Source organism: Ornithorhynchus anatinus, chromosome 7, assembly GCF_004115215.2.
Source record: "Ornithorhynchus anatinus isolate Pmale09 chromosome 7, mOrnAna1.pri.v4, whole genome shotgun sequence".
NCBI lineage: Eukaryota > Metazoa > Chordata > Mammalia > Monotremata > Ornithorhynchidae > Ornithorhynchus > Ornithorhynchus anatinus.
The window spans coordinates 38,035,435-38,157,330 of NC_041734.1; the positions used below are offsets into that span (position 1 = coordinate 38,035,435).

General features: G+C 45.2%; 1 protein-coding gene and 2 non-coding genes across 3 annotated transcripts; 2 read left to right on the top strand and 1 right to left on the bottom strand.

Moving 5' to 3' along the window:
* Positions 1 to 48,541: 48,541 nt before the first annotated feature.
* Positions 48,542 to 48,679, top strand: LOC114813439. The gene has a single exon (XR_003761159.1). It is a non-coding gene; the product is annotated as a small nucleolar RNA SNORA7 (small nucleolar RNA).
* Positions 48,680 to 52,921: 4,242 nt separating this feature from the next.
* NDUFA10 (NADH:ubiquinone oxidoreductase subunit A10) lies at positions 52,922 to 116,333 on the bottom strand. The gene is made up of 10 exons (XM_029069027.2): positions 116,196 to 116,333; positions 107,255 to 107,423; positions 105,980 to 106,195; positions 103,524 to 103,610; positions 102,210 to 102,331; positions 100,381 to 100,460; positions 99,046 to 99,100; positions 98,364 to 98,449; positions 76,316 to 76,424; positions 52,922 to 54,602 (listed from the first exon to the last, which is right to left on the bottom strand). Exons 1-10 carry the CDS (start codon positions 116,262 to 116,264, stop codon positions 54,534 to 54,536), a joined length of 1,062 nt encoding a protein of 353 aa, XP_028924860.1. The 5' UTR covers positions 116,265 to 116,333; the 3' UTR covers positions 52,922 to 54,533.
* LOC114813593 lies at positions 58,982 to 59,119 on the top strand. Its single transcript, XR_003761310.1, has one exon. It is a non-coding gene; the product is annotated as a small nucleolar RNA SNORA7 (small nucleolar RNA).
* Positions 116,334 to 121,896: the final 5,563 nt, after the last annotated feature.

Consider the following 121,896-nt stretch of genomic DNA (forward strand, 5'->3'; position numbering starts at 1 on the left):
GTATTTGTTAAGCGCTTACTATGTCCCAAGCACTAACTGCTGAGGTAGATAACAGGTAATCAGGTTGTCCCACGTGGGGTGCACACTTAATCCCCATTTTACAGATGATATAACTGAGGCACAGAGAAGATAAGTAACTTGCCCAAAGTCACACAGCTGATAAGTGGTGGAGCTGGGATTAGAACCCATGACCTTTGACTCCCAAGCCTGTGCTCTTTCCACTAAGCCACGCTGCATGTAGATGGAAAGGTTGGATATTCATTCATTCAGTCAGTCAGTCATATTTATTGAGAATTTATGGTGTGCAAAGCACCGTACTGTTTGGGAGAGTGCAGGATATGTCAGGCAGTCCATCCTTTACCATAAGGATGAATATCCTTATGAATACGAATATCAAGAGAAACCATCAAACTGTTCCTCCCAGCATCCAACTTCCTAAATGAGAGAGAGAATGCTAGGTTGGATGGACCATTGGTCTGACTCAGTAATGGCATTTACTTATGTCATAGAGCATGGGCCTGGGAGTCAGAAGGACCTGGATTCTAATCCCAGCTCTACCACTTGTATGCCGGGTGACCTTGGGCAAGTCACTTCACTTCTCTGTACCTCAGTTCCCTTATCTGTAAAATGGGGACTAAAGACTTACAGTCCAGTGTGAGAGAAGAACTGTGTCTAACCCAATTTGCTTAATGGCACATAGTAAGTACTTAACGAATGTCACTATTATTATCTACTCCCCTAATTTCCCACACAATATGAAGTCATTTTGCAGACTTAAAAAGAAGCCTGTTACCTTGCTCCATAGTTTCCCATTGATCACACTATACTCCCCTTGCCAACATAGCTGCTGCATGAGCTGCCACTATCTTTCCTGTTCTCTGTTGTGGACTGCACAATCAGAGGAGGTAGTAGGAAGGAATTCATCCCTGTGGAAACCTGAAGGGAATCTAAAAGCCATTTTACTTCATATTTCCTGGAGAGAGCACCAGTGGTCAATAGTTCTCTTGTGTTCTCCAGGAAAGGTTATAGGTTGGGGGAAAGCAGGAAAGGGGAGAGAAGGCCGAGTTGCCAGAAGTCATCCACTCTCCCATGTGAATCTGTTGTCAGTCACTGAGAGAGAGTCTCTTTCTCTCCAAGGATCCTCGGCTTTTGAAAAACAGGAAGATGGCTCTTGGCAGGAAATAACTTGGACACCCTCCTCCAAGCACTCACTTTGTTTTCACTCCTCTATTGCTGAAATCCAGGGAACTGAAACCTCCTTAAGATAAGGGACTAAGGATGACTGTAGTCTTTATAGCATTGAGTCCTAGCCTTTTCTCCTCATTCTTGCTGCTTGTCTGGTGGCCACGGGCCTTTGCTTTAGCTCACAGTTAGAGGAAAGGGAAGAGTTAAGGAGCTGAGGTAAATAGGCCAGGAATAGGAGCTATTGGGCCCCTCAGGTAAGGGATTCTCTGTGTGTGCATGTGTGTGTGTGTGTCTGGGTGTCTGTGTTTGGGCATATGTGTGCACATGCAAGTTGCCTCTGCAGGCAAATCCAACAAGGCAGAGCCCACGGTCTCCAAGGTACATCAATAATGAAGCTCTGATAACTATGGTATTTAATAATAATGGTACTTGTTAAGCATTTACTCTGTGCCAAGCACTGTTCTAAGCACTGGGGTAGATACAAACTAATCAGGTTGGACACGTTCCCCAACCCACATGGGGTGCATACTCTTAATCCCCATTTTACAGATGAGGAAACTGAGGTCCAGAGAATTAAAGCCTTGCCCAAGGTCGCACAGAAGACATGCGGTGGAGCCAGGATGAGAATCCAAATCCTTGTGACTCCCAGGCCTGTGCTCTATCCACTAAGCCATGCTGCTTCTACGAGATCTAGAAGTTAGAACAGATCTCAGATTTGAGAGCCTTGGTTTCTACTCCAGGGAGTTCCCACTCCCTCTCGGAGCCCCCACAACTCTGTCTGAAATTGGGAAGATTGATACTGATAATAATGATATTTGTTAAGCACTTACTATGCATCAAAGACTGTGCTCTGTGGTGGTTGTTGCCTTTTACTTTTCCCAGAAGAAAATTTAAAAAATACATTTCAGAGACAGATATTCCCAAATACAAGTCTTTCTTATTTATTTTAGACAGCCCAGCCAATGAAAGAACAGCCTATTCTGGAACTGAGAACAGAAGTTTGTCCCCTAAATTTTACTCTCCCTTGACCAGGCTTCACCTCTTTCCCCTGTCCAATGCCTCGTACAGCAGTTCTTTAGGCAATGGGTGAGGAAGAAGCGTTTCATTAAATAGTTTTAAGTAACCCCTTTCATTGAGCAACAGGTTCCAAGTTATGTTTTTGGAAAAGGCAGCAACCCAAATGCAACTGGAAATTTCTAGGCAGTGTCTGAATTAGGGAAAATGGCACTCTCGCCTCAGGGAAAAAAAATTATGGCAAAACTGAAAACTACTGGGAGGAGGAGTTCAGTAGGAAAATGAACAAAACTTCCCCAGTGCCTTTCCTTTGGATCATGCAACAGCCCAACAAGTTTGTTTACACATTCTGCCCCACACAAACAAGAGTCGGGTTAAAGAGTCACCATTATCCTCCCTTCTGCTAGTCTATTTTTGACTGAAAATGTCTTATCCATCTCTTAGTCTCTATCTTTTTTCCTTCTGTTTCTCTTTTCACCTCTGTCTTTCTGCCTTTCATTTCTCTCCATGTGTCTTTCTCCTTCTCTTCCTCCCCACCATGCATGGATTGCTCCCTCCCCTGTAAGTCCTGCTTCACGTTCCACTCTAAACCTTGGAAAATATGGTTACTGCAGGTAAAATTCTCATCTTTCGCACATCCCTAATCATTATCAGTCTCTCATGTCTCAAATTTGACATCACATCCAACTCCTCTCTTTTATCCCCATTCTACAAAATTCTGCCGCTGCTTCTGCCCCCAGTTCTTCTTGTATCTGTCTCCTCTTCAGCATTTTCATTTTGATAGCCTTTGTCCAGGCCCCAAACATCTCCAACCTGGATTCCCACAACAGTTTCATTATGGACTCCATGCCTCCAGACTTTCTCCGACCAAGCTCTTCTTCACAAAGAGCTGTAATTATCTTGCTTTGGTTTATTAGGAAACCACTTTTCTCAGAAATCTGTAATGATTCATGATCGCTGCTCTGATTAAATCAAAATTTCTGAAAATGGATGTTGAGGCCTTCACTGACTGGTTCCCATTTCCTTAGCCACCCTTATGTCTTGCCACACCCCAGCCCATACTCTAAGCTCCTGCCAAGCTAATCATTAACAGCAACATTTATTTATTTTTTATTTGTTAAGCACTTACTATGTGCCAGGCACTATACTAAGTGCTGGGGTAAGACCCGAACTAATCAGGTTGGACATAGTCCATGTCCCACATGGGGCTCACAGTCAATGCCTGTTTTACAGATGATGTAACTGAGGCACAGAGAAATGTAGGGACTTGTTCAAGGACACACAGCTGACAAATGACAGAGCCCGGATTAGAACCCAGGTCCTTCTGAATCCCAGGCCTGTGCTCTTTACCACTAGACCACGCTGTCTTGTGTGTCTACTATGTACCGGACACTGCACTAAGCTCTTGAGAGTAAACGTGCAGTAAAAGAACATGATCCCTGCCCTTGAGCTTTCAATCAAATAGGGGAAGAGAGGAAAATCATAATCACATTGGTAAAAGAAAAGTAAGCAAAAAAAAAATGAATGAATGAATGAGTGCTCAAAGTAGCTGATGAGATAACATGACCATGGGAAATATTTCTTGGAGGAGATGGATTTTTAGAAGGGCTTTGAAGACATGGAGGAATGAGGTTTGGTGAATTTGAGATGGGAAGAATTTCTAAGATGGGGAAAAAGGGGATGTGCAGTGAGTCAGAGAGAAGAGAGGCAAGATTAAGTTACAGCTAATAGACTAGATTGGGAGAAATAGAGGGTGGGGCTGGATCAGAGAGATAAGGAAACAGTGTGTGGAGAGAATATCGCCTCCTTGTATCATAATAATAATAATAATGGCAATTGTTAAGGGCTTACTGTGTGCCAAGCACTGTTCTAAGCGCTGGGGTAGATACAAGGCAATCAGGATGTCCCACGTGGGGTTTGCAGTCTTAATCCCCATTTTACAGATGAGGTAACTGAGGCATAGAGAAGTTAAGGGACTTGCTCAAAGTCACACAGCTGATAAGTGGAGGAGAAGGGAAAGAATCCACAACCTCTGACTCCCAAGCCCCTGATCTTTCCACTGAACCATGCTGCTTCTCCCACATCATCATATGCCCAGAGTACTCCCACCCGAGGCTTTGGTCCAAAAGAATCACTCCATTTAGAATGTCTTTCTCACTCTTCACCAGTATGTCTACCTCAGTGATGGCCTTTCTCGTTTCCAAATTCACCACTCTGTAAAATATCCCAGATTGGAGTCACGTGGGGGTACTCAAATCAATCATTTCAGTCACCCTCAGCACTGACATCTAATTCTTTAAAAGTGGCTCACATTTCCATTGTCATTCTTTCTAAAAACGTTTTTCTATAAAAAGGAGGTGCGGACTCTTGCCACTGAGTCCTGATTGATCCCTAGGCAATCACAAACAGTGATTGGCTTGAAGGGCTGGGCCATAACATAGGAACTATGCCCGATCCATGCCCAGAGGATTTCTCTACCAACTCCTGCAGTCTCATGCACAGAGAACAGGACTTGGGCCACAATTATCCATGGAAACTGATTCTCAGCTCATCCTCAGTTGTTTTCCAAGCAATTACTGTTTCAATCAAAGCACTTACAAAGCACTGAGCTAAGCACTTGGGAGAGAACGATACAACAGTGATGGTAGAAACGTTCTCTTTCCACAGTGAGCTTACATTCTAGAGGGGGAGAGAGACATTAATATAAATTACAGCTATGTTCACAAGTGCTGTGGGGCTGAGGGTGGGGTGAATATCAAAGGGTACAGAGTCAACTGAAGAGATGCGGCAGAAGGGAGAGGGAGCCAGGGGAAAGAGGGCTTAATCGGGGAAGGTCTCTTGGAGGAGATGTGACATTAATAAGGTTTTGAAGGGGGAGAGAATGGGGGTCTGATGTATGTGGTGGGGGAGGGAGTTCCAGGTCAGAGAGAAGATGTGGGAAAGAGGTTGGTGGTGAGATAGGCAAGATTGGGGCAAAGTGAGCAATCTGGCACTTGGTAAGTGAAGTGTTTGAGCTAGGCCCTAGCAGGAGATGAGTGAGGCAAGGTAGGAGGCGGCAAGCTGATTGAGTGCTTTAAAACTGATGGTAAGGAATTTGAAGCAGAAGTGGACGAGAAACCACTGGAGGTCTCAAGGAGTAGAGAAACATGGACTGAATGGTTCGGTAGAAAAGTGATCTAGGCAGCAGAGTGAAGTATGGACTGGAGTGGGGACAGACACGAGGCTGGGAAGTCAGCAAGGAAGCTGATGCAGTACCGGTAGCCAGGAAGTACTCAATCAATACGAATGATTGATTGACTTCCTCATCTGTAAAATGGGGACAAAAATACCTGTATTCCCTCACTCTTACATAATGAGCCCTGTGCTGGAAAAAGATTGTCTGGTTATCCGGTGTCTACACCAGTGCTTGGCACAGAGTGCTTAATGAATACCACTCTTCTTATTATAGTGAAACCAACCATTAGCCAAGGGGGAAAAAATACTGTGTGTCTACCCATACAAAGCCCCTGGCATGGATCTGCTATGTGACCTTGAACAAGTCATTTTATTTCCCACACAGTTTCAGGATCTATAAAATAAGGGTAATGTGGTTTGTTCGCTATCTCCTTCAGATTCTGTAAAGATTTATTGCTATTGTTCTTGTCTGTCTCCCCCGATTAGACTGTAAGCCCGTCAGAGGTCAGGGACTGTCTCTGTTACCGATTTGTACATTCCAAGTGCTTAGTACAGTGCTCTGCACATAGTAAGCGCTCAATAAATACTATTGAATGAATGAATAAAGATGTATGAATTAATTTATTTTAAATTACTTGATTGCTTAAGAGACAGTAATAGCTTCATTTTAGAACACCGCATTTTAATAGAAAGCTTATTCACTTTATCTAAATGCAATGATCTAATGCAGTGTGCATTTCATTTAAAAAAGCTAAAGTTCAGCATCTGCTTTGGGGCTTCCAGGGGCAAATAAGGGAGTCTTAGCTCAGCCTAGCAAATAGATATAAACAACCTTCATGTCCCCCTAAAGTTTCACTGGTTTCAAGGCATTCCCCTTTCCAGTACCACAAAGAATATCCTGTCATGGTGAGTGTCATTAGGCCCAAGAAATATGTGCTAATGTTAAGGCTAATGTTTTCAAATTCGACCGCTTATTTCTTTAGATCTGGACTAACTTCCTATAAAGGTGAGTCAGGGTCTTCAGGTTAATTCCCATAGCAACTTTTGTTTTAGTTTCTCTAAGGGCTTGATGCTACAGTGTATTGAGCTGAGAAAATCATTCAGAAAGAGTAAATAATCAGTCATGTAACCTGAATGAATTATTCCAGGCCCTCTCAACACTATTTTGTTCATTTTCAATGCCCAGGAAGAGTTCATTCCACCTCACGCAGGTGACACTTTACTCCCATAAACTGTTTATTCACTTCAGGTCAACATGGATTAGACCTGCTATTATCTTATAGCAACAGCCTTTGATTATGATACGTTTATGCCACAGCATATCATACAGCTGATCACAGACTATTCCCTCCCTGGTGCACTGATATTTACAACATACTCTGAAAGTCTAAAATGTAGGGACTGCTTATTCCGCCAGAAGAAGCATCTCGTCTCTACAGCAAAAACAGAAAAAACTCTGCAGAAACATTTCAAAGAGGGACAATCAAGTTTTAGCTTGAAACGCTGACACTTTGAGAGGTATTAGTCAATCTGGGGGCTCTCAGTAAGGTAGTTTAAAATAAGTGCTTATTTTTGGCAAAGTGTAATGCATTATGTCAGTCCCATTAATCAGATCTAGTTATTTACTACTTCCTAAATACAGTCATTCTGTGTGTTCTTAGCAGCCTGTTAAATAATGTCCTTCATTTTTTGCATAAGTATCCAATAGCTTACCAAAGACCCTTGGGATTTACTGCCACAAAGCTCTTATCATTAACATTTCAACAACTCCTACACCAAGAAATGATCTTTTCCTCGTCCTCTTCCTGGGCCAAAGTGAAGGCCACAAACAACATTCTGCCGCCAAACTGAATCATCGATATCCATTTTTCCAAGGCCTGCCTTTCCCTTGATGAATCCTATTGGGATTACCCCATGGGCCAGTTTCTTCTGAGTGAACCCCATTTTTGGCTGTCATTCTGCATCCCATAATGCATTACTTTCCTTTTTAGAGGTTCAAAAGTTCATTCTGGGTGTATGCCTGCGGAATTCATATCCACTACAGAGCAGTAGGGATGCAGTCTCCTTCCATGAGCCTTCAGCTGGGGGACAAATGTGATTTTTTCCTAGAACACTTTGGTAGTGAAACCAATCTGGGGTCCATCTGCATGGGGCCAGCTGAACATTTTAGCAGAAACCTAATGTAATTTAGGGTAATACCACACAGAGAAGACCAACATTTTGGAACCGCATACCACTAGGCTCTCCTCCAATCTTGCCCCAAGATATCATTAACACTGCTAGGACACAGTGGAACGCATGCCATTAGACCTGCCTGCACAGACATAGCTAATATATTTTAATTTTATTTTGTCCTCCTTTTCTCTCAAGCCCAACATACCCTCTAGGCCAGCTTCTCCCTCACAGAGTTATGAGGATAAGAATCTTAACCAGTGTAATTTACCCTTAAGGAAAGAGAGACAAACACTTCTTTGCTACAACTCCGGTGCCTAAGGAACCTCACAGAGCTTACCCTAGGGGTCAGTTTCCCATGGGAGATAAGAATAGTCTATTGATTCAAGTAGAACAAGCTCTAACTTCCAATGGTATTGAATCTCCATCTTACATTCTTATTTAAAATGCCCTTTCTACTTCTGATTTCTGACTTGTCAAAGGAATCTCTCCACTTTCAACTCTCTGTTGTCTCCATTAATCAAGAACTTTCTTCACCCAGCACAAATATTAAAACTACATTTGTTCAAGACGTTGACTGTCCCCATGGGAATGCTGTAGCATTTCAGGCCTAATTTGTATGGCAAGAGGAAAAGACGCTTGTCTGTGTGGGCAGTTGAGTTTAAAATCTAGAAAGAGAGTTCAGATGCACTTTCAGAATATTTTCCCCTAGAAAAGATGGTCTCCTGGATGGAGCAGGGATCTTTTGCCTCAGCAATAATAATAATTGTGTCATTTGCTAAGCATTTATTATGTGCCATGCCCCGAACTCAGTCCTAGGGTCAATGCAGTAGAAATGGATCAGACACAGTCCCTTTCCCACATGGAGCATCCACTCTAAGGAGGGGGGAGTTCAGGTAATTTTATCCCCATTTTACAGATGAAGAAACTGAGGCACAGAGCCGTGATGTGACTGGTCCAAGGTCTCTCAAGAGTCAAATGGTAGAGCCAAGATTAGCGCCCAGGTCTCCTGGCACCCAGTCTGGCACTCTTTCCACTAAGCTATGCTGCTTCTCTACTACTTTGCAAATCAGTTTCCATTTAATTATAGGGCCATCAGAGTGACATATCCAAGCATGCAAAGAGGAATGAGTCATGAATGGAGTAGGTGATTTGGGTTAGATTTTTTTTTTCTTTTAGGGAAGGAAATAAGACATTTGCAGAAAATTCTGCCCTCAGTTAAGACTGGGCAGACTGGTGGCTGTGGAACTTTTTCATACAATGAGTTCTAGGGAAGCAGCGTGGCTCAGTGGAAAGAGTCAGAGGTCATGAGTTCGACTGCCGGCTCTGCCACTTGTCAGCTGTGTGACTGTGGACAAGTCACAACTTCTCTGTGCCTCAGTTACCTCATCTGTAAAATGGGGATTAACTGTGAGCCTCACATGGGACAACCTGATTACCCTGTATCTACCCCAGCGCTTAGAACAGTGCTCTGCACATAGTAAGCGCTTAACAAATACCAACATTATTATTATTATTAAATGACTGTGTTTTCTTCTCTTCTCTCTCCTCTCCCACCTTCCCCGTCTCTTGCACTGCTAGTCAAAGAGCCAAATAATGTTACTCCTTAGTGAGAAGGAGAAATTGCTGCTGAGCAATATGAAGCACTTAATGTTTCAGTAAAGCACTTAATGTTGCGCTGAGGTCCTCTGCTAGCTGAACTGTCAACCTGGTCTGACTGTAGATGAGTCCCTGCCACAGTCAGGGGTTGGAGGCAGCCCTGGGCAAGGATGTCCATGCAATGAGGGAGAGGGAAGACCTAAGATAGGAATATGAGTTTGGATATTCTTCAGGATATCTTTGGAGGGAGGTATTCAAATATTAATTATTAGAATGTTTGCCTCCACTGACGATAATAATGGTTTTAAAGCAAACGTCCTAAAAATCCTAATCATTTTATTCTTCACGTTCCCTATGGGAATTCTCTCTCAAGAGGAGTTTCTGGCCCCATTTCAAAATCTACTCCCTCTTCTTGTTCCTTGGCCCCCATCTCCTCTCACCCTCTAAAAACACCAACTCCCACCTTCCTTCCCTTCCTTATCTTCATCTCCAACATTCACACTCTGACAGCTCCTTTCCCTCTGCCACCAGCCTCTCTCTTCTCCAATCCATACCTCACTTCTGCTGCCCAGATCATTTTCCTAAAACACTATTCTGCACATATCTCCCCACTCCTCAAACAGTTCCAGTGGTGACCCATTCCTCTCCATATCAAACAGAAACTCCTCACCATTGGCTTTAAGGCACTTAGCAAACTCTCTCCCTCCGACTTATCTACACTCTTCTCCTACTACATTCCAGCTCATACTCTTTGTTCCTCCCCAGCTCACCTTCTCACTGGTCCTCATTCTCATCTCTCCCACCTCCATCCTCTTGCTCACCCACTTCCTCTGGGATGGAACTCACTTTCCCTTCAAGGTCACCAGATCAAAGCTCTAACCATCTTACAAAGCCCTTTCGAAATCATATCTCCTCCAAAGAAGCCTTCCCCTATTTTCATCATCATCATCATCAATGGTATTTGCTGAGCACACTTTGTGTGCAGAGAGCACTGAACTAAGCAATCATTTCATTCTTTCAATCTTATTTATTGAGCGCTTAGTGTGTACAGATCACTGTACTAAGCACTTTAGCACGTGGGAGAATTTAATGCAACAGAGTAACTTTTCTCCCAGTTTATAGCCTCCACCAACTTCCACTTCATTGTCAGCTCCTATCTTTTGAACTCCCAACAACCCAGGGCATTTCTGCACATATCAACTTACACATTCTATTACTGAAGCACTAATTCATATACATCTCCACTTTTCCTTCTTCTTCCTCTTGGTAAATCATCTCAAAGCCTTCCTTCTCTGCTAGAATGTAAGCGCTTTGACCTTACACTATTCAATTTTCTCAAAGTGCTTAATACAGTACCCTTTACACTTTAGATGCTCAGTGATTGTTTAATTGATTGAATGTTTGTTTGAAAGAGAAAATCCTGGGATCCAAAACCACCAGAATCCAAAGAGTCAGGAAAGTGTAGAAAGAAAATGGGAAATTCTGGAACAAGTGGGAATAAATTAGCAAGCATGGCCACTGAAATTACCCAGCAGTTTACAGGCCAAGGACTCAGAGGAAAACAGCCTCACATAATTTTGTGACAGTAACATAATCCTGAGATTCCTCAGTAGAGGACTGAATTCAAATCTAAATTAGTTCCTTCACCTTTGTCTATTTAAGCCTACCAATCCAAATTTCTCACCTTTTACTTCCCTCTCACTCCAGAGAAGCATCACTTTCAAAATACCAAAGATGCCCAAGCTTTTATTTTAAATTTGAAACTCATCCTAATCCCCATTTCAGGTTTACTTTCCTTATAGACAAGAATAAACATGAAGACCACTAGTGATCCCACAGTCTAGCTACAGTGTGCCCCAAGGTATGGGTCAGTTCTCAATAGACATTGTATTTTCTTACATTCATGGTTGGAATACAGTGAAATGGAAAATATACAATTTGCTACAGGTCATTAAATTAAGCCTTTAGAGGGTTCAAAAGACTCTCTGGTCCAGAACCTGATTATACTCACGGCATCATGAAACCAGTTTGCAATCCATTTCTTGGTCTTTGGCTTTGTTGAAGTTTTCATTCCCACTAGATGTAAACTCCCTGAGGGCAGGGATCATATCTGCCTACTTACTAATCCATTACAGTCTCCCAAGCGCTTAGGATAGTGCTCTGCACACAGTAGGGCTCAATAAATATCACTGGTTGATTGATTAATTGATTCTCACTCTTCTGGAACAGTGTTGACTGCAATACTTTCTCCTTCACTCCCTCGACAGCTCATGACCCAAAGCTACTTCATTCTGATTGCACATGTGAGGGTAGATGGACAAATTAATCCACATAAAACTGTGCAGGTCAAAACCATCAGTAAGCTGAAGAAGAGTTTGGATCAATTCAAGCATGAGAGCTCTACGGTGGGTCACTAGGAGGATAGTCAAGAATGTAGAGGAAATTTAGGAATTTGTACCTATTGGACTAGGTGGATCATCCACCTGACCCAATAATGATATCTTTTATATTACAGGGAAAGTAAATTCTACACTCTACTGCATGTCAAAAAATGAAAAATGGAAAAAAATTCACTCCCACTCTGATATCAAAATGGATTGTAGCTTTTTTTAGACATGTCTTACTTTTGCAAGCAATGCTAGTCACCTTATATTGCAAATAAAAAAAAAATCATTTTCTAATTTCCTGGTGCTGTCATCTAACTTGGGGGAGTCACTCTTCTCACAACTCACCATCTCTTGTGGCTCAATTGGGTGTGAAATCATTAAGTTATCCCAGGTAAGCCTCCTGCACTGCCACAATGACTGTGCTTAGTTTTATTACACCTGAGCAGGATTGAAATTCAAACTTAATTTTTTCATCCCTGAAGCTTCTGGCTCTAAAAGAGGCCCATTAAGACTGTGGTTCATGAGTCTTGGGAATGAAGCACAGACAATCCATGGAGGGCAATCAGGCTTCCCAAGCTATTTTCCCTCCTACTGCAATTTAAGCAATTCCAAATTACCCACAGGGTTGGGTACTCACATACCCCCACAGTCCTTATGTACCTATCTTTATACACCTTTGCTCCCCTCTAGTCATTTTAGTATCTGTCTCCCATTTAAGACTGTAAACTGCTTGAGGGCAGGGTACTAGGACTAGTATGGTTATTGTATAATCCCAAGCACGTAGTCCCGAGCTTTACGAAGAATAAGCACTCTATGAATACTATATCAATTGATTGACTGATGCCTTAAAAAAAATGTTACTAAGAACAATTTCTTAATCTTACTCAATGTGCCCTAAACCTTTCATTCCTAAGAAGAGCCATAGAGCAAGTGCTTTGAGGGCTCTGAAGATATGATACAGACCCTTCTGATGATAAACAAGTCAGGTTGTTTGACAAACAATTCAGAAAACCAACTAGGCTGAAACTTATGTTTACTTCATAGTGAAAGTTCCCCTTTTAGGGATAATTTGGTTCAGTTTTCAAGCATCTGTTGATAATTATGCAGACATGCAGTTATGAAATATAGACTTTACTATTATTGAGCTCCCTTGGCCAACTTATCATGGAATGCTATTGTGTTCAGGGGATCCAGATTCCAACCGAGTCTGACTGCCAGATAAAATCCTAATTAAACAGTGAGAGGTCGTGCAATGAAACCCCAGGCTGCGTGGAGGCTGTCAGGAGTGACGAGCGATGACTGGAACAAGCACAATCCCCCTGGAAAAGGAAACAAAAAAGGAAGAGAAAAAGGAAGACAGAAAGGACCATAGGAAGGGAAAGAGTTACTGTTTTTCCAAGAATTAATTCAAAAATACTCGAAGCTTAATAAAAAACATAGTGAAAGAAGTGGGTTAGTGTCTCCTGTTGAAATTTCATTTCTGTTCAGCCATAAAATCCGAGGAAATGTTGCTAAATGGAAAGTCTTTGACAAACAGATGACTAATTTTGTTGCAAGCTCCTATGTAGCTATAAGCTGGTACTCCAGTGTCCAGATGCGGGGAAAATACTTTGGCCATTTGAACAGTTAGTCTCTCAACTAATGGCATTTCAACCTTCTTGGGAGAATTATTTTGACTTTCTTTATTTCTTGAGTGAATGGAAAAAAGGCAGTTGTCCCAAGTTCCACATGGTTCAGCACACCTGTGTTTAAGCAACTGTGAAGCTCAGACCTGCCAGGCCAAATTTGCCTGGAACCCTCCCAAAGGAGGTGATTTATTCAAACCAACACCCAGCAAAGCAACTGGGTTAGAAATGAGCAGTTTCAAGAGAAGAAACCAAGCACACTTCTCTTGTGGGTGTCCCACTAGGTCTTCTGCACGATGACCCCTCCTAAGGAATATAGGGTGGGCTGCTGGGAGACCCTGACCATGTCTGCAGAGGGAGGACAAAAAGCCACAGGTTCCACCTGGGTCGATGACCCTCGAGATATCTGGAGCCTTACTGTTGTTCCAATGCGGAAAGCACTGCTCTGGGAATCAGTCAATCAGTCGATCGTATTTATTGAGTGCTTACCCTGGGCGGAGCACCATACTAAGTGCTTGGGAGAGTACAATATAACAATTTAACTGACCCATTCCCTGCCCACAGTGATCTTACAGTCTAGAAGAGACCTGGCTTCCGATACTAGCTCTGTCTGGGACTAGACATGGGTGAAGGTGGCTCATATGTGTATTAATAATAACAACAAAAAAAATGATAATAGCATTTGGTAAGCACTTACTATGTGCCAGGCACTGTACTAAGCACTGGGGTAGATATAAGTACATTGGGTTGGACACAGTCCCTGTCCCACGTGGGGCTCACAGTCTCAATCCCCATTGTACAGATGAGGGAACTAAGGCCCAGAGAAGTTAAGTGACTTGCCCAAGGTCATACAGCAGACAAGTGGCAGAGCCGGGATTAGAACACTTTCTGACTCTCCAGCCTGTGCTCTATCATTCATTCATTCATTCAATAGTATTTATTGAGCGCTTACTATGTGCAGAGCACTGTACTAAGCGCTTGGAATGGTCAACTCAGCAACAGATAGAGACAGTCCCTGCCCATTGATGGGCTTACAGTCTAATCGGGGAAGACAGACAGACAAGAACAATAGCAATAAATAATAATGTTGGTATTTGTTAAGCGCTTACTATGTGCAGAGCACTGTTTAAGCGCTGGGGTAGGTACAGGGTAATCAGGTTGTCCCATGTGAGGCTCACAGTTAATCCCCATTTTACAGATGAGGTAACTGAGGCACAGAGAAGTTAAGTGACTTGCCCACAGTCACACAGGTGACAAGTGGCTGAGCTGGGATTTGAACTCATGACCTCTGACTCTCAAGCCCGGGCTCCTTCCACCGAGCCACGCTGCTTCGTGATAGAATCAAGGGGATGTACATCTCATTAACAAAATAAATAGGGTAATAAAAATATGTACAAATGAGCAGACGAGCACATTGCTGAGGGGAGGGGAAGGGAGCCACTATGCCATGCTACTTATCTGAGGAAAGCGTGGATTGTTTTAGCAATGTTTTGCAGGTGAGTTAGACACAGTCCCTGTCCCACACGGGGCTCACAATCTTAAATCCCCATTTTACAGGAGGAGGGATTAGAACACACAACCTTCTGACTCCCGGGCCTGTGCTCTATCCACTACGCCATACTGCTTAGTAATAATAGTAACAATAGCAATAATAATAGTGTTAAGCACTTATAACGTATCAAGCACTTTTCTAAGCACTGGGATAGATACAAGTTAATCATATAAAATACAGTCCCTGTCCCACACGGGGCTCACAGTCTAAGTAGGAGGGGAACAGATATCGAATCTCTGTTTTACAGATGAGGCAACTGAGGCACAGAGGACTTGCCCAAGGTCACACAGTGGCAAGTGGCAGAGTCGGGATTAGAACCTGGGTTCTCTGACTCCCAGGCCCATACTGTTTCTACTAGTCCATGCTAACTCATTGCACTGCATGCCCGGTAGGAATATGGCAAGATGCATGAGAGAGTGTGCATGATTCTGGGCGAGTCACTGGCACTAGAATCAATTCTTCGGTGCCAGTTCTCAGTCCTGAAGTCTCAGGGCAAGGGCTCATTCAACAATCGTGACCGGAGATTCCATCACAAAGATCTGACTCGATCATCTTAGGTGGGACACCATTATTAAATGCAGATCCATTATTAATTAGATCTCGGGATCCCAAAATGCTGACCGTGCGTGAGTCCATATGATGGTCAAGAGCTCTTGAAAGCAGGCCTTGAAAAGGCAAAAAGGTTTACCCGAAAGTTCCAGGATTTAGCAGGGCCCTGTGAAATCGAGATTACTTTAAGCTCGTTGAGGACAGGGAACGTGTCTGTTCATTCTTATATTGTACTCTCCTAAGTGAAGCAGTGTGGCTCAGTGGAAAGAGCCCGGGCTTGGGAGTCAGGCTTTATGGGTTCGAATTCCGGCTCCACCGCTTGCCAGTCGTGTGACTTTGGGCAAGTCACTTAACTTCTCTGTGCCTCAGTTACCTCATCTGTAAAATGGGGATTAACTGTGAGCCTCACATGGGACAACCTGATTACCCTGTATCTATCCCAGCGCTTAGAACAGTGCTCTGCACAAAATAAGCGTTTCACAAATACCAACATTATTAACTGCTTGTTATAGTATAGTATACTATTATATTATAATTATATTATAGTATAGTATATTTATATAGTATAAAACACTTAGTACAGTGCTTTGCACACAGTAAGCACTCTGTAAACATGATTGACTGATTTTACAGTAAATAGTAGTGATAGTAGTAAATAGCAGTTAATAATGCTCAATGTGTGCAGAGCACTGTACTAAATGCTGGGAAAGGAAGTACTAGCAACATTATTTATTGAGCACACATTGTGTTAGCCTGCTGTTAGCTCGCCTGACCCCAGGTGATTTTTTTTGAAGCCACCAATGATAGTGACAGTAAATTGTACTTCCCAAGTGCTTAGTTCAGTGCTCTGTACACAGTAAATGCTCAATAAATACAATCAAATGAATGAATGAATAAAGGGGAAAGTGGACAAGGGGACAGTCTAGAAGTCAGCCTGTAAGAGTCAGTGAGACAAGATAATGACAACACAGCACTCCTGGCTCAGAGACAGAGCTGGTATTATGCCCGCATCCAATTTGATGAAGCTTTTCTGAAAGTACATTCCCATTAGGGTGAGATTGGTCCTTAGAGATTAAAGCCACATAAAGGGAACACTTTTTGCCACTGTGGTAGGACTTACTCAAGGTCACGCAGCAGACTAAGTGGTGGAGCCAGGATTAGAACCCAGGTTCTTCTGATTCCCAGGCCCATGCTCTATCCACTAGGCCACGTTGATTCCCTTAATTCCACTGTCAACCAAATCCAATGGTAGGGCAGGCGATAGACTAGATACGACTCTTCCAGGTGGCCAGGAAAGGTACGTGCCTCCTCCTGGTATTTAACAGGGAACATTGGTGGGAAGTGTAAGTCAGCTCTTTCATCCGGTTTTCTCCTAGCAGTAGTGATGTCTGTGAGCATGTATGGAAAGCATGGTGGGTATTGGCTAGAAAATTGGTGACTGGAGAAAATACTGACATGATTCAATCAAAACACCCAAATTAACTGCTAGGTATGAATCCAAAAAGCCACAGGAGAGCCTGTCCATTTGTTCAGGGAATCTCAACTACTTGGCTCTTCTTTATCCAGTAAAGATAACAACAGATCCCAAACCATACCTGCTTCAATATAAGCAGGCATACAAGATCATTTTGGGGATAATCCTTTTCCTCTCCCATCTTCATAAAAATACCTAATAACTTGGCTTCCAAAGGACCCGTAACATCTTGTTTTTGCATAGCACTTTTTATTTTTTCCAAAATGCTTTCATTTCAGTTCTCCCATTTTAGCTTTGAGATATCCCTTTGTAATAGGAAGGGGAAGATGTTCTATTATTCCACTGAGGAAACTCAGGCACGGAGATGTTAGGGACTTATCCAAGGTCAGGCAGCCGGCCGGAGGCACAGCCTTGATGCAAAATCAAGTCTCTTAACAGGCCTATGCTCTTTCTATGAGATCATGCTGCAGAATTCATCTTCCCACCCAGACCTTGTCCTCCCCTTGACTTTCCCATTACTATAGCCAACACCACTTTCCTCCCTTCTCACAAGCCCATAACTTAGAAGTTATTCTCGACTCATCTCTCTCATTCAGTCCACACGTTCAGGATGCCACCAAATCCTGTCTGCTCTACCTTCACAACTTCTCTAGAATCTACTTCTTCCTCTCCATCCCGACTGCTACAACACTGATCCAAGCACTTATCCTTTCCCACTTCATCGCAACAAGCCTCCTTCCTGACCTCCTTGCCTCCTGTCTCTCCCCACTCCAAGCCATACTTCACTCCACTGCCCAGATTCTTCTTCTAAAATAGTTCAGTCCAACTCTCCCATATCCTCAAAAACCTCCAGTGGTTGCCCATCCGTTTCTGCATCAAAGAGAAACTCCTTACCATCAGCTTTAAGGCATTCACTCAGCTCTCACCCTTCTACCTGATCTCACTGATGTACTACTGCAATCCAGCCCACAGACTTTGCTCCTCTAACACTTACTATCTGAACCTTGTTCTCGACTATCTCATTGCTGACGCTTTTCCCAACTACTCCCTTTGACCTGAGACTCCCTCTTTTTTATGGTATTCATTAAGCGCTTTGTGAAAGAAAACAGATAGATAACAAGAAAATCGGGTTGGACACAGTCCCTGCCCCATATAGGGTTGAAAGTTTTAATGTAATTCCCCCTTCACATCAAACAGACCACCCTGCTCTCCACCTTCAAAGCCCTCTTAACATCACATCTCCTCCAAGAGGCTTTCCCCAACTAAGCTCTTTTTTTCCCTACTCCTTCTCCTTTCTGTGTCACAAATGAGCTTGGTTCTGTACCCTTTCAGTACTTGATACCCACCCCCGCCCTTCAGTCCCACAGCCCTTATGTACATATTCTTATACCCTGCCATTTCCCTCATCTTTCATTTATTTTAAGATCTATATCCTCCTCTAGACTGTAAACTCCTGCAAGCTGGGATTGTCTATCAACTCTAAAAATAATAATAATGATAATGGCATTTGTCAAGCGCTATGTGTCATGGGTACATAAAGGGAATCAGGTTGGACACAGTCCCTGTCGTTCATTCATTCATTCAATAGTATTTATTGAGCGCTTACTATATGCAGAGCACTGTACTAAGCGCTTGGAATGAACAAGTCGGCAACAGATAGAGACAGTCCCTGCCGTTTGACGGGCTTACGGTCTAATCGGGGGAGACGGACAGACGAGAACGATGGCGATAAATAGAGTCGAGGGGAAGAACATCTCGTGAAAACAATGGCAACTAAATAGAATCGAGGCGATGTACATCTCATTAACAAAATAAATAGGGTAATGAAAATATATACAGTTGAGCGGATGAGTACAGTGCTGAGGGGATGGGAAGGGAGAGGGGGAGGAGCAGAGGGAGATGGGGGGAAAAGAGGGTTAAGATGCGGAGAGGTGAAGGGGGGGCAGTAGAGGGAGTAGAGGGAGAAGGGGAGTTCAGTCCCACATGGGGTTCACAGTCTTAATCCTCATTTTACAGATGAGGTAATTGAGGCACAGAGAAGTGAAGTGATTTGCCCAAGGTCACACAGCAGACAAGTGGCAGAGTCAGGAACAGAACCCATGTCATCTGACTCCTAAGACCTTGCTTCAAGCTCTAAATACAATCCTCTGCTCACAGTAAATACTCAATAAATACCACTGATTTATTAATCAATTGAAAATGTGAAGTTATCATATGATGGCTAATCTAGAACAAACTTTCAGTTCAATCACGATGTTGTAAATAGGTTTCACTGATTTGATCTTAGGTCATCCAGGCTGCCCTTCTTTTATCTGGTCCTGGACATATTAGGTTGGAGATTACAAGCTAGTTTTTCCTCTTGGGATACCTAACTACATCAGGAGGAGGTTTCTAGTGGAATATCACAAGAATTTGCTTTAGATTAAGACTAATATGGCAAACTGAAAGACAGTAGAAAAAGTGTGGCCTAGTGGAAAGACCGCAAGCCTGGGAGATAGAGGACCTGGGTTCTAATCCTGGCTCTGTCACTTGTCTGCTGTGTCACCTTGAGCAAGTCACTTAACTTCTCTGTGCCTCAGTTACCTCATCTGTAAAATGGGGATTAAAGCTGTGAGCACCATGTAGGCCATGGACTGTGCTCGATCTAATTAACTTGTATCTACCCCAGAGTTTAGTACTGTGCCTGGCAAATAGTAAGCACTTACTGAATGCCAAAAGAAATAGGGATAATTAAATTTTAGAGAAAAAAATCACAAAGATACAACTTGGAAAATGACAAACCTTTACACCTAGAGAAAATACCACATGATAAGACCTTGAAAAGTAAGTGTGCTGGAAGAATCACAGGGGTGAGAATCTACAGTAAATTTGCTAGTAACTAATTTAGTGGTACAACATTAGGAGGAATCAGTCCTTTTTTGGCCATGGCTTGAGCCATAATATCACAAAAAGGGAAATCTTAGTACGCCTCAATTCTTCTATAGAGTTTTCTGCATTAAGGAAACTCACATTGCAGTGTTCACCGTAAGGGCCAGATTAATGCAGGCTACCAATGCCCCCAGTTCTTATCCACCAAAACTTCCTTCAGACTGGATATGGTCTGCCCTAGACGGCCGTACCTGGGGAGATGTTCATTAGGCCCTCCTCTTTCCTTCCCCGTTTCCCTCCCACCCCCCGGCCCCGCCAACCTGCCCTGTATCCCACTGTCACCAGTGGACTGGCTCTCAATAATCACTCACTACTAGGCCCGTGGAGGAAATCACTGACAGCGGCCTGAGTGTGCCACTAGACAAGCCTTTATGTCTCTCCTTCTCTCCTGAGGTACAGAGAAGTGAAGTGATTTGCCCGAGGTCACACAGCATACAAGTGGCAGAGCCAGGATCAGAACTCATGTCCTCTGACTCCCAAGACAGTGCTTCAAGCTCTAAGTACAGTCCTCTCTCTCTGCTCTCATTGCCCATGACATCATATGCTGACTGATGAGGTGAAGTCACACATCACAAAAGGGCCTTTCTAACTGTATAATAATAATAATGGGATTTGTTAAGAGCTTACTGTGCGCCAGGCACTGTACTAAGCTCTGGGGTGGATTACAAGTAAATCAGGTTGGACACTGTCCCTGTCCCAAGCGGGGCTCACAATCTCAATCCTCATTTTACAGGTGAGATAACTGAGGCCCAGAGAAATGAAGTAACTTACCCAAATTCACACAGACAATGGGCAGAGCCAGGATCAGAACCTCCCAACTTCCTGGCTCTCCCCACTTCAGTCTACACTTCACTCTGCTGCCTGGATTATCTTTCTACAGAAATATTCTGGGCATGTCACCCTCCTCCTCAAAAATCTCTAGTGGTTGCTTATCAACTTCCATATCAAGCAAAAACTCCTCACTATTGGCTTCAAAGCTCTCTATCACCTTGCACCCTCCTATTTCACCTCCTTTCTCTCCTTCTCCAACCCAGCCTGCACACTCTGCTCCTCTGGGGCTAACCTTCTCACTCTGCCTCGTTCTCATCTGTCCCACCATCGACCCCAGGCCTGGAACGCCCTCCCTCCTCAAATCCACCAATCACACTCCCCACCTCAAAGCCCTACTGAAAGTTCACCTCCTCCAAGAGGCCTTCCCAGACTAAGACCCCCTTTTCCTCAGGCCCCCCTCCTCTCCCCATTGCTCCGACCCACTCTCTTTGCTCTACCCCCATCCTCGCCCCACAACACTTGAGTATATGTACATATCTATGCTTCTATTTATTTACATTAATACCTGTTCTGATGTGAATATAGCTATAATTCTAATTTATTTATATTAGTGCCACTGATACCCGTTTATATGTTTTGTTGTCTGTCTCCCCCCTTCTAGACTGTAAGCCCACTGTGGGCAGGGATTGTCTCTCTTTATTACTGCCCTAGACAGCACACTTTACTTTCCAAGTGCTTAGTACAGTACTTTGCACACAGTAAGCACTCGATATGAATGAATGAATGAATGAATGAATGAATGAATGAATGAACCATGACCTTCTGATTCCAAGGCCCATGCTCTATCCACTGAGCTATCCCTGAGCACCAGCAGGAGCTGCTTGTTATGTTTGATGCCGCACATATGCACACAACTATTTCTTCCAGCATGATCTCATACCGTACCCATGTAGGCTTAAATACTCAGAAGAACATAGCCTAGTCCTTCCTTTCACACGCAAGCAGAAATGCCTAGTTAAATCATTGTTCTGGCTGAACTTTGTATATTCCCATTTGACTTTACTGAGACGGTCTTGGATTGCAACAAATGGGATTACTACAAAAACATGGATAAATGAGGATGTAAGGATAGCTCATAGTGCATCATTAGCAAAAATTAAGTCAGAGAGATGGCATGATTAAGTGTATAATTATCAACAGGATGCAAACTTTCAGACTAGAGAGATTGCTTCATGAAACTAAGACTTGGAAATCCTTCCCATAAATACTCCATTGTCCTTATCCTATGACAACTGATATATCGGTCAGTCAATTAATGGCATTTACTGAGTGCTGTGTGCAAAGCACTCTACTAAGTACTTGGGAGACTACAATATAACAGAGTCGGTAGATCTATATCATTGAAAACCATCCAGTCCTTGCCTCAAAGACGATCTGCCATGGTTACCACCATACCTTGAAAGAATTAACTTACCTGGTATTAGAGGGACATTTTTCTAGAATATTTTTTGTCTCACTTCATTTGCCATGGGATTGCTTCCTATGAACACAAGAATTTTCTTGTTACTACTGACGAACGTAACGGAGAGTAGAAGGATGAAATGTCAGAAGTGGAGAATTTAGGCTGAATAGCATGCAGACCTTCTCAGTAGTAAGATACATATTGCTCAAGCACCGATCTTCCAAGTGTTGTAACAAACCAGCAATGTAGCCCGAAGGACAGTGTCTACTTCTCAACAACGAATGGACTTTTCCAACCCTAATTTTTTTTTCAATTTTGATTTGTGGTCCCCCTTGCCTTGTGGAACTTCATCCTTTTTGACTCATATATCAAGCTCACTTGAATTCTATCCCTATCCTCTAAGATGCCGACCCCATCCATCTTAGTGTCCTCTGGAAATTAACATTTCTACTCTAGATACTTCCACTCGGTCTTTGACAATATGTTACATATGGATGACACTGGCGGACAACACTCAATCTGCTCCAGGAGTCAAGAATCCTATGCATGCTCAGCGGGATGCGAGATGTGATGGACCAACTGATAAAATGTGATTTGTTTTTTTTCTTCTTCTCCTTCTTAGAATTAAAAATGATCTACTAACTGGGCAAAGTAGTAAAGCTTGCACCATATTGTCTATTCTGCGTCGGTTTTAAGGTACTCTGAACCCTGCACTTGGTCAAAGGGCACATTCGCATTATTTAAAATTAAAAGAAAGCCCCGCATCACCCATAGAAACACAACCAAACTCAGAATTGCTTTAAGGATCAATGCAGCCCCTCTCCAGAGAAACGTGGCTTGATCTCCATCTAGTGGGCCGTAGGCTGAATCTTTTTGTTTTAACAGATGGGTGAGGAATTCAAGTTAAATGTTGATATTTTTTTCCCTCAGGCACATTACATCATCTCTTCTGAACTCTATCTCCATTTTTTTTTTTCTAATTTCAACTGTCGGAGCAAATGCTCTCCAAAGCAAAACCCGTGATATTTGGCCCATTAAATAAATAAAATTATACGAAGTTTAAGCCTAATTCTTTACCGCTGAGACAAAAGCAAGCGGTGTTAGGACACCTGAGTGTCTACCCCTCAGCACTAAAAGTCCTCTTAAATAAAGCCTTCTGAGATCATAAGTGATCAGACCTGAACAAAAAATCTTAATGTTGTCAGTGATCAGTGAATTCACTAAGATCCTGATACACCTTATTTTAATGATAATAATTATGGTATTTGTTAAGCGCTTACTAGGTGCAAGGCACTGTACTAAGCCCTGGGATGAACACAAGGAAATCGGGTTGGACAGAGTCCCTGTCCAGCATGAGCCTCACAGTCTTAAATCCCCAATTTACAGATGAGGTAACTGAGGCACAGAGAAATGAAATGACTTGCCCAAGGTCACACAGCAGACAAGTGGGGGACCCAGGATTAGATCCCAGGACTTTCTGACTCCCAGGCCCACGGTCTGTCCATTAAGCCACAAGGTTAGTCAAGGGAAAGTAATTCATATCACAGGCTCTCAGCTACCGTGTGATTTTCAGGCCAATCCCTTAGCTTGGTGGAGTTCATTCATTCATTCAATAGTATTTATTGAGCGCTTACTATGTGCAGAGCACTGTACTAAGCGCTTGGAATGTACAAGTCGGCAACAGATAGAGACAGTCCCTGCCTTTTGACGGGCTTACAGTCTAATCGGGGGAGACGGGCAGACAAGAACAGTGGCAATAAATAGAGTCAAGGGGAAGGACATCTCATAAAAACAACGGCAAATAAATAGAGTCAGGGTAATGTACATCTCAATAAACAAAATAAACAAAATAAATAGGGTGATGAAGATATATACAGTTGAATGGACGAGTACAGTGCTGAGGGGGTGGGATGGGAGAGGGGGAGGAGCAGAGGGTAAGGGGGGAGAAGAGGGTTTAGCTGAGGAGAGGAGAAGGGGCTGTTGGAGTTCCTCAAGGGTCAGTTCTTGGCCCTCTCCTGTTCTCCATTTACACTCACTCCCTCGGTGAACTCATTCGCTCTCACGGCTTTGACTACCATCTCTACGCAGATGACATGCAGATCTACATCTCCGCCCCTGTCCTCTCCCCCTCCCTTCAGGCTCGCATCTCCTCCCGCCTCCGGGACGTCTCCACCTGGATGTCGGCCCGCCACCTAAAACTCAACATGAGCAAGACTGAGCTCCTCATCTTCCCTCCCAAGCCCGGTCCGCTCCCAGACTTCTCCATCACCGTGGATGGCACGACCATCCTTCCCGTCTCTCGGGCCCGCGATCTCGGTATCATCCTTGACTCGTCTCGTTCACCCCACGCATCCGATCCTTTACCGAGACCTGCCGGTCTCACCTTTACAATATCGCCAAGAGCCGCCCTTTCCTCTCCACCCAAACGGCTACCTTACTGCTACGGGCTCTCGTTATATCCCGGCTAGACTACTGTGTCAACCTTCTCTCTGACCTCCCTTCCTTCTCTCTCGCCCCTCTCCGGTCTATTCTTCACTCCACTGCCCGGCTCATCTTCCTGCAGAAACGCTCCGGGCATGTCACTCCCCTTCTTAAACACCTCCAGTGGTTGCCTATCAACCTCCGCTTAAAACAAAAACTCCTCACTCTAGGCTTCAAGGCTCTCCATCACCTTGCCCCTTCCTACCTCTCCTCCCTTCTCTCTTTCTACCGCCCACCCCGCACGCTCTGCTCCTCTGCCGCCCACCTCCTCACCATCCCCCGGTCTCGCCTATCCCGCCGTCGACCCTTGGGCCACGTCCTCCCGCGGTCCCGGAACGCCCTCCCTCCTCACCTCCGCCAAACTGATTCTCTTTCCCTCTTCAAAACCCTACTTAAAACTCACCTCCTCCAAGAGGCGTTCCCAGACTGAGCTCCTCTTCTCCCTCTACTCCCTCTGCCATCCCCCCTTTACCTCTCCGCAGCTTAACCCTCTTTTTCCCCTTTTCCCTCTGCTCCTCCACCTCTCCCTTCCCATCCCCACAGCACTGTACTCGTCCGCTCAACTGTATATATTTTCGTTACCTTATTTATTTTGTTAATGAATTGTACATTGCCTTGATTCTATTTAGTTGCCATTGTTTTTACCAGATGTTCTTCCCCTCGACTCAATTTGTTGCCATTGTTCTCGTCTGTCCGTCTCCCCAGATTAGACTGTAAGCCCGTCAAACGGCAGGGACTGTCTCTATCTGTTGCCAGCTTGTTCATTCCAAGCGCTTAGTACAATGCTCTGCACATAGTAAGCGCTCAATAAATACTATTGAATGAATGAATTAATGAATGAATGAATAGAGGGAGCAGAGGGAAAAAGGGGGGAGCTCAGTCTGGGAAGGCCTCTTGGAGGAGGTGAGCTTTAAGTAGGGATTTGAAGAGGGGAAGAGAATTAGATTGTCAGAGGTGAAGAGGGAGGGCGTTCCGGGACCGCGGGAGGACGTGGCCCAAGGGTCGACGGCGGGATAGGCGAGACCGAGGGATGGTGAGGAGGTGGGCGGCAGAGGAGCAGAGCGTGCGGGGTGGGCGGTAGAAAGAGAGAAGGGAGGAGAGGTAGGAAGGGGCAAGGTGATGGAGAGCCTTGAAGCCTAGAGTGAGGAGTTTTTGTTTTAAGCGGAGGTTGATAGGCAACCACTGGAGGTGTTTAAGAAGGGGAGTGACATGCCCGGAGCGTTTCTGCAGGAAGATGAGCCGGGCAGTGGAGTGAAGAATAGATCGGAGAGGGGCGAGAGAGAAGGAAGGGAGGTCAGAGAGAAGGTTGACACAGTAGTCTAGCTGGGATATAACGAGAGCCCGTAGCAGTAAGGTAGCCGTTTGGGTGGAGAGGAAAGGGCGGCTCTTGGCAATATTGTAAAGGTGAGACCGGCAGGTCTCGGTAAAGGATCGGATGCGTGGGGTCAACGAGACGAGTCAAGGATGATACCGAGATCGCGGGCCCGAGAGACGGGAAGGATGGTCGTGCCATCCACGGTGATAGGGAAGTCTGGGAGAGGACCGGGCTTGGGAGGGAAGATGAGGAGCTCAGTCTTGCTCATGTTGAGTTTTAGGTGGCGGGCCGACATCCAGGTGGAGACGTCCCGGAGGCGGGAGGAGGTGCGAGCCTGAAGGAAGGGGGAGAGGACAGGGGCGGAGATGTAGGTCTGCGTGTCATCTGCGTAGAGATGGTAGTCAAAGCCGTGAGAGCGGATGAGTTCACCGAGGGAGTGAGTGTAAATGGAGAACAGGAGAGGGCCAAGAACTGACCCCTGAGGAACTCCAACAGTTAAAGGATGGGAGGGGGAGGAGGCGCCTGCGAAGGAGACCGAGAATGACCGGCCAGAGAGATAAGAAGAGAACCAGGAGAGGACGGAGTCCGTGAAGCCGAGGTGAAATAAGGTGAAGAGGAGGAGGGGATGGTCGTCAGTGTCAAAGGCAGCTGAGAGGTCGAGGAGGATTAGAATGGAGTAGGAGCCATTGGCTTTGGCAAGAAGGAGGTCACGGGTGACCTTAGAGAGAGCAGTCTCGGTAGAGTGGAGGGGACGGAAGCCAGATTGGAGGGGGTCCGGGAGGGAATGGGAGTCAAGGAATTCTAAGCAGCGAGTGTAGATGACTCGTTCTAGGATTTTGGAAAGGAAAGGTAGTAGGGAGATAGAGTGGTAACTGGAAGGGGAAGTGGGGTCGAGAGAGGGTTTTTTTAGGATGGAGGAGACAGTTAAGACACCAGCCACCTAAAGAGTCAGGAGGGTCCATTTTTAAACTAGTACCGTGGCTGGTTCAGTCGCACTGCTTAAGTGTTGTCAGTTTCTCCAAGCCTCAGTTTCCCCACAAGTAAAAGGAGGCCCTCAGTGTGGCCTCCCATTAGCTTCAAAGGGGTTAAGGAAATTTAAGGAATTATTCCCCAAGACTCCACAGGCATCAAAGCTAACCATGAGACAGTATCACTGGTCACAGGAAGAGGGAAGAGACGCACTAATGTAATTATTTTTTTAAATGGCATTTGTTAAGCATTGTGCTAAGTACTGGGATAGATGCAAGCTAATCAGGTTGGACACAGTCCATGTCCCAAATGAGGCTCACAGCCCTTAATCTCCATTTTAAAGATGAGGTAACTGAGGCCCAGAGAGATGAAATGACTTGCCCAAGGTCACACAGCAGATACATGGCAGAGATTAGCTTAGAATCCAGATCCTCTGACTCCCAGGCCAGTGCTCTTTCCGCAAGGCCACGCTTCTCCTCCTTCACTTTGTTCAGACCCACTGACCGCAATCTGTCCTCTGACTTTCTCAAGTTCCAGGTGAAATTCTGCTGGAATTCTTCCCTCTCTGACCACCATCTTCAACTGTCCACCCTCCAATGGCTTTTTCCCCCAATGCTTTCAAACATACAGGCAATTACCCGTCCTGGCTTCACAGGCTTACTGAAGGCATATTTATTCCTTCAATAATATTTATTGAGCACTTACTATGTGCAGAGCACTGTACTAAGCGCATGGAATGTACAAATCAGTAACAGAGACAGTCCCTGCCCTTTGACAGGCTTACAGTCTAATCAGGGGAGAGAGACAATAGCAATAGCAATCTCCTTCTAGAGGCCTTCCCTGATTAAGACCCCATTTCCTCTTCTCCTACTCCCTTCTGCATGACCCCGACTTGCTCCTTTAGTTCTTTGCGGGCTCCCAGCTCCGCAGCAGTTACGTACATATCTGTAATTTATTTATCTATATTAATGTCCGTCTCTGGACCCTCTAGACTCTAAGCTTGTTGTGGGCAGGAAATGTGTCTGTTCATTGTTGTATTGTACTCTCCCAAGTGTTAAGCACAGTGTTCTGCTCACAATAAAGTACTCAATAAATACGATTGAATGAATGAATGGAGAGACATATTCTTTCTCCTTTATCTCTGTTTGTCCAAGTTCCAGCCAAATACCTCAAGTTTACATAAGAATGAGCTTCTCCTTTGCATAACCACACACACAAAAAGACATGCAGATTTTTAGAGGAAAAAAATATTTCTCACTAACCAGTAGTTTGCTACATCCCCCACTACACTGTAAGCTCTTTGAGAGCATGGATCATGTCTACCAACTCTCCCAGAGCATAATATCATGCTCTGCACACAGCTCAACAAATACTATTGATTGATTGATTAACTCTGTCTTTTCCCTTTATTCAGAGTAATTCACATTTTCCTGACTGTGAAATTTGCCTCCCTCTTTGGAGCTGAGATCAATGTCCTTGGTTTTGAATAAGCTCATGCTATCGAGTGGAAGTGTACACGGTGATCAGCCTCCATAGAAATCATGCTTGCGCTGTCTGGAAACAAACTCCTCAGAAATGGCATCTTGTGGTACTTCAGATTTAAGGTTTGGATCTGACTTTCTTGCTCCCAATTCTTATGCTTTCATTCATTCATTCATTCATCCAACTGTGTTTACTGACTGCTGTGTACAGAGCACTGTGCTAAGCACTTAGGAGGGTACCAAATAACAATAAACAGCCACATTCCGGGCCCACAATTAACTTACAGACACTATTCTCCCTGGGTACTGCAGACCAGAAAGCCATTCCTGAAGAGAGGGGAAAATAGAAAAGAATATCAACATGGAAGCTGTCCACCACTTACCTATTCACTACTCACTATCTGCAATGTATAAATCAATCAAACAATGGCATTTATCGAGCACTGACTGTGTGCAGCACACTAAACTAAGCGCCTCGGAGAGTACAATACAGCAGAGTTGGTGGAAATGATCCCTGCCCACAAGAAGCTTAAAATCTACTGAAGGAGACAGACGCTGAGATAAATTACAGATAGGGGATATGTGCCTAAGTGTTGTAGGGCGGGGGGAGCAAGTTGGATAATGGTTACAGGCCCAAGTGTTTAGGCAATGCAAAAGGGAAAAACAGTTGGGAAAAAAAGAGGTTAGTCTGGGAAGACTTCTTGGTAGAGATATTTATTTATCTTAGTGTCTTTCTTTCCCCGGAAGAGTAAAAGGCTCTTTGAGGGCCAGGATCATATTTATTAACTCTATTGTACTCTCCCAAGTGATTAGTACAGTGCTCCATACATAGTAGGTGTTGAATAAATCTACTGATGGATTGATAGATTATCATCTTTCTGAATTCTTTCCCTTTCTTGTCAAACCGATTTTTTCTCACTTTTCAAGTCCCTCCAATGTCAGAAAAAGAGAAAAGAAACCTTGAAACAAACACAGTAGCACCACTGTGGTGGACTAGAGCATAGGCTTATGCAATAAGAGCATTCATTCATTCAATAGTATTTATCGAGCGCTTACTATGTGCAGAGCACTGTACTAAGCGCTTGGAATGTACATATCGGTAACAGATAGAGACAGTCCCTGCCCTTTGACGGGCTTACAGTCTAATCGGGGGAGACGGACAGATGAGAACAATAGCAATAAATAGAATCAAGGGGATTATCTTGTATCTACCCTCGTGTTATGCCTCATCGTATATCCTAATCGATCAATCAATCGTATCTATTGAGCACTTACCGTGTGCAGAGCACTGTACTAAGTGCTTGGGAGAGTACAATATAACAGAGTTGGTAGACGTGTTCCCTGCCCACAGTGAGTTTACAGTCTTGAGAGATGAGGTTTCTAGTCCCCTCCAAGGGATTTCCCAGCTTTCCTGCAAAACCCATTAGCAGGAAAGGAAAAGAGAAGGCTGGCAGCAACTGCCATCTTCTTGATGGCGGCTCTAACAGTGATGGGATCTGACTTCCTACTGATATTCCCGTCTCTCCCGTCTCTCCCAGGAGCTCCACAGCAACCACAAGACTTCCCACCTACACAATCCCTGCCCAGACACTAAGCTCTTTGAACACACTCCGCCTGGAGCTGCATTTCTAAGCCACGGCTTCGACACCATGCGAGAAGACAAGGTAACAGTGGAGACATCAGAAAGGCATGCTGAGCCCAAAAGGCATAACATGACATTAGATCAAACACTTACGTCAACTTGTCCCCCAAAACCAGACATAACGCACACGTGTTATATTAAAATAAACAGACATTTTATTGTGTAGAAAGTTTTCAATTTCTCGTTGGTCATGCACTGTGTGATTTGCATATCCTCACATCACACCTCTGCCCATCTTCCTGATTATGGTAATAAGGGGACTAGCTTTCATTCCCCATTCTACTGCACCATTGAGCATGCTGGGAATTGGAGGTGGGGACAAGGGAGGCAGTATTGAATCTGTGATTTAACCAAGATTTGGAGTTACAGAGGTGTGTTTGCCTTTTGGGATAATTTATTCATTAAAACTGTATAAAACCAAAGACGAACAACCCGAGAACGTACAATTACTTTCGATCACGGCCATCCGAACTACATACCTTCGACACTGGTTTTAAACAGAAGGGGTTCAGACCCCTACATGGAGCTCATGGTTTCATACTCCCTGAGGGACGGAGGTAAAAAGCCCTGGCAATATAATAATGATGGCATTTGTTAAGGTCTTATTATGTGCCAGGCACTGGACTAAGCACTGGGGTAGCTACAAGCTCATCAGGTTGGGCACAGTCCCTGTCAAACTATGGGGTTCGCAATCTTAATCCCCATTTTAGAGATGAGGTAACTGAGGCACAGAGAAGTGACTTGGCCAAAGTCACACAGGAGATAAGTGGCAGAGTTGGGATTAGAACCCAGGTCCTTCTGACCTCCAGGCCCGGGCTCTATCCACTAGGCTACACTGGTAAGAACACCAGCACAACACTGGACATCCACCACTCCAGTTGGGCTCTCCCCTAGGCCTGACGGACCTCTGTTAATCCTCCTTTCACCTCGCTTTGGCGATGGTCACGGTCTCAGCTCCTGGGACTCACAGTGGGGGAGAGAGAGGCTGCAGAGTGGCCGGTAACGGGAGGGAAACCGCTTCCAGGTGGATGCAGCTTCCATCACTGCCAACCTCACTGCCACATCCATTGCTGCCATCCCTGTTGCTGCTGCTACTTCTGTCAGTTTTTTAATGGTATTTTGTTAAGCACTGACTCTGTGCCAGGCACTGTTCTCAGTGCTGGGGTAGATAAAAAAAATGATGGTATTTGTCAAGCGCTATGTGCCAAGCACTGTTCTAAGCACCGGGGTAGGTACAAGGTAATCAGGTTGGCCCATGTGGGGCTCACAGTCTTCATCCCCATTTTTACAGATGAGGTCACTGAGGCACAGAGAAGTTAAGCGATTTGCCCAAAGTCACACAGCTGCCAAGTGGCAGAGCAGGGATTAGAACCCACGACCTCTGACTCCCAAACCCGCGCTCTTTCCACTAAGCCACGCTGCTTCTACAAGCAGCGTAGATACAAGCTAATCAGGTTGGACACCGTCCGCATTCCTAATGGGGCTCACAGTCTTATTCCCCATTTTACAGATGAGGTACCTGAGGCACAGAGAAGTTAAACGACTTGCCCAGGGTCACAGAGCAGACAGGTGGCGAAGCCGGGACTAGCACCCAGGTCCTTCTGACTCCCAGGCCCAGGATCTACCCACCAGGTCACACTTGCTGCGAACTTGCCAGGAGGCTTTCTCTCTGGAGGCTTCCGGGACAAGAGCAGCAGCCTTGAGCATGGCAACGGGTGATGCTGGGTTCTGATTGCTTCTTTCTTCTTAGCAGTTCCTGCAATCAGGACCAGATGAACAGCTGGTGCAGGGGGCATGTGACCTCACCCCCACCCTACATCTCCCCACCCCAGATCAGTTGTCCCGTTCCCTTAATTGGTTTCTGATGCCACACCAGAATTACAATTTGCCAGGTACTTTCCTAAAGGGCAAGCTGCCTCGATATGGCTTCCTTAATCCTCTCCTTGGCCGTGGAAGTCAGAGGACCTGAATTCTAATCCCAGCTCCACCAGTTGCCTACAGGATGAACTTGGGCAAGCCATTTCATTTCTCTGTGCCTCAGTTTCCTCATCTGTAAAATGAGGATTTAGACCGTGAGCGCTTTTTGGAATCGGAAGTGTGTCCGACCTGATTACCTCGGATCTATCCCAGCGCTTGATGCAGTGCCTGCCATCTAGTAAGTGCATAGCTCACTGTAGGTAGGGAATGGGTCTAATGTTATATGGTACTCTCCCAAGCACTTAGTACAGCGTTCTGCAGAGAGTAAGCACTCAATAAATGCAATTGAATGGAATATCATAAAAAAAGGATGGATTCAGCAACAACCTTCTGTTCTTTGTCACCATCAGAGATTCCCGGTTGTTTGTAGCTGGTACAGAGCCAAATCTCATTCTCCACCCATAGCACTTTGTGGTTTTGAGAAGCACCTCATAATCACCAGTAAGTCTTATTGTACCACATCCTTCTAAGGGGGCCCCTCTTTAGCAGAGAAGACTCCCTGGGTGAGTGGATCGAGACTTTCAACAATGCTCTTATGGCGTCTTTTGAATTGAAAGCGCTTCAGAGAAGCTCGGGTCATAACCACGTAGCTCGCTGGTCCCTCGAGCTTGGCTGCTTAGAATTGACTGAACCACATCGGGCCCAAGCCCAGCCCCGCTTCCCTTGATTGGCGGTGGAGAGAGAATCAGCCTCGGCCCCTCCAGTTCTGATGCAGCCCGCTGTATGACTGTGCTGTAATCTTGGGATTTTGATCCGCATTCCAGGGCAGCTGCACCGTTTGGGTAATTGCCAGTGTCCAGCTCAGCTATGGTGTCAAAGGCCTCTTGGGAGGCCTATGAGTATCACATGCAGACAGCAGTCTTAAAGAGTGAGGCACAAGGAAATGTAATCACCCCTGCTCCAGGTTCCCTCTGGCTTTGGGTTCAGGGTTTCCTGGAGAGAGAGAGAGAATGATAGTGGCGTCTATAGCCACATTCATCATGAAACGTTTGATGCAGAGTGACTCACGGGGAATGTATCCTGACACGCAGGATGATCCGGGTTTGTTCTGTGGCCCAAGGCAGAGAAACCACCTCAGTGGAATCGTCCTGAGGGCAATGACTGACTTTTGCTCCCCGCGTACTCTCCTTCTCTCCTCCGAATCTAATCGAGGCCTTATCGTGGAGGAGAGTTTGCATATGCTGACGAAGCCTTAGAGCTATGCCATATAGGGTTACCCATAATGGAAAGGTCTAAGCTGAAGCATCAGGCAAAGTCGATTCATCTGGGCTGGGCAGCAGCTGCATGGGAAAGGGTCAAAGGTGGATGATCAAATAATAATAATCATAATCATAATGGCATTTATTAAGCACTTACATGATCAAAGACTCAACTTTTTACTGCATGGAAGAAGGCAGTGGTAAACCAATCCATATCTTTACCAAGAAAACTCCATGGATACACATTCCAGAACGACTTCATAGGAGAAGATGGGTCGTTCTGGAGCCATGGAGTCACTATGGGTTGGAAACAACTCAATGACATTTGAAGAATACTCTCCCAGGCACTTAGCACAAAAACAAATAATAATTATGGTATTTGTTAAGCACTTACTATAATAATAGTAATAATAATGGCATTTGTTAAGCACTTACTTTGTGCCAAGCACTGTTCTAAGCACTGGCAGGGGGAGGGGAGTACAAGGTAATCATGTTGTCCCACATGGGCTCACAGTCTCAATCCCCATTTTGTGAGGCCCAGAGAAGTTAAGTGACTTGCCCGAGGTCATACAGCTGGTAAGTGGTGGAGGCGGGACTGTACTAAGTGCTGAGGTAGTTTTTTCTTTTGGTTTTTTTGTTTGTTTTTTAATTGTATTCGTTAAGCATTTACTATGTGCCAGGCACTGTACTAAGCACTGGGGTAGATAAAAGACAATCAGGCTAGACACAGTCCATGCCCCACATGGGGCCCACAATCTAAGGGGGAGAGGGAAAGCAGGTATTGAATCCCCACTTTCCAGGTGAGGAAACTGAGGCCCAGAGAATAATAAGAATACTAACTGTGGTATTTGTTAAGTGCTTAGTATGTGGGATAAATACAAGATCATCAGGCTCCATAAGGGGCTCACAGTCTAAGCAGGAAGAAGAACAGGCATTGAATCCCCATTTAACAGATGATGAAACCGAGGCACAGAAAAGTGACTTACCCAAGGTCACCCAGCGGACAAGTGGCAGAGCCAGAATTAGAACCAGGTCTTTCTGACTTCCAGGCCCATGTTCTATCCACTAGGCCATGCTGTTTCCCAATTTGCTTTAGCCCCGCTCACCAATGGACTCACTGCACTTCATGCGCCAGTAAGAACACAGCAGCATGGATGAGAGAGTGTGCGTGACTCTACACAAGTCACTAGCCCTATCGTCAATTCTTCAGCTCCAATTCTCAGCCCTGAAGTCTCATCACAGAGGCTCGGCCGGTGATCATGACTGGAGATTCCATCACAAAGACCTCACTCCCTGGATTAGAACCCAGGTTCTCTGACTCCCAGGCCCGTGCTGTTTCCACTAGGCCATGCTGCTTCCCGAAGCACACTAGGCATGGAAGACTTTCTGACATGGTTGCCCCTCATAAATTCAACAGAGACACGATGACCAGCTCTGAATGAGGCCAGGTGAATTTTGGCTAATTATTTTTCCTCTTGGGACCTAAATCAATCAGGGGAATATCTAGGCCAATGCCAGACCAACATTTGCACACCTGCTGGGGTATAGTTTTTTCTTTTGGTAGCGGCACTGCTCCCCACATCCCTGGATAGCTGCTCCTCACTGGGAGGATGCCGGGGCCAATCAAAGAGCACACGTTGGGGTCTAGCCACCCCGGGAAAATTCTAGGCCTGCATAGCCTGACCCGAAAATATTTCAGCTCCTCTGGAAAAGCGATCACAAAACGTCCTGGATTCCCAAGGCCGCTTAGTTTGGACTGGCAACAGTGGTGCCGTTAAGAAACAATCAAGTATGGGACATTTTTTTGGAAGACCACTGGCTCTGCCCGATGCCAATTCAGCCAATCTGAGAGGCTTGAATTAAATCTTTCCCTCCACAAGGACTTTGCTCTTTGCCAATGTGTTTTAAATGGGTTGCTTGTAATATGGATTTATTGGTTTTGTTGAGTGATTGAAATTTGGTCAGTAGAAGAGTTAAAGAGTCAGGAAAATAAGTGGGGTGTGCCAGCACATTTTTTATGGAGGAGGTTGACATCCCCGTTTCAATAGCAGAGCCAGGTTCTTCTCCAGAAACTTGCCACCCAGAAAGTTTGTTCTTTAAAAAAAAAATCTGCTAAATAAACCAAGCAGGATAAAATAAACTCCTTGTTGGCGCATACTGGACATCAAGATCAAACCCCTAGTTCATTTGGGAATCGTAAAGCAGGGCTTCACTCATTCCATCCTTCGGCAGATTCCCTTGCTCGGGACAGTTGTTTTTCTAGGCTCCATGAGGAGGCCATTTCTTGATGCTGGGAGCCACTGTCTGAGGGGGTTTTTAAATTTGTTAAGTGCTTACTATGTACCAAGCACTGTTACTAAGTGCTGGATTAGATATAAACTAATCAGTTTGGACACAGTCCCTGTCCCACGTAGGGCTCACAGTTTCTAAATCATTGCACTCCCTGCTTTGTATGGTTTGTGCTCTATGAGGGGAGCGTCTTCCATTTCCACCTACCCGTCCCCTTCGTTCCCCAAGCTGCCTGGCAGTTTGCCATAAATTAACTGGGATGCCAAGTTGCTTCTCACAGTCAAAAGCAGAATGAAGTATTTACCCTCCACGTACAGGAAATGTTTGCTGACCAGCAGTGGAACACGAGCTGCAAATAAAAAACGGAGCTGCCACATCCAAATCAAAAACAGAAATGGGGAGCCCTGGGTGGCCGCGCGCCAGTGCATATCCTTTATGTGCCCATGAGGAAAAGCTGCTGTTTCCTGTTATTTGTTTGCTCTTCCTCTCAAGTTCAGCCATTCCCAAAGATAAAGCACCAGGCCTCAGTTGCCAGAAGTCTTTCAGGACTCGACGGCCTTTTGGAAACAAAGAAAACTGCGGATCATTGGATGGAGAGGAATGAGCTTCGGGACAGTCCTTGGAAGCATTCCAAACAGGTTTGCTCATTTATTACAACTGAGCCCCTCTTGTCGGCACGACTGACTTAGCCCTCCTGTGAGCTCAGGGCTATTAAAATTAGCGCCCCCCACCCCCACCCCAGCCGGGAACACGATGTGATGCCATTATATCACACTGCATCTGATGCCACTGGATTGTGCTTCACCTCTCCTTCCTCCTACAAGCTCCACCCTGAAGCTGCGTGCAACGGCTGGATCCACTCCCCAGTGCTCTCCCTCTCTTTCATCTTCATCAAGTCCCATCCCAGACAGATGGTGGCAGAGACACCATAAGGAAGCTGCAGCCTCAGGTATCTGTGCGGACTCAACAAGGCATCCACGGCCAGGAGACCGTCTGTCCTGGCCCCCGCCTGTTTTTGGTTTCTTTTTTTTTCTTAACGGTATTTGTTTAGCGCTCACTATGTACCAGGCACCATTCTAAGCACTGGGGTAGATACAAAGTAATCAGGTTGGACACAGTCCCCGTCCCATTCGGAGCTCATGGTCTTAATCTCCACTTTACCGATAAAGCAAATGAGGCACTGAGAAGTGAAGTGACTTGCCCAAGGTCACACAGCAGACAAGTGGTGGAGCCGGCATTAGAACCCAGGTCCTTCTGACTTCCAGGCCCGGGCTGAACTTACCGATTTGCCGATTTGAGGGGTCTGTGAGAGGAGCAGGAGTTGGGGGACCCCCAGTGCACGGGGGGTGAGGGGCTCAGGTACTGTCTCATTACCGTGTTCAAGAGGCATTTCCTGACACAGGTTGCGGGGAGTTGGGGGGAATCCTTGTGTCCATTATCCTGAGCCCACAGCTCAGCTCCTGTTGGGTGTGACCCGTGTGGCAGAGCTCGGGAAACTGGTTCATCCTGTGAGGGTGGATGTTGGGGGTGAGGGAAGGAACACTGACCAAGCTCTGCCAGCATTAGTGCCACTATGGATGTGCCCCGGGCAGCGCCTGCCTACACTCTCTGCTCTAAATCCTTCCGGACCCATCCCTTGGCCGGAGGCTGCCCAGGACTGGACGAGTGACCCATGCAAACATCGAGCAGGACACGTCGCCGGACACTCTGCTCCGGCAGCCTCAACAGCCACACTCTGCTCCGAGGCTGTTTGTCTCCTCTGTGTCAACACCAGAAAATTTCTCCCTTGGATCAGTAGCACTGATCGAGCACCTACTTTGTGCAGAGCACTGTTCCCAGATTTTGGGTAAGTAGACTAGAATTACTCTAGAATGAGAATTAGAATCCAATTAAAGCGTGAGAGAGTTAAAGACATTAAAGGAGAATGAATGAGAATGATTGAGTAGGTTAGCTTGAGAGGAATGGGGAGAAAAAGCTGGGGAGGCGGGAGGACGAAGGGAAGGGGTAAGTAGGATGGGAAAGAGAGTTGATTGTCTTAAGGCCAGGGACTGGGGATTTCCTGCTTGATGCAGAGAGGAATGGGAAACCACTGGGAGAGGTGTGATATTTTAGAGAGACGATCCAGGCAGCAAAATGAAGTATGAACTGGAGAGAGAAAGAGAAGGAGAGATACTGGAGGTAAGCAGCATGGCGTCGTGGATAGAGCATAGGCCTGCCAGTCGTAGGTCATGGGTTCTCATCCCCGCTCTGCCACTTGTCTGCTGTGTGACCTCGGGCAAGTCACTTAACTTCTCTGTACCTCAGTTACCTCATCTGCAAAATGGGGATTGAGACTGTGAGCTCCATGAGGGACAGGGACTGTGTCCACCCCATTTGCTTGTATCCACCCCAGCACTTAGTACAGTGCCTGGCACATAGTAAGCACTTAACAAATACCATAATTAGTAGTAGTAGCAGTAGTAAGAAGATCAGCAAGAAGGCTGAAGCAGTAATCAGGCCAGGATATCGCAACTACCTGAACCGGCATAGGGACTGTTCAGATGGAGGCGAAAAGGCAGACCCTGGGACCGTTGTAAATAAAGAACGGACAAGATTTCGTGAGTCTGAATATGGAGCGCAAAGTTAGGGAAGAGTCAAAGATAATGTTAAGGCAATCAGGTTTGTGAGATGGGGAGGATGGTAGAACTGTCACTTGTGAAGGGAAAGTTAGGGGAGGAGAGGATTTAGCGTGCGGGAATATGAGGAGCTCAGTTTTGGACATAGTGGGCTTGAGGAACCCTCAGGCAGAGATGTCCTAGAGGCAGGTTTAAATGGGAGATTGCAGAAAAGGAGAGAGAGGTCAGTGTTAGTGAGGGAGACCTGAGGGGCACCAGCATAAGATGGTAGCTGAAGCCACGGGAGAGGATGAACTCCCTAAAATGCGTGAATGTAAAATTCAAAATATCCAACAGCGCAGCTGTGCCATGCCCCGAGCCACCCCCATCTATCCTCAGGGACTTTCACAGACTTCTCTTAGCAATGATGAGGGGGATGGCAGTAATAGCAGCAGTGTAGCTTGAGGAATATCTAAGCATTGTACTAAGCATTGGGATAGATAGAAGCTAATCAGTTTGGACATAGTCCATGCCCCACATGGGGCTCACAGTCTTAATCCCCATTTTACAAATGAGGAAATTGAGGCACAGAGAAGTGACGTGACTTGCCTGAGATCACACAGCAGACACGTGGTAGAACCAGGATTGGAACCCAGGTCCTTCTGACTCCCAGACCCATTCTCTATCCACTAGGCCGTGTTACTGTAATAATAATAATAACGTTGGTATTTGTTAAGCGCTTACTATGTGCCGAGCACTGTTCTAAGCGCTGGGGTAGACACAGGGGAATCAGGTTGTCCCACGTGGGGCTCACAGTCTTAATCCCCATTTTACAGATGAGGTAACTGAGGCACCGAGAAGTTAAGCGACTTGCCCACTGTAAGGAAGCAGTATAGTATAGTGGAAAGATCATAAACTTGGGAGCAAGAGACATAGGTTCTAATCCTCTCTCTGCCACTTGCCTGCTGTGTAATCTGGAATACATCACTTAACTTCTCTCTTCCTCAGTTTCTTCATCTGTAAAATGGGCATTAAATACCTGATCTCCCTCCCCCTTAAACAGTGAGCCCCATGTGGGTCAGGGACTGTGTCTGTCTTGTATCTACCCCAGAGCTTAGTACAGTGCTTGGCACATAGTAAGCACTTAACAGACATTACTAATATTCTTAATAATAATATTGTTATTATTATTATTATCTTCCCCTTCCACCAAGGGCGGAGCAGCTGGAAAACCTCTATGCAGATGCAAAAGAGAATGAGTGTGGGGGCCCCCGTCATTTCTCCTGACTGTCAGGCATGGGGTGACTTTTGCATCTGGGGACACTCCCTTACCATAAAGCTGTGGGCCACAACCCCTAAAGCCCGATGTCAATCCAATCCCGCCCGCAATAGTGTGAGCAGTGTTTGTTAAAACAAACCTACAAGAGAAGCAGCTTAGCCTAGTGGATAGAGTGTGGGCCTGAGAGTCGGAAGGCTCTGGGTTCTAAACCCGCCTCCGGCCACATACCTGCCGTATGACCTTGGGCAAGTCACTTAGCTTCTCTATGCCTCAGTTCCCTCATCCGTAAAATGGGGACTAGGACTGTGTACAGCGTGGCATAGTGGAAAGAGCCCGGGCTTGGGAGTCAGGGGTCATGGGTTCTAATCCCAGCTCCGCCACTTATCAGCTGTGTGACTTTGGGCAAGTCACTTCACTTCTCTGTGCCTCAGTTACCTCATCTGTAAAATGGGGATTAAGACTGTGAGCCCCACGTGAGATAACCTGATTACCGTGTGTCTACCCCAGCGCTTAGAACAGTGCTTGGTACATAGTTAGCGCTTAACAAATATCAGAATTATTATTATTATTGTTATTATATAGTGCATTAACTGTGTCTAACCTGATTTAGCTTGTATCTACCCAGTGCTTATTACAGTGCCTGGCACATATTAAGCACTTAACAAATACTATTTTAAAAAGTCTCAAACACAAGCATCTTATCCACAAGCTATGCTACTTGCTTTCCGACCACACGAATACTGGCCGGGCAGAAATCAGCCTGCAGAGTCAAAGCCTTATATTTCTTCTACATGACATTTGAGAAAGAAAATATCAGAAAAATACCTTTGTTTCTCAGGGAACATCACCAATCATTTATGTTGTGTTTTGAGATTGTAGCAATGAAAGGCCCAAAGAGATGCTGATTCAAAAATTCCCTTGTCATCATTTCCTTGGGTAAAGCGTGGGGTGGTTGGTCATTGGATTGTGAAAATACTTTGTTATGGGGAGTGAGATGCAATCCTCTGAGCTTGACCATTACCAGTTTTGCTTTTCAGGTTCTGTGTTTGAATGAAAAAGCAAGATTTAGCAACAAAATTGTCTGTCATCCTCACCCCCAGATCAAATCAGGTATTAATTAATTATGTTTACTGAGTGTTTACTGTGTACAGAGCGCGGGTTTACTCCAACACAGCTGAGTTTGGAGCACAAGGCTGAATGGCATTTTTTGGTAGAGTTTTAGAAGATTGTGGGAGGAAGAGGGGAAGCTTGGTTTCGCAGAAGAGCTAAAGTTTCTCTTATAGAATAACTCTTTACAATGTTATACTTCAGATAAGGAGAAACTAACTGATCTAAGGGTAGTTGTAGACTGGCTGACCTCTTCTCATTGGATAAAAGAACTAGAAAAATAAGTGCCTTCAGGAACTGAATAAGTCCTAAGAATCAATTTTCTCATTCTGAATTCGAGCGCTTCTCTTTTCTCTGCTTTGAAAATCATTTAAGAAAATCAGTCTGCCAAGATCTCATTATACCTATAAAATTTGCTTAATCCTCCTCATAATCCCCACACCCACACACATACCAAACAAAAGCACATAGACACCACAGAGCACTTACAAACCTTAGATACCTAATATCCCTGTGTGCCCGTGCATGTCACCCCACTTCCACTATCTCCCCTAAGCAACTAGGTCCTTGGAGATTTACCTACTGCTAGAGTTTCCTTTCTTCCCACCAACGGCCCACATGGAGGTCCAGACAAATCTCTCTCCCTTCCTGTCCCTCTCAGCCTTGGCTTTCTTGGCTCTTTCCTTTCACGTTCTGATCTTTCCAAACACCCATTTGATGCAGAATAGACGATGGACAAGAACTAAATTGGTCTGCAGCCATAATACCGAGGGTCAAGCGACAGTAGACTAGCAAAATGATGGGAGAAAAATCTCCCATCTCTATTCCACCTTGCCCCAGGTGAAACATGGTCCAACAGAATTAAAAAAATCAAAATCTATTATGGCCGGATCAGAGCTGGATCAAGGTCAAGAACTACAGGCCCTTCACGGAGAAACTGGGCTAGCTTTAAACATTAAGGTGAGCTGGAGTCTCCCAGGTGGCACGCAGCACGGGAGTTAAAACGTGTCTGACACTTCAAGATGGAATCCCTATTAAGATGGCTACTGCACAGGTACAGATCCACTGACCCCTTTCTCTCCCTCTGTGAATCCCAGAAATCATCTTTAGTTTTATTTCTGCAAGGATCCCCGGCATGCCTATCCTTAGAAATAAAGGAAACTTTTCAAAAGACTTGACTGTACTTACTTTACACTTTCTCCGTGACCCAAGGCCGGGCAGTGGGTGACTCTGCAGCCCAGGTAGGAGTGAGGCTAGGGGGATTAAGTCTGAAAATCATTTCTCCACACAACACGATTTGAAGACATCACACGGGGTGCCGCATGATATCACCATACTGCTTCCAGGGGCCATCATGGCTGAGACGTCATGTGATGTGAGGGGCAGCAGTTTGAAATCACCCCTCAAGGAACAAACCCAGCTGAAGACGACAATGCCAAGACACTCCTAATTAATACATCGATTCTATTTATTGAGCTCTTACTGTGTGCAGAGTAATAATAATAATAATGTTGGTATTTGTTAAGTGCTTACTATGTGCAGAGCACTGTTCTAAGCGCTGGGGTAGATACAGGGTAATCAGGTTGTCCCACGTGAGGCTCACAGTCTTCATCCCCATTTTACAGAGAAATTTAACTGAGGCACAGAGAAGTGAAGTGACTTGACCAAGGTCACACAGCTGACAAGTAGCAGAGCCGGGATTAGAACCCATGACCTCTGACTCCCAAGCCCGGGCTCTTTCCACTAAACCACGCTGCTACTGTACTGAGCGCTTGGGAGACATGCTCGCTACCCACAGGAGCTTTCAGCTCTAGTTTCTTCTAGACCGAGCCAGGGGCTGGGCAATCCCTGAGTGCCATCTGACTGGAGAACACTGGAGCAGAGATGAGGTCGCCTCGACTGTAAGCTTGTTGCGGGACAGGAACGTGTCTGCTTATTGTTACAGTGTAGTCTCCCAAGTGTTTTGTACAGTGCTCTGCACAGAGTAAGAACTCAGTAAATACGATCGAATGAATGAATGAATGATTCCTAGATTCTCCAAAAGTCACAGGGACTATCTTTCAAAGGCTCACTTCTCTCCCCGTCCCCTTTCCACATCGATGTCTCAGGGAGGAAGGATAGAGAAACAGAAAGCAGAGCAGGCATAAACACGCCTATGGCTCCGCGTCTGCCTCTCCCCAATCCTTCCTCCCTCTCTTGACTTCCCTGACCTAGATTCTGCAGAGTGTCTTTGTTTAGGAAGAGGATTGTAATTTTAGGATTCTTCACCTATACTAGCGGCTATGTGCTCCATAGCTCTTCGCTACCAGAAAGTAGCCGCTGTGGCTCTGAAAACCAAAATTCCCTGGGAATGCCATCAGGACCCAGACGAGAGGGCCAACTGGCCAACTCCCAGGGTCCCCCCACCCCCCACCCCTTTTTTCTGTTCCTTCCTCCACCCCCATATCCCTTTCCCTTCCCAGTTTGGCAAATCAGCCCCACTCCCAACCTACTGAGTCAGAGCCCTAAGCTTAATGCAACACTGAACTGGCAGTCAAGGCGGGAAGCAAAGGATTAGGGTGAGATGGACTTGAGGCCTGGTTCCAGGATGGAAGAGTTGCTGTTTGTTGCACCGATCGCAGCTTCTCAACACCTCTCTCTGCCAGGCCTTAGGGGGATGACTTGTACTAGCTAACCTTGATGTGGTTGCAAAAAAGGTGCCATTCCCCCCCACCTCCCTACTCCCCGCCCCCCATTTCTTGGCTGTGGCATACTGGCCCTTCGGGGCTGATTGCCTGTGAAATGTGAGTCGATTCATTTTCCATTCCCAAATCTGCAGGCAGTCGTTTAGGTCTTAGTGTGGGTAAAACTTAATTGACATTTGGAGACTGGGACAAGTGCAACATTCTGGGACGATAATCGACTCAAGATGACTTTATAGTTCATTCTGCTCTTCGGAGCTCTTCCTAGAACAAATATGCCTCAATAAATCGGGGGTCTATTAAGGCTTCTTTGAGGAATAATCTTAGGACAAAAGCTCCCAGAAAGGAAAGACTGTATCGCATCGCCTATTGCGGGTACTTAGCTAATAAGCCATGAAGGATGAGGCCTTTCCACACTTTCCCAGTTTTTTGATGAGCTTTGTTGAGGCTTAAGCTTCATGCTTCCCAACAGATTGGCCATCCCGCCACAGAAGGAATTTAGATTAGGCTAACGAGATTTGTTGTTCTGAAAGAAGTAGCATGGTTTAGTGGATAGATCATGGGCCAGGGAATGTGTCTGTTATATCGCTAGATTGTACTCTCCCAAGTGCTTAGTACAGTGTTCTGCACACAGTAAGCACTCGATAAATATAATAATGTTGGTATTTGTTAAGCGCTTACTATGTGCAGAGCACTGTTCTAAGCGCTGGGATAGACACACGGGAATCAGGTTGTCCCACGTGGGGCTCACAGTCTTAATCCCCATTTTATAGATGAGGTAACTGAGGCACAGAGAAGTGAAGATGATCAACTGACATAAATAAATTAGGATATGTATATAAGTAACGTGGGACTGGGAGAGGGGTGAATAAAGGGGAAGTAGCATGGCTCAGTGGAAAGAGCACGGGCTTGGGAGTCAGAGATCATGGGTTCGAATCCCGGCTCCGCCACTTGTCAGCTGTGTGACTGTGGGCAAATCATTTCACTTCTCTGGGCCCTCATCTGTAAAATGGGGATGAAAGACTGTGAGCCTCATGTGGGACAACCTGATTCCCCTGTATCTCCCCCAGCGCTTAGAACAGTGCTCTGCACTTAGTGAGCGCTTAACAGATACCAACATTATTATTAAAGGGTGCAAATCCAAGTGCAAGGGTGATTTAGAAGGGACTGGGAGAAAACGAAATGAGGGCTTAGTTGGGGAAGGCCTCTTGGAGGAGATGTGCTTTTAATAAACTTTGAAGGTGGGAAGAGTGACTGTCTGTCGGATACGAAGAGGGAGGGCATTCTAGGCGAGGGGCAGGATGCGGGAAGGAGGTTGACAGCAAGAGTAAGGTGCAACAGGAAGACAAGATCGAGGGAAAGTGTGTAGGTTGGCATTAGAAGAGCGAAGTGTGCAGGCTGAGTTGTAGTAGGAAAGCGGCAAGGTAAGGGAGTAGAGGACAAGGTGAATGAGTACTTTAATGGCAAAGAGTTTCTGTTTGATGGGGAGATGGCTAGGCAACCACCGGAGGTTCTTTGGAGTGAGGAAACAAGGACTGAATGGTTTTGTAGAAAAATGATCCAGGCGGCTGAGTGAAGTATGGACTGGAGTTGGCAGAGACAGCGGGCAGAGAGGTCAGAAAGGAGGTTGTTCAGTAATCCAAGCGGAATAGGAAAAGTACTTGGATTAATGTGGTAACGGTTTGGATGGAGAGGAAAGGGTGGATTTTAGCAATGTTGTGAAAGTTAAACCAATAGGATATGGTAACAGATTGCACTTGTGGGTTGAATGAGAGAGTGGAATAAAGAATAATGCCAAGGTCACGGGCTTGAGACAGGGAGGATGGTGGTGGGGTCTACAGTGAAGGGAAAGTCAGTACAACATGCCACGATACCAATAGGGCTTGTGAATATCTAAAGAAACAATTGCCACATGTCATAAAAATACAAAACTGCAACATGGAAAATGAAAGATGAGAATCATTTACTAAGAATGAGCCAGCTTGCTCAAACAGTGCACGGAGAGCTAAATCTCTAACCAGGCAGAGACACATCCGGCCCCCAGAAGATTAAGCCCGGCCAAATCTTATTCCAAGGCCTGTTTTCACTTGGAAAATCAAATTCGAGAGAGTAGAGGTTAGCGAAGCAGGAGTCATACATTTGAGTTTATCGCTCTCACTTTCCTCCAGAGCAAGCACAAATGATAGTATCTGATTAATGGCTAGGTAAAGAATGTTGCTATTTTATCAGGGTTAAAAGGGTTAGATCGATCTAAATGGTTTCTACAGAATTACTGCAAGGGAAAAAGTTTTCCTCTTCTCAGAAAAGTTCCTTCATTTGTCTGCAAAGCTTTTCCTTCACAAAACGTCTTAAGACTCTCCGGTGATATTAGTGGAAATCAACACCCCCCCCAAAGCAGGGTGGCTATTTTAGGGAGACAGCCTGCTGTTAAGATGAAATAAGCCTCTTTCCAGATGGATCTTTCAACTTTTCACTTGAGCCACACCGGGCCCCACACCTTGGGTACGAAAACACAATTGCCGCCTTGTCCGACAACACATCAAAATGCCATTTGCACGGACGTGCCTATTCTCACACGAGTCTGTTACCACGGGATGAAGTCAGACAAGCAGGAATGAGAGCAAGCTCCCTGCAAGTTTCTTCCACAGCCTATTGTTAATGGGTAATGATTAACTAATGCTCGTAAAGCACTTTGGGATGGAAAAGCGCTCCATAAGTGATATGAATTATTAGTTCTATCCCACTTCGCCTCTGCAACCACATACTCGCATCATCAGCCACAGAAAAGATTAATTTTGCCCACTCCTTTGCAAAAGGTATTTCTAGCCAGCTGGAATTAGTTCTGGATCTAAATTACATTCTCTCAGCAAGCTTTTTTCTCAGAGGGGATTCATTTTAATTTGGCCAGAGTTAGAGTACAGCAAGTTTTTCTCCAGTTTTATTTCAACAGAAACAAATTTGTTATTCAATTCATACTATGATAGGGCAAACTTCATATTTAATATCCAAATGGTATAGTTAGCAGGCCTGACAAACTGCCATGAGTAGAAGAAAGCCAAGGTAACTCTACTTATTCTGGGAAGAGCTGGAATCCCCTTTGTAGCACATGTAGAGCTGGGACAGAGAGGTTGAGCCAGATGGGGAATTGAAGTGCTCCGTTCACGAATGGTATAATTCCACGAATTTCAGGTCCTACATCAGTGACAGGCACCAGGCTACTAAACTTTTCATGCTGTCAGTCCTGAACATCAATTACCATCTGGAAGAGTCTATTGTTGATGACTTGATTGACTTAATCAAAGGTATTTATTGAGCACTCACGTGCACAGCACCGTGCTACGCGCTTAGGAGAGTACAATATAACAGAGTTGGTAGGTGCGTTCTCTGCCCCCAAGAAGCTTGCAGTCTAGAGGGGGTGGCAGATATTAATTTAAATACATTGTGGATATGCACATAAGTGCTGTGGGGCTGAGGGTGGGGTGAATAATGGGTGTAAATTCAAGTGCAAGGGTGACACAGAAAGGAGTTAAAATAGAGGAGGCCTCGTTCCCAAGAGACAGGACTTGAAATGCTATTCTCTCTGATCTACTTAGGAAAACTGTGGCCTCTATGGCACTTTATTTGTTTTTAGTATTTGTAAAGCACTCACTATGCGCCGGGCACTGCGCTAAGCACTGAGATAGATTTATTAATTGTATTTATTGAGCACTTACTGTGTGCAGAGCACTGTTCTAAGCACTTGGGAGAGTACAATAGAACATCAAACACATTCCCTGCCCACAACAAGCTTACGGGGGGAGACAGACATTAATAAAAATAAATGACAGATGTATACATTTGTGCCATGGGGAATGGAGAGAGGATGAATGAAAGAGCAAGGATGAGAGGCACAGAAGGGAGTGGGAGGAGAGGAGAGGAGGGCTCAGTTAGGGAAGGCTTCACGGAGAAAGATAGAAGCTAATCGGGTTGGACACAGTCAATGTTACACATGGGGCTCTATCTTAATCCCCATTTCATAGATGAGGTAACTGAGGCACAGAGAAGCTACTGAGTGACTTGTCCAAGGTCACAAAGCAGACAGTAGCAGAGCCAGGATTAGATCCAGGTCCTTTCTTTAAAAAAATGGTATTTGTTAAGCACTTCATATGTGCCAGGTACTGTACTAAGCACTGAGGTGAATACAAATTAATCAAATGGGACCCAGCCCCTGTCCCACATGGGGCTCACAGTCTTAATCCCCATTTTATAGATGAGGTAACTGAGGCACAGAAGTCAATTCAGTTGCCCAAAGTCACCCAGCAGACAGGTGACGGAGTCAGGATTAGAATCCGGTTCCTTCTGACTCGCAAGTCTGAACTTTATCCACTAGGCCACACTGTCCTTCTGACTCTTAGGCCCCGTGCTATATCCACGAGGCCATACTGCTTCTCCACTTGTCAGCTGTGTGACTGTGGGCAAGTCACTTCACTTCTCTGTGCCTCAGTTACCTCATCTGTAAAATGGGGATTAAGATTGTGAGCCTTACGTGGGACAACCTGATGACCCTGTATCTACCCCAGTGCTTAGAACAGTGCTCTGCACACAGTAAGTGCTTAACAAATACCAACATTGTTATTATTATTCTCAGCTTTAATTGTTCATTCATTCATTCATTCAATAGTATTTATTGAGCGCTTACTATGTGCAGAGCACTGTACTAAGCGCTTGGGATGAACAAGTCGGCAATTGTAAGCCAATATCTTTCCTCTACAGATAGTTCCTTCAGTAAAATGCTTGAGGGAGGGGACACTGGTAAAATTCTCAGTTTATTTCCAACCCAATCATTCAATCGTATTTATTGAGCACTTACTGTGTGCAGAGCACTGTACTAAGTACTTGGAATGTACTAGTTCTTGGAAAATCATTTAAATTGCAGTGATATAAAGTGTTTCATACAAAAACGACCACGTTGAAGTGCTGCAGATTGTTTTAAAGGAAACACTTGGAACCCAGGATTAAGAGGCATCTATAGGTACATCTTATATTGTATAATTTTCTGGCCCAACAGGGAAAATCCCACAGTGCTTCTCTCCACCTCCACATAAAAGGCTACATTTGCCCACTGAGTTTCCTTAACATTTGAAGTGAGATGCATATCTTATGACGCAAATTCCTCATGAATAGGCAAATAGTATGCAACAATTCTGTACCATTTTGGGTTGCCATTCACATCGAGGCAAATGCCTACTAGCAAAGGACTGGAAAACGGCCTGACCTATTGGAAAGGGCACAGACCTGGAGTCAGAAGAGCTGCGTTTTAATCCCAGCTCTGCCACGGGCTGGCTGTGTTACTTTGGGCAAGTCACTTACCTTCTCTCCGCCTCAGTTACCTCATTTGTAAAATGGGGATTCAATATCTGCTCTTCCTCCTACTTAGACTGTGAGTCTATGTGGGCCAGGGACTGTGTCCGACCTGATTAGGTTGCATCTACAGTTGCCTGCTAGGTGACTTGGACAGGTCACTTGCTGCTTAATGGTTCAGTTTCCTCATCTGTAGAGAACTGAATGCCTGTTTTCACTCCCCTTTGGACTATGAGCCCCTTGTGACACAAGGTCTGTGCGTGACCCGATTACCTCGTATCTATTCCAGCACTTTCCCCTCTCTGGGTCGCACCTGGAGTGTTTTCAGCGCTCTACCAGCCTCGACTATGAGAGGGAGAGTCAAGCAGAGGCTTACCCATTCCATTTCTAGCTTGGGCAGTGGCTAGTGAGTGGAAGGCTACCTGCTACAAGTCAAAACTCCCTTGTGCTGGGCAGCAGCAACACGGGAGAGAGTCGAGGGCGGAGACTCAAATTTACTGCGCGGAAGGAGGCAATGGTAAACCACTTCCGTAGTTTCACCAAGAAAACTCTATGGATACATTTCCAGGATGACTGCAGATGGAGGTGGGTGTTCTGGAAGAGATATGTTCACGGCATCGCTACGGGTCAGAGACGGCTCGACAGCATTAGAGAAGCAGAGAAGCAGCTTGGCTTAGTGGAAAGAGCATGGGCTTGCGAGTCAGAGGTCGTGGGTTCTAATCCCGGCTCCGCCACTTGTCAGCCGTGTGACTTTGGGCAAGTCACTTCACTTCTCTGTGTCTCAGTTACCTCATCTGTAAAATGGGGATTAAGACTGTGAGCCCCATATGGGACAACCTGATTATCTAGTATCTATCCCAGTGCTTAGAATAGTGCTTGGCACAGTGTAAGAGCTAAAGAAATACCATTAGCAGCAGCAGCAGTAGCAGCATAAGACAAGACTCTAGCACTTAGAGCTTGACACATAGTAAGTGGCTAACAAGCATAGTAATGATAGTAATAATCTACCCTATTGCTTAGTACAGTGCTTGGCACATAGTTAGTGCTTAATAAACACCATTATAATTATTTTATTTAGTAATCGCATTAATATAGCCTCAGTTTTCAGACTCCACTCATAAGAACCATAGCACCAATCCTATTGAATGGATTGGAATTTTGATTTGTCTATCTGAAAGTCTGTCAAGTATTAATCCGTTCCATTCAAAGGGCTTCAGAATTTTCAACTTCGATGGGAATTGAGGATCCAAGCTCCCCTTCTGTTCTATTTTTTTAAACTTAATTAATTCAGTGTGCCTAAACTGAATTGTTTTTGCAAGGAATCAGATACTAATCAAAGTTCTACAATAAGTGCAATTAACAAAGTTATTTAGATGTTTAAGATGACAAAAATCTTATTGACTTTTTTAATGAAACATACTGTTTCAGTTACTTTGCTACCAAATGGCACTTCAATAAATTCTCAACTGATTTTAGAAATGCTATTAGAGCCAGACAATGGAATTCTCCATGAGATCTCATTTGCTGTTTTCAGGAATGTAACACTGATTCTTTTTTAATGGATCTTCGTTTGGAGCTCTTAAAATGAGCAGAAAATTATCTCAGTTTCATGGGATTCCAGCGTGGTTCGCTACTGCAGCTGCAGATGTAAAGAAAACAAATGCCATAATCACAGAGGAACGTCAATGAGAAGAAGCTACTGTTGTTTAAAATAAACCCGTGGTTTAACTGGCTACACATGAACCTGACCAAATTGTTGAGCTGGTCTGTTTATCTAGACCTTATTCCTTTCTGAAAAGGGGAAAATAAGTATCCTAAGTATCAGTTGGTCCCTAGACAAATCGTTCCCCAGGCCTTGTCAGAATCTTCCCCTCCCTAATGCAAAGCAACAGAACTTACCAACTTTTTAATAGACTGATGTAAAAAAAAAAAAAACAAAACCCAAGTTTGGGGCACATGTGTTCATTCAACTAATTTTGACCAACCCATAATGGCTGCTGCCCACACACTTTTCTTCTGAAAGCCTAAATACATGACAGTAATTGTAGCTTTCCCCCACCTCCATTCTGCCTATACCCAAAAATACTGTCATTACAGAACTGCACCATTCGAGAATAGATCATATTTCCGGTTCCGAATGTAGCTTGCCTGAACTTTTCTCAGTTTGGTTATGTGCGTACAGCATGCTGAGTTTAGGATACATAGGCCTGGACAGATTGAAGCAGCGTGGCTCAATGGAAAGAGCCCGGGCTTCGGAGTCAGAGGTCATGAGTTCGAATCCCAGCTCTGCCATTTGTCAGTTGTGTGACTGTGGGCAAGTCACTTCACTTCTCTGGGCCTCAGTTACCTCATCTGTAAAATGGGGATTAACTGTGAGCCTCACGTGGGACGACCTGATGACCCTGTATCTCCCCCAGTGCTTAGAACAGTGCTCTGCACATAGTAAGCGCTTAACAAATACCAACATTATTGAAGGAAAAAAACCCCAGAAAACAAAAAACAATTAGGCATCATAATTCATTTGCAGTTTAGGCCACTACGCATTTATAAACTATCAGGGACAACCTCCACTGGCCCCCAGATGCACTTCATACCCAGAGGTGGCAGTGATTAGCTCCATTTTTTATTCTATTTATCCCCTTGATTCTATTTACTGCTATTGTTCTTGTCTGTCCATCTCCCCCGATTAGACTGTAAGCTCGTCAAAGGGCAGGGACTGTCTCTGTTACCGATTTGTACATTCCAAGCGCTTAGTAGAGTGTTCTGCACATAGTAAGCGCTCAATAAATATTACTGAATGATTTTTTTTTTGCTGATTTTATGGTATTTGTTAAGCGTTTACTATGTGCCCAGGCACTGTATTAGGTGCTGGGGTAGATGCAAGTTAATCAGGTTAGACCCAATTCCTGTCCCACATAGGGCTTGCAGTTACAGATAAGGTAACTGAGAAACAGAGAAGTGAAGTGACTTGTCCAAGGTCACAAAGCAGTAAAGCAGGGCAGGGATTAGAACCCAGTTCCTTCTCCCAGGCCCGTGCTCTATCCACTAGACCAAACTGCTTCGCAAGTCCCATTTGTCACTGGGACCTGAGGTTTTGTACTTTCACCTCCTCGCTTTGACCTGTTGAATTTCTCTCAGGTTATCTTGTCCGGACTGAAAACCTGGCCCTGCCCGCTCTATATTCCCAGAATGTAGGGGGGACATGGAGGAATGGAAAGGAAAACAAGGACCCAGTGGTGATTTCGCAGTGGTTTCACACTGGTTTGGCTAACTACATGCTTGCAGTAGTTAACAAGGCTACCAATGTAAGCTTCCTGAGGGAAGGGATCATGTCTACCAACTCTATTTTACTCTTCTAAGTGTCTAATACAGAGCTCTGTATACATCGAGCGTTCAACAAATACCCTTTATTGATTATTAACAACAATGTAGTTGTTAAGCATTTACTATGTGCCCAGTGCAGTTCTAAGCTCTAGGGTAGATCCAAATGAATCAGGTTGGACACAGTCCTGTCCTACACGGGGCTCACACTCTTAATCCCCATGTTACAGATGAGGTGACTAAGGCCCAGACAAGTTAAGAGACTTGCCCAAGGTCACACAGCAGACATGGGGCAGAGTTGGGATAAGAACCCAGGTCCTGGTGATTCCCAGGATTATGCTCTATCCACTAAGCCATACTGCTTCTCTTAAGTGAGGATGGGGTCACCTGGTCCATAGCAGTGGAGTTGGCAGGCACCAGAAGCATCTGAGTCCAAAGTGGACTTGACCAGATTCGATTTTGGCCCAGCCTGACCCAACCTGCCCTTGAGAGCCGTGAGCCAAACTGAGATACTGCAACTTTTAATAACGGTGGTTGGTAAGCCCGCAGGTGGACATTTGCGTACATCGCAGAAACATCAGAGTCTACAGACCTTTTGACAGGACACTTCTAGACCTAGAAACCAGGGGTTACATGGCCTGGCTCAGATATATCTTCAAGGACACCAAGCGCCACCAAGATGGAGGTAGGGGGGTGGAGGAGAAGCAGAATGATGATTTGAAAAACCATTAGAAAAATGATTTGGATAGAGCATGGGCCCGCTGCGTAGCCTTGGGCAAGTCACTTAACTTCTCTGTGCCTGTTACCTCCTCTGTAAAGCTAGTATTAAGACTCTGGGCCCCGTGTGGGACAGGGACTGTGTCCAACCTGATTGAAGTGTATCGACACCAGCACAGTGCCTGACCCAGAGTAAGAGCTGAACAAATACCGTGAAAAAAAACTGGAAGATACAGACAGAGGTGTTGATTTTGAAGTTTTGCCTCTGCCGGTGGGAATTACTCTCAACGTAAAGATGCCGGGGTTTTGTACTCCAGATCCCAAAGTCAAAAGGTCCCTGCTTGTCAAGCACTTCCCTCAGTTCCTGGGTAGCTGGAGTTTTCAGGCTCAAAGAACAACCTAAGCTTTGGATTTTGAACTGGCAAAGGATCCAATCTTTTGGTAAGAACAATGTAAAAGACAAATTTTTATTAGGAGATCCAGATTATTTTTAAAAGGGCACTTGCCCTTCTGCCCCTAAATATAAAAAAGCTCAACTTTAAACTTACTCCCCACAGAAGGCTAAAACGATAAAAACTTAAATCTCTCTATTCCAAAACCATATTTCTTATGAAGAATTACAAAACTTCAGAAAATATTTGGTGAATTTCGTGTTTATTCCTTGCCTTAAATGCCTGTAAGCATTTTTGCTGGATTAAAACATGTTCTTTTCATGCAAAACAGAGTTTAGGGTCAGTCAACAGCTGCTTAAATTCGGAGGGAGGGCTGAAAACTCATTTGTGATTCTCTACCCAACACCCTTACAAAAGAAAACATCAGAAAATAAAACAGATCAACTTTCCCAGGACTACAAATAACAAACTTCGCATTCCATCAGGGGAGTTTATACCACACATGCTTAAACACAAATGCTTGTGAATTACCGATGCCCAGTAACCCAGGAAAATGTTCAAAATTGGAACTTGGTTTGAAAAGAGGCTTAGATCTCACAAAACCAGTCTTGACTACATAGTAGATCATTTTTTCTACCACTCCACTGGTGACTATTTCGGTGGAATTGTCAAGATTTACAGAAACAGCCAGTTTATGACCTAGAAGGCCACAGAATCCATCAGAAACACCCCTCCAAAAAAAATCACAGAGATTTCCCTTTTTCTTTTTACTCCTTTTAATGAGCATGTGTGGTAGAAGCCAAGGGCAAACTGAGGGACTTAGACTGTTAGTGTTGGGCACGACTGGCTCCATGCCTAGCAACACTTTATTTATTGATTAAACCTCTTGCTCCTTTTTGAAATGCAAAATTACAGCCATTTAGATCTGGATTCTGAAGTACAAAAACTGCCAGGAATCTTTTATTTTTATGTTTAATAACTAAAAAAAAATTACTTAAGAGGAATTTGAATTTCTTTTTATAAGTGTCCTAAATTTGCTTTGGAGATGTAACCCTGAACTCTGCAATTGGCATGCAAGAAATACATGCTCTCTCCAAGGCTACACTTTTATTACTGAACAGAAAGCAAAGGCTGAGCCAACTGAATAAGCAAGCATGAATTCCTTTCTCTCTAACTCATTTTTGAAAAACTACCTGATTTTCCAGAACAAAAAGACAACAATTAGTACTTTCCCTTTGCATTTTACCCCATCCACATTTGACGCTGAAATTTCCCACTGGAACTGAGTGTTATGAGAACAACTGATGGCAACTACTGTGAAAGCCTTAAAGAAATACACCGTTGTTGAAAATCTTACCTGGATTATTTTCCTCCTCTTTTACTGATAATTTTCCTTTTATGTAGCTGGAATTTACTCAAAACGTTACATTGAAATAATTCTTATGATTATAAACATACAAACATTCTCCACCAAAATTGTTTATTTCAAATCCGCAGAACTAGATTTACAAAATCTGCATAACCCAGAACCACAGGTGAAATGAAGATTTTTCTGGTGACATTTTACCATCATCAGGGCTGACTGGGAATTTCTCAACAATAATCACTCTGGATTGATTGATTGATTGATTGATTGATAGGAGAAAGAACTTTATTTCTTTCCAATCCACTAAGTATACTATTGAGCAGTTTATTTTTGGTGGGTGATTCCTTTCTTCCATTTCCCAATTTTATATGTATTTTCTTGGTGATATTTGCTAAGTTATAAAGATTCTAGATAAGGTAGAGGATCCAAAGCTTCTTTAACATTCAGATTCTGAAGTTGTTCCACATCAGATCTTCGGAGGGAGGCCGGTTTTATTTCAACCAGATCCACTTGTCACCCACCTCTTCGTTGTAGCCTCTTGCATACTTCCGACCTTTCAGCTAAAAGACAAACACAACAGTTAAGTCAGAACAAAACTTCCATTTAAAGTGAGAGACTCATATTTCTTCTTCAGAGAACCATCAGGGTTGCATAGAGAAGCAGCGTGGCTCAGTGGAAAGAGCTCGGGCTTGGGAGTCAGAGGTCACGGGTTCGAATCCCGGCTCTGCCGCTTGTCAGCTGTGTGACTCTGGGCAAGTCACTTAACTTCTCTGTGCCTCAGATACCTCATCTGTAAAATGGGTAGATAGGGTAATCAGGTTGTCCCACGTGAAGCTGACAGTTAATCCCCATTTTACAGACGAGGTAACGGAGGCACGGAGAAGTTAAGTGACTCGCCCACAGTCACACAGCTGACAAGTGGCAGAGCCGGGAGTCGAACCCATGACCTCTGACTCCGAAGCCCAGGCTCTTTCCACCGCGCCACGCTGCTTCCCTCGTTACGGGCAGGGAGTGTGTCTGTTTATGATGGTATAGTTCTCTCCCAAGTGCTTGGTACAGTGCTTTACACACAGTAAGTGCTCAGTAAATACAATTGAGTCAATGAATGAATGACTAGATCCCAGTCTCCTAATATTCCCAGAAAAGAGTTCTTTCCAGTGGACCGACAGCAGGGATAGATTACTAGGAAGAGTACAATACAGATAAAAGACACAATTGCCTAGCCTCAAGGAGTTTACCATTTAACGGGGGAGACGGCACAAAATGATTTAAACATAGGAGGAAGATGTGCTCAGTTGCCTAAGTGGAAATTGCTATTCTCAATAGAGCTATGGGAGGTGATGAGTGTCTAAGTCCCGAGGTGATACCAAGCTGCTGAGGTGAGTTAGGAGGATGTGACCTGAGGCGAAGAATAATTCTTTTTGGAAAGCTTTCTGGCAGTGGTGGGATTTCAAAAGAGCTTTGCAGATGAGGGCGGGGTGGATCTGAAAGAGAGGGGAGTTCCAGGGAGGAGGAAAGGGGGTAAATCAGACATCAGAGCTTGGGAAGAGTTGAGAATGAGGCACAGTATGAAGGTGAGCTTGGGAGAAGAGGAGAGCGGAGAGGAGGTAAGAAGGAGAGTGTTGATGGAGTATGTTAAAGCTAAAGGCCAGAGGTTTTGGTGTGGAGAAGAATGGCTGTCCATTAAGGATTCTTAAAGAGTAGAGAAGTGAGTGTTAGAAAGATTATCTGGCAGCAGAGCGAAAAATACGGACAGGAGAAGAGAGAGAGAGAGAGAGATTGACAGGATGCAGGGAGGTCAGCGAAGAGGCTGATGCAGCAGTCAAGGTGGGATATGATAGACATCTGGACAAGAGTGGTGGACCATTTGGATGAAAAGGATCTGGGCAATGCTGTGGAGGAAAAAGGCCTGATTCCAGCCTGCAGGGATATTACAAACTAATAGCGGAGACAAATATGTGAATTTACCTGCACAGATGTGAAAGAAGAGAATGGAGAGATGGAGAGGTGAACATGTGCTTAAATAGCAGAGCATGAAAACTGATATGCGCAAAAGAACTCCAGGCTTTCAAAGATGATGTGACTTTCAATGAAATAGAATAAATAGTTGAAGATATAGTAGAGTAGATATAAATAATGAACACAAGTGGATAAATAAATCAACACCACTGCCCTTATACATAAGTAATGAGGGCCAGAATGCTGACAGTACAGGTGAAAACTCGATATACAGCAATATGGTCTACAATGAAAACCTCATTACTGCAAAAGAAACGATAAGCACAATCAATTGTAATGCAGGCCTCGAAATTATCTTTGGTTACGGTGAACCCTCAGAGTAATCTTGTTCAGATTATGAGCCCCAGTCATAATGATGCTTCGCCTATATTCACTTGAGCAAATAGATACTCACAAACTGCAGGGGAAAAAACAGACTTGATTTTTCCAAAGGTTTGTGTTTTAAATGAAACGGTAAGGCTAAAACAAAAAACGAAGGCTCTGTTCTTCTAAGTGGCAAATACACAACCTAGTCAATAGTCACCTTTATTTTACTTCAGGCTCACACACACAGTTGCCCAAAACAGTGTTGTAAGTAATTTAGAAGCCAAGTATAGTGAATATAAATAATTCATACTTCTCACAATTCTTAAATAAGAAGATATACCGAAGGAAGCATGGCTAATGTGGAGATGGTGAAATGTCCTCCTTGCCCCTCACTTGCAAGACAAATCAATGAATACAAAAAAAAAAAAAAACTTAAAAGAATACTGAAACCATTTCAGGACGACACCTTCTTACCCAAAGTTAAATTGGAGAAGAGACTATTCATCATCATAAGGTTAGGATTTTCAGTTTTCACTGAATTTTATTTACAATCAAATGCCCTCTGAAACCTCTATTAACCTACTTTTCCTGAAGCATCTGATTCAGTAGCAGGGGGTTTAGGCAGAGTCCCTAGTTTATAGCTAAGTGGAAAGATTTGTTTCTGGATTTCCATCCTAAATTTGCAAATAACAACTGGTCAAAATGTCCTAGTTCTTATAAATACCTGTTTGCATTTTTATGCAATTGCTTTTCTCAATTCCCTATAGGAAGCTGGTCCTGTCAGAAAACATTTTCCTTCAGAGGACTATTTGCAGGATTAAGTTCAGATAGCATGTGATTTGTATTGTAATATATGATAAAGCCAAAGTCCTTTCGGGGAAGCAGAAAAATCACACGTACCCCACCCTTTCCAGTCAGCAGCTATCATTAGTCACTCTTGATCAGCTTTCTTAAGATTTTTAATTTAAAGTTGTCTTTGAATGTCTTGTCCAAACATCAACACAGCTATGCAGTCCTGTTAATGCCAACACCTGCTGAGTGAGTAGTGGATGGATGATAGCCTAGCTGTTTGTTTCTCTCACTGCAAGCCAAATTTTCAGCAACAAACCAGAGAATAAAAACTAGCAGAGCATCAAACCTGCTGTGTTCAGCCAGCATTTATTAATTGTATCACAAAGTCTACTCTCTTCAACCTTCTTGAGGCAACGTTTAATTGGCCCTTTGATATTTAGAGGCGATTCTTGGATGATAATAATCAGTTATTAGTATATTAGACCAATGGAGGCCCACAGGGAGGGTTTTTGGTTCTAATATTTCATGCAGGGCGAACACAAAATGAGCTTTTTTTATTTTATGTTATTATTTCTGGTCCACGTCCATTCATTTGAAATAAGATTTTATACTTTCCAAACCTGATTCACATTCATCACTTTAGGAAGAGTCACTATGTGGCCTTTGTAAAAGATATTGTAAACATGATTTTGATGCGCTTCCTAAGTAGTTTTCCCAAAAGAAGCAGAATTATTCAATCATTCTCACTGAGGCTTGACACAGATAGCTCTAAGCGGAGCGAGCAAAGCTTTTTCTGGTTCTTCACGATCAGAGTGGCTCCTAAAAGTGCTTATAAATGTTTAAACGGAAAGGTATGCAATTAAACATCATAGTCTACAGCATCACCCACCCTCCCTTCTAAAACAAACGAGACAAGAAAAACACATTAGGAGTGCCATGCCCTATTGCATATTATAGGGTAGCTTAACCCCAAATCCTAAGGATTAAACTGGCTAACGGCAATTTAAAAGTGACAAAGGAAAGTGTTTCAACAGAAGTTTTCTTTGATTTTTCCTTTGAATTATAACGTGGAGACAAATTTGACCGTGTTTAATCTTGTAGAAAAAGATCGGTACTGTGCCAGGAGTTCCCGGCTTTGATCTAAAATGGCTTCCTCTCTGGAAAAACACAGTGACTAAATAAGAGGTGCTTCTTCATCGACGAGAAAGCACAAAAGCTCCATACTGTTTCCCCTCAATTTACCGGAGATTTTTGTCCCAGACTTAACTCTGGGCTTTACGCAGACGGTGTCGTACGGCTGCCGTAAGGGGGAGGAATGGGCCGATACCACTCCAACCTCCAATAGGCACAGCCGGAGATGGCTTGAGCCCCAAAGCCCCCCAGTGCTTCGTTACTTGTCCTGTGCCAGACTGGAAATACCTGTCCCGGCAACCTCCCCCCGGATCTGAACCATTCTGAAGAAGGATGGAGACTCCCTCAAAAATACCTGCTTGCATTTTTATGCGATTACGTTTCTCAATTCTCTATAGGAAACTCATCCTGTCAGAAAACATTTTCCTTCAGAGGAATATTTGCGGGATTAAGTTCAGATTGCATGTGATTTGTATTGTAATATATGATAAAGCCAAAGTCCTTTCGGGGAGGCCGAAAAATCACACACACACCCCACCCTTTCCAGTCAGCAGTTATCATTAGTCACTCTTGATCGGCTTTCTTAAGATTTTTAATTTAAAGTTGTCTTCGAATGTCTCGTCCAAACATCAACACAGCGATGCAGTCCTGTTAGTCCCCTCTCTAGAATAACCCTGCCCAGTACTCCCTTCCCCTCTCAGGATGACACCTGGGGAGCTTCCAGGACTCTACCGGTCTCGGCTCTAGGAGGGAGAGTCAAGCAGAGGCCTATCCACTCCATTCCTAGCTTAGCCAGTGGCTAGAGAGTGGAAGGCAATCTGCTACAATCAAAACTCACTATGTGCTGGGAAGCAGCACGTTGGAGAGAGTCGAGGGCAGAGACTCAAGCTTACTGTGCAGAAGGCAGCAGTGGCGAATAACTTCCATATTTTTATCAACTCTACTCATTCAATAGTATTTACTGAGCGCTATTTGCAGAGCACTGTACTAAGCGCTCGGACTGTACAATTCGGCAACAGATAGAGACAATCCCTGCCCAATAATGGGCTCTCTCATCAGGCTCACAGTATAAGTAGGAGGGAAATCGGGCTTTTAATTTCCGTTTTACAGATGCGGAAACTGAGGCACAGAAGTCATGTGACTAATCCATGCCCCACAGCAGAAAAGTGGCAGAACAGGGATTAGAAAGCAGGTCCTCTGATTCCCAGGCCCGTGTTCTTTCTACTAGACCACAGTGCTTATCTACATGCCTAGGCAGCTGAGTTTCAATAAGAACCTTACCATAAAGGGACTGGAAAAGGTGAAGTCCTGCTGGCACAGATTTTGCAATACTACGAACCATGTCTCCTTCCCAAAATTCTAAAATCTAAAAGTGTTAATGGATACAAGACCAGAACGACTGCAGATGGAGGTGGGGCGGTCTGGGACAGATGTGCCCACAGCGTCGTTATGGGTCGGGAACGACTCTACAGCAAAAGACGAGTGGTCCCTTTGACCGCCGAGGGAATTCAATGCCACCATCTTCTACCAGCTGGTGGAAGGAGTGGATGCGGCCAAGGGTCGACGTTGCTAAATGGACTCTCATCTATTCACTGCTGAGATGCCACTCACGAGCATTCCTGATGTGTTTAATTATGACTCTGGAGAAAACCTGATTTGAGAAAGGGCTGTTGGACTCTAATTTCAAAAGCCTTCTTCAGCATTATTGACTGTTCATTTCCAGACACAGTGTCCTTGCTTACAATGAATATGCTGAACTACTGTGTCAGAACTAGAAGTAAACTTTCCGCTTTCAGATATCCTTGGCTAAAAAGTTTCTGCATTTATTGTTGAAGAAATGGCCACCCTCTTCTCAAATTACTCCTAGAACTGGCTCAGGGTTAGCTTTCAGATGAATGCACTTTAGAGAAATGGAGACCATTTCAGGATACTACAACACAGTATTGCCTATTACCTATTGCCTGACTACTTGTTTTGTTTTGCTGTCTCCCCCTTTTAGATTGTGAGTCCATCATTGGGCAGGGATTGTCACTATCTGTTGCCGAATTATACATTCCAAGCGCATAGTACAGTGCTCTGCACACAGTAAGCGCTCAATAAATACGACTGAATGAATAATGAATTTATTCCGTCTTGATTTTGTCTTTTAGCAGATTTAGCTCTGGAGACTCTTCAGTTTCTTCCATTTGTGCTTCTAGACAGCATTGTGGCCTAGTGGATAGAGCAGGGGCCTGAGTTCTAATCTCGGCTCTGCCACGTGTCTGCTGTGTTATCTTGGGCTAGACATTTCATTTCTCTGTGCCTCAGTTACCTCAACTGTAAAATGGGGACTAAGATTGTGAGCCCCATGTGGGACAGGGTCCAACCGATTTGCTTGTATCCACCCCAGCGCTTAGAACAATGCCTGGCATATAGTAATCACCTGTAAATACCACAATTATTATTAGTCAGTCAATTGTATTTATTGAGCACTTACTGTGTGCAGAGCACTGCACTAATCACTTGGAAGAGTACAATATAAGACACATTCCCTGCCTACAACGAGGTTACAGTCTAGAGGACTGTATTATTATTATTATTCTACTGTCCAATTCCATCTGAGGACCTTTATCTTCTAAATGTCTCCGCAAAGTACCCTTATTTTTTTTTCCTCTTTATCTTTCAAATATCTCCTTCTTTCCATTGCTTTCAGTGTCTCGACTGCTACTTTCTTGAGGTTGCTTTAACTTTTGCCGATGAGATGATTGTTTCAATCAACAGTAGGTTTTGAGCACTTTTCGCAGGCAGAGCACTAAACTAAGTACTTAGGACAGTACAAGAGAGTAAGACCTTCTCCTTGCCCAAGACGAATTTGTAATCTAGCAGGCGAGACAGTCAATAAAATAATTTTCAGCTAGAAGGAAGAAGGAAAGTGGACAGGCAAGTGAGTGCTTAGTAGGATAAGTACAAAATGAGAATAGGTGGTTGGGAGTAGACATTCGCTTGTGGAATACACCATAATTACTGTCTATTCTACAGGGAAGTAATACTTGATGCTTACTTAGTTATTACTCTGCAAACAATACACTTAAAAGGAATTTTCATGTTGTCCTCTGAGCTTTTTTGTTGCTTTCAAATTGATCACAGCATTCAGCAGTCTTAACGAGAGCAAAATCATCTTTCAAGACACCTCTCAAGACACTGGAGAATAATAATAATAATTGTGGTATCTGTTAAGATCTTACCAAGTGCCAGGCACTGAATTAAGCCCTGGAGTAGATATGCTCCGCCACTTGTCGGCTGGGTGACTTTGGGCAAGTCCCTTTACTTCTCGGTGCCTCAGTTACCTAATCTGTAAAATGGGGACTAAGACTGTGAGCCCCACTGGGACAACCTGATCACTTTGTATCCCCCTCAGCGCTTAGAACAGTGCTCTGCACATAGTAAGAGCTTAACAAATACCACCGTTATTATTATTATACAAGATAATCGGGTTGAACAACGGTCCCTGTTCCACACAGGGCTCACAGGTTTTAATCCCCCATTTTACAGACTGAGGTAACTGAGGGACAGAGAAGTGAAGTGACTTGCCCAAGGTCCCAAAGCAGACAAGTGGAGGAGCCGGAATTATAACCCGGGTCCTTCTGACTTCCTGGCCCACGCTCTATCCAGTTGGCCACGCTTCTTGTTCTGTGGCCTCTGAAAGCACACAACCAATTCGATTCTGGGTGGAGTTGAAGTTTTTCAGGTCAACTGACGACACTATTCTTTTTGATGTAACATGCCAACAATGTTCAGATGGAGTATAGAACTTAATTGCATGTAGAAGAGGAGAGGTTCAAAACACCTCACTGTCTTCTCTCTCCCAATCTTTGTCTCCTGCATAAGTTTCCTTCACCCAATGATCCCAGTCTCTACTCCAACTTCCTTATTCTTGTTTATTCAAAAGTAGAATTTCAGGCAAGGAACCAAAGCAGCAACTTGGGACATGGCTGAGTTGGCGAGAAATTCAGACCTCTGTGCAAACTACTGGAGGGAAGATGGGGAAAACCAGCCTGAAGAGGATCAAAGAGAGGGTTGGAGAAGAGGAAATGGAGGCAGCAGGTGTAGACAACCTGTTCAAGGAGTTTGGACAGGAAATGGACAGGGCCGGGGGTGGGGGGTGGATAGCTAGAGGGATAGCTACTAGATTCAGAGGTTATTTTAGTCGAAGGGAAACTTGAGCATGTTTGAAGGGAGATAGGAAAGAGCCACCAGAGAGTGAGTGGTCGGAGATGGCAGTCAGGGAAAGGAGAACTGATGCGAGAGGTTTGATAAGGAGGAAAGGGGATGGGGTTGTAAGCGCAGATGGAGGAGATAAACCTCTTTTTGGACCTCAGAATCATTTCCTGTAGAGCACAGCTTAAATCTTGCTTTGCCAAACCCCATCTTATCAGAGTATATCACCATGTCTCTTGGGATTTCAGCATTACATTTATTTCAGGTCTGAGCAAATCTGTGCCTTCTCAAGTGAAGCTATATGAGGTTTTATTACTGAAAAACTAACCTGACATTTGAGAAACCAAATTTCTTATCGTCGTTCGCCCCCCTTCCCCAAACCCATAAAGCATTAAAAATAGCATAGATGAGATAGCTCTTTTTGGGTAGAGGTTTTGGGAAAACCATGAAAAAAGTACCTCACATATAGCAAATGAATCATCTCAGCAAATAACTATTTTTATGAGTGGCTGGCATGGAACGGGCTGTTGGGTGCACAACCATCTCTGTAACCACGCAAACATGTGGCTGAATAAAACCTCACTGCCAGTAAAAGCAGCATAGATTCAGTATATAATACATATATATGCCTCTACGCACTCACAAACACACACACACTCAAATAGCAATAACACTGATTATGAAAACAAAATTTACTTGGAGGTTCTGTCAGTGATGAATAGTGTACAACAAAATCCAGGTAGCTTTTCAAGAACTGCTTTTCTGCCGTCAAAATTACATAGTACTGACATTTACTGAACCCTCCAACTTAGACTGTCAGGCCCATGTGGTACAGGGATTGTGCCCTGTTTAATTATCTTGCATCTACCCTAGCACTCAGTACAGTTCCTGGCACACAGTAAGCACTTAACAAATACCATTTTTTGAAAAAAGACAAAAACCACAGAAAACCTCCTTGCACCGAGTGCTATATATCCCCATTTTAGTTGTCACGTAATAACAACTGTGGTACTCGTTAAGTGCTTACTGTGTGCCAGGCACTGTATTAACTACTGGGGTAGATACGAGCAAATCTGTCTGGACCGAGACCCTATTGCACATGGGGCTCACAGCCTTAACCCCCATTTTACAAGTGAGGTAACTGAGGCACAGGGAAGCAAAGTAATAATAATGATATTGGTATTTGTTAAGCGCTATCTACGTGCAGAGCACTGTTCTAAGCACTGGGGTAGATACAGGGTCATCAGGTTGTCCCACATGAGGCTCACAGTCTTAATCCCCATTTTACCGATGAGGGAACTGAGGCACAGAGAAGTTAAGTGACTCGCCCACAGTCACACAGCTGACAGGCGGCAGAGCCGGGATTCGAACCCATGACCTCTGACTCCCAAGCCCGTGCTCTTTCCATTGAGCCACGCTGCTTCTCTAAGTGACTTACCCAAGGTCACACAGCAGACAAGTGGTGAAGAGAGGATTGGAACCCATGACCTTCTGACTCCCACACACGGACCTGTGCTCTACCCACTATGCCACAGTGCTTCTCAATGTACAGATGACTGTACAGTCACGTCCAGATGACTGTGCCTTAAGGGTTCCATACACAAGACGACAGGCAAATGCTTATCAGTTACCGAAGGGATATAGCACAGCAGCTTGGTCTGAGGAAAACGAAATTCACGGATCAGACTCTGTCCGAAAAACCCTACACGTAACCAAAGGTTTTTTTTAATCAGTAAAAAGAAATCCTCAAGGCAGTCACCAAACTCCACTACCAAGAATGAATAATAAAAACAGAAAACAAAATCCAAAAGGCAAGAACAGTCTTTAGAAGACTTCAAGGCAGACTAGAGAGATAATGGGGCATCAAGATCTATATCTATTATTTGGTCGATTAGTAAGATTACGCTAAGAAAACAACAAAAAATTACCATTTTTGAATCAATAAAAGATTCCTTAAAACTTGCTTCAAAATCGGTTTAAGGAGTAAAGCTTTTTTTTTTTTTTTTGTAAAATGAAAAACGCAAGGCTTACACAAATTTCTCAGCTTTTTGGTGAAGTTACAGTCCAACATTTTTTCTTGTTTATTATGAATCTGACTGTTTTATTAAGCTGCTTTCGGTAAAGCCAAGAACAGACAGTGCTATGTATTAAAGCTGTCAAACATCGCCATTTAAAAAATGTTAAGGGAGACCTTGATCCTGGAAATGAAAACAACTTTGGATAGTAAAGAAATAAAAATAGCAGGGAGGAGAAAACAGAAGATGCTGTTGCCATGGTAACTGTCTTGAACACAATCAGGTACATGAAGGGAGTGTGGTATCTTAATAGCATTCTCCTTCTTAAATCAAGAAAAGATAGAACCTATAAAGTAGAAACCAATTTAGTATTTAATTGTCTGCCCTAAAGGAAGGATTACACTGTAATAAAAAGTGACCGTATCTACCTTCCGAAAAGCGACCTTTTTTAAAAGTTTTAACACCTATTTTACATTTTCATGAAAGCTAAAAAAAATGCTCTGTTTACAAGATAATATACTGGTTGTTCAATTTGTAAATGTGCTCACTCTACGATTCCAGGCCCATGTACCACTAGGAAAATACCATTTAAGAAAAATGATTAATCCCAAATAATTGCTCCACCAACAGCAATAAATGTTCCAGAGCCCTCAGTCTCTAATTCTTGAAAGCCAACAGGGCAGCAACAGGAGCATCAAGGGCCCTGAACTAATAAAGCTCTCCATTAAAATACAAAGTTAAGATCTCCTTACAGATAATGTGCCTCATTCAAGATAAAGTACTCCGGCAGAATTCCACAGAATGCAGTTTTTCAAGGACTCAAGACAGTCAATCAACCAGTAGTATTTAAGGAACCGACTAAAAGAATAAGAGTTGTATGGCAATTACTACCTTAGAGCACTGTACTACCATAGAGCACTGGGAGAGCACAATAGGGTTTGTAGACATGGCTCCTGCCTTCAAGGAATTTATATTCCAGGGGGAGAGACAGGCACCGAAATAATGGCAGTATTAGGAGGAAAGAGGGGATACTTACATGATTAATATTTAATAGGGTAGGTAAAATACGATTGGCAGCGGTAAAGATGGCTGCGAGTTCACAAGTGCTGAGGTGTTACTAGGGGGAGAATAGACATTTATCCCCCGTCAGGGTCACACCTGGAGAGTTTCCAGTATTCTTCCAGGAGGGAGAGTCAAGCAGAGGTGTGACCATTCCATTCCTAGCTTGGGAAGTGGCTAGCGAGGGGAAGGCAATCTGTCACAGGTCAAAACTCACTTGTGCTGGGCAGCAGCGGCACAAGAGAGAGTCAAGGGTGGAGGCTCAAGTTGACTGCACGAAGGAAGGAGGAAATGGTAAACCCCTTCTGAATTTTTACCAAAAAACTCTATGGATAAACTACCAGAACGACTGTAGATGAAGGTGGGGCGTTCTGGGACAGATGCATCCATGGCGTCGCTATGGGTCGGAGATGACTCGACGGCCTAAGACAAGACATTTATCATTAAAGACTGCACAGCCGAAATGGAATTTCAGCTGGGCACTGAAGGTGGGGAGATTTACGATGTGTCGGATTAAAGTGGGAGAGAGTTTCACCCTGGGGAACTGCAGAGTCAAGCGATGATGACGATGATTTTGATATTTGTTATGCACTACGGGTCAGGCACTGTATTAAGCGCTGGGGTGGATACAAGAGAATTGGATTGGACAGAGTCCCTGAGCCACGTGGGGCTCACAGTATCAATCCTTATTTTACAGGTGAGGTAACTGAGGCACAGAGAAGTAGAGTGACTTGCTCAAGGTCGCACAGGAGTCAAGTGGCAGAACTGGGATTATAACCCATGACCTTTCGACTCCCTGGCCCGTGCTCTGGCCACTGGACTGTGCTGCTCCTCATACAAGATGCTGCAGCAATGGGGAGGCAAGAACGAGGCACAGGAAAAAGGTAGCTAAGAAAGACCAGAATGGAGTATAAATGGCAAAAAGAACGTGTAAGGAGAGAGCTGATTGTCTTGAAACCAATGGTCAAGGAGCATTTTCTCGACGGAAAGAAGAATGGCCAATGATTGGAGGATTCTGGGTGAAAAGACGTGGATAGAATATTTCAGAAAAATGATCCGGATGGCAGAGTGAAGTAAGATCTGGGAGAGGGCAAGCCTGGAGCCAGGCACTTCAGTGAGGAAGATTATACAGTTGTGTCAAGTTGGGACATGACAAGTGCTTGGATCAGCATAGTAATCACGTGGATGGTGAGAAAGGAGTGGATCCAAACAGACCAAACATTTGGGGTTGAAGGAGAGGAGGAGGCAAAGATAATGCCACGGATGTACAGGCTATAGGACTAGGGAGGTTGGCAGCATCGTCAGCTGTGATGCGGAACTTAGCTGGCTTAAGGTGACAGTAGGATTCCATGTCGCAGGGTCCTGGGGGGGGTAGGAGGAAACACAGAGGCCTGGAGAGAGGAAGAGGGGCAGGCCCAGCAAGAAAGATCTAGGAATGAGCTGCATAAAGGTGGGAGCTGAGGTCTTGGCAGTGGGTGAGCTCCCCAATGGAATGAGTGTGGTAGGAGAAGAGATGAGGATACGGAACAGAGCCTCCGGCGACTTGTAGAGAAATAAATGGTCACGGCCCATTCGTTCGGTGACTTTATTCCAAATGGGTAACAAACCCAATGATGTACAGTACCAGACAGCCTGGGTGAATGGGAATGAAGAGCAGCTTCAAGAATAAGCCAATTTCCTTTTCCCAGATACAACTGTATCTCTGTGGCCCTTTCCCGCCGATTGCCCATCTGCTCTCACAAATCTGGCTCAACCATGACGGAGGCAGTCAACACTGGGATGGTAACAGGAGGCAAGGCCAATTCTTTCCCTAATACATGGTCCATTCCTACATTCTTCTTAGAGTGGGCAGCTTAGAATTGTGTGGGGGGGAAAAAACCAAAACATTTTACTAGAATGAAAACAAGACTATCTAATCTTGGTTTGTAAACAATTTCAAGACGAAGAACCTGATTTGGGCAAGACCCTTCAACTGATATGTCTAGTCACCTTTCATCTTTGACAACCTCTGTGTGCAAGGTCCACTTTCAGTATAATTTTATTCAAGTACGAATAGTTCGGGCAAGATCAGATAATATGCTGTGTATCCTACACACAGCATTGGCAACAGAAGGGAGGCTTTAGGTTTTCAGCCCCTTGCTCTCCAGGAAAATTACAGCACATTTCCCAGGGAAAACACGCACACACACACAAACTGGAAAAGAGGAGTGCTGAGGAAGACTATTGAACTCCAGAATTGGAAGGGTTCATAGCACCATGGGAAGAACCTTTCAGAGCAGGCAACCCTGTCCAAAGGCTACTTTTTTCGGACTGGAGTAAACTCTCAACTTTTCTGCTTCGTGCCTGCGGCACCACGTGAAAACTGTCCTACTCGATTGCCTTATGGTTCTAACAATGCAAAGACTTACTTTTTTTAGCCAAAAATATGTAGGCGGATCAGTTTGTTATGAAAAATCTAAACTTCCACGCTTCTGGGTATTTCAAAAGAGTCGCCTGCAACAGCTGCACAGTTTTAGGAAACTCTCCTGTTGATTTATCTGAATAACCTCATGCGCTTAGCTGCCAGGAGTTATAATTTTTTGCAGATCACACACAGGAATCCTCTTGGATTTATATACCTTTTTATCTACACAATAGTTTCCGTGTAGGCAAACAGGAGGATATAGAGAGCCACCAATGATGACTTCAATCTAAATGGACTTTCACTTGCTATAATTTAGAAACTAGGCTAACAGCCTCATTTCTCATGGTAACCCACAGTAAGGTTATTTTATACGCATGTTTACTTGGACCGAGAGCCTCATGTGGGACAGGGACCATAACTCTGACCTGTTTAATTTGTATCAATCAATGGTATTTATGGAGCGCTTATTGTGTGCAAAGCACCGCATTCATTCATTCAATCGTATTTATTGAGCGCTTACTGTGGGCAGAGCACTGTACTAAGTGCTTGGAATGTACAATTCGGCAACAGATGGAGACAATCCCTGCCCAACAACGGGCTCATAGTCTAATACGGGAAGACAGACAAGTACTTGAAAGAGTACCATATAAAACAATTAGACACAATCCTTGCACACATTGAGCTTCTAACCCAGTGCTTAAAACAAGGATTTGGCACATATTAAGTGCTTAACAAATACTATTTGTATTTATTATTTATGTTTGCACACACACACACACCACCATATTTTCATAACAAACAGGATACCGCCTGCGAAGCATTTCAGGAAGAACAGCAGCACTTTCGTGCCACATGAGTGATTAAGTGAAATATTTTAAACAATTACTGTTCATTTAAAAAAAAAGAGACCTAGTTCACACACTGGGAACACTGACATGAATGGATGTATACCGATGTATCCAATTTATGTAGTCGGATGCAAATACAGGGGCATGTTTTTAAAAAATCATACCTGAGTTGCCCGGTAAGAAAATGAACTGAAGTAAGGCTGAGTAATGACAATTATTTGGAATAAATTGTCTCTTCTGAAGGAAAAAGGTTATAGCAGAGTGTAAGCTAAGGGGTTTCTAGATTTCAAATGTACACAGTTAGATGCGATTCATTAATTAATTCATTCGTTCAATCGTATTTATTGAGCGCTGTGTGCAGAGCACTGTACTAAGCGTTTGGAAAGTATAATTCAGCGATTGAGCCATGGCATCGCTATGAGCTGGAGGTGACTAGACGGCATAAGACCAAAAAAAAAACTCCCAGGGCCTCATCAGGGGAAAAAAGCCCTTGCTTGTTTAAGCAGACTCCACAGGTTGCTGAACCCATAGGTTAAAATTTATAACTGTGATTTAGAAATTACCTGGGGTCAGACTCCAACCTTAAGTGCTTCTACACTCTGCTTTTTTCCTTTCACAACAGCCACAGTATGTGCATGACATACCCTGATTATAGACACGTATACATCAAAACAAGTAAACACACATTAATATAAATTAACAGAATTATAGATATGTACATATATACACAAGTACTATGGGGCTGGGAGGGGGGATGGAGCAAAGGGAGCGAATCGGGGCGACGGGGAGGGGAGCGCGCAATGCTGACCCAAACCCTTTTTCAAAAAAAAAAAAAAAAAAGACAAGGGAAATACATGTTCAGTGCAATAAATGTAAGCACAAAGGCACTCTGAAATTACAAAGCATATAACCTGAATGGTACTACCTGCCTTCCAAACAGCAAGACCTCCTTCGGCCGCAGCTCGTGTGACTTTTCTCGATCCGAGGCTAGGTGTCACCTTAGCAAGAAATGGAGGGAACTTTGCACACGAGACAGGAGCTCAATATATACGACTGAATGAAGGGAACGATGGCAGGCAGCTGCTGTGAGGACCCCCATCATGGTTTCAGGCATCCCAGTGGGTCCCCCTTGCCGATCACTGCCCTCAGCCAGAGCTAAACACTCTTAACACTCTCTTCTGCAGGTTACGAATGGCATTACGTTTCATGCTCTCCCTAAGCTGTGTGTCTCAGGCTGCGCTCCTGGTCCCCAGCCTTGCTCCCTCCTGAAATGACTGGAGATTTGCCTTCAACTTCGTCATCATCAATGGTATTTCCTGAGCGCTTACAATGTGTAGAGTACTGTACCGTGCGCTTGGGAGAGCACAATGCAGAAGAGTTAGCGGATACGTTCCCCGCCCCTAACGAGCTTACGGTCTAGAAGGGGAAGATGATGTGATTTTAACCAAGTTGTGGCGGCAGCAGTGGCAATTCTAGCAGTGATGGTGAGCCTGAAACTGGGGTGCTTTATGGAAAAAAGCAACAGACAAAAAAAACCTCAGGATCGGTTTTCACCCACGAGTCAACCAAAACCATTCTGTCGCCACTACGAGCCGGCAAATGGAAATTTCCATCTCCTGACCAAGACCACAGTGGGAAGGGGGGAATGGGACCTGCAAAATTTTTATAGTTCTGATCAAGGAAACCTCCAGGAGAATAATAATAAAAATAATAATGGTATTTGGAATGTGCTTACTATGTGTCGAACACTGTTCTAAGGACTGGGGTAGATACAAGCTAATCAGGTTGGACACAGTCCCTGTCCCATATGGGGCTCACAGTCTTAACCCCCATTTTACAGAGGAGGTAACTGAGGCACAGAAGTTAAGTGACTTGCCCAAGGTCACACAGCAGAGAAGCAGCGGAGTCAGGATTAGAACCCAGGTCCTTCTGACTCCCAGGCCCGTGTTCTATCCACTAGGCCATGCTGCTTCTCAGAAAGAGTGCTCAGCGCACTGACCACCCTGAATGCAGATCCTCTATATAAGGGATATGTGCTACAGGGCTGTAGTGTGTATTAATAATAATAATGATAATAACAACTGTGGCATTTGTTAAGCGCTTACCAGGTGCCAAGCACCGTACTGAGCGCTGGGATGGATACAAGCTAATCAGGATGGACACAGTGCCCGCGGGGGCTCACAGTCTTAATTCCCATTTTACAAAAGAGGCAACTGAGGCCCAGAAAAGTGAAGCAACTTGTTCAAGGTCACACAGCATACAAGTGGTGGAGCCAGAATTACAACCCAAGTCCTTCTGTACTCTCCCAAGCGCTTAGTACAGTGCTCTGCACACAGTAAGCACTCAATAAATACAACTGATAGGATACGATTTTTCCCTGCATCTGACCGCCTCGGGCTCTTTGTGGTGAGGGAGACTCTCTTGCCTTCAGCTTCCCCACAGGCAGAGGAGTCAGAGGATCTCAGATCTATTTGTTTTTTCGAGCACAGATCCCGGAAGAAACGGATGAGAAATGAGGATTTGGAATCAGAGGAAAGGCTGACCTGGTATCTTTTTCACCACCATTAAATATTAATTTTTTCCCAGAATCTGTGAAGCAACATAATATCTTTCCAATCACACAACCTCCACTTCATCCGATGTACACTTTAAAATAAACAAAATGTGTAATGGTTAGAGTCAAAAAAACACTACTTCTCTTCATGCTATCCCATAGTTACCACCCTGCACGGTTTTGCATTAAATTATGGGGTATGCTAGGAGTGATTTTATTGCCTTCATTACATTCCTTACCGTTATTTACACTACTCATTTTACATATGGAGTTTGGTTGTAACATGTATTTTAGATGTTGCATTTTATTTTTCCACTTCCTACTGTGGTTAATTGATATTTCCTTTTGTCATTCATTCTTCTTGAGAGTCACAACATCACCTGAATCCCTTCTAACCAAGCTGTATTTTTTTTTTCCAGAATTCCCTTTATTTTAAAACAAGAATTATTAACAAGGCTTACTTCTATTTCTTGTAATTAGAGGATAGCAGTTCCAGAAAACAGGAAACCACACATCTGATGAGCTGAATGGTTATTAATTCAGAGCCATACTTTCAGAGCAATCGTTCCTGAACCTTAGAACCGCAGACTACGAAAAGATTCTGAACTTCCTTCTTTAGTGGCCTCAAAGAACAACTCAGAAAGCTCTGTACTTTACTACTGGCCTCTAAGGAGCTGGGGTTGTTAGAGATTGTATCCTTCCATTAACTTCAATCAGTGATGTCTCCCAGCCCAAAAAGGTACTTTGGGGAAATATATTTTATTTTTTCCAGGCAAGCTAAAGGCAACTCCAGCTGAGCTGAAGTTAGAAGAGCATACCCCCTTGCAGGGGTACAATCTTCATGAAATTCCCCATTCTGGTCACTTACTAGCTCTTTTTACAGGAAGAGTAAGCAAAATCCGCTATTAAAATTAATGGAAGTCTTTCTTCTCAAAATCCCAAGAAAACCCCAGCGCAGTTCACACAGGCTTTAGATCCATGGCTGGATGCCCTGATGGGAGCGTACAACAACGTCAAAATACACAAATACATTTAAAGTCATCCATTGTTCATTCTTGCTCCGCTCCCTTAGGTATGTACATCTATCTAAACCACTCTCACACCTTATGGAGTCAGGAAATGCAATGAATGCATAAGGGCTTTAAATAAACCGCACAAGTCTTTGCGTGTCTGCCGTTTCTGCCGGTGTCTACAATGGGTTACTTATGTTAAGATCAAGCCGCCTACCTGTCAGTGATCTCCCTGAATCCAGGCTTAGTTTGGGGTTAGAACTTAGTTTCACCTCCCCCCTCATTCACGTACACATTTTTTAGAAGCAGGTTACGCAACCCTCAGTCGAGATGCAGAGCCCTCGCCTGAGAAATTGCATTACATTGGTGAGAGAAACGGCAAAGCCTTTCAGAAATCACCAGTTCTCCTCTGTCCTGCCAAGGACCCACACACAGAGAATAATAAACCAGTCTAAGTAACTGAAAGAAAACATCTTTTAAGTGGGCCTAAATAACCATCTCTCTCTTCTTTAGTGAAAAAAACACTCCGCTCCTTCCCCAAGGCTCAAGAAACCTAGAAAAAGGTTAACTGCAAATCCTAAAAGCTTTGGGGGACTGACTACTTTAGGGGCTTGGGGAATGGCTTTCTACCCAAATAAACATACGGCTCAGTTTCAGATCTGTATCAAGATTTAGGGCCTAGGAAGATGCTCAGTTTTTCCCTTCCCTGAAAAGACCACTGAGTTTTTAAGTGGGACCCCCCCCCCCTATAAGAAACCCTTCGGACTTTCTGAAACTTTCTGAAAACGTTTATGTTCCATCCACCTCTCCACTAGTCATAATAATAATAATGTTGGTATTTGTTTAAGCGCTTACTACGTGCAGAGCACTGTTCTAAGCGCTGGGGTAGATAGAGGGGAATGAGGTTGTCCCACGTGAGGCTCACAGTCTTCACCCCCATTTTACAGATGAGGGAACTGAGGCCCAGAGAAGTGAAGTGACTTGCCCACAGTCACACAGCTGACAAGGGGCAGAGTCGGGATTCGAACCCATGTTCGAATAGTTGCAGAAAGGCTCAGGCAGTTCTAGAGCGAAAAATCAGATGAATGTGAAGGAAGTAAGGAAGGACACTAGTTGCAACAAAAACAACATCTTCATGTTGTGTTGATCTTCTACCCAACCTTCCAACCACATGTTATTAATAGTCAGGAACCTGAGGAGATACATACTTATTTATGTACGTATATTAATGTCTGTCTCCCCTTCTAATCTATGAGCTCATTATGGATTTGTTTTGGGTTTATTGTGTATTGTACTCTTCCAAGCGCATAGTACAATGCTGTGCACACAGCAAGCGCTCCATAAATATGATTGAAAGAATTGAATGAAGATATCCACCAGTCCAAAAGCCTTAACTGGTTTGGACCTGGCACCAGTTAACACCTCATACTATTCCTTAGAGAGCTTTTACAAAATGCCACAAACAGCAAATGCGACATATCGGCAAGGCTGAGCTGAGGAGAGCTACAGGTCTCCCACTGAATGAGTCAGGACACCCTGGGATATTGGCAGGGGCTTTCCCCAGTTTCAGAAGCTTTTTTTTTTTGTTCTAAGTGTTATGGTAGGAGCTTGTAGCAGATGGCAAGCTGATCCTTTCCAAATATGGAGTTATGGCATGTTTCACCACTACACTCCTAGTTAAATTAGTTCTCACATAAGATTTACAGGACTTTAAATTTCTGGGTAGGATACCTGAGAGAGAGGATGTGCATTACATTTTTTTTAAACCACATTGACCAAAGAGATACACTAAGCTCTAACTAGTGTCGATCTTTATGGGTACCACGGGTGTCTTAAAACAAAAGTTGTGGCCTTGCGGGACAAAGATCCTATTTTAAAACAACGGATCCTTTCTTAAATATCTTTAAAATGCTTTTTATATACAACCACACGCTAAGCACTTGGCAGGAAATGTCTTCCTCAAAGAGGGCAGAAGTAGCTTGGCAATGTCCCGCCAATAAATTCCCAAAATGTAGTCCTTCATTTACATCCCATCATTTCAGGGTTGGGATTTTTTTTTTTTATTAACATCACTGTCGCGGAAGGTGCATATGAATGGAAACATCTGAGAAAGGGGTCACGTTAGGATTTCTTAATAAATATCTTCTTTGGATGTCCATTCAGCTACCAGATGCTTGATTAAAAGCAGCAAAACCCCAAACAGATGAGGTCTTGCAAGAAGCATTGCTCTGTGATGTTGTGCAAATAGATGCCATGTGGGTAATCAAAGCATTCTAAGTGTGGGAACTGAGCCAGAGACTTGGCCAATAACTCCTGTCATTTAATGTTCCTACCCAGTAAGTGCCTCCTCCGTCAAGCTCAGGGTCCAGAAGCCACCATGCAGGCCTAGCAAAGTCATGAGCTGCTGATCAATGCACACGTATTGACCTTCATCCTCAATATACAAAGATCCCAGAGTGAAATCTGTACTTATGGTAAGATTCATAAATACCTCATTTCTTTAAAAAAAAAAAGAGACATGTCTCAGAATTACCACGAGGCAAGAAATAGGGTTATCTACAACCCAATTTTGCCTCATCTTGACTCACTGTTTAAGGATCTGATCAGTTTTTAATATGAACAGACTAGGTTACTTGATAGGGTGAAGTTAACCTTAAAACACTTATTTTATATCCTATCCGTTACCAAGACCTGCCGGTTTCACCTTTACAATATCGCCAAGATCCGACCTTTCCTATCCACCCAAACGGCTACCTTACTGCTACAGGCTCTCGTTATATCCCGGCTAAACTACCGTGTCAGCCTTCTCTTTGACCTCCCTTCCTCCTCTCTCGCCCCGCTCCGGTCTATTCTTCACTCCGCTGCCCGGCTCATCTTCCTGCAGAAACGATCTGGGCGTGTCACTCCCCTTCTTAAACAACTCCAGTGGTTGCCTATCGACCTTCGCTCCAAACAAAAACTCCTCACTCTAGGCTTCGAGGCTCTACATCACCTCGCCCCTTCCTACCTCTCCTCCCTTCTCTCTTTCCACCGCCCACCCCGCACGCTCCGCTCTTCCGCCACCCACCTCCTCGCCGTCCCTCGGTCTCGCCCATCCCGCCGTCGACCCCCGGGCCGCGTCCTCCCGCGGTCCCGGAACGCCCTCCCTCCTCACCTCCGCCAAACTGATTCTCTTCCCCTCTTCAAAACCCTACTTAAAACTCACCTCCTCCAAGAGGCCTTCCCAGACTGAGCTCCCCTTCTCCCTCTACTCCCTCTACTGCCCCCCCTTCACCTCTCCGCAGCTTAACCCTCTTTTCCCCCCATTTCCCTCTGCTCCTCCCCCTCTCCCTTCCCATCCCCTCGGCACCGTACTCGTCCGCTCGACTGTATATATTTTCATTACCCTATTTATTTTGTTAATGAAATGTACATCGCCTCGATTCTATTTAGTCGCCACTGTTTTTACGAGATGTTCTTCCCCTCGACTCTATTTATTGCCATCGTTCTCGTCTGTCCATCTCCCCCGATTAGACCGTAAGCCCGTCAAACGGCAGGGACCGTCTCTATCTGCTGCCGACTTGTTCATTCCAAGCGCTTAGTACAGTGCTCTGCACATAGTAAGCGCTCAATAAATACTATTGAATGAATGAATATCTGAATGAACTAAGTAGCAAATAGATACAATGGCTTGTACTTTACTAGGGCGCATTGAGTGTCTCGAATTAAGGGCACAATCCAGGAATTCTGATAACCGAGACAATGCCTTCACTTAGATAATGAGAAACCTAAGAAAGAGGAGGAAATTAGCTCATTGAAACATAACCTGTTTTATCTAAACAAAATATAAAATTCTGAAATCAATGTAAAGTTAAGGCACATGACACAGGTAGGAATTCGGTTAGCACACTAAACCAACTGTACGGTCTCTAACCTCTAATGGAATATACTGTACTTACATTTCTGAATTCATGATAGAGTCGATAAGCCTTATGAGCTCCGATGGTTAGTTCTGGGATGAATTCAGGAATAGTTGCATAATTAACGACGTCGTATTTATTCTGCACCCTAAGCAAAAATAAAAATGTATACATTAAATTCAATCACTGTTTTAAGCAATGAATTTTTAAAAATTAAAATAATGGAATTTAATAAGTGCTTAACTGTTTTCCACGTTAAAATAGAACACAAAATAATCACAGATTGGACCCAGTCCCTGTCCTTCACAGGGCTTATAGTCTTAAAGGAAGAATTGGTATTTTCCCCGTTTCAGAGATGAGGAAACTGAGGCAGAGGCCGGTTAAGTGACCTGCTCAAGGTCACACAGCAGTGGCAGAACCGGGACTAGAACCCGGGTCTCCTGACTTGTATACCCAGTACTTGCGCTCTTTATACACAGGCAGTGATGCAGAAGAAAGCCGTAGCTATGCATTTCCAGATTTTCAAAAATTAGCCCTGTTGTATATTGGCAGAGTACACAAGATCAAAGCTGAATTTAAAGTATTAATTACATGAACTTTTTTTTGAGGGGAATGATTTATCCCATCTAACCAGTTTAAAAGCAGGCCTGTCAAACTCATTCCTGTAGATGGGCTGCCTATTCAGCCATTCATGAGCCGCTATTTTTAAAAAAGCTACAAATGACTAATGCAATTTGAAGCTTTTTTTTTAAATTACTAATGCAATTTGTACAAAAAATGTCAACAACTTATTACATTATTTTTAAACAGAATATGAGAAAATACAATCGGTGAATGGATCGCTTTAACTTCTTGCAGACACAATACTAGTGGCTGGGGCTTCTCATAGAAATAAGGACAGGAGAAAGTCAGTCCTGGAGAGATAGACCATCCCCTCTCTCAGACCAAGGTGACCCACTCCCAATAGTTGATGGACCCACAGCATGAACAAGTTGGGGGATGGGAGGAAGACAGGGCAAAAGGGAGAGGGGGGAAAGAACAGTAAGGATGCCTGGGAAATTTTGACTTATCCCATAGCGGGAGCAGTGGTGAGAACCTAAGTTACTCCCCAGTAAATGCTCAGCTCTTTGGGTTACACCATTCCTTAACTCCTGGCATTTGCATCTAACACTAAAATACGACACCGAGAACTCATGCCCATCCCCAACTCTTCCTCCATGGAAAGGGAGGGAGATGAATATGCATAGGCTCCTGGGGCAATATTGAGAAATGCCCTGGGGACCAAGATTTGAGCAAAGAAGTTAGGATCACGGGAAGACTGGAGGGGGGCTGTGAAGACATGGGTGGCAAAAGAGGCCGAAGGGAGTCGATGGCCCTGAAGGCTGGTCCTGCTGGCTACAAGACTGGCCTGACGTCTAAGGTTCGCTGGCAACCCCGTACCTTCATATCTGGCCATCAGTTTCTCCACAGAGATATGTCTCCTTGCTTCCTCGCCCTCCATGACGGTAGAGTGGCCAACCGAGATCTTCCGCAAGGAACTTCGGGGAGGAAGGGAAATCTACAGCTACCCAAATCAGCACTTTTTAAATTTCACAAACCCTTGCACTCCTGAGAAGGTAAGGAATGAAAGAGAAAGGGGAAAAGAAAGATACCACCACTTCTGCTTCCCTCTCGCCTTGCTCTCCCTGTGGCTAGCTCCCATTTGGGAACTAGGCTCTCCTCTTTGCCCAGCCCGGGGACCGGGCCTGCCACTTCTACAGCCACTGGGCGGGAGCTACGGTCCTGTCTGCCCGGCAACTGCCAGGCCTACACTCTTCCTTCTTTTGTCAGCCCATAAACTTCATTCCTCTAACGACCTATTCATAGTATCTTGATGTCATTTATCTCACCACTGATGCCCTGCACACGTCCTCCCACCAACCTGAAACTCCCTTCCCTTCACAGACAACCTTCTTCAAATCCCTACTTAAAGCTCACCTCCTCCAAGAGGCCTTCCCAGACTGAGCTCCCCCCTTTTTTCCCTCTGCTCCCTCTACAACCCCCCCACCTCTCCGCAGCTAAACCCTCTTCTCCCCCCTTTCCCTCTCCTCCTCCCCCTCTCCCGTCCCACCCCCTCGGCACCGTACTCGTCCGCTCAACTGTATATATCTTCATCACCCTATTTATTTTGTTTAATGAGATGTACATCACCCTGATTCTATTTATTTGCCATTGTTTTTACGAGATGTTCTTCCCTTGGACTTTATTTATTGCCATTGTTCTCGTCTGCCCGTCTCCCCCGATTAGACTGTAAGCCCATCAAAGGGCAGGGACTGTCTCCATCTGTTGCCGATTTGTACATTCCAAGCACTTAGTACAGTGAGCTGCACAAAGTAAGCGCTCAATAAATACTACTGAATGAACAACCACTCTCTCCACCTCCAAAGTCTTCCTATCAATCAGTGGCATTTATCGAGCATTTCCCGTGTGCTCGGCATTGTACTAAGCACTTGGGAGAGTGCAATATAACAGTTCGTACGCTCATTCTCTGCCCACGATGAGCTTACAGCCTAGTCTAGCCTATTAAAATCACGAGCAGCTGCGTAGCATAGCGGAAAGAGGACAGGGCCTGGAAGTCAAAGGACGTGGGGTCTAATTCCAGCTAGGCCATATGCCTGCCGTGTGACCTGGGCAAGTCACTTCACTTCTCTGTGCCTCAGCTTCTTCAACTGTAAAGTGGGGATTCAAGACCTGCTCTTCTTTCTACTTAGACTGTGAGCCCCACATGGGCCAAGGATTGAGTCCAAACTGATTCTATCCCAGCACCTACTACAGTGTTAGATACAAAATGAGAGCACAAGCGCATATCTCCTCCAAGAGGCCTTTCCCAACTAAGCCCTCATTAGCCCCTCACCCTCTCCCTTCTGCAACGGCTATGCACTTGGATCTGTACCCTTTAAGCACTTGATATTTACCCCACCTCTGGCCCAAGAGCAATTAGCTATTTATGTGTAATTTCCTTTAATATCTGTCTATCCCTCTAGACTATAAACTTGTGGGCACATTATGTGTCTACCAACTCTTTTGTATTGTACTCTCCCAAACACTTAATACAGTGCTCCGCAAACATTAAACTTTTAATAAACACTCTTGTTTATGGATCAAGTCCCATCTTTAGAGCTATACAGCTTCGGGTACTGTTCATTTTACAGGATCTTTAGGAGAGTTCTCAGAATTCCCAAGCCCTTCCCTTATAGGGTCTGATGTGAGACTTGGACAGCTTCATTGCCGGTTCCTAAACTTCACTGGATAATGAATGTCCATAAGAAAACAAACAAGGAGAAAACACGTTAAATCAATAGCAGAGTGTCCACTTTCCGGAGCGGCGCACGTGCTTTCAGAGACCCAGTTCCAACCTAAGTATCATATCTCCAAAACCCATTATCACAGCAGAGGGTCAGATATAGCTTCCTGGGAAGCTGGATTATAGAGGGCTAACTGGAGAATAGGTAACACAGCAACGTGAGCTTGAAGCAGAATTCATGCTTGCAAGATCATCGTGTCTGTTAGGGAGGACCTTCATTCTCAGCAAGGGTGTCTGTTTTAGCTTGTACAAAAACCCACTCATAGGGGTCCAATGCTGAGGAATTAGGACTATTTATGAATTCACTGTCCAGGCCTCGGACTAGATACTCCGGGGTTAATTGTTTCTTTAGCTAAGTGTTCTAGGCCAATTCCTCATCAATTCACTGTTCCTCCTCACCATTACTGAAACCTAGCTCACCTCAGAGGATAGTCTCCCCTGTCACTCTCTCCTGAAGGGGAAAGAGGAGGACAGAGGGAGGCTAATCTTCTTCCACTCCCAAGGCTCTTTGGGAAAGGGCAAGGAGTCGGCTTCATTCTTGCTCCCTAATGCCGCTTTTATACCATCCTAACTTCCCCGTCCCCCTTTCATTTTCTTTGAAGACCACATCATCTGCTTTTAACATCCACTCTAATTACTAGTCTCGATCATCTACTGCCCCTTCAATGCTTCCTGCAACTTTCTAAACTATTTTGACCTCTTTCTCATATAGCTTTTCTCTCTCTCTCTCTCTATCCCTACATTGAGGCCCAGGGACTTCAAAATTCATGTGGATGTTCCTGACAACCCTCCACTGTCTGCTTCCTCTCACTCCTCTGCTAACATCCTGTTCCACCCACCTCATTAATCGACTTGGATGCACACACGATCTCATCCTCTCTAGTCATGGTACAATCTCTACCTTCACCAACTCTGAATTCCCTCTATCTGACCACAACCTCCTCACCTGCCTTCTCCCACAAGCCCACTCCCCACAAATCTGTCCAGTTCCCCCAACAGAGACCTCTGATGTTTTGACCCTCTCCAATTTTTTAAAGTCATTATGCCCCGTTTGTTCTCCAAACTCGCAAACTACCTTTTGTTAATGAATAAATCGATGTCCTCAGCACCGCCCTCTCCAGTGAAAAACTCCCTTGCTCGCCTGTCACTGTCACTGTCACTGATATAATAAATAATCTACAACCCTGAATCACCTCCAAAGTCTGTTTCCTCATCTACTGTGCTTGTGCTTGAGCTGCAGAGAGCGCTTCTGGTGGAAAACCACACAACAAAATGACCTTGTGCATTTCAAATTCATCCTTACTGCTTTAATTCTGCCTTTTCCTCTAATTGAAAACAACATTTCTCGATCCTTTATTGATTCCCATACCAACTGCCCAGCTAGCTGTTTCAGAAGTTTAACTCCCCCCTCCATCTCTTTCCCCTAGTGACCTGGCCACATACTTTTTTGAGAAAACTGACACCATCAGGCAGGATTATCCCCAAAATCTCCCCTGCACCTCTCCAATCCTTCCCACCCCGTGCTGTCTTCGACTCTGCCACCTTTCACGGCAGTATCTCAAGAGAAGATCACTTTCCTCCTCTCAAAACCTACCCCCTCCACTTTTGCCTCAGACCCCATTCCTTCACACCTTATGAAAACACTTGGCCTCTCCCCTTTTCCGTCTTTGATTGCTACCTTCAACCAAATATTCTCCAATGGTTTCCTTCCCACTGCTTTCAAACATGCTCATGCACCCCCTTATCCTAAAAAACCCTCCCTTGACACCTTCCAGCCGTGTCTCTCCAAACTCCTACACTTGCTGCCTCCAGTTCCTCTCCTTCAATTATCTCCACGATCCCTCTCCAATCTGGATTCCACCCTCTTCAGACCAAGGAAACTGCCCTAAGGTCGCCACTGACTTTCCTCTGGTCAAATCCAACAGCCTCTATTCCACCCTATTATCCTCGACCTCTCGGCTGCCTTAAACACTGGGAACCACCCCCTTCGCCTGGAAAAATTAACCAAACTTGGCTTCACTGATAGTATCCTCTCCCGGTTCTTCTCCTATCACTCTGTCCGTTCCTCCTCTGTCTCTGTCACAGATTCCTCCTCTGGCTCCCACCCTCTAACTGTAGGAGTTCTTCAAGCTAAGTTCTGGATCCCCTTCACTACTCCATCTACACCCACTCCCCTGGAGGACTCATTCGCTCTTGGTTTCAACTACCATCTCTACATGGATGATTCCCAAATTTACCTCTCCAGCCCTGATCTCTCTCCTTCTCCGCAGTCTCTCATTTCTTCCAGCCTTCAGGGCATCTCTACCTGGATATCTTGCTGACACTTCCAATTAAACATGTCCAAAACAGAACTCCTCATCTTCCCACCCAAATCCTGTCCTCCCCCTATCTTTTCCATCACTGTAGATAACACCTCTCTCCATCTCAGATATTGGAATTATCCTCAACTCATCTCTTCCATTCAATCCACCACATCCTGTCACCACATCCTGTCAGCTCAACCTTCACATCACTAAAATCCACACTTTCCTCTCTATCCAAACTGCTACTACAATAATCCAAGCATTTATCCTATCCCACCTTGACTACTATATCAGCCTCCACACTGAACACCTTGCCTCCTGTCTCTCCCCACTCCAGGCCACACATCACTCTGCTGCCCAGATGATTTTTCTACAAAAAAGTCAGTCCACATCTCTTCATTTCTCAAAAACCTTTAATGGTTGCCCATCCCGCTCCACGTATCACGGATATTCCTTTCTTAGAGAAGCAGCGTGGGTCAGTGGAAAGAGCCCGGGCTTGGGAGTCAGAGGTCATGGGTTCGAATCCCGGCTCTGCCACTTGTCAGCTGTGTGACTGTGGGCAAGTCACTTAACTTCTCTGTGCCTCAGTTACCTCATCTGTAAAATGGGGATTAACTGTGAGCCTCACATGGACAACCTGATTACCCTGTATCTACCCCAGCGCTTAGAACAGTGCTCTGCACATAGGAAGCGCTTAACAAATACCAACATTATTATTATTCCATACACTTTAGAGCACTCAATCAGCTATCCCCACTCCCACCTTATTTCACTGACCATTTCCTACAATAACTAGTCCTCACAATTCACTCCTCTAACATCAACTTACTCACTGTACCTTGCTCTCATCTATCTGAATATCCCTCGCCCACATCCTCCCTCTGACGTGGAATTCCCTTCCTCTTCATATACGCCAGGCCACCACTCGCCCCACCATCGCAGCCTTATTAAAATCACAGCTCCTCCAAAAATACTTCCCCATTTAAGCCCTCTTTTCCCCATTCTCTCTCCCTTCTGCTGATGGAAGTGGATATGTATCTTTTAATGACTTGATATAAACCCCGCCCTCAGTCCTATAGCACTTATACAAATATCTATATTTTAATTATATATATATATATATATATATATATATATAAATGTCTGTCTCCCATCTGGAATTTGAGCACCTTGTGAGCAGAAAATGTGTCTTCCATCTCTGTTGTATTATACTCTCCCAAGTGTTAAGGACAGTGCTCTGCACAGATTAAGTGCTCAGCAAAATACCAATGATTGATTAATTCTAGTATTAAGAGCCTGGTGCTTGCTGATACACTTCTCTCATGTCTCTTCTTAGCCATTTGGCCAGAATTTTTTTTAAAATGGTACTTAAGTGCTTACTATGTGCCAGGCACTGTATTAAGCACTGAGGTAAATGCAAGCTTATCATGTCAGATGAGGTAACTGAGGCCCAGAGAAGCTAAGTAACTTGTCTCAGGTCACACAGCACACAAATGGCAGAACCTGGATTAGAACCCAGCTTTTTATACCTATCCCTCAGTATTTGCTGATACACTTCTCTCATGGATCTTCTTAGGCACTCTTCCAGGTTTGTTATACCTGTCACCCAGTACTGCCGTGAGTTCTGTCTGGCAAACTGGATCCAAGAGGGAGGTTTGTGAATACTAGCGGCAGCCCAGATCTCACAGAAATCTCCTTGTCCATCAAAATAAGGCCATCACCTTTGGATGTTCAAATGTCAGTTTTGAATTATGGATATCATAATATTAGTATTAAGTGTTAGCCCACGTTTGGTTGTACAGAATAATTTATCATCCAAATAATATCATTAAACATGGAAGAAGGAAAATATTTTTAAGAGCACTGAAAAAGATACAGTGCCACTTCTATGATTCATTCATTCAATTGTACAATCATATTTATTGAGAGCTTACTGTGTGCAGAGCACTGTACTAAGTGCTTGAGAGAGTACAATACAAGAGTAAACAGACTCATTGATTCGAAGTAGTGGAAGCATCTTCTTCCATTAATGGACTATAAATACAGAGAGTCTACTCCTTTTTTTAAATAACTGTTTGAATGAAAGTGCTTTAAAATGCTTCTGGTGACAGACAGATGTGTAAGATAACAGGCTGACTGAGTAAAAATCAGAGTCTTCTCTCAAGCCTGCATTCTAATAGTCAGTCATACATTAGGAAACTGAGTTCCATTTCTATTCTTTGATTTCTGTTGTCTGCTGCAAAAAAGAAGCAATTTTCCATGCCCTTGGGAGGGAGAAACTAGGAATGTGTGACAGGATTATCAGATTGGTAAGTATTAAAAGAAAAATCAATCAATTTCCCTTCAGTCAGTATTGTTTCCAACTGGAAAGACTTCTATTCACCCTGTAATTCTATATCACAATTCACCAAAGGCTATTCTGCCAAAATAATTTTACAAGTGACATTACCACAAAAAACCTTTGATGAGAAACGGGGTCTAAAGATCCATCATTAAGCACATTTGAAAATACTGAGGGAACGAAGAACAATTTCTCTGTGCTGAGCAGTCGGAGAAGTTGCTAGAATATTTTAAAATGATTTAAGTTAAAAAAGAAAACTTTTGCTCAGAACAACAGCTCCATCTGTAGGGAACAGAGGAAAATTCGCACCAACTCAACAACATTTTATATACATTCAAATCTAAGCAATTTTCAGCATTGTTACAAATACTGTTTGAACTACTTAATCATCAAATTAAACTCTCCACAAAGGTTGGAATGAAGATAATTCTACCCAAACACACAAACAGACTGTGGTCTCTAATAAGTACACAAGGAAACCGGAAAAGACCTGAAACCTCAGGACAAAGTCAATACAAAGTGCAGCCATATTTTTAAAGTGAATTCTCAGTTTGTTTTTTACTGCAGCATGTTAGCACTCCTAGGGCTGCGCTGAAAGGATAATTAGGAATGTGCAAAGCTTTAATTACATGAAGTTTTCATATGTTCTGTCCTCAAACAGAAAACTGGAATGTATATTTTGAAGCAACGCATTGTATAGTGTACAAGAGAATATGGTAGTTTGGTTTGCATTTTGGATGTACTTCTTCATGATATTTATTTAAAAAACAAAGAGAAAAACTGAATATGGAGGAAATTCATTATGAAACTAGAAGAAAACAGCCAAGCTCTGTGGCTCAATGAAAAATTGTACTTAGGGAGATATACAACTTTCTAAATCAATGAAGCTCGCTATACATTATATTATTGGCGGTACATTTTTGAAGTACTCAATAACAATAATAATAACAATGGTACTTGTTAAGCACTTACTATGTGCCAATCACTGTACTAAGTGCTGGGGGGGGGTGTAGATACAAGATAATCAGGTTGGACACAGTACCTGTCCCATGTGGGACTCAGGCTAAGTAGGAGGGAGTAGGATTTAATCCCCACTTTACAGATGATGAAACTGAGGCACAAAGATGTAAAGTGACTAACAGAATATCACCCAGCAGCCAAGTGGGAGAGTCAGAATTAGAACTCAGACCCTCTGATTCCCAGTCCTGGGTTCTTTCCACTAGGCCATGCTACTTCTCAATTAGGTGTCATTCTTTTAAACACACTGGCGATCAGGACAATTCTCTATTCTGTGGAAAAGTTATTTTGAACATATTTAGGTGGGCCTGAAGAGGATAAATAAACAGATCCCCAGTGAAATCCTGATATAACTATTATCAATCTATCATTCAATTATACTGCATGCTGAACACTGGCAGAGTACCACATAATAGAGTTGTTAGACATGATTCCTGCTCACAAGGAGTTTACCATCTGATGAGGAGACAGGTATTGAAATAAATTGCAGATGAAGGAAATGGCAGAGTGAAAGGATATTTACCTAAGTGCTGTGGGGCCTCCATTTTACAGATGAGGAAACTGAGGCACAGAGGAGATAAGTGACTTGCCCAAGGTCACCCCGTGGACAAATGGCAGAGCCGGGATTAAAAGCCAGGTCCCTCTGACTCCCAGGTCCGTGCTCTTTCCATTAGATGCTGTTCTTGTCTCTCCCTTCCTGTGTTGTTACAATTCCTAGATGGGGTTTATTCACTCTTTCTCAAAACTGACCAAAAAACCCCCTCTCTCCAAAAGCTCTCATCTTCACCTCCCCTAGAGATATACTTTGTGGCAGCTTCTTTCCTAATGGAATAAACTCCTCGTAAATCCCCAAATCGGGACATGTGTTTTTCAGATGCTTCCTTTGTCAAATTAAATACTCTAACTTCCAGGCTTCACCATTCCTCTTTTTGCCGTTCCTTGTAGTAGTGCGAGAATATATTTTCAGCCTCGGAGATGGCCTGACTAACCCCCACCAGAGGCTCTTAAGCGGAGGCACTGTAAGCAAGGACAGCGGAAGAAATATGTGGTGAAGCATGGCCTCAAAATATATAGCTAGCTGGGATCTGCTGGGAAATAGCAGTGGGACACAGATCGTTTACTGCGAGAGATGACACTCCAAAACTACCACACAGAACAGGCCATCCTCAGCTTCGAGTCCCACAACCAATAACGCTTACAAAGATTCTCCATTTATGCCCTGTTTTTAGCTTTACAACGAACCAGTTTCACACTTACAGGACTAGTATCCTACATGGCGCTAGCTCTGGAGGTGGCGGAGGGATGGGGTTCGTGGGAGCTACGGGGAAATGGGGAAACAATTTTAAAAGTCTTCACGGCAGGAGGGTGGACAGGGGAGGAAACTTAGAGAAGCAGGGAGGTGGAGTGGGAGAGGCCTAAGAAATCAACCTTCACTAAAGTTCTTGTCACAGCAAGAGTCATAGCCTGAAAAATGCTCTGGTTTATATTTCACATCTTATTACTATCTGAAACAGCTAGAGTGTGCCAATATTGAAAAGACCCTGCACTATTAATAATTTTGGGACCGTATGGCAAGAGTTTGGTTTCAGATCTTGAGAAAACATTATGTGACATTGGTTGAATCCTAAGGGCATTCAGATATTCCTCAGCTATAATTAGACATCTGTAGCAATTACATTTTTTTTTAAGATTTCTGCCACGTGTCAACATAACCACTCTCCCAGTGAGAACATGGATGAAATGGAGTTTTCTCCAGGGTTCTGTTAATTTGGATTCTCAACAGCCAGCAGATGTTGCTTTTGAGTGGCAGCAGTGATTTACCTGCTACATGTTTTATGCTGTGACTTTTAACTATCCTTGGTATGATCCTAGCTGAAACCATAATACCACATTCCTAGCCTTCCAAGGATGCAACTCATGTCAGAAAATTTGGAAACTGGAGGTTCTACGTTGAAAACTTATATTCTTGTCTCTTTTTTTCCCCCAGAAATGTCCACAAACAGATCTTCTATAAGATCTTCTAAGCGGCATGGCTTAGTGGAAAGAGCATGGGCTTGGAAGTCAGAGGTCACGGGTTCTAATTCCTGCTCCGCCACTTGGCAGCTGTGTAACTTTGGGCAAGTCACTTAACTTCTCTGCGCCTCAGTTACCTCATTTGTAATAAAGGGATTAAGGGCATGAGCCCGACATGGGACAACCTGTTAACCTTGTATCTATCCCGGTGCTTAGAACAGGGCTTGGAACATAGTAAGCGCCTAGCAAATACCATCGTTATTATTAACACACTGATTGAGAACCACTACTCCAAAGCATTAGTTACACTAACAGTTGGAGTAGACAGGCATATAATCCATACTCGAATTTGGAATTTTACACATTCAAAGGATGGTCTTGTATTCCCAAAACATTTTCATAAATTATATCCCTCCAGGCAGACATCAAGAGGTCATGGTCCCAACGGAACTTCCTTCCAATTTCCTGGTGGCTTCCTGGCCTATTGACCTGGATCACTCCAGTGCCTCCTACTAACTCCTTGGCAAGTGGCTTTGAACCAATTCCTTAAATTCTATAAAACCGCTGGGCATTTTTCTCTGTCCCCTTGCTTAGAGTCCTGGGAAACAAAAATAATAATGTTGGTATTTGTTAAGCGCTTACTATATACAGAGCACTGTTCTAAGCGCTGGGGGAGATACAGAGTAATCAGGTTGTCCCACGTGGGGCTCACAGTCTTCATCCCCATTTTGCAGATGAGGTCACTGAGGTACAGAGAAGTGAAGTGACTTGCCCACAGCCACACAGCTGACAAGTGGCAGAGCCGGGATTCGAACCCATGACCTCTGACTTCCAAGTCCGGGCTCTTTCCACTGAGCCACGCTGCTTCTATGAAGACCTGTGCCTGTCGCAGGCAACTCACTGATTCCAACAATCCATCTATCTCAGCAACATTTGGAAAGAGCAGGAAATGTGCTTGTCTTCTCTCCCTGTGCTTCTCAGCCATTACTGTTCTTTACCATTTTACACGGAGTTTAATTGTAACTGCTACAATTTACTTCCTTAGCATTACAAAAGGCACCAGGGGAACCATACTGGTTGTACACTTTTGAGGCAAGAGTAAAGGAACCTCTCAACTCTCCCACTTCCAATTTGTTCACATATTTCCCACTCCCTGGAATGCCCTCTGCCCCTAGTTCTCTCAGGATGGAGTTCTCTCCATTCTCTCAGCTTGGGCAACCTAGCCCCATATTCTCCTACCTTCAGGACTTCACAAAAGCCATCTCCTCCATGAGGCCTTCCCAAGATAAGGAAGAGCATGAGACTAGAAATCAGGAGATCCGGGTTCTAATTCCGGTTCTGCCGCTTGCCTGCTGTGTGACCTTGGGTAAAGCACTTAAAATTTTCTGTGCCGAGGTTTCCTCATCTGTAAAACGGGGTTACAAAATCTGTTTTTCCTCTTTCCCTTTTAGACTATGAGGCCCGTAGGGTCAAGAATTGAGTCCACTCTATCTTGTCACTACTACTGCATTAAGCAGTGACTGACATATAAGAAGCACTAAATGAATGCCAGTACATCATCAAATAAACCACCTAGTCCTCATGTATTAAAAGATAAACACATGTTACTTATTAACAGTTTCATCTTCCCATTAGAGATGGTGAGGCTGCATGAAGTTCTTGTGGGGCTCAAAGCTGCTACTGGTAAAACCAGTAGCTTATATTGGGTAAACTGAGGCTTCTCTAGATTGTAAAGCTGATGTGGGCCTACCAACTCTCTTGTACTGTACTCTCCCAAGTGCTCAGTAAAGTGCTTTAAGCGCTCAATACATACCACTGACTGATTGATTGATTCCAACTCACGAGGTGAAATTCAAGGTTGGTATCAACAAAAAAATTCCAGGTCTGTTAGTCTAATACTTTGCAGGTTTAAATTATGGAACCGTCACGTTCCTTGTGTCCCGCTGATAACCTAATCTGTAGCAGTTACAATTAAGATCCCTGTAAAATGGTAAGAGACAGTAATGGTTGAGGAGCACAATGAGAGAGTACAGCCAGCTTGAAAGAACAGGTAAGAAAATGCAGAGCCGAGGGAACTGTAAACGGTGGAGTCCACAATGGCACCTACATTATTAAAAACAGAAACTCAAACCTAGATTGGAAAACCCACGATTGTCTAGAGAAACCTGAAGTCACTTCCACCCATTTGTTTGCTTGGGTCCTTAATTTTTAGCTATTCTCTCCCTCGTGCAAGAGCACTTGCAATGCGATTCGAAGGAATTGATTTTTGTATATAATAATTTGAACACGAATAGTGAAGAATACATGACTGCGGACAGGGTCAGGTTTTGAGAAATCCTAGGCTATACTTTTAATAGTCTTTAAACACAAATCTTTGGCTTTCGATTACTGGATCCTCATCTGACTGAGTCCCACTTCTCTTTTTTCTAATCAAATCCACTTCAATAAATAAATACAACCAAGAAAAGGGAGGCGGCATGTTCATCAAGAACCGCAGATATTGTTTGACTCGAGAAAATACAGTCGCTCCACACTGTGGCCTAAGGGATAGTGCACAGCTGTGGGAGTCAGAAGGACCTGGGATCTAATCTGCTGTGACCTTGGGCAAGTCACTTAATTTAACTGGTTTTCAGTTATCTCACCTATAAAATGATGAGATAACTCCCCCGTTTAGACTGTGAGCCTGTTATTGGGCAAGGACTGTCTCTATCTGTTGCCGAACCGTACATTCCAAGTGCTTAGTACACTGCTCTGCACATAGTAAGCAGTCAATAAATATTATTGAATGAATGAATAAAATGGGGATTAAGACTGTGGGTCCCAAATAGGACAAGGACTGTGTCCAACCTGCTTACCTTGTACCTAGCCTAGTGCTTAGAACAGTACCTGGAATATAGTAAGCGCTTAACAAATACCACAAAAAAAATACTGCAGAGTGAAGTTTAAGAGTTTCAATATGTACCCTTATTCGAAGACACTACTGCAGTTTGGGATGAGAATTTACATTGCTTTATTTTTATTTATCCCATTATTTTTTACATCAAAAAGGCATTCACACCCTTTGGGTTTTATTTTGTGTATTAAGCATCTGTCCTTGCCCCTTAAGCTGTTTTCATGTTTTAGCACTTCACTGCTCCCCATGTAGCTATCTCCAGTCCCCACTCCCAACAAGCTACACTGATAGATTGTGAGCCCTTTGAGGAAAGGGGTCTTTGTCTAATTCCCGGCTATATACTCCTTCCCAGCATTTGGTCCAGTGTTCTGTATACAGTATGCACTTACTAAATACTACTGCCATTAGAGGTTGCAAAATATAAAACTCGATTCTCACAGCTTGTCATTTTCAGTTGAAACAGAATCAAAGGCTACCTTCTGTAAAACTATTTCAAGTCCTTTGTACCGCGTCAAGAATTGAATTTTATTTACGTTTGCTTCGATTTAGGATTTGCATAGCAAAGTTAAGGTCTAACCACTTTTACCCTGGTACGCAAGTTTCTACAAAACTTGCCTCGTAAGTAGAAATCCTCATTTTTCCTGAAACATTTGCCAAAGATAACCAATTTCATAAAGGGAACGCTTATGGTCAGAACAGCATATTAGATGTTATACAGCTAAAGTAATTGTAATTCTACGGAACAGCATCTGGGCTAATTTTGTGCCATCTAACTCTCTGGAATGGGAAGAAATGATTTTACTTCCCCATATAATCTTCCTCCAGCTATCATATGTCATAACAGTGACAGTGCATCTACCTAAGTACTTCAAGATTAAAGTGATTTGGCACCAAAACAATTCAGAAATAATAATAATTTGGGAACTAATCTCCGGAAAATTGTATTTCCACATTCTGGGAATGTGCCACAAGGTGGCAGCAAGGGAACAGCTTTTAATTGTTTTTTTCTTATTTTGTGACTTTCTACATCATTAAAACCAGTTTTTATCACCACCCATGATATCTGTCTTAGGAAACAAACTGCTCTCTCCCTCCTATCTGTTTTCCACCCCCACCTCCCAGCAAGCGATCTTTATAATCATCCCGCGTGCCTCATTTCCGTCTCCTTCCGCTGACCTCTTGCTCACACCCTTCCCACCTTCCTGACACTTCGACAAACCGCAGCTCTGCCCCTCTTTTAGGCCTTTCTGAGATCACATCTCAGGCATGACCCCCTTGTCATTAGAATGATAATGACCATAATGATGATGACGGTATTACTAAACCCTAGGAGAGATACAAGATAATAATGTTGGTAGTTAAGCGCTTACTATGTGCAGAGCACTGTTCTAAGGGCTGGGGTAGATACAGGGTCATCAGGTTGTCCCACGTGGGGCTCACAGTCTTCATCCCCATTTTACAGATGAGGTCACTGAGGCACAGAGAAGTTAAGTGACGCTCACAGTCACACAGCTGACAAGTGGCAGAACCGGCACTCGAACCCATGACCTCTGACTCCCAAGCCCGGGCTCTTTCCACTGAGCCGCGCTGCTTCTCTGAGATAATCAGATCAGGCATAGTCCCTGTGCCACATAGGGCTCACGATCGCAGTAGTAAGGGGAGGCAGCATGGCCTAGTGGAAAGAGGAGTCAGAGGATCTGAGTTATTAATAATAATAATAATGATGGTATTTGTTAAGCGCTTACTATGTGCAGAGCACTGTCTAAGCGCTGGGGTAGACACAGGGGAATCGGGTTGTCCCAAGTGGGGCTCACAGTCTTACTCCCCATTTTACAGATGAGGGAACTGAGGCACAGAGAAGTTAAGTGACTTGCCCACAGTCACACAGCCAAGTGGCAGAGCCGGCACTCGAACCCATGAGCCCTGACTCCAAAGCCCGTGCTCTTTCCACTGCGCCGCGCTGCTTCTCATTGGAACACGCTGAGTTCCAATTCTGACTTTGCCACTTATCTGCTCTGTGACCTCGGGCAAGTCTCTTAACTTCTTTGGGGCTCAGTTATCTCATCTGTAAAATTAAGACGGTCAGATCTGAGTTCTAATCCTGGCTTTGCCACTTATCTGCTTTGTGACCTTGGGACAAGTCTCGACTTCCTTGTCCCTCAGTTATCTGTAAAATTAAGACTGTCAACACTATATGGGACAGGGACACTGTCCAAACCAATTATCTCGTAACTAACCCAGTGCTTAGTATAGTGACTGGCACATAGTAATCACTTAAAGGGCTTGTTGTGGGCAGGGAATGTGTCTGGTATATTGCTTTCTCCCAAACATTTAGGAGAGAGCTCTGAGCTAAGGGCTCAATAAATCCTATTGATGGACTGACTAACAAATACCATTAATAAACAAATGAACGGGTATTTAATCCCCATTTTAAAGATGAGGAACTCAAGGCAGTGAAGAAAATTGCAAAGGTTCACACAACAGAACTCACTGGAGCCTCAAAAGAGATGAGAAGCACTACCATAAATTAAACCCAAAGTGAAAAAAATGAAGAGAACCTTTTACTTCCTCCCAATGCCTTTTTAAAAAGTTTCAGCTCCTTTACTACTATATCTAAATGAAATAAAGCAGGAAGATCCAAACCCCTGACTTCCAGTGCCAGAGGCGGTAGACCGAGAAAATAAATTACCTGTTGGGCACCTTCATCTAAAAGACAGTAGTGATACTATTTATTTATTAAGAATTTACTATGGGAAAATATACCCAGTATTTGAATTTGACCAATTCAGCACAGACTTTGGAAAATAACGCATTCTCTCCCTTTAAATATTCTCAGGATTTTGCTGGAAGGACTTTTGGATTTGTCCTGGCTCTGAAATGAGCAAACCATGTTTTCAAAATGAAATATATAACATGTCGGCAGAATGGCCTCATGGATAGAACATGGGCCTGGGAGTCCGAGGACCTGGGTTCTAATCCTGGCTTCACCACTCGTCTCCTACGTGACCTTGGGCAAGTCACTTAACTTCTCTGTGCTTCAGTTACCTCATCTGTAAAATGGGCATTAATACTGTGAGCCCCATGTGGGACGTGAACTGCGTCCAACCTGATTAGCTTGGATCTACTCCAGTATTTATGGTATTTTGAGAAGCAGTGTGGCCTAGTGAAGAGAGCACAGGCCCGGGAGTCAGAAGGGCCTGGGTTCTAATCCCAGTTCCGCCATTTGTCTGCTGTGTGATCTTAGACAAGTCACTTAACTTCTCTGTGCCCAGAGAAGCAGTGTGGCTCAGTGGAAAGAGCACGAGTTTAGGAGTCAGAGGTGATGGGTTCTAATCCCAGCTCTGCCACCTGTCAGCTGTGTGACTCTGGGCAAGTCACTTCACTTCTTGGTGCCCCAGTTACTGTAAAATGGGGATGAAGATTGTGAGCCTCATGTGGGACAATCCGATTACCCGGTATCTACCCCAGTGCTTAGAACAGAGCTTAACAAATACCAACATTATCATTATTATCAGTTACCTCATCTAGAAAATGGGGATTAGACTGTGTGCCTCATGTGAGGTACGGACTGTATCCCACCTGATTAGCCTGTACTTACTCCACCGCTAAGTGTAGAATGCCTGGGACATAGTGTTTAACAAATACCATAAAAAAAGTTAGATGAAGTCCTGTCAATTACTGGGTTATTCAGGATTAGTTCTACGCCTCCGGCCTGATCATGCATTTTGGTGACCCATTTCAACAACTGTTTCTGACGTATGCTTGAGTCTACTGCTCATATCTATGGTCTCATTCTTAATTATGATCTCTTTGCAAGTCACGCCTACTGTCTTCCTCATTAAATGATAAGCTCTTTGAAGGCAGGACTCAGGGCTTTGCTTCTTTTTAATTTTTTCCAGAGCACCAGCTTCGGTGCTCTGCAGATAGAAGGCATTCAGTAAAAGCTGCTGAGGAGAGAAAAAAAATAATTCAGTCAATCGCTTCTCCTTGATCAAAGGGGTTTTGAGTTGTTCTTCCTTTTATTACATACCCGAGTCGGAGTGCCGACAACCAACTAAGCAAACGTACAAAACTCTGGAAACCAACACCCTAAGAAGGATCTTCCCAAATTAAAGGTGTTTTTGTGTCTGTGGAGGGTTATACCCTATTGCAGTTTCTACTGTCCATGAAGTAGACAAAGATCTGTCTTTGGTCATTTCTGCAAATGTGATATGGATCTATGCAAAAATAAACCGCCAAAAAACAAAGATCTGTCTTTGGTCATTTCTGCAAATGTGATATGGATCTATGCAAAAATAAACCGCCAAAAAACCGTGCTCTTCCCTATCTCATCAACACACTATTCTCATTTTATTGTGTATATATCTATGATTCTATTTATCTACTTTGATGGTACTGATGCCTGACTACTTGTTTTGTTGTCTGTCTCCCCCTTTTAGACTGTGATCCCTTTGTTGGGCAGGGATTATCTCTATCTGTAGCTGAATCGTACATTTCAAGTGCTCAGTGCAGTGCTCTGCACAGTAAGCGCTCGATAAATACTACCGAATGCATGAATGAAGGAGAAATCTGGCAGCGTTTTGGAGCTCCTGCACAGATTCCTAGTGAAGCACAAAAACAAATACGAATAGCCGTGATCATCTGAACTCAGTACTCTTCCTGCAACAGGAAAAAGCATCCCACTCCTTCTCCATTCTGCCTCCCTCCCTGACCAGCTCCAACTGCTCATTCTCTGACGGCTCCATTCCCCTGCCTTCAAATACATCAACAGATCTCCTATCCTGAAAAAAACAAAACAAAAAAAACCCCCAAAACCCTTCTCTGGACCCTACTACAGTGTCCAACTATCATCCCGTGGCTTGTTTAGACTTCTCAATGGGTTATATACACTGCCATCTTCACTTCATCTCTTCTGTCTTCTTTCTTTATCCTCCAGTGTCCTTTCTACCCCCTTCACGCCTCTGAGACCACGCTCTCTAAGGCCACCAATGACTGCCTTCTTATTAATTCACATGGACTTGACTCTGTCCTAATCTTCCTCAACGCTTCAGCTGCCTTCAAGAGTAAAGACCACTCTCACGGCCTGGAAACAGGAACGCTGTTTTTTCAAATACTGTTTTCTCTAGCTCCTTCCCCTGCACATACAAAAGACAGATCACTACTCTTCCCATCTTCAAAACCTTTCTGAAATCCTATCTCCCCAGGAGGCCTTCCCCAATTGATTTCTCATCTCCTTAATTGCAATATCAGCATTTCCTTTCCACTTAAGCACTCAAAATGCTCCACGGCACTTTTGTAAACATCTTTATACCTTATTAATCCTACCTCTAATTTATTTTAATGTATGCCTCCCCTGCGAGATTGGAAACTTCTTTAGGGCAGAGATCAAATGTACTAGAAGTCCCTCTTTCCTCCCACCCCTTCTTCAACTCTCCCATCTTTCCCACCCGTATCTCTAGAAGAGATTTCCCACCTCCTCTCAAAACCATCCCCTCCAACACCACCTCTGACCCCAACCCTCTGAACCTCTTTCCCCTCCCTGACTACCATCTCCAGTTGTTCATTCTCCGGTGGCTTCTTCCCCCCTGCTTTCATACTCAAGACTCCCTGATCCTAAACAAACCTTTCCTGGATCCCGTGGCTAACTCAAGTTAGCAGCCCATCTCCTTCCTCTCCAAACTTGCCCGTCAAAGGGCAGGGACTGTCTCCGTTACCCATTTGTCCATTCCAAGCGCTCAGTACGGTGCTCTACCCATAGTGAGCGCTCAATAAATACTACTGAATGAATGAAAACTTCTTAAGTGAGTTCTCTACAGCCACTGCTTCCACTTCCTCTCCTCCAATTTTCTCCCTGACCCCCATCTATCAGGCTTCCAACCCCTTCGTTCCACCAGAACTGCCTCACGAAGGTCACTGGTAATCTCGTTTTCGCTAAGTCCAATGGGCTCTACTGTATCCTAATCCTCCTTGACCCTCAGTGGCCTTCAACACCATCAACCCCCCTTCTGGAAACTTTACCCAACCTTGGGTTCACTGAAACGATCCTCTCCTACCTCTCTGGATGCTCATTCTCAGTCTCTTCCACGGGCTTTTCTTCTCTGCCTCCCACTCCCTAACCGTGGGGGTCCTTCACGGCTAAGTTCCGGTTCTCCTTTTATTCTCCATCTATCCCCACTCCCTTGGAGAACTCATTCAATCCCATGGCTTCAAGTACCACCTCTATGTGTACCGTTCCCAAAACTACATCACCATCCTTGATCGCCTTTTCTGCAGTCTCGTACTTCCTACTGCCTTTAAGATTCCTCAAACTGGATGTGTCACTGACACCTCAAATTTAATGTGTCCCAAACAGAACTCCTCATATTCCCAACCAAAATTTGCCCTCCCCCTGACTTTCCCTTCACTGTAGACGGACCCACCGTCCTGAGGAAGGTGGTGTGTGGAGTCAGGATCTGCATCGCCTTGTTTTAGAGTGGTTTTTCTCCTCACTAAAGGGGATAATTTTTGCAGTCAAACGATAGGAGAAGCTGCGTGGCCTAGTGCCAAGAGCACGACCTTGGGAATCAGAGGAGGTGGGCTCTAATCCCGGTTCCGCTACTTTGCCGTGTGACCCTGGGCAAGTCGTCACTTGACCTCTCTGGGCTTCAGTTACCACAACTGTAAAATGGGGATTAAGCCCAGGAACCCCATGTGGGACAGGGACTGTGACCAACCTAATTACCTTATAGGTACCCCAGCACTTAGAAGAGTATTTGACACATAGTTATCACTTAAATACTATTATTAATAATAATAACTGCCAGTGTCAGGCCTTCAAATCCTCCCAGAAGATAGCCGGTGATGCTGCTCTGCCTTTTAAAATGACTACTCTGACCTGTTCGTGTCCTGCTCAGGTGCTCTTGCTGTTTTTTAGCTCCAGTCTATCTAATCTATCACAGTTGTGCAGAGGATATCTTTCTGTGTTTGGCTGCTGTTGTTCTTTGGGGTGGGGGGGTGGGGGTGTTTGCTTATTTTGCTGTCCCTTTGTTTTCACAATAAAGTGGAAAAGACCCTCGCGTGGGGGGAATCAGACGAGAGAATGTGGGTGGCTCAGCCCTCACCAACACCAGGCGTGCATAAACAACTTGGGCAAAGGTTCCGCTGGCAGTAGAACCTTTCTTTCCTCTCTTAACCACTGATGTCTGAGCAGTGTTCACCAAAATGGCAAGTGGCCAGAAAAGTTGTACTACTGTACTTTAGGGCCAAAGCGTGCAAGTTTGCAAAAGACTCCCTCTCAAAGACGCTCACACTCGTGACTGCAATCTCATCGTTGGCGATAGCATCTTCAAGCCAGGGAATTAAGGGTTTTGGCTAAGATCTTCTTCTAAATCTATGATTTTTAAGATTGGGCAGCAGGGGGTATGAAGGAGGAGGAAGAGAGTCAAGAAGAAATCACCCGATTAACACTGTTATTTCCAAAATGCTATCAGAAAACTGGTACTTCAAGTGTGAACCACCAAAACCCTTAGAATAAAGCTGAGTGGCCTAGTGGAAAAAGCATGGTCTGGGAGTCAATTAATCAATCACTAATGTTTACTGAATGCTCACTCAATGGGAGACTCCAATAGTAAGATATTACAATTGTGGTAATTATTAATCATCATTATTACTGCATTTAAGCGCTTACTATGTCCCGAGCACTGTTCTGAGCACTGGGGTAGACACAAGTTAATCAAGTTGGACACAGTCCCCGTCCCACATGGGACTCACATTCTTATCCCCACTGTCCAGAGGAGGCACATGAAGCACAGACAAGTTAAGTGACTTGCCCAAGGTCACAAAGCAGACACGTGGAAGAGCCAGGATTAGAACCCAGGTCTTTCTGATTCCCAGGCCCACACTCTTTTCACTAAGCCATGACACAATCTGGTTCTAATCTCGGCCCACCCACTTGCCTGCAAATCGCGTAAGTTCTCCATGCCTCAGTTTCCTCATCTGAAAAACGGGGATGAAATATCTTTTCTCCCTCCCTCTTAGACAACGAGCCTTATGTGGGACAGGGACTATGTGTGACCTGATTGTCTTGTACCTACCCCAGTGCTCAGTACAGCGCTTGGCACCCAAGAGATGATGAATACATACATCATTATTATTTTTATCTTCATTTCGGAAAGACCCGAGATTGTCACTGTACTTACAGCAGCCTTAAATGATGGAAAGAGACATTATCCTGCTCCAGCCAAGGTCCCTTATCAAACTTCAAGTACTGGTAATCCTCCAACACCTAAAAATGTAAATGACAACTTAACCGCAATTGGCATATCAATCTTAGTAGGACTGACTCAGTTTTAATGGCCCGACGCATTTGAAAAGTTGAGTCATAATCATCACGGTGTTAAACGAACACAGACTATTTTCTCTAAGAGTATGAGAGGACATAGTAACAATTTTACTCGCGTTCCCGTTTTAGGATGATGCGTGTTCAGATTCTTGGTCCTTTTCTTTGTAATAAGATTGCCATTTTAAATCCAAAAGTGAATCAGAGTGGTATTTGTTAAGTGTTTACTATGGGTCAAACGCTGTTCTCGGCACTGGGGTACGAAGAGTTTCATTAGGTTGGACGTATTTAGAAGTAGTCAGTAAGAACGTGCAATAGCTCAGATGAAACAAAATATCAAAGGAGAACTAAAAAAATTACCCAAACCACACCCCCACTCCCCCAAAACCAAACCAAAACAAAATAAACAACCCCCCTCCCCCCAACACTTTAGTTTCTAACCGAACATAAGCATTCGAAATAAATCACTTCAATAAAGTTGTGCATCTCTCTGGCACAGAATGTTTTAGCCATCTAACTTTTATATCTTCCTAGTATCTTACCTTTTCCACATTTTGTGCTTCTTTTGGAGTGTACTGCAAAACCTCACATTTCTCACTGTAAGGCAACAAAATGATACACATAAGACAAGTCAAATTTCAAAGCCAATAGCTTTCTTCTGCAAAACTCTTGGCTAGGAGAAATCAAAGTGTAGTGATTAGGAACCTGAAAGATCTTCTGCCCCGATGACAGGGTGAGATCAGTAAACCCTTATTCGTACTATTTGCTATACATGATGGCTTTTGTGCCCGAGTCTGTGAGTCAGGAGGTTGCAATAAGGAGGGTGAGGCAGACAGAGAGGTGAGGAATAGTACCTGACTCTCCTCACTCCGTGTTCCACTAATAATAATAATGATGATGATGATATTTGTTAAGTCACCAGTACAACCTTCAACTACCCAAATAACTCTTGGTTTCAATCAATGTGAATAATCTACCTTCCTCCGTAGTTCCACTTGGGAAAATAGCCAATTAAAATGTTCTCCTGGCACTTTTTTATACAAAGTCTTTATGGAGGCGATATTTTTAATCGCAATACAGCCTCAATCGATCAGTCATATTTATCGAGCACTTTCTGTGTGCACCGTACTAAGCGCTTGGAAAAGTACAATATAACGGAGTTGGTAGTCTCAGTTTCTGCCCACAAGGCGCTTTCATGGATGCATTGAGATGAGATGTCAGTTTTCCCGGCCACGGTACCGACCTTTCCTTTATCAACTGACATACTTTCACCTGAAGAAAATACACAGACCAATTCCAAATCTTCAATTGTCCAAATTGGTAAGCGCCCCTCAGGCCAAGGACTTAAAATCAATTAGGCCAAATGGAGGAGAAACCATTGCAAAATTCAAAATGCGGCTGGTGAACTCAGTTCTGCCATTTCATGACATGCTTTGACATGGACCGGAAATGAGGTAACGATCATCTGAAAACAGAAGCCTGATTGGACGCAGAACGGTAAGTGTTTGAAAAAGCAATCTGGCCCCTTGTCTTTCCGTGCACACGCCCGTTTGTACGCCAACAGAACTCATCTATGCCACAACTCAAGTTTTCTTTAACATGGGGTTTTGCAAGAATGCAGCCACATGTTACAGAGGAATTGGTTGTATTGGAGTTTTCTCGGCTCAACTCCTCAAGGCCCCAAAATGCACCAGCCCCATGACACTAGTAAGTGTGGAAAAGGTTTGAGGAAAAAAGATTCATGTGCAGATGCTTTTTTTAATCTAACTAAAAAATCTACTAAATTTGCCTTGTCTGGATTTTTACTCATACACAGATCAGTTACCCACACTGATACCAATCAAGTAACATCGAATCAACCGATTTATTTTGCTAACCTCATCTCGGGGAGGAAAGTTTTCTTATAGGCATTTTCAATGTCCTGGAGATATGCAGGAGACACCTTCATTTCATGTGGCTACACCAAAAGACAAAAAAAGAAAGCAAATCATGAAATGTGGACACTAGCTTTCCTGAACTTACCTCAGAAAAATAAAAACCAGCATAGGAGAAAAATAAAGCACACTTAGAAAAATAAACTTTCACCCTTTCCCCAGTGCAGTCAGCAGGCAGTTTTGGGGTTTTTTTTGGCCGGGCTCTATAAGCTAATGTTCTTGGAGAATTGTGGAAGTCAGAGGGTTGGCATATCATGTGCACTAGTCAATTTATCTTCTCCCTCCTTCCATTTTCTCCTGTGGTTTCTCTCTCTCTCTTTCTCGCCCTTTCTCCTCCTCTCCCCCCAGCCCCAAATTTGAGTGTGGATTTTTGAAAGCAAGGATGAGTCAGTTCCAGTTAAGGTAGGCTCCTAAGTTAAATTCATTCATTCAATAGTATTTATTGAGCACTTCCTATGTGCAGAGCACTGTACTAAGAGCTTGGGATGTAAAAATCGGCAACAGATAGAGCCAGTCCCTGCCCACTGCCGGGCTTACAGTCTAATCGGGGATAATTATAATAATCCCTTCTCATCGATCCTGACATTTTGATGGCTACCATTTACGACAGCCTCTCAAACATTTTCTTTCTTCTTTTCCCTTCTTTTTTTTAAACAAGGAAAATTGCTGCACAAAAACCTTTTGGGTCCCACTTCACTTGAGTTTTCCAGGGATCTTCCTCCGGATGGCAATACTCGAACTTAATGCAAAATTCCACTCTTGCCCTAACACTTGTTCTAGTGCCATTCCAGATAAATGAAAGGCCAAATTACTGCTCTGCTGCGACTATTATAATGGAGAAGCAGGGTGGCCTCATGGAAAGAGGCCGGGCCTGGGAGTCAGAGGACCTGGGTTCTAATTCCAGCTCTGCCAACTGTCTGCTGTGTGACCTTGGGCAAATCACTTAAACTCTCTGCGCCTCAGTTACCGCATCCGTAAAATGGGGATTAAATCTGGGAGCCCCGTGCAGGAGAGCTCACCTCCTCCAGGAGGCCTTCCCAGATTGAGCCCTCCCTTTCCCTCCACCCCTCCTCCCCTCCCCATTGCCCCTACTCCCTCTGCTCTACCCCCCTCCCCACAGCACTTGTGCATATTTGCGTATATTACTCTATCTTATTAAGGATGCGTATATATCTGTGATTCTATTCATCTATTTTGATGGTATTGATGCCCACTTGTTTTGTTTTGCTGTCTCCCTTTTAGACTGGGAGCCCACTGTTGAGCAGGGATTGTCTCTGTCTGTTGCCGAACTGTACATTCCAAGCGCTTAGTACAGTGCCCTGCACACAATAAGTGCTCAATAAATACAATTGAATGAATGAATGAATATGGACTGTGTCCCACCTACCCTAGTGCTTAGTACAGTATCTGGCACCTAGCAGGCACTTAAATACTACATTTTAAAAAAAGAAGAAACTATAAAAGCAGAAAGGAAGGTAAAACAATCCTTCCCTAGCTGCAGCTCCTGCTTTCTTACTCAAGATTTCCTGTGAAACCAGGAAAATGACCAAGAATCTGAAATGCTTCTTAAGAGTTCTTGGGCCATGGTACACACTCCTCCACCCCACCCAAATGTTTGCAAAAGCACCCAAAATTCAAATTTTGTGACTTGTATAACTACTTATTTCAGTAGCTGCCTTAAAGTCAAGGGATTTCTAAACGGCAAGCATGATAACAAAAGAGGACAAAAGAAAAATGCATAATAGTTATGTCTGGGAAAAAAAGAGAATTACATCTCCCTTTTCTTGAATCTTTTTCTGTACTTCTGGAACGGGCATATCAATATAAATGGCCACGTGGGGAGGCAAATATTCACAGATGGTGATACGCTTGACTTCGTTGTAATGTTCCACACCTATAAGGAACACCAAAAAAAGCACTGTGAATGGAAAAAACTGGCAATTTGATCTCCACACATTCTGAATTTCTTTCTTTCTGTTCCAGATGCAATGACAAGGAAGAAAATTTTGAAATTCTAACAAAATAACGAGCCACCCAAGGATCACAACTGCCCCCTACACAAATTCCCACTGCTTGGTATTTTGGTAATCTTCAATTTTTGATCAAACATATGAAAACAGCATGACAGGTGGCATCGTTTTTGAACTAAAAAAAAATATGGAAAATTTAAGTAATTTAAATGAGGCAGTCATAAAAAATAGTAAAATACAAATTGTTGACAATAGTAAATAGGTTCTTCCTTTTAAATATAAAAGCATTGTTACTCAGGGGGAAACTATTTTCTTTGCAATAATTTATATCAAGTGCAAAGTACTGCTGGTTTTAGTTGTTTCTGTCCTCAGAAAAAACATCCGTTCAAACTTCATTGTCCCAAACACATCTGAGCCATTCAACACCACAATCCAGGAACTGCCCCAGATATGTTTTGGGAAGGCATATGGGCTGCGGCACTATCAGAAATAAATATCAGAAATAATGAAATAACAAGGGCCAAAACCAAAAGGTTCCCGTTCGAAAAGACTCCATCCGGTTTAAGTAAAAATTGCCATTGAGGGTCTTTTTGCGGATGGGTGGTCTAATGACCTCAAAGATCTATTTATAGATATATAATAGATCTATATACGTATAGATCTATATATATACACACAGAGAGCCACCCTTCATGACTCAGGAACTAGCCCATTATGGGCAGGGAATGTACTGTTGCATTATACTCGCCTAAGCAGTTAGCAAGCGCTCCAAAAATACCACTGATTGATCGATGGATCGATCAATGCCCGTGTGGCCAAGTGGAAATGATAATAATAAAGACGGTACTCGTTAAGCGATTCTAAGAGCTAACTGCTTGGTCTAGGAGCCGTTGGGGGGAGACGCCCAGGTTCCTGACCCAGCTCCATCGCTCGTCTGCCGAGCGATGCCGGGAAAAACCACCTCTCTGTGCCTTAGTTTCCACATCTATAAGACCAAGATAAAATTCCTGCTTTCCCCCGTGGAGCGGGAGAGTCTCTGAAGGCGGGTCAACTTGGATCTACTCTAGAACCGTTTAGAAAAGACACCAAGGAACGTGGAGGACAGTCACGACTTACACTGCTTTCGGATGTATCCTTGATTAAACATCGCTTCCAGGAACACAAAGTCACTGAAGATGGACCGTTCCAAGACGACACCTTGTCCTGCAGTTAAAGATAGGTCATTCATTCCGTAGGATTTATTGAGCGCTTACTATGTGCAGAGCACTGGGCTAAGCGCTTGGAAGGTACAATTCGGCAACAGATAGAGACGGTCCCTGCCCATTGACGGGCTCACGGTGTAATCAACACTGAAGCTCATCAGATGCACCCGTTAAAGCAGCGTGGCTCAGCGGAAAGGGCCCGGGCTTGGGAGTCAGAGGTCATGGGTTCGACTCCCGGCTCTGCCACTCGTCGGCTGTGTGACTGTGGGCGAGTCGCTTCATTTCTCTGGGCCTCAGTGACCTCCTCTGTAAAATGGGGATTAACTGTGAGCCTCCCGTGGGACAACCTGATTACCTTGTATCTACCCCAGCGCTCAGAACAGTGCTCGGCACATAGTAAGCGCTTAACAAATACCAACGTTATTATTATTATTATTATTAAAGCAATACAACCTGGTTCTGACTAAAGGCGTGTCTTCATTTCGCATCTTGGATAGACTGCAACGGTCGATTTAGGGAGCGTTCTTTTGACCACGCAAGCCTGTGGATTCAGCGCATAGCAACGGTGGAAGAAACAGTTGTGCATATGCACGCGGGAGCAGGGACAGTCATTACTAAAGGGCGAGTTTTGACTCACGTGGGGGGCTCTGCGGTGAGGCGGCCCCCAGGCTGCCTGGGGAACTAAGTGAGATAAAAGGATGCTTCAATCAGGAAACCACAGAACATAACGGGGGAGGCGGCGTGGCCTTAATGGAAAGAGCACAGGTCTGGGAGTCAGGAGACCTAGGTCGTAGTCCCAAGCTCTGTCTCTTGCTTACTGAGTGGCTTTGGGGAGGTCACCTAATGTTGGTATTTCTGTGTAAGCGCTTACTATGCGCAGAGCACTGTTCTAAGCGCTGGGGTAGATACGGGATAATCAGGTGGTCCCTCGTGAGGCTCCCCGTCTTAATCCCCATTTTAGAGATGAGGGAACTGAGGCCCAGAGAAGTGAAGTGACTTGCCCACAGTCACACAGCCGAACCCATGACCTCTGACCCCCAAGCCCGGGCTCTTTCCACTGAGCCACGCTGCTTCTCTGGGCCTCGGTTTCCTCAAATGAAGCTCCACTGTGCATAACTCCGCATCCACCCCAGGGTTTAGCACGGTGCTCGGCAGACGGTAAGTGCTTAAGAAACGCCACCGTCTTCATGACCGTTGCTTCTAAGGTGTCAATTTGGGGGCCGTCATTAATCGCTCTGTTGGAACTACCAACAGACACGTATGTCTGATACCCCGGAATACTGCTGAAACGTTATAACGCCGTTGGCTGTTTGAGCAACGATCCGGCCAAGATTGCCGGGTAAGGGGCCAGAAAGTACAGGTTGCATCCCCCCAAGGTAGAGGTAGATGGCCCAGAGAAAAGCAACCCAGAGGATGAGAAGCATTAGCAAGCCTGGGAGGAGGGAGGGGGTGAAGAGAACCAGAAGGAGGGAAATACGGATTAACCGGGGGAAACTGGGAAAAGAATTGGGGGACAATGAGAAGAGGCGTGGCACAGAAGGGTGAGGACAGAGAAGAGAAAGCTGAGAAGAAGGCCAGTGGGTTAACAAGGAACAACAGGCAGTGGGAGAGAAGAGAAAGAGAGGGATCAAAGCAGAGAAGACGACATACAGAGGGAAGGACAAGGAGGCACGGAGACGACGATGAAGACAGAGAGGAAAGAATGGAGCAGAAATGAATGCTTCAGCATATTAGGTAGCCTTTGTTTAAAAGGGCTACAGAATGCCACTCTCTAGAAATTGGAGCACTTGGTTCCTTGCGGCGATATTGGGGAAAATGAAATATTCACATTTCTTTTATTGCTCTCTCCATCATTTTCCTGCCTGTCAGGCAAAGTGAGGTGTCAAAAGTAAGCTAACCCACCCCTCCCCCATTCTCTCCCTATTAATTTTCAATTTTCTCCTTATTTGGGCTTTTTCTTATTGCTCCCAGGTGCCATTTAAGTTTCTTTAAGATGCTCTCCCATCGGCGTGAAAACTCCGTGGAGCGTAACGATCTCTCTCGATGGCTCTGCACCAAAACCGATACATTTGGCGAACGTGCCACGAAAGCAACTACTTTTTGGAAATGAAACTTTGCCATTTCATCGCTGCCGAAACACCGGGCCCCTTTTATCCCACTGAAATGATCCCTCCCCATGTTCTCGACCCACTTCGACTATACCACCAAAGACGCGCCAAGTTAGGGAATCTGAGTTTCAGCAGGAGGAGATACACTGGAAACACAGAGGTGAACGAAAAAAGACACACCAGGTTAGGGAATCTGCGTTTCAACGGGAGGAAATACACTGGAAACACAGAGGCGAGTGAAAAACGAGCATTCATACTGAACCTGTGCTCAGCAGGTGTTCGAGCGCGTCGGCATACTGCAGGAGGCGGCTGGTGTACAACCAGGACTGCAGGCGGTAGGAGTTTCCATCAGAACTTCTGGGATTATCGTAAAACACCTCCAAACTGCTACTGGCTCCGTAATCCAGATTTTTTATTGTTCCATCTCCCACGCTTCTGTCTAAGTAATACACATCTGCTTCCGGAAAGTGCCTCAAACCTAGGATCAAAAATCACGATGGTGAAGACGTTGCCGCCGCGATATCTTTTCTGCGTTTTGTTTCTCAACGCAGTTGCCTATTTCCTGAAAACCTCGCTCCCCGAATCCGTTTAACAGGTTTACTCCAGAGAACCCGCTTACTACAAAGGGCTGTTCCAACGCCTCTCAGCGGGTCACGCACCCCCTTCCTTAAAGGGCTTTTAAAATCCGCTTAATAGCTGCGTGTCTTCGAGGGCTGAGGTGCAATCTGGAGGTGATGGGCTTAAAAGTTGGCTTGGAATTCATTCCCAACGCTGGGATCTCGCCCTAGCTACACACCCCATCGCTTTCGACATAACGCTGTCTCTCCGGGACCAGGACTGGTGTACCTCCCCTACTCCAGGAGTTTATCCCCCGGAGAGACGGAAAGGGGCCTTTTAACTGCTTGTAACAGGGGCAGAGTGACCGTAAATAGGGAGAGGCCGCGGGAAGAGTGCGAGGGCCCAGCAAGAAGCGGAAGCAAGATAAAAGCACCTTGCTCACAGCCCTGAAACCTGGAGGAAAGCAACAGTCTCCCCCGGTCCTCTGTTCGAGCTGCCGCAGCTCTCCACTCCACCTGGAACAAACTCGGCTCCGGCGATCGATCGGGTCGGTGGGTTGAGACGGCAGAGACGCGATAAATGATTGGAGGGGATACGTAATTGGGGCTTGAAGGGAGGCCTGGGAGCGTAGGGGGGGAAAGACGAGGAGTATGAAGGGGGCGGGGGAAGGACGAAGGGAGGGAGGAGGTGGCGGGGAGAGAGAACAACTCAATCCCCAATTAAATGATCGGTTCTCCAGATCTGTGGGCGATGCCATGTTTCAGAGGAAAAAAAAAAAAATCCAACTTAAAGGTGCTAATCATCCAGGTTTGATAGGAAGCACTCTTGAATTTGAATTATCAAAATTTCAATCCCACTATATCTAAATTCCCTCGAAAGGTGGCATCTCTGCGTCCCAGTCTAAATCAGCATTAACAGATATTCTACTAGAAACCGGACAGGGATGAACACTCTTCTTAGATAGGAAATTGGTTCATACCTAACTTTTCTGCCAATCCTTTGGCAAGCTTGCTTTTCCCGGAGCATAAATTGCCATCCACGGTGATAACTCTGCTTTTCTCGGTCAATCTCTTGGTGGTTCTTTCTCCGAAGATATAATCCCAAAAGGTATAGAGCTTCTGGCTCTGCGCGCTCGTATGTATTCCCACCTGCGATACGGGGCAACACGATAACGTCCGTTAAGTGCGCGAACCTGTAATTTCATATTTTTCAGCTGTAAATCTTCAACTTGACAAGCCCGCTTAGGGCTAATAATGCGGCATCCTAGAAGCGCGGGAAGGAGCAAGGGCCCGGAGTGAGAGGACCTGGGTTCTGATCCCGGGCCTCCCGCTTGTTTGCCGTGACGCCTCGAGGAAGTCACTTACCCCCCGTGTCTCGGTCACCTCGTCTGCGAAACGGGGATCGAATACCCGTTCTCCTTCGTACTCGGCGTGAGAGGGGACCCGATTACCTTGAACCTATCCCAGTGCTTCACTCCTAATAAACGCTTAACAGATACCATACCACTGTTCGCTATTCACTGGTATAGGTAGGCCATGAATGGCTTTTCATTTAACCCAACAGTCTGGAAGTTACAAAAACAAAGCTTTCACCACCATATTAGGTCATTAAATCTGAAAACGATGCGAGTCGCGGGTGTTTATGAGCACAACTCCACGGGCCATTTTGTACCGCAGACAGCGAGCGCTCCGTAAACGACCGACTGCACCCATCTCTCAGCCGGCAAATTCCGCCTCCCACCAGATCCCGTTGGATCGACCTTCCCAGCGTCCCTAGGACCCCTCCCCCCTCTCCGCATCTGCTACTACGCGTCATAAACTGCACCGGCCTCCTTGCTGAACGCCTCACCTCCAGTGTCTCCCCACTCCAGCCCACGCTTGGCCTTGCTGGTCCGGGTCATCTTTCTAAAATACCGTTCAGTGAGCGCTCAATAAATGCGGTCGAACGAACGAACGAACGAACGTCCGCTGCGTGACCTTTTGGTTCGGTTCGTCTGTCCGCCCCTCCTCGCTCTTCTAAACCCTCCAGCGGCTGCCTTTTCATCTCTGCAACCGGCGGGAACTCCTCGCCGTCTAACGCGAGGCCCACTTATCGTCCCTAGCCCTCCTACCTAACCCGATTCCTCTCCCGCTCGCAAACCAGCCCGCGCCATTTTCTCCCCGGTCGCCAACCCGTTTGTCTGGTCTCGCTCCCTCCTTGGACCCTCTGCCCTCCCCCTCCGTATCCCCGGCCTCCCTCTCCCCACCTTCAGAGTCCTACTAAACTCCTCCCTCCTCCGAGAAGCCTCCTCTGACTACCCTCTCGACTCCCCCATCCTCTCCCCCCTCGCTTCTGCGCTGCCGACGCGGCACGTCGGTCTGCACCCTCCACGCGCTTGGAGAGTCACCCCGTTTCCACCGCATTTATTCATTCGTTCGTTCAAGGGCATTTACTGAGCGCTCGGAAGGTGCAAATCGGTAACAGAGACGGTCCCTGCCCTCCACCGGTGGCGTTTCTTGAGTGCTGCCTGCGTGCAGAGCTTGGAGTTTGTAGACGTCTAATGACCGATATTCACTGAGGGCTTACTGTGTGCGCGGCACTGTACTGAGCGCTTGGGAGAGTACGATATACGAGTCGGCAGGCGTGTTCCCTGCCCTCAGTGAGCTTGCACTCTAGAGGCTCCGGCCTACTCAGGAACGAACCCTTACACCCGGCTGCTTTCCCTCTCTGTGATTAGTTTTAAATCCGACTCCCCTACCAGACCCAGAGCTCCTGGTCAGTCACTCCTCCGGGAGTATCTGTCGAGCGCTTACTACGTGCGGAGCGCCGGACCAAGCGCTTGGAAGGTGCAGATCGGCCACGGACGGCGACGGCGGCCTGCCCACCGACGGGCTTGCGGTCCAACCGCCGGCGCGGACGTCACGTCTTCCGACTCTCCCGAACCGCACTCCCCCAAGCACTCAGTACGGTGCTCTGCCCACCCGAAGCGCTCGGTACAGCCACGCGATCTAGTGGGGGCAGCACGGGCCTGGAGGGCCGAAGGACCCGGGTTCTAAACGCGGCTCGGCCGCCCGTCCTCCGGGCCGCTTTCTCCTCGCGCTGGAGGAATCTTCCAAACCACTCGCTTTCCCTCCTTCCTCCCTCTTACTCGTTCAGTTCATTCAATAGCTGAGCGCTTGCTATGTGCAGAGCACTGTGCTGAGCGCTTGGAACGAACAAGTCGGCAACGGATTGAGACGGTCCCTGCCGTCTGACGGGCTTCCTTACCGCAGCTCGGGACTCCTTGCTGCCCCGGAGGAAATCTGATTTATTCGAAGCACCGCGCACCCCGTACCTCACTCCCGATTCTGACCCACTATTTAGGATTTGCGTTCGATACTGATTAATACCAAGGCCATCTAATACTATCGGATTTGCCCACCGCGGCTCTGCCCACCGCAGCCTTCCTCTCCTGGAGAGGCGGCGCGGCCCAGTGGATGGAGCCCGGGAGTCGGGAGGACCTGGGTTCTAATCCCGCCTCCGCCGCCTGTCTGCTGGGGGACCTGGGGCGAGACGCTTCACTTCTCTGCGCCTCGGTCACCGCCTCTGCAAAATGGGGATTAAGACTGTGAGCCCCAGGTGGGACAGGGACTGTGTCCGATGACGCGTCGGATCGCAGCACTTGGAGTAATGATGATGGTAACATTTATTAAGCGCTCACTATGTGCCAGGCACCGTACTAAGCACTTGGGTGGAGGGTAGGTGGGGTGGATACTACGTAATAATAACGATGTTGGTATCCGTTTAGCGCTTACGAGGTGCCGAGCACTGTTCTAAGCGCCGGGGGAGACACAGGGGAATCAGGTCGTCCCACGTGAGGCTCACAGTCTTCCAGATGAGGTCACTGAGGCCCAGAGAAGTGAAGCGACTCGCCCGCGGTCACCCAGCTGACAAGTGGCAGAGCCGGCATTCGAACTCATGACCTCGGACTCCCAAGCCCGGGCGCTCTCCACCGAGCCACGATGTACCTCTCTGGGCCTCAGTTCCCTCATCTCTAAAATGGGGATCGCGACTGTGAGCCCTGTGCGCGACCGGGACTGGGTCCCACCTGATTTGCTTGGAACCCCCCCCACCAGCACTTAGTACAGTGCCCGGCGCATCGTTATTACGGCATTCGGAAGGCGCTTACTATGTGCCCGGCTCAGTACTAAGCGCTGGGGTGGACACAAGCAAGTCGGGTTGGACACAGTCCCTGCCCCGTGGGGGACTCGGTGTCAACCCCCATTGTACGGATGAGGGAACTGAGGCCCAGAGGCGACCTTCTTCAATTCACCCGATCGTATTTACCGAGCGCTTACTGGGCGCGGCGCACCGTACTAGACGCGGACCTTCGTCGGTTCATCCGATCGCATTTATTGAGCGCTTACCGCGTACTGAACGCTCTACGGGTACAGTTCGGCAACAGAGGGAGACAATCTCTACCCAACGACGGGCTCACAGTCTAGAAGGGGGGAAACAGACAACAGAACAAGGTCGCCCGGCGGACCCTCATTCATTCATTCCTATTTACTGAGCGCCTCCTGTGTGCAGGGCACCGTACCGAGCGCTTGGAAAATACGACTTGGTAACTGACAGTGACGATCCCCGCCCGACGACGGGCCCGCAGTCTAGAAAGGGGAAGGCAGACAATAAAACCGAACGAGGTCGCGCGGCAGACGTTCATTCATTCGACCCTATTTATTGAGCGCTTCCTGTGTGCGGGGCACCGTACCGAACGCTTGGAAAATACGATTTGGTAACACGTAGTGACGATCCCCGCCCGACGACGGGCCCGCAGTCTAGAAAGGGGAAGGCAGACAATAAAACCGAACGAGGTCGCGCGGCAGACGTTCATTCATTCGACCCTATTTATTGAGCGCTTCCTGTGTGCGGGGCACTGTACCGAACGCTTGGAAAATACGATTTGGTAACACGTAGTGACGATCCCCGCCCGACGACGGGCCCGCAGTCTAGAAAGGGGAAGGCAGACAATAAAACCGAACGAGGTCGCGCGGCAGACGTTCATTCTTTCAGCCGTATTTACTGAGCGCTTACTGTGTGCACGGCACCGTACCGAGCGCTTGGAAAATACGATTTGGTAACTGACAGTGACGATCCCCGCTCGACGACGGGCCCGCCGTCTAGAAAGGGGAAGGCAGACAATAAAACCGAACGAGGTCGCGCGGCAGACGTTCATTCATTCGACCCTATTTATTGAGCGCTTCCTGTGTGCGGGGCACTGTACCGAGCGCTTGGAGAGTACGACTTGGTAGCAGATAGTGACGACCCCTGCCCGGTGACGGGCTCGCAGCCTAGAAAGGGGAAGGCAGACAATGAAAACCAAACGAGGTCACGCGGCAGACGTTCATTCATTCGACCGCATTTATCGAGCGCGTACTACGTGCACAGCACTGTACTGAGCGCAGACGCACAGCAGACGGGTGGCAGAGCCGGGATTAAGCCGACCGCTGGGCGGCGACTGCCTCTCTCCGTGGCTGAACTGTCCATGCCAAGCGCTTGGTACAGTGCCCTGCACTCTGGAAGCGCTCAATAAATACTATTGAACCATCAGCACCCCTGACCTTCTGAAGCAGCGCGGCTCAGCGGCAAGAGCCCGGGCTTGGGAGTCAGAGGTCACGGGTTCGAATCCGGCCTCTGCCATCTGTCAGCTGGGTGACTGTGGGCAAGTCACTTCATTTCTCTGGGCCTCCGTTCCCTCATCTGGAAAATGGGGATGAAGCCCGGGAGCCTCCCGTGATGACCCTGTATCTCCCCCAGCGCTTAGAACAGTGCTCTGCACCTAGTAAGCGCTTAACAAATACCAACGTGATGATTATTATTATTATTATTATTATTAATCCCGGCTCAGCCCCTTGCCAGCTGGGTGACCGTGGGCAAGTCACTTCACTTCTCTGGGCCTCAGTTCCCTCATCTGGAAAATGGGGATGGAGCCCGGGAGCCTCACACGGGACCACCTGATGACCCTGCATCTCCCCCAGCGCTTAGAACAGTATGTGGCACCTAGTAAGCGCTGAACAAATACCATCATTATCAGCCTTAGCATTATTAATCCCAGGTCCACCCCCTTGTCGGCTGTGACCTTGGGCAAGTCACTTCACTTCTCGGGGCCTCAGTTCCCTCAGCTGGAAAATGGGGATTAACTGTGAGCTTCACGTGGGACGACCTGATTCCCCTGGATCTCCCCCAGCGCTCAGAACAGTGCTCGGCGCAGAGTAAGCGCTTAACGAATGCCGATATTATTATTATTACTGTTAATTCCGGCTCCCCCTCCTGTCAGCTGTTTGACCCGGGGCGAGTCGCTTCACTCCTCAGTGCACAGAGCCCGGGCTTGGGAGTCGGGGGTCGCGGGTTCGAATCCCGGCTCCTCCACTCATCGACCGCGTGACCTTGGGCAAGACACTTCCCTTCTCGGGGCCCCGGCGGCCTCCTCCGTCAGAGGGGGCTGAAGACTGGGAGCCCCACGGGGGACAACCCGATGAGCCCGGATCTCCCCCAGCGCTCGGCACAGTGCTCCGCGCCTAGGGAGCGCTTAACAAATGCCAACATCATTATTGCTGTTGTTATTCTCCGGGCCTCGGCGGCCTCATCTGTAAAGGGCGGACTGAGCCTGGGAGCCCCACGGGGGACGGCCTGATGACCCTGCGTCTCCCCCAGCGCTCAGGACAGTGTTGGGCAAATAGCGCTTCGTACTATTATCTTTATTCTTCTCTGGGCCCCATTTAACTCCTCTGTGAGTCCCACGGGATGACCTTGCCTCTCCCCCAGCGCTCAGGACACTGCTGGGCACGTAGGAAGCGCTTCACAAATACCAACATTCTTCTTCTTCTTCATTTAACTCCTCTGTCAAGGGTGGATTCAGACTGGGGGCCCCACGGGATGACCTTGTATCTCCCCCGGCGCTTAGGACACTGCTGGGCACATAATGAGCGCTTAACAAGTACCAACATTATTATTATTATGATTATTCTTCTCGGGGCCTCAGTGATCGCCTCTGTCAAGGGTGGATAGAGACTGGGAGCCCCACGGGGGACAACTTGAGGACCTTGCCTCTCCCCCAGCGCTTAGGACAGTGCTGGGCACATAATAAGCGCTTAACAAATACCAACCTGATGATTATTATTCTTCTCGGGGCCTCATTTAACTCCTGTCAAGTGCGAATTGAGCCTGGGAGCCCCACGTGATGACCTTGCCTCTCCCCCAGCGCTTAGGACACTGCTGGGCACATAATAAGCGCTTAACAAATACCAACCTGATGATTATTATTCTTCTCGGGGCCTCATTTAACTCCTGTCAAGTGCGAATTGAGCCTGGGAGCCCCACGTGATGACCTTGCCTCTCCCCCAGCGCTTAGGACAGTGCTGGGCACATAATAAGCGCTTAACAAATACCAACCTGATGATCATTATTCTTCTCGGGGCCTCATTTAACTCCTGTCAAGTGCGAATTGAGCCTGGGAGCCCCACGTGATGACCTTGCCTCTCCCCCAGCGCTTAGGGCACTGCTGGGCACATAATAAGCGCTTTAACAAATACCAACATCATTATTCTTCTTCTTCTTCTTCTTCTCGGGGCCTCGTTTAACTCCTGTCAAGGGTGGATTCAGACTGTGAGCCCCACGTGATGACCCTGTATCTCCTCCTGCGCTTAGAACAGTCCTGGGCACAGAGTAAGCGCTTAACAAATACCATTATCATCATCACGATTCTTCTTCTCTGGGTCTCGGTGATCAAGGGTGGATTGGGACTTTGAGCCCCACGGGAGACAACCTGATGACCCGGCATCTCCCCCGGCGCTTAGAACAGTGCTGAGCACAGAGTAAGCGCTTAAAAAATGCCCTCCTTCTTCTTCTTCTTCAGAACCCAGAGGTCATGGGTTCGACTCCCGGCTCTGCCCCTTGCCGGCTGGGTGACCGTGGGCGAGTCGCTTCACTTCTCTGGGCCTCAGTTCCCTCATCTGTCAAATGGGGATGAAGACTGGGAGCCTCCCGTGGGACCACCTCATTCCCCTGGATCTACCCAGCGCTTAGAACAGTGCTGGGCACCTCGTAAGCGCTTAGCAAATACCAACATTATTATTATTATTCCCGCAGCGCTTAGACCAGTGCTCTGCGCCTAGTGAGCGCTTAACAAATACCAACGTTATTATTATTATCCCAGCGCTCAGCACAGTGCTCTGCGCCTAGTAAGCGCTTAACAAATACCAACATTATTATTATTCCCCCAGCGCTTAGACAGTGCTCTGCGCCTAGTAAGCGCTTAACAAATACCAACATTATTATTCTTACTCCCCCAGCGCTCAGCACAGTGCTCTGCGCCTAGTAAGCGCTTAACAAATACCGACATTATTATTATCATCATCCCAGCCCTTAGACAGTGCTCTGCACCTAGTAAGTGCTTAACAAATACCAACATTATTATTCTTATTCCCCCAGCGCTCAGCACAGTGCTCTGCACCTAGAGAGCACTTAACAAATGCCAACATTATTATTATCCCCCCCAGCGTTTAGCACAGTGCTCTGCACCTAGGGAGCGCTTAACAAATAGCAACATTATCATTATTATTATTCCCCCAGCGCTTAGCACAGTGCTCTCTGCCTAGTAAGTGCTTAACAAATACCAACATTATTATTATCATCCCAGCCCTCAGACAGTGCTCTGCACCTAGTAAGCGCTTAACAAATACCAACATTATTATTATTATTCCCCCAGCGCTTAGACGAGTGCTCTGCACCTAGTAAGCGCTTAACAAATACCAACATTATTATTATTATTATCCCCTCAGCGCTTAGACCAGTGCTCTGCACGTAGGGAGCGCTTAACAAATACCAACATTATTATTATTATTATCCCCTCAGCGCTTAGACCAGTGCTCTGCACGTAGGGAGCGCTTAACAAATACCAACATTATTATTATTATCCCCCCAGCACTTAGAACAGTGCTCTGCACCTAGTAAGCGCTTAACAAATACCAACATTATTATTATTATTCTTCCCCCAGCGCTTAGACCAAGTGCTCTGCACCTAGTAAACACTTAAATGCCAACATTATTATTATTACTCCTCCAGTGCTTAGACCAGTGCTCTGCACCTAGTAAGCGCTTAACAAATACCAACATTATTATTATTATTATTATTCCCCCAGCACTTAGAACAGTGCTCTGCACCTAATAAGCGCTTAACAAATACCAACATTATTATTCTTATTCCCCCAGCGCTTAGCACAGTGCTCTACACCTAGGGAGCTCTTAACAAATACCAACATTATTATTATTATTCTTATTATTCCCTCAGCGCTTAGACCAAGTGCTCTGCACCTAGTAAACACTTAACAAATGCCAACATTATTATTATTATTACTCCTCCAGCGCTTAGACCAGTGCTCTGCACCTAATAAGCGCTTAACAAATACCAACATTATTATTATCATCCCAGCCCTTAGTGCTCTGCACCTAGTAAGCGCTTAACAAATACCAACATTATTATTCTTATTTCCCCCAGCGCTTAGACCAGTGCTCTGCACCTAGTAAGCGCTTAACAAATACCGACATTATTATTATCACCATCCCAGCCCTTAGACCAGTGCTCTGCACCTAGTAAGCGCTTAGCAAATACCCACATTATTATTATTATTCTTATTCCCCCAGCGCTTAGACCAGCGCTCTGCACCTAGTAAGCGCTTAACCAATAGCAACATTATCATTCTTATTCCTCCTGCGTTTAGCACGAGCGCTTTACCCAATACCGACCTTATCATCATCATTAAGAAAGTCGCTTCTTAAGGAATCCCCCCGTTAGGCCTTCTCCTGAGCCGTCAGGCGCCCCTCCCCCCCCTTCCCCCCCCGTGACCCCGTGACCTCTACCGGTCGACCCCCCCCGTCCCCCCCCCGCCGCCGCCGGCCCTCACCGCTGCGGACACCCGGGCGCCCAGGAGGCCCCGCGCCGCCGGGCGGAGCGTCAGCACGGCCCAGCCCATCGCCCCGGAGCAGAGCGCGGCGCGCAGGGTGCGGGCGAGCAGGCGACCCCCCGGGCGGCCCGGCCCGCTCGATCCGCCCGACGCGGCGCGATGACGTCGCCGACACGACGCCCGCGGCGCGGGGGGATGACGTCGCCCGCCACCCCCTCCCACCCTCCGCGGCGCGGGGAGATGACGTCGGGCGCTCGCCGCCCTCCCCCTCCGCGGCGCGGGGGGATGACGTCACGCCGGCGGCGCCTCGCGGGGGCGAAGGGCGGAGTCTCGGGGGGGGCGGGGGCGCGGGGCGAAATTATCATCATCATTGTCGTTGTTATTATCATCATTATCATAATTATCGTTATTATCTATGTCGTTATTATGATCGTCATTATCATTATCAGCATCATTATTGTTATTGTCCTCATTTTCATTATCGATGTCATTATTATTCCTATCATCATCATCATCATCATTCTTATCATCATCGTTATCATTATTATTGTTATCATCATTACTATTATCGATGTCATTAGTATCATCATTATTATTGTTGTTGCCCTCATTTTCATTATCGATGTCATTATTATTCCTATCATCATCATCATCATCATTCTTATCATCATCGTTATCATTATTATTGTTATCATCATTACTATTATCGATGTCATTAGTATCATCATTATTATTGTTGTTGCCCTCATTTTCATTATCGATGTCATTATTATTCTTATCATCATCACTCTTATCATCATCGTTATCATTATTATTGTTATCATCATTACTATTATCGATGTCATTAGTATCATCATTATCATTATTATTGTTGTTGTCCTCATTTTCATTATCGATGTCATTATTATTCTTATCATCATCATTCTTATCATCATCGTTATCATTATTATTGTTATCATCATTACTATTATCGATGTCATTAGTATCGTCATTATCATTATTATTGTTATTGTCCTCATTTTCATTATCGATGTCATTATTATTCTTATCATCATCATTCTTATCATCATCGTTATCATTATTATTGTTATCATCATTACTATTATCGATGTCATTAGTATCGTCATTATCATTATTATTGTTGTTGTCCTCATTTTCATTATCGATGTCATTATTATTCTTATCATCATCATTCTTATCATCATCGTTATCATTATCATTGTTATCATCATTACTATTATCGATGTCATTAGTATCGTCATTATCATTATTATTGTTATTGTCCTCATTTTCGTTATCGATGTCATTATTATTCCTATCATCATCATTATCATCATTCTTATCATCATCGTTATCATTATTATTGTTATCATCATTACTGTTATCAATGTCATCAGTATCGTCATTATCATTATTATTGTTGTTGTCCTCATTTTCATTATCGATGTCGTTATTCTTATCATCATCATTATCATCATCATTCTTATCACCATCGTTATCATTACCATTATCAATGTCACTATTATTATCATTATTATCATGATCACGATCAATTTCATTCTAATCATTATCATCATTATTATCATCATTCTTATTATCATTATTGTTATTATCATCATCGTTATCATCATTCTTATTATCATTATTGTTATTATCATCTTCATCGATGTCATCATCATCATCATCATTATCATTGTCATTATTATCATTATCGATGCCATTATTATTATTATCATCATGATCATCATTCTTATTATCATCATCATCATCATCATCATTGTCATTATCATCATCATCTTGATCGATGTCATTAGTATCATCATCATGATCATCATTCTTATTATCATCATTATCATTGTTATTATCATCATCTTGATCGATGTCATTATTATCATCATCATGATCATCATTATCCTCTGTCAAGGATGGATTCAGACTGGGAGCCCCACGTGGGACAAACGGATGACCCTGCATCTCCCCCGGCGCTTAGCACAGTGCTGGGCACATAGGAAGCGCTTAACAAATATTTACTGCCCCGACTCTATTTAGCGCCATCGTTCTCGTCCGTCCGTCTCCCCCGATTAGACCGTGCGCCCGTCAAACGGCAGGGACCGTCTCTATCTGTTGCCGGCTTGTCCATCCCAAGCGCTTAGTCCAGTGCTCTGCACATAGTAAGCGCTCAATAAATACTATTGAATGAATGAATGAAACAAATACCAACATTATTCTTATTATTGTTATTCTTCTCTGGGCCTCATTTAACTCCTCTGCCAAGGATGGATTCAGACTGGGAGCCCCACGCGGGACAAACTGATGACCCTGTCTCTCCCCCAGCGCTTAGCACAGTGCTCTGCACCTAGGAAGCGCTTAACAAATACCAACGTTATTATTATTATTATCATTCTCTGGGCCTCAGTGACCTCCTCTGTAAAGGGGGGGATGAGGTCCGTGAGCCCCACGGGGGACAACCTGATGACCTTGCATCTCCCCCAGCGCTTAGGACAGTGCTGGGCACATAGTAAGTAAGTGCTTAAGAAATGCCATTATCATTATTATCATTATCATTATTATCATTCTTCTCTGGACCTCATTTAACTCATGTGCCAAGAGAGGATTTAGACTGGGAGCCCCACGTAGGACAACCTGATGACCTTGTATCTACCTCAGCGCTTAGAACAGTGCTCGGCGCGTAGTAGGCGCTTAACAAATACCAGTATTATTATTATTATTATTAATATTTTTATTATTAGTCAGTGCATTCCTCAAATGTATGCTATTCCTGCTGTAACCACTGAGTGGCTCAGTTACTTCACCGGCCTCGTTTAACAACGATGCTATTTTGTTAAGCGCTTACTATGTGCCAAGCACTGTTCTAAGCGCTGGGCACTCCTTTAATAATCATCATAATAATAATAATAATGTTGGTATCTGTTAAGCCCTTGCTCTGTGCAGAGCACTGTTCTAAGCGCCGGGGGAGATACAGGGTCATCGGGTTGTCCCACACGGGGCTCCCAGTCTCCATCCCCATTTTACAGATGAGGGAACCGAGGCCCAGAGAAGCGAAGTGACTTGCCCACAGAGAGGCAGCTGACGAGTGGCGGCGTTGGGATTCGAACCCATGACCTGTGACCCCCAAGCCCGGGCTCTTGCCACAGAGGGGTGAAATAATGTACAGGCAGGAAGAAGAAGGGAAGGGGTTGGGAATATTGAATTACTGCAATAATTAAAGCCCATGTCCAAAAAGCTCATTATGCGGTGTGACCGTGGGCAAGTCACTTCACTTCTCTGGGCCTCAGTTCCCTCATCTGTAAAATGGGGATGAAGACCGTGAGCCTCACGTGGGACGACCCGATGACCCTGGATCTCCCCCGGCGCCCAGAACAGTACTGAGGCGCAGAGAAGTTATACAAGCTGGTGGGGTCGGTCCCACACGGGGGCTCGCCGTCTTAATCCCCATTTTCATAATGATAATGTTCATAACTGAGGCACCGAGAAGTTAAGCGGCTCGCCCAAAGCCACACAGCTGACAAGTGACCGAGTGGGGATTCGAACCCCTGACCTAATAATAATAATAATAATGATGATGATGTGGGTATCTGTTAAGCGCTTACTATGTGCCGAGCAATAATAATAATAATAATAATGTGGGTATCTGTTAAGCGCTTACTATGTGCAGAGCACTGTTCTAAGCGCTGGGGGAGACACGGGGGAATCGGGTTGTCCCACGTGGGGCTCCCAATCTTCATCCCCATTTTACAGATGAGGGAACCGAGGCCCAGAGAAGTGAAGTGACTTGCCCACGGTCACCCAGCTGACAAGTGGCAGAGCTGGGATTCGAACTCATGACCTCTGACTCCCAAGCCCGGGCTCTTTCCACTGAGCCACGCTGCTTCTCCCATTGTGGTATCTGTTCAGCACGTACTCTGTGCAAAGCACTGTTCTAAGCACTGGGAGATACAAGGTGATCAGGTTGTCCCACGTGGGGCTCCCAGTCTTAATCCCCATTTTACAGATGAGGGAACTGAGGCACAGAGGAAGTGAAGTGACTCGCCCAAGGTCACCCAGCTGACTAGCGGGGGAGCGGGGATTAGAACCTGTGACCTCTGACTCCCAAGCCTGCGCTCTTTCCACTGAGCCGTGCTGTCCTGAGCGCTGTCCTAAGCGCTGGGGGAGACACGGGGGAATCAGGTCGTCCCACGTGGGGCTCCCGGTCTTCATCCCCATTTTACAGATGAGGGAACCGAGGCACCGAGAAGTGAAGTGACCTGCCCAGAGTCACACGGCTGCCAAGTGGCCGAGCCGGGATCCGAACCCCTGACTCCAGAGCCACGCTGCTTCCTCACTGGGGTTTGAATACATCCCCGCCTTACGGAAACGCTAGCGGGGCCCATTACTCACATCTCGTTATTTCCTCCCGCGCCTCGCCCCTTAAACCCGCTTAAGGAGAGGGGACAAGAATAAGCAAGCACCAAAACGATAAAGCCTAGTGATTCCACTAGGCCGTTTTGCTTCTCTAATTTCTCTTCCTTCATGCAGTGGTATTTATTGAGCGCTTACGGTGCGCAGAGCACCGGGCCAAGCGCTCGGAACGGACAAATCGGCAACGGGCAGAGGCGGGCCCCGCCCTCCGACGGGCTCACGGTCCGATCGGGGGAGACGGACGGACGAGGACGGTAGCCGTAAATAGAATCGAGGGCAAGAACATCTGACTGAAACAAGAGCGAGTAGAATCAAGGATCTCCATGTCCTCGGACTCGTCATTCGCCTCGGAAAATGCGGTGAGAAGAGACTCCCAGAAGCTAGAGTGAACACTTGGGAATGTCCCGGTGCCAGAAGAAAACGACGCCAGGGTGACCACAGGGAAAGGAAGCTTCGTGACGCTATCGCCAAGGAGGACACGCTCGATAATAAACCTGCGTTCACTTCCTCGCGATGCCTTTCTCCTTCTCTCGTCCAGAAATGCGTAATCCTCGGTCTCGAGGCGTCGAATCTCTAGCCGAACCTAAGAGGCAGGCAGCGGCGGAGATGGCAGCCAACGGGAGGGACGACAGAAGAAGTTTTTCAGATAGCTCGGCCCGTCCACGCGCGGCGGTCCCCTGGTCCGGGGCCCGTCGGAGATTCCGGCGGCTGATGATAGATCTCGCAGCGGTCCCGGCGGGTAGGTTAAACGCTTCGACCAGGTTCTCCGATGCCCGGCGACGATCTTGGGTAGCAGTGACCCGGGGCCGTTTCCTACCATTATAATAACGACAATAATAACGTCGGGACCCGTTAGGCGCTTACCGTGCGCCGAGCCCCGTTCTAAGCGCTGGGGGAGATCCGGGGTCATCAGGTCGTCCCGCGGTCTTCATCGGAGAAGCAGCGTGGCTCAGTGGAGGGAGCACGGGCTTCGGAGTCCGAGGTCATGGGTTCGGATGCCGGCCCCGCCCCTTGTCGGCTGTGTGACCGTGGGCCAGTCCCTTCGCTTCTCTGGGCCTCAGTTCCCGCATCTGGAAAATGGGGGTGGAGACCGGGGGCCCCACGTGGGACGACCCGATCCCCCCCCCCGCGTCTCCCCCAGCGCTTGGAACGGTGCTCGGCGCGTAGTAGGCGCTTAACAAATACCAACGGTATTATCCCCGTTTTCCAGGTGAGGGAACCGAGGCCCAGAGAAGTGAAGTGACTTGCCCACAGGCACCCGGCGGACACGTGGCAGAGCCGG

Excerpts from the sequence above, each read along its gene's own strand:
- NDUFA10 (XM_029069027.2), bottom strand. The coding sequence starts at position 116,264 with ATGGGCTGGGCCGTGCTGACGCTCCGCCCGGCGGCGCGGGGCCTCCTG. Across the intron at positions 99,101-100,380 it reads ACTTTCCTCCCCGAGATGAG|TGAGAAATGTGAGGTTTTGC; the intron begins GTTAGCAAAATA and ends GTTGCCTTACAG. Across the intron at positions 98,450-99,045 it reads AAGCACAAAATGTGGAAAAG|GTGTTGGAGGATTACCAGTA; the intron begins GTAAGATACTAG and ends TTACATTTTTAG.